General features: G+C 49.8%; 6 protein-coding genes, 2 long non-coding RNA genes and 1 other non-coding gene across 17 annotated transcripts; 5 read left to right on the top strand and 4 right to left on the bottom strand.

Annotated features, from left to right (window-relative positions):
• Positions 1 to 10569: 10569 nt before the first annotated feature.
• On the top strand, positions 10570 to 31702 carry CWC25 (CWC25 spliceosome associated protein homolog). Of its 2 annotated transcripts, XM_019982207.2 has the most exons (10): positions 10573 to 10783; positions 13609 to 13781; positions 19035 to 19271; positions 22433 to 22502; positions 23353 to 23480; positions 24272 to 24335; positions 25541 to 25752; positions 26127 to 26225; positions 29620 to 29781; positions 30215 to 31702. In XM_019982207.2, exons 1-10 carry the CDS (start codon positions 10766 to 10768, stop codon positions 30327 to 30329), a joined length of 1278 nt encoding a protein of 425 aa, XP_019837766.1. In that variant the 5' UTR covers positions 10573 to 10765; the 3' UTR covers positions 30330 to 31702. The 2 variants fall into 2 exon arrangements, with proteins under 2 accessions (XP_070629478.1, XP_019837766.1); XM_070773377.1 differs by lacking the exon at positions 19035 to 19271 and having other exon boundaries at positions 10570 to 10783.
• A 920-nt stretch (positions 31703 to 32622) lies between these two features.
• Positions 32623 to 59018, top strand: PIP4K2B (phosphatidylinositol-5-phosphate 4-kinase type 2 beta). Its single transcript, XM_019981279.2, has 10 exons — positions 32623 to 32901; positions 42452 to 42549; positions 45604 to 45700; positions 47885 to 48037; positions 49325 to 49471; positions 50524 to 50562; positions 51105 to 51218; positions 53575 to 53833; positions 54325 to 54428; positions 54944 to 59018. Exons 1-10 carry the CDS (start codon positions 32743 to 32745, stop codon positions 55022 to 55024), a joined length of 1251 nt encoding a protein of 416 aa, XP_019836838.1. The 5' UTR covers positions 32623 to 32742; the 3' UTR covers positions 55025 to 59018.
• A 1301-nt stretch (positions 59019 to 60319) lies between these two features.
• Positions 60320 to 69858, bottom strand: PSMB3 (proteasome 20S subunit beta 3). Its single transcript, XM_019982314.2, has 6 exons — positions 69713 to 69858; positions 69198 to 69382; positions 66615 to 66722; positions 63029 to 63206; positions 61311 to 61405; positions 60320 to 60416 (listed from the first exon to the last, which is right to left on the bottom strand). The coding sequence occupies exons 1-6, from the start codon at positions 69713 to 69715 to the stop codon at positions 60368 to 60370; spliced, it is 618 nt and encodes a 205-aa protein (XP_019837873.1). The 5' UTR covers positions 69716 to 69858; the 3' UTR covers positions 60320 to 60367.
• Positions 69859 to 70635: 777 nt separating this feature from the next.
• TRNAN-GUU (transfer RNA asparagine (anticodon GUU)) lies at positions 70636 to 70709 on the top strand. Its single transcript has one exon. It is a non-coding gene; the product is annotated as a tRNA-Asn (tRNA).
• Positions 70710 to 73925: 3216 nt separating this feature from the next.
• On the top strand, positions 73926 to 85470 carry PCGF2 (polycomb group ring finger 2). Of its 4 annotated transcripts, XM_070773375.1 has the most exons (11): positions 73926 to 73947; positions 80427 to 80562; positions 81125 to 81221; positions 81503 to 81558; positions 81641 to 81691; positions 81905 to 82013; positions 82187 to 82241; positions 82328 to 82426; positions 83300 to 83380; positions 83795 to 83903; positions 84039 to 85470. In XM_070773375.1, exons 2-11 carry the CDS (start codon positions 80451 to 80453, stop codon positions 84170 to 84172), a joined length of 903 nt encoding a protein of 300 aa, XP_070629476.1. In that variant the 5' UTR covers positions 73926 to 73947; positions 80427 to 80450; the 3' UTR covers positions 84173 to 85470. The 4 variants fall into 4 exon arrangements, with proteins under 4 accessions (XP_070629476.1, XP_019837789.1, XP_019837790.1 ...); XM_019982230.2 differs by lacking the exon at positions 73926 to 73947 and adding an exon at positions 74290 to 74402 and having other exon boundaries at positions 83795 to 85470; XM_019982231.2 differs by lacking the exon at positions 73926 to 73947 and adding an exon at positions 74970 to 75135 and having other exon boundaries at positions 83795 to 85470.
• A 481-nt stretch (positions 85471 to 85951) lies between these two features.
• On the bottom strand, positions 85952 to 88992 carry CISD3 (CDGSH iron sulfur domain 3). Its single transcript, XM_019981137.2, has 4 exons — positions 88786 to 88992; positions 88418 to 88453; positions 87724 to 87843; positions 85952 to 86283 (listed from the first exon to the last, which is right to left on the bottom strand). Exons 1-4 carry the CDS (start codon positions 88831 to 88833, stop codon positions 86104 to 86106), a joined length of 384 nt encoding a protein of 127 aa, XP_019836696.1. The 5' UTR covers positions 88834 to 88992; the 3' UTR covers positions 85952 to 86103.
• Positions 88993 to 89505: 513 nt separating this feature from the next.
• Positions 89506 to 112070, bottom strand: MLLT6 (MLLT6, PHD finger containing). Of its 5 annotated transcripts, none has more exons than XM_070773373.1 (20): positions 111796 to 112070; positions 110480 to 110559; positions 109944 to 109998; positions 109583 to 109692; positions 108519 to 108622; positions 108169 to 108262; positions 105576 to 105749; positions 104577 to 104672; positions 101870 to 102089; positions 100719 to 101333; positions 100081 to 100262; positions 99739 to 99847; positions 98491 to 98557; positions 98137 to 98282; positions 97456 to 97653; positions 97264 to 97352; positions 95794 to 96143; positions 95299 to 95389; positions 93766 to 94122; positions 89506 to 93524 (listed from the first exon to the last, which is right to left on the bottom strand). In XM_070773373.1, the coding sequence occupies exons 1-20, from the start codon at positions 111902 to 111904 to the stop codon at positions 93426 to 93428; spliced, it is 3345 nt and encodes a 1114-aa protein (XP_070629474.1). In that variant the 5' UTR covers positions 111905 to 112070; the 3' UTR covers positions 89506 to 93425. The 5 variants fall into 5 exon arrangements, 3 of the variants coding, with proteins under 3 accessions (XP_070629474.1, XP_019836009.2, XP_070629475.1); XM_019980450.2 differs by having other exon boundaries at positions 89506 to 93349; positions 111796 to 112064; XR_011562067.1 differs by lacking the exon at positions 95794 to 96143 and having other exon boundaries at positions 111796 to 112065.
• Positions 97740 to 98987, top strand: LOC139177571 (uncharacterized). The gene is made up of 2 exons (XR_011562068.1): positions 97740 to 97803; positions 98777 to 98987. It is a non-coding gene; the product is annotated as an uncharacterized lncRNA (long non-coding RNA).
• A 410-nt stretch (positions 112071 to 112480) lies between the features above and the next one.
• Positions 112481 to 115111, bottom strand: LOC139177572 (uncharacterized). The gene is made up of 2 exons (XR_011562069.1): positions 112977 to 115111; positions 112481 to 112736 (listed from the first exon to the last, which is right to left on the bottom strand). It is a non-coding gene; the product is annotated as an uncharacterized lncRNA (long non-coding RNA).
• Between the last annotated feature and the right edge of the window lie 7614 nt (positions 115112 to 122725).

Genomic DNA, 122725 nt, shown 5'->3' with positions numbered 1-122725 from the left:
TAAATAATCCAATATCAGGTCACGATACAGGGCATAACCCAGGCAGAGGCGTCCCCAAGCCAACAACTTCATTTAGTACTCAGCGACAGCAGCAGGAATGTGCTCATTCAAGTTCTTTGCCAGGTTTGGGAAGCATGCTTGGACCTACAGCCCCAAACCTGCTTTTCCAGCACTCATCAGGGACATCTTGCCCCACTGAGTGGATATTGTGATGATTTCTTTCTGTGTGACTTTCACTGATGCACACGTAGAGAAGAGAGCACATATTAAAAGTGTGCAGTTCAATGAGCATCCCACCCTGAGCACACCTGGGTAACTAGCATGCAGCGTTCCTCCCCAGGTACCCTTGTGGTCCCTCTGCTGCTAATGTTTCCTAGTGTTCTGACACAAACACTATATATTTGTTTTGCATGTTTATAAACTTCATATATAATGGGAATATACAGCACATGAGCAGTACATATGCTCTGGTTTGTTTACTCATCATCACATCTGTGAGATATAGTCAAGTTGTTGTCTCCATCAGTATTTTTTTTTTTTTGGTCATTTTTTTATTGTCTGACTGTGTCACAGTTTATTTATCCATTCTATTAATGGACAAATGAATCATTTCCACTATTTGTTTTATAAAAATATTTATTGGAGTTTAGGGAGTATAGTTGATTTACAATGTTGTGTTGATTTCAGGTGTACAGCAAAATGACTCAGACATATACATATATTCATTCTTTCTTAGGTTCTTTTCTCAATATAGGTTATCAGAATACTGAGTAGAGTTCCCTGTGCTATAGAGTTGGTTGTCTGTCTTAGATATGGTGGTGTGTGTGTGTTCCTCCCAAGCTCCTGATTTATCCCTCCCCCACCCCATGTTTCCCCTTTGGTAACCATAAGTCTGTTTTCAATATCTGTAAGTCTCACACTATTTTTTTTTTAATAAATCATCAATTTTTCTGGTTGCACTGGGTCTTCGTTGCTGCGCATGGGCTTTCTCTGGTTGCAGAGGGCAGGACCACTCTCTAGTTGCGACGTGTGGACTTCTCACTGTGGTGGCTTTTCTTGTATCGGAGCACAGGTTCCAGGGTGCATGAGCTTCAGTGTTTGCAGCGTGTGGGCTCAAGAGATGGGGCACACGGGCCCAGTTGTTCCAAGGCACATGGAATCCTCCTGGACCAGGGATCGAACCCATGTCCCCTGCAGTAGCAGGTGGATTCTCACAGCTCTCACACCTCACATTTAAGGCAGTAAAGTGAGAAATTTCATGTTCATATTATATATTCAGATAAAAGGGATTCTCTTTTTTTGTTTGTCCTGCCATGTCAAGTCGTAACCTCTGGGCTCCCAGGAAATTCCCTCATTATTCTTTTAATATGTTTTTTCTAAAAAAAGAGAATATAAGTGAAATAAAAACATCCCAGACAACCAAAAAAATTAAAAAATAAGATAGCATCACAAAAAATAAAAACTTAGGAATAAATTTAGCAAAAGATATGTAAGATCTCTATTCAGAAAATGACAAAGTACTGCTGAAATTAAAGAACACTCAAATAAATAAAAGAATATACCATATTGAAAAAAACAGAGAATATACCATGTTCACATATTGAAGACTCAGTAGTGATAGGGGATGTCAATTCTCCAAATCCATAGATTCAGCACTGCTGCTGCTGCTAAGTCACTTCAGTAGTGTCCGACTCTGTGCGACCCCATAGACGGCAGCCCACCAGGCTCCCCCGTCCCTGGGATTCTCCAGGCAAGAATACTGGAGTGGGTTGGCATTTTCTTCTCCAGTGCATGAAAGTGGAAAGTGAAAATGAAGTCACTCAGTCGTGCCCGACTCCCAGCGACACCATGGACTACAGCCCACCAGGCTCCTCCGTCCATGGGATTTTCCAGGCAAGAGTACTGGAGTGGGGTGCCATTGCCTTCTCCAAGATTCAGCACAATCTCTCTCAAATCGCAGCACTTTTAAGTTGTCAAGCTGATTCTAAAATTTATAAGGAAACATAAAAGTCCTAGAATAGCCAAAGCTATCTTCAAAGAAAGGACCAAAATTGAATGACTTAACATGACTTCACTTTCACTTTTCACTTTCATGCATTGGAGAAGGAAATGCCAACCCACTCCAGTATTCTTGCCTGGAGAATCCCAGGGACAGAGGAGCCTAGTGGGCTGCCGTCTATGGGGTCGCACAGAGTCAGACACGACTGAAGCGACTTAGCAGCAGCAGTAGCAGCAGCAACATGGCCTGCTTCCCATACTCTATAAAAAGCATGGTAATCAAGACAGATGGTACTGGCATAAGGATTGACAAATAGACCAGTGGTGGAGAATAGAGAGCCTAGAAATAGATCCCACTTATTTGATCATTTGATTTTTACCAAGGCACCAAAATAATGCAATGGGGAGAAAAAGACTTTTCATAAATAGGTGCCAGAATAACTGGATATCCATATGGAAGAAGATGAATCTCATACCATACACAAAAATAAATTCCAGAGATGGCTCATTACTACCTAGGGTAAACCCAAAATGGAGTGATGGGAGCTAGTTAAGCCTAGAGTTGACTATGGTTTCAGTGATATCCAGTAGTGTGTACTATTCAAGTCTCTCTAGAATACAGGAAGACTCCTTCTTAATAACCACAGAACCAGCCAAATGCTATGGGCTAATGGCCCACCACAGAGAATACAGATTGGTGAACTGGAGACTATGGTTATGCTCTGTGCACTGCTGCTGCTTAGTCACTTGGCTGTGTCCAACTCTTTGTGATCCTTTGGACTGTAGCCTGTCAGGCTCCTCTATCCATGGAATGGAATTTTTCAGCCAAGAATACTGGACTGGGCTACCATTTCCTACTCCAGGGGATCTTCCCAACTCAGAAATAGAATCCACATCTTCTGTGTCTCCTGCATTACAAGCAGATTCTTTACCTGCTGAGCCATCAGTGAAGGCCTTTATGCTCTGTGATTCCTATTAAAAAACAAAATTTAGGACTTCTCTAGTGGTCCAGCGGTTAAAAACCTACCTGCCAATGCAGGGGACACAGATTGAATCCCTGCTCCAGGAAGATTCCATGTGCTGTGGGGCACCTAAGACTGTGCAACATAACTACTGAAGCTGGCATGCCCGATAGCCTGTGCTCTGCAATGAGAAGCCACTGCAGTGAGAAGCCTGCACATCACAGCTAAAGAGTAGACCCCACTTACCACAACTAGAGAAAGCCCTAGAAAGTCCTGCAACTAGAGCGCAGCAGCGAAGACCCAGTGCAGCCAAATATAAATAAATTTATTAATAATCAATGTGTGGATCACAACAAACTGTGGAAAGTTCTTAAAGAGATGGGAATACCAGACCACCTGACCTGCCTCCTGAGAAATCTGTATACAGATCAAGAAGCAACAGTTAGAACTGGACGTGGAACAACAGATTGTTTCCAAATCGGGAAAGGAATACATCAAGGCTGTATACTGTCACCTTGCTTATTTAACTTATATGCAGAATACATCAAGTGAAATGCCAGGCTGGATGAAGCACAAGCTGAAATCAAGATTGTGGGGAAAAATATCAACAACCTCAGATATACAGAAGACACCACACTAATGGCAGAAAGCAAAGAAAAACCAAAGAGCCTCTTGATGAAAGTGAAAGAGGAAAGTGAAAAAATTGGCTTAAAACTCAACACTCAGAAAACTAAGATCATGGCATCTGGTTCCATCACTTCATGGCAAATAGATGGGGAAACAATGGAAACAGTGACAGACTTTATTTTCTTGGGCTTCAAAATCACTGTAGATGGTGACTGCAGCCATGAAATTAAAAGACACTTGCTCCTTGGAAGAAAAGCTGTGATCAACCTAGACAGCATATTCAAAATCATAGACATTACTTTGCCAACAAAGGTCTGTCTAGTCAAGGCTATGGTTTTTCCAGTTGTCACGTATGGATGTGAGAGTTGGACTATAAAGAAAGCTGAGAGCCAAAGAATTGATGCTTATGAACTGTGGTGTTGGAGAAGACTCTTGAGAGTCCCTTGGACTGCAAGGAGATCCAACCAGTCCATCCTAAAGGAGATCAGTCCTGAATATTCATTGGAAGGACTGATGTTGAAGCTGAAACTCCAATACTTTGGCCACATGATGCAAAGAACTGACTCATTGGGAAAGACCCTGATGCTGGGAAAGATTGTAGGTGGGAGGAGAAGGAGATGACAGAGGATGAGATGGTTGGATGGCATCACTGACTCGACGGACATGAGTTTGAGTAAACTCCAGGAGCTGGTGATGGACAAGGAAGCCTGGCGTGCTGTAGTCCATGGGGCTGCAAAGAGTCGGACATGACTAAGCGACTGAACTGAACTGAACTAGCCCATAATAATCTTCCCTTAAGTTGCTGAATGGAGGAAGGAAGGAAGGAAGAAAGGAATGTTTCCTAATTTGGATGAAGCTTTTTAACTTAATCCCACCTCAATAGATTCTTCTTCCACCACTTTCTGCAAGAATTCATGTCTAAGCAGACCATTTGATCAGGGCCCATACTTGTTAACCTGATTTAGTAGCTGTGGGGCTATTTGTGGTTATTTGACTGTAGGACTGACTGGCACAAGATCCAAAGGAGCATCATTTGGGCATTCGTCTCTGGAGTAGCGGAGGAGTAGCAAAGATCTGACTCTACCTTGGGAAGAGCATTTATCAGTTTACAGACTATGGCTGTAGTACAATTTGTCCAGTGTCCGACATCCACTGAATGGAAAAATGAACGAATTCATAAATAATGAGTAGCTAGATGAAAGGCAACACAGCTCAGTTGCGGCAATTAATTTCTTAATTCGCCTCTGATATCTCCCCTCTGCTCACTGAGAAACCAGCTGTATTACAGCATTTGTACATAACCTTTATGTTTCTTGGCTTAAAACAAGACCACTTCATTTATTTATTTATCTTTGAAAAATAACTTTATTCTAAAGCAGTGGTTTTCTAACTCTAGTGTGCACATGAATCACACGAAGAACTTTCTAGAATCTGAGGATCTCACCCCTGAAAAGTCTGATTCAGTGGTTCAAAGGTAAAGTCCAGGAATCTGTCATGTTTAAGGAGACCTTCTATGTATTCTATTATAGATCGTCTCAGGTCATACTTTGAGAAACACTGGTGAAAAGAAATTGGCTTATGTAGTTTCTGCAATTTCAGTTATTTCTGCCTCAAAAATAGCCCTGTCTTGTTTTCAAGTACTTTCCACCACAAAACTGTGGTACTGTTGTTTTTTAGAATCATTTTCTTCCTGCTAAGGTTTGCTATCAATTAGCCCTAGAAGATAAGCCCCCTAGAAGATAACTTACTATGGATATTGGTAACTTTGTCGGTAGAATTGTTATTTATTAAACACCTACTACCCAACAAACACCATGTAAAATGTTTTACAAATTTTATTGCTTCTAATTCTTACAACTTTGCAGGGTAGGTGGTATCACTCTTATTTTACAGATGAGGAAAAATCCTCAGAGAGGTTGTGTAACTTGTCCAAGGTTATGTAACATACCTGATAGACTTGAGATTGAAGTTCAAGTTAAAGCCATAGCTTTTACAGCATGTTGTTGTTCAGTTGCTCAGTCATGTCCAAGTCTTGGCGACCCCATGCAGCACACCAGGCTTCCCTGTTCTTTACCAACTCCCGAGTGCGCTCAAACTCATATCCATTGAGTCGGTGATGCCATCCAACCATCTCATCCTCTGTCGTACCCTTCTCATGCCTTCTATCTTTCCCAGCATCAGGGTCTTTTCCAATGAGTCAGCTCTTCGCATCAGGTGGCCAAAGTGTTGGAGGTTCAGTTTCAGCATCAGCCCCTCCAATGGATATTCAGGATTGACTGGTTTGATCTCCTTGCAGCCCAAGGGACTCTCAAGAGTCTTCTCCAACACCACAGTTGAAAAGCATCAATTTTTCAGCACTCAGCCTTCTTTATGGTCCAACTCTCACATCTATACATGACTATGGAAAAACCATAGCTTTGACTAGACAGAATTTTGTTGGCAAAGTAATGTCTCTGCCTTAATATGCTGTCTAGGTTGATCACAGCTTTTCTTCCAAGGAGCTGCAGTTACTTAAATGCAGTCTTTTAAATGGCTGCAGTCACTGTCCACAGTGATTTTGGAGCCCAAGAAAATAAAGTCTGTCACTGTTTCCATTGTTTCCCCATCTATTTGCCATGAAGTGATGGGACTGGATGCCATGATCTTAGTTTTTTAAATGTTGAGTTTTAAGGCAGTTTTTTCACTCTCTTCTTTCACTTTCATCAAGAGGCTCTTTAGCTTTTCTTTGCTTTCTGCCATTAGTGTGGTGTCATCTGCATATCTGAGGTTATTAATTTTTCTCCCCATTCATCCAGCCCAGCATTTCGCATGATGTACTCTGCCTATAAGTAAAATAAGCAGGTTGACAATATACAACCTTGATATACTCTTTTCCCAATTTGGAACCAGTCTGTTGTTCCATGTAGGGTTCTAATTGTTGCTTCTTGATCTGCATACAGGTTTCTCAGGAGGGAGGTAAACATATAACCCCATTATTTTTTAACTTTTAAAGCATATAACTCCCTTATTATTACATGAAATTGTTAATATTAACAATTATTTCTATGAATTCATGCCCTATGCAAAACACCTTAGTCTATTGTGATTTCAGAACACAGGGCCTTTAAGGATCATCCATCCATTCATGTATTCATTTAACAACATTAAACAGGACTTTCCAGGTGGTGCAATCTAAAGAATCTGCCTGTCAATGTAGAAGATGCAAGAGACTTGGGTTCGATCCCTGAGTTGAGAAGATCCCCCAGAGCAGGAAATGGCAACCCACTTCATTATTCTTGCCTGGAAAATTCCATGGACAGAGGAGCCTGTTGGGCTACAGTCCAGGGACGTGCAAAGAGTTGGACACGACTGGGCACACACACACACACACACACACACACACACACACGCAACTACTATGTGCCAGAAAATGTGTTATGCATAAGGGATACAAAGGTGAAGATCTTTAGCATTATGGAACTTGCATGGATGCAGACATATATAGAGGCAATTTTAATACAGAGTAAGTGATCTATAAATTTAATATATATCTCAATAACAATATTAAAAACATCATTTCTGGAACTGGACAAGTTGACTTGAAAGTTAATTTAGAAAAATAAAATTGTAAAATAAAACCATGAAACTCTAGGAAAAGAAGAGTAGCGAGGGTACAGTGGGCCTTTATCATTAAAACAAAGCTATCAGGGCAGTTTGATAAGAACACGTGAATAGATGGATTAATGGAGTGGAATAGAGAATTCAGAAACAGACTCAGATACAAATGGGAATATAGTATATGTGTATATGCATGTATTTCACACCAGTGGAGAAAATATAAGATTATTCTATAGAGGTGTTGAGATGAATGTGTAGCCAACCAGAAAGACAATTTAAAAAATTCCAAATGGGTCAAAGACTAAAACATTTAATACAAAACTATAATGATACATAAAGGAAACTTGAGATAAATGAAATGCTGATTGAGGAGGATATAAGGCTGGTGGGAGACTTTTATCGCATTGACTTTTTTTTTTGACAGCACCATATGGTATGTGGTATCTTAGTTTCCTCACAAGGGATAGAACCCATGCCGCTGGAACGCGGCACAGATTCTTAGCCACTGGACCACCAGGGAAGTCTGTATCATGTTGACTTTTATATCTTTTAAAACATATTTACAGGGCCTCCTTGGTGGCTCAGTGGTAAAGACTCTTCCAACCAATGCAGGAAACATGGGTTCGATCCCTGAGCCAAGAAGATCCCACGTGCCTTGGAGCAACTAAGCCCATGGGCCACAACTACTCTGCTCTAGAGCCTGGAGTCGCAACTACTGAGCCTATGTGCCACAACTATTGAAGTCCATACACTTTAGAGCCCATGTTCCACAGCAAGAGAAGCTATTGTAATGAAAAGTGCACACACCACAATTACAGAGCAGCCCACACAGCAAATGAAGACCCAGCACAGCCAAAAGTAAGCAAATAAATAAATCTTAAAAATATATATATATTTACAATGTATTACCCGTTAAAAACTGTTTTTGTTAAGAGTATTTGGCTAGGGAAATAAAAGTTTAGCTGTAGCGTAGTGAGTGAGAGGTAGGAAGTCTTGTGAGGCTGGAGGAGTCAGAAGAGCCAAGTCATGAAAGAACTGCACGTTGTGGCTTGTGAGATCTTAGTTCCCCAATCAGGGACTGAACCTAGGCTCTCAGCAGTGAAAGTGTAGAGTCCTAACTACCAGACAACCAGGGAATTCCCAGGACTTGACATTTTTAAAATGTGGGTTTTATAGTATGAATAATGGGGAGCTGTGAAACTTGTTAAAGCAGTGGGTTGATAAAATCATATGTTGAGAGAGACACAGCCTGCACTCACGTAGATAGCAAGATATCTCTAAATCTTGGTATGTCCAGTTGGAAATGCCTAATAGCCAGGCTTAAAACCCTGGAGCTTGAAAGGGAGCTATGATGGGAGATAATGAATTTGGGATCATTAGCATATTTTAATAGATGGTAACTGAAGCCCTGTGACTAGATGAGATCACAAGAGGAGAACACTGTGAAAAGGCCTAAGACAGAACTTAAGAGGCAGAATGAGGAAGAAAAAAAAACGTTCCCTGAGAAGGATCTAGAGAATGAAAATTTGGACAGTGATGGGAAGAAATTAAGTAAAAAGTGTATCAGTAAGGAGAAAGTAATCCTAAATACCAAAGGTTAGAGGTAGTCCAGATGAGGGTGAAATGTGGTTTTTGATTTAAATACGAGGAGGGGCGCATTATTGAAGGTCATGGGAAGAATAGTTGAGTGGAGAGTTCAGGTTAAGCCAAAGTTGAAGCGGAAGCATCTTACCTCCACAGTGGAGGTAACTTGCTATAAGTTTGCTAAAGACAGAGAGGAGATTGCAGTAGCTGAGGGAAAGACTTCTTTTTAAAGGATCAAGTATATCTAAAATGATGATGATAGTAAGCCAATACTTAGGGAGTCAGAGGAGAGAGTGAGAAATTGAGTAATACTTAAACTGTTTGGTGTTGCTTCCAGGGACTCCAAAGAGCTCGTAACCATAGTCCTTTATGTCTCAGCACAGAAAGAATTCAGCCAGAGGCAAACTGATGCACAAGAAGTGATTTATTAGAATAGGATGCTTGTGAGGCTTACAAGCAGGAGGGCAAGGTAGTGCTGTGTCCAGGCTACAGTTTTATAATCAAAGGAAAAGTGGGGAAGGGGAGAAGACCTTCTTTGTCTTTCTTCAGTAGACATCATGCTTCTACCATCAGTTCCTACTCCAGGGTGGGCAGGTGAGTTTTCTTGTTCCTATACGATTAAGCTAGGTCCACAAATTATTGTTTTTTACCTGAGCAGAGAGTTGTGACCTAGCGTTCATTAGCTTATTCAGCTCACTGGGCAGGATGTGGATCGCATGCCATCATTCATTGGGGGGCATGTCTCCTGCTTCTGTTGCATGATTTATTGCTAAGCAAGCCTGGTTTCTTCAAGTCGCTCAGTCATCTCTGACTCTTTGCGACCCCCATGGACTATACACTCCATGGAATTCTCCAGGCCAGAATACTGGAGTGGGTAGCCTTTCCCATCTCCAGGGATTCTTCCCAACCCAGGGATTGAACCCAGGTCTCCCGCATTGCAGCTGGGCCACAAGGGAAGCCTGCTTTCTCCAGTAATCATTAACTTAGAAGGGTCTCCCATTTTTTTCTACTTAACAATCCCCTAGTGGCATTAACTATTTAGTCAACTACTTTATCAATACCAGATGTGAGGGGTGGGATCCCAACTGATGAACCTCCATGCCTTAGATTAGGAGGGATGCCTCTTCCACCATAAACGAAGGGAAAGGAAAGGGAGAAACTGGCAGATTCTCAAGGTTTGATACAGGGAAGCTGATGGAATTTCGGTTGGCTGGTTTCTGTTTAACTCTGTAAAATAAGCCTGGGGAAAGGGAGGTGGCTGTGAGCCGAGGTTTGAGGAGAGTGCTGATTTGAAAAGCCGTTTTACAAACTCTAGGTGGCCTAGGCTGGTCCACGCTGGGGCTCGGGAGTGAGATCCGGAGGGGAGCTCCCAAGGACGCCACAGTGCACTGCCATGGCAACAGAACCGCCAGGTGAGGCCCAGGCTGGATTAGAACCCCCGAACAGCGCGTGCGTGCTAAGTCGCTTCAGTAGCCGGGGCTCCTCTGCCTATGGGATTCTACAGGAAAGAATACTGGAGTGGGTTGCCATGCCCTCTTCCAGGGGAATCTTCCCGACTCAGAGATGGAATCCGCGTCTCCATGTCTCCTTCACTGGCCAGTTGGGTTCTTTACCACTAGCGCCACCTTGGAAGCACAACCCCACAGATCTTCAGCTTATTACCACACCATTTGGAAAGCCAGGGGGGAAGAGCCAACTCGAGGTGACCGAAAGGAAACCACAAATCCCGCGATATCATGGGCCGTACCCCGTGAGACTGCTCGCGAAGCTACCGCCACGCAACGCGACAGCTAGTATTAAACGTCACTGTCCTGCGACGCTGTTTCTGTAATAGGACGCCCTCCCGGAAGTGGGCTCTAGATCGGGCAGTGAAAGTGGTAGCCGGTTGCCCCCGGGACCAGATCTCGGGAGGTCGTTGTTGAACTGTTTCTCCAAGTTTCTCTCCTATCCTGCCTGCGTCTTCTGGCTCCCCGGAGTGAGGCAACGTCTCCACCATCATGGGAGGCGGAGACCTGGTAAGTGAGGGAGCCCAGGGCTGGGGGAGGACTGAGAGGCCAGCTGGGGCTGGCGACGGGTGTGGCAGTGAGTATTCTTAAAACGCAGCTGTGCTTTCGGGGAGAGAGAGCTGTAGCCCAGGACAGGGTGCGGATCACTGCGGCCGTGGAGGGACGGGGCGGAGACTTGGAAAGGCGTGTGAGGTGGGTCGCCAAGGATGGCAGGTGGTGTTTGTTGGCAGGAAACCCTTCTGGCTGGAAAATCTGGGGAGCTTCGGGACGGTTGGAACCGTGGCTAGCAAAGGAGGCCGGTGTGGAGGACGTGTCACGCAGATTTTGTTTTGTATATTTTGTCTTGGGGTACCTTGCCTTTCCTCAACTAAGAATTCAGGCTTGTCCTGCGCTGTAATTGTGGTGATTTATGCCCCATTCTCCTCATCCCTGAGCCGCGTTCCTGGTTCACAGATCTTCCTCATGTTCGCCTTTCTGACTTTCACCCCTTTAGTGCAGCATTCTGATCTGTAGTGGCAGAGCTTTCTTCTGAATTTATTGTTGTTCAATTGCTCAGTCGTGTCCAATTCTTTGCGACCCCATGGATTGCAGCACGCCAGGCTTGCTGTCCTTAACTGTCTCTGGAGTTTGCTCAAACTCATGTCCATTGAGTCAGTGATGCCATCCAACCATCTCATCCTCTGTAATCCTCTTCTCCTGCCTTCAATCTTTCCCAGCATCAGGTGGCCAAAGTATTGGAGCTTCAGCTTCAACATCAGTCCTTCCAATGAATATTCAGGATTGATTTCCTTTAGGATTGACTGGTTTGATCTCTCTGCAGTCCAAGTGACTCTCAAGAGTCTTCTCCAACACCGCAGTTCGAAAGCATCAGTTCTTTGGTGTTCAACCTTCTTTATAGTTCAACTCTCACATCCATACATGACTACTGGAAAAACCATAGCTTTGACTATATGGACCTTTGTCAGCAAAGTGATGTCTCTGCTTTTTAATATGCTGTCTAGGTTTGTCATGGCTTTTCTTCCAAAGGGCAAGTGTCTTTTAATTTCATGGCTGCAGTCACTGTCTGCAGTGATTGTAAGTTATGTGGCTAATTCTCATAACCTGTATAGCCACCAAATGGGAAAATGTACCCATAAGAACGTGGTACAAGATCAGAAAAATGCTTATCTCCTGAAAGTGTAGCTAATTGAATCAGCAAATAGATTGATTTAGCCATTTGTCTAGTAGCTATATTAGAGTTTGTCAGATGTTATCAATTAGAATGACTTCCATGATACCATCAAGGTTAGTCCGATTTAGTGTCTTCACGTAGCTGCATTTAGGGACAGGAAAGCTCGAATCAAAAGTTTCTCAGCCTCACCACTATTGACATTTAGGGCTGGATAATTCTTTGTTGTGTGTGTAGTCCTGTGCATGTAGGATATTTAGCAACATCCCTGGCCTCTGGCTAGTAGCACCTTTCTCCCTGAGTTGTGACAGCCAAAAGTGTCTACAGACATTCCCAAGTGTTCCCTGAGACGCAAAATCACCTGTATTGAAGGCAAGCGAGAAGGACCATTAGGACAAGGTGGGGGGTGGGGAAGGAAGGGTTGAATAACCTGATGAGGGGAAAGTGAAAGGTTGCTGCTGTGAGCCATGTGTTACACCGGAATTCGTGACCTCGGAGGAGAGGATTTTGAACTGGGGTCAGAGATGAGGCTTGATTGAGTACTTGGAGCTTTTTGTGTACCAAAGTTTTATTAAAGTATAACAGAGATAGGGAAAGCTTCTGACATAGACATCTGAAGGGGACAGAGTGCCCCCTTGCTAGTTTTTAGCAAGGTGTTTTATGTCTGTTAGAAAGCTTTTAATCAGATAAGAGAGATACCTCAAGATTGAGGGGATTGAGGCCTTTCCAATCCTGATTCTCTCCAATTCATTCTTTACGTGCTAAGCTGGTCATGCATTTCAGCTGCATATGAATGTTTAATATATTCTACTGCCAACGGGATAATTCAGTCCCTTAACATGGCTTATAAGGCCCTTAACCTGTTGCTTGCTTTATTGGCTTCATCTCGAGTCCCCTTCCCATCAGATTGCTCGCCTATCTCCAGCCATGCTGAATTATTTGTATTCTGTTCTTTCTCACCACTGGGCTTGCAGTTGTGTGTGCTGTTACCTCTCTTTGGAAATCTACTCCACTCATCCCTGCTTCCCACATCACTGGCATAATTTATACTTGTCCTTAGATGTCACTTCCTCCAGAAAACCTTCCCTGGTTGGGAAGCGGAACCAATGCAGTGACTCATGGGGAGAAAGGGAGAAGTGAAGCACTCCTTGAGGGTGAAAGGGAATATCAGAATCAGGGGGGGATTCTTGGGAAGGAAGGTTGAAAGAGCTACCAGGTGTGGTGGTAAACCATGCAAGTTCAAGGCAAGTTCAGTGGACTCGAGGAAAGAAGGTTGTATTCTTAAGAATGTGTCCAGTGCCAAAGGCACTTGAGTTCTTTCACCTTTCAGAGTCTATACCTTCCCACCTCTCTGCCTCATTTCTGTATTGTCATCACCAGCCCTCACTTCAGGCCTGTGGAAGTTAGACTCATACATTTCAGGATAGAAGTAGTTGAAGGGAATTGCGGAGGGGCCTGTTCTATCCTGAAATTTTATGTACTTGAACAACCTCTCCTCCGCCCTCCACGTGTGAGAGATTGTTGGGTGCCAACCTTGCCATTGTTAGAGACATCTTGCCCTTAGATGGCTGCCTTGGCGTGAATGGGGTGGGGTGAGGCAGGGCCAGTTACGCTCACCACACACCTACTCCCTGCCTTGTTTTCTCCCTCCTTTCATTTGCCACAGAATCTGAAGAAGAGCTGGCACCCGCAGACCCTCCGCAATGTGGAGAAAGTGTGGAAGGCTGAGCAGAAGCATGAGGCTGAGCGGAAGAAAATTGAGGAGCTTCAGCGTGAGCTGCGGGAGGAGAGGGCCCGGGAGGAGATGCAGCGCTACGCAGAGGATGTCGGGGCTGTCAAGTAAGCAAGGCACTCGGGCCGTTTGGGCTGGGGGTGTCTTGGTGTGTGCGGGAGTGCAGGCCTGTGGATGCATCGTCCAGTTGTTGCATAATAGCTGGATAAGAGAATGAGTTTGGAGTCAGTCTGAACTGGGTTCTAAGGCTGACTTTGTATGAACTAGCCCAGCTATGTAACTGGGAGCAAGTTTGGGAGCCTCAGTGACCTCAGTAGAACCAGGCGGGCTGAGAGTACCCAACTCCTAAGGCTTTTAGAGGATCAGATGAGATGACATGTAAAGGCCTTAGTGTAGGCCAAGTTCATGGTAGACAATTGACAAGTAACTGTGACTCAGGATGACTGCCTCTACCCTGCTCTTAAGTGTGTGGAGGCCCCATTCCTACTTTTGTTACTATATGTACTGCAGGCTCATTTTAGGGAGGCGGTGAGGTCCCATGGAAGGAGATAGATGTTGTGTCTGTCAGTGAAAGCTTTGTGACTGTGGATAGTCCCATTCGGTTTCCTCTTGTATAATATCGGGTAGAAGTAACAGATGATATACCCTACCAGCCTCCATAAAAGGGGATAGGAGTAAATGTGTTCTGAGAAAAATAAAAAGCATAAGATATGCAGTGCAGTCCTAAATCAGGATTGAGTAAAAACTCTAGACTAAAATTGAGTAGTCTGTACTGTTCCTTGTGCGTATCCTTGTGGACAAGTCTCCAGGGTGACATGTGACATACTTTCCCCTGTATTCATGACAGGAGGATTAGTGACATTTGTGTGTGTGTGAGTGTGTATATGAGAGAAGAGACACAGACCAAGAGAGAGACTTCGTTTCAGCTCATGCAAATGGTATTATGGAATTTAGGCAGGATAACAATTACATTCTTTCAGGAAAATGGATTGGGAGAACGCCATTCTGACCTAAGTATGAGTTTAAAATATTTGGAATATTTTAAAATAAAATTTTGGAATTTTTCAAGTACGACACAATATATTTAGGGCATTAATATATAAAATGAGCTAAGAGAATCAAATTCTGTACTTTTTTTTTTTTAACCATAGGCACACATTAAGTTATTTTACTTTTCACACTTTGTATAAATTATATCCTTTATAATTTAAAGTAAATCAGTTTCACACATTTGGACTAATTCCTGGGCAGCTTATAAGACATTCTTATATGTGACCTTTTAGATTTTGTGAACCCTTGATTTTAAAACAAATGTCAACTTTAGACAGAATATCTGTTAGAAGAGTTTACTTCCCAACTAACCAAAAGTAAAAAATTATTTTGAAATTTTTATTCAGACAAGTGTTACAGATATGTACCTGATATGTCAGAAATTTGGGGCTTTGCAGAGTATAGATGAGCAGCTTAAGAGCTGGGAGTCCAGTGGTTACCACGTTGCTGACCCTCACGCCCTCTTGTCTGCTGTGAGTGGGAGGAAGGTGATTTTATATTCTTCTGATTGTTTGCCCCAGCCCCCTCACTTATATCCTCCAATATCGTGAAACTCAAAGGTCAACGTGTAGGTCCCTTTTCTCGGTCTTTACTTGCAAGTGTTAGACGATCTGCTTGTCCAGCGGGCTGGCCTGTGTAGTTCTTTGCACAGTGTCGTGCTTTTCATGGATGCAGTAAAAACCCTTTACTGTTTAACAGCTCGCTTCTACAGTTCAGATGATCTTTTCTATGTTTATTATGCTTTTCTCCTAGAACAAAGAAAGAAACCTTAATATCTACATTATCCTTGATCTTCATCAGATTCCTCTTTGCAGTAGAGTGTTGCTTTAGTATTCTCTGATATTATTAGAAAATTGTGTTTTCCACGCACGGGTCTACACCAGCATTTCTCAACCCTTGCACCCTTTGGAGATTAGATAGATGAAGATGGGAGTGATTCCCACTCAGGCGAACTTCCTAAGAATAGCAGGGGTTGTCTGGGGCAAGGGCATCTGTAGATTTTAACAGCTCCCTGGGAATTCCCTGGCCACCCAGTGGGTAGGACCTCTCACTTCTCAGCTTTCACTGCCGAAGGCTCGGGTTTGGTCTCTGGTTAGGGAACTAAAATCTCACAAGCCACTTGCGTGGCAAAAATAAAAATCTCCCTGGGTGAGCCTCATGGGCAGTCTCAAGAACCTGTTCTATATCCTTAGTGATAGCAACAGCAAAAATCTGTAGATTATTTCATTTTTATATGACTTTTACCCTATGTCTTTTCTCATTTAAAAACTCAGAGAGAGGATCTCATTTAAAAACAATGGGAGTTGGCAGTTACTAGCTCTATTTTATTTAAAAATTTTATTTATCTGTTTATTTTTGGTTAGGTCTTCATCGCTGCCCAAGGGCTTTCTGTCATTGCCGTGCACGGGCTTCCCATTGCAGTGGCTTCTCTTGTTGGGGAGCACAGGCTCTAGGCGAGTGGGCTCAGTAGTAGTGGTACACGGGCTACTTGCCCCGTGACGTGTGGGGTCTCAGTGTCTGGACGAGGGATCTAACTCATGTCCCCTGTATTGGGAAACTAGTTTCCATTTTAGACGTGAGGATGTGGAAGTGTGAAGAAATAACTTGCATGGTTACCAGGCTGGTTAGTGGTGGAACCAGGCCAAGTCCAGTGGCACTGGATCTCTGTGATTACAGCATGGTTTCTTACCAGAGGGCCTGAGGAGGACTCATATTAGTTGAGTCCTTTTTAAAAAAAAAAAAAATTAATTAATTGATTGATTGATTGTTGGCTGTGCTGGGTCATTGCTGCTCCATGGACTTTTCTCTAGTTGTGGTACTTGGGCTTCTCAGTGCTGAGCACAGTCTCTAGAGCTCAGGCTTCAGTAGTTGCAGCGCGAGGGCTCAGTCATTACCGCTCCCTGGCTCTAGAGCACACATTCAGCAGCTGTGGCACATGGGCTTAGTGGCTCTGTGGCATGTGGAATCTTCCCAGATCAGGGATAGAACCTATGCCTCCTGCATTGGCAGGAGGACTCTTTACCACTGGGCCAACCAGGGAAGCCCTAGTTGAGTCCTTTGGAGACAAACTGGAGCCCTGAAAATACTACTTCATAGAAGTGTCCGTCTTCATTTTTCCTTCTTTCTCCTGGACAGGTTTTGCTGTTCTGCCTTCAGGCTCCCAGCCCGCCTATCTTTTCATGTCATCTCTTCTCTTTCTTTCCCTTAGTTTCTTTTCCCTCATCTCATAACTGCTCCTGCTCCCCAAGGCTCACTGCTCTTCTCCCTTTATTCTCTAAGGGTGCCTTCAGGGACTTCCCTGGTGGTCCAGTGGTGGAGAACCTGCCTTCCACTGTGGGGCACGTGGGTTCGAGCCCTGGTCAGGGCACTAAGATCACACATGCCACTGGGCCACTAAGCCTGTGCGCCACAAGTAGAGAAGCCCTCAAGCCACCATGAAGACTCAGCACAGCCAATAAATAAATACATAAAATAAATTTTTTTTTTTTTTTTAAAAGAGTGCCTTCATCCACTGGTACCAGTGTCAGCTTCATGCTGATGACTCCCACGTGTATCTCTGCATATTCAGGTGTTTCTGCCCCACAGTCACCTCCTCACATTCTTAGCTCTCAGCAGCACCATTTGGTAATCTGTTGACCTCTGTGCCTTATCGGGTAGCCTGTGAGCAGCTCAGCTGCCTGAATCTTTGTCATCTTTCTGATGTTACTCCTCTCTGCCTGGCACACAGGAAGAATGCTGAGTCAGCGTTTACAAATGAATACAAATGACTCTTTAGTCCCCGCTTCCCAGTCCATGTTCACGTCAGGCATGTATAGGCATGATCCTTTGAGTCATCTTTGACATGTCCTTTCACTTATTTATTTATTTTAAGATATGTTTATTTGTTTCATTTGGTCGCATCAGGTCTTAGCTGTGGCACATGGGATCTTTTGCTGCGGGTATACAGGCTTCTCTCGAGTCATGCTGCAAGGCGATCCAGAGCTCACGGGCTCAGTAGTTGTGGCACAAGGGCTTCGTTGCTCTGATGTGGGATCTTAGTTCCCTGATCAGGGATCAAATCTGCGTCCCCCCTGCATTGCATAGGGGATTCTTAACCACTGGACCACCAGGGAAGTCCATCAAACCAATCATTTTAATAAGAAAAGAGGTATCTAAAGGGTTAGACCCTCTTATTGGTTTACATTATTTTTATTAAAATGTGCAAACATGAGACTTCCCTGGTGGTTCAGTGGCTAAGATTCCAAACTCTCGATGCAGGGGACCCAGGTTCATTCCCTGGTCAGGGAGCAACTAAGACCTGGCACAGCGAAATAAATAAATATTCAAAACATTTTTTAAAAATGTGCAAAGATATAACTAGAAAGATATTATTTATGCTCATAGTTATGTAATCTTAAAAATCAATATACAAAAAATGTCATACTCAAAAATCCCTGAAACTAATGTTATGGATAGTACTGTTTTGATGAGACTGCTTTGCCGCTTGCAATGTGAATGTGACATTGGTTGCCCCAGTACATACTCGTATGAGTTCAGCGCACCTTTATTGTTTGTTGCATGGAGACCCGATTTTCTCACCACTTTTTCTCTTAGAACCACAGGGAAATATTTGGCGTGATACTGTGACATAATTTGGCTTCGCTCTTTTGGCTTGAAAACATAGCTTGTTATGGCTGGTTTTTCTCATTATCCCCTTGAATGCGATATTACCACTGGCGCCAATATGCCAGTAATTTCCAAAACACGTGATAAACACCACTGCATATGTGGTCACTGGCATTGTTCTTGGTGATGAGCTGATCCAAAATGTGCACATTAGCTGTTTCAGGTTATCCTCGACATGAAGGCACAGCACAAAACTTCGTAAAGGAGACTTGAGAAGCCCTGAGCAAAGATCCACACCCCAGGCTGAGGAACATTCTTTCCTTACAAGTTGCTTTAGTTGTGTGGAAATAATCTCTCTGCTAAAATGTAAACTCCATGACAGCAAGAACCATTTCTTCCCGAGTGCCTCGTGGAGTGTGGTGTTTAGCCTTTGCTAAAGAGCCTGAGCAATGACTCCTAGTCTGACCAGCCACACTTTTTCTTTTCTTTAATGTTTGGCCGTGCCTTGCAACCTGTGGGATCCTAATTCCCTGACTAGGGATTGAACCCACAACCTTGACAGCAAGAGCATGGAGTCCTAACCACTGGACGCCAGGGAATTCCCCTAGCTGTGCTTATTATCTGTCGCTTGTGTTCAGGTTTTGTGATTAGGTTTGCAGGAGTCTACATTTTCTTTGACTATTTTTTTTTTCCCCTTCAACTAGGAAAAAGGAGGAAAAATTGGACTGGATGTACCAGGGTCCTGGTGGGATGGTGAACCGTGATGAGTACTTGCTGGGGCGTCCTATTGACAAATACGTTTTTGAAAAGATGGAGGAGAAGGAGGCAGGCTGTTCTTCGGAGACAGGACTCCTCCCAGGCTCTATCTTTGCCCCGTCAGGTGCCAATTCCCTTCTGGACATGGCCAGCAAAATCCGAGAGGACCCGCTTTTCATCATCAGGTACTGATGAGGGTCTGGGAAGGGGGTTTTGTTAAAGACGCTCAGCCGAGATCTTATCTCGCCTCTTGCTTTACAATTGGGAAGAGATTGGTAAATGTACCAGACCAGATCAGATTTATCCATTTACCCTTAGCCATTAAATAACAAGAGGTAGAAACAAGATGAAAAAGACTGGCAGCTTCTTAGAAATCTGGGGATATGTATGACCTGCCTCTTGAGAAACCTATATGCAGGTCAGGAAGCAACAGTTAGAACTGGACATGGAACAACAGACTGGTTCCAAATAGGAAAAGGAGTACGTCAAAGCTGTATATTGTCACCCTGCTTATTTAACTTCTGTACAGAGTACATCATGAGAAACGCTGGGCTGGAAGAAGCACAAGCTGGAGTCAAGATTGCTGGGAGAAATATCAATAACCTCAGATATGCAGATGACACCACCCTTATGGCAGAAAGTGAAGAGGAACTCAAAAGCCTCTTGATGAAAGTGAAAGAGGAGAGTGAAAAAGTTGGCTTAAAGCTCAGCATTCAGAAAACGAAGATCATGGCATCTGGTCCCATCACTTCATGGGAAATAGATGGGGAAACAGTGTCAGACTTTATTTTTTGGGGCTCCAAAATCACTGCAGATGGTGATTGCAGCCATGAAATTAAAAGACGCTTACTCCTTGTAAGGAAAGTTATGACCAACCTAGATAGCATATTGAAAAGCAGAGACATTACTTTGCCAACAAAGGTCCATCTAGTCAAGGCTATGGTTTTTCCAGCAGTCATGTACGGATGTGAGAGTTGGACTGTGAAGAAAGCTGAGCGCTGAAGAATTGATGCTTTTGGAGTGTGGTGTTGGAGAAGACTCTTGAGAGTCCCTTGGACTGCAAGGAGATCCAACCAGTCCATTCTGAAGGAGATCAGTCCTGGGTGTTCATTGGAAGGAATGATGCTAAAGCTGAAACTCCAGTACTTTGGCCACCTCATGCGAAGAGTTGACTCATTGGAAAAGACTCTGATGCTGGGAGGGATTGGGGGCATGAGGAGAAGGGGACGACAGAGGATGGGATGGCTGGATGGCATCACCAACTCGATGGACTTGAGTTTGGGTGAATCCTGGGAGTTGGTGATGGACAGGGAGGCCTCGTGTACCGCAATTCATGGGGTCGCAAAGAGTCGGACACGACTGAGCGACTGAACTGAACTGATAGAGCTCTTTTCCTCTCCCCTCTCTCCCTCCCTTTGTTTGTTTGTTTTCATAGCAGAACCCTTTAAAAAGAAGCTTTAGAATCTTACTTGAAATCTTAATACAAAACAGATCAAAGTAAAGCTGCATTTTGGGTGTTAAATAAAATCATGTAGTGTGTGTGTGTTTTAATTTGGATAATTTTATTTCAAGGATGTAAGATAGAACATTGAAAACTGTTTATTTCTTATTTATATATCTTTATATGTACATGTTTTCTCCCATTTTGTATAAAATACGAATAACATAAAATTTGCCATCCTAACTGTTCTGAAGCGTACAAGTCAGTGGCGGCAGGCACGTTCACAGTGTTGTGCCACCATCACCCCACCCATCCTTCCCAGAGCTTTTTCATCTCTGCAGCTGAAACCGTATACTCAGTAAACAATAAGTCCCCATTCCCTCCTCTTCCCAGTTCCTGGCAACCACTTCTACTTTCTGTTTCTATGAGTATACTCTAATTACTCATATAAGTGGAATCAGATGGTATTTATTTTTTTGTGTGACTGGCCTATTTCACTCAGCATTATGTCATCAAGGTTTATCCATATTATATAGCATGTGTCAGAATTTCTGTTTTAAAAATTGTGGTAAAATGCACATGATGTACAATTTCCCATTTAAACCATTTTATATATACAGTTCAGCAGTAGGGCATTTGAATTATTGTGTAGTCAATCCAGAAGTTTTTCATCTCTTTGTTTTTTTTTTTTGGAAGGCTTACTGGATCTTCCCTGACCAGGGGTTGAGCCCAGGCCACCGAAGTGAAAGCCTGGAATCCTAACCTCTAGGCCACCAGGAAAGTCCTCATCTTACAAAACTGAAAATCTATACCCATTAAACAACTCTCCATTTCCCCTCCCCTGCAGTCCCTGGGAACCACTATTGTACTTTCCATTCCTATTGTTGGCCTATTCTGAGCCTCACAGAAGTGAAATCCTTCAGTATTTGCTTTTTTGTGAGTGGCTTATTTCACTTTATATAATATCTTCAAGGTTCACCCAGGTTGTATCAGAATTTCCTTCTTTTCTAAGGCTGAGTGATAGTCAGTTGCATGTTTATACCACATTTTTTAATTCATTCATCTCTCATGCCCATTGGGATTATTTCCCCCTTTTAGCTATTATGAATAATACTTCTGTGAACATTGGTGTATAAATATGCATATTATAAATATGCATAAACTCCTTTTTCCCACCTAATCATATATATGGGGCATCTTTTTTTTATTGCTGACCACACTTTTATAACATCATTTTTAATATCTATATTGTATGGATATACCATAATTTATTTTATTAATATTCTCCTATTGAAACCCTAACTTGTTTCCAGGCTTTCGTTGTTCTAATATGAACAACTTTTTAGTGACCTTCCTTGATTATATCCCTTCAATAATAAATTCTTGAGGAAGCATTTGTAAGATTAAAGAGTTTATGAGTATGTACAGGCTGTGATAAATGTTGCCAGATTGTCCTCCAGGAAAATTGACCTGTTTATTCTCCTATGAATATATGAGAATAAGACTTCTTTAAAGAGGAATCCATTCTCTTTACTTTTCAATGTGTTATGATGCTAAACAGTGGAGGTAGTATTGAAATGCTGCATATGTTTGATACACAAGATGACATACATTTATTTGACCAGTTGGGAAGCCCTGAGCATGAAGCTTAACAAGCAACAGACCAAACTCACTTTGTTGCACAACAGGGAGCCAGTGTGGACTTTACCCACAATACGCAATCCCTCATGCAGACTTGGGGAAGATTTCTGGCTTTCACACCATCATGCAGATGGCAGCATAGGGCTTGTCTGCCTGCATTTAGAAAAAAGATTGCTGCATAGAGTTATGGAGAGTAGAATGAATGACTTAATTCCCTTTCTGAAGAAATGATTATAATTTTTATAACTTCTTCTCTTTCTTTAGGAAGAAAGAGGAGGAGAAAAAAAGAGAAGTACTGAATAATCCTGTGAAAATGAAGAAAATCAAAGAATTGGTAAGTAGTGCATTATGTAAGCATTAAGAACTACTTAACATGAGAACTCCTCTCCATTTATTCTTTTTTTTTCCTTCTCTCCGTTTATTCTTATGAGAGGGAAAACAGAATGGCTTTAAATGTCTTTGTCTTTTAGAGACTGTCTCCTGGTGATTTTATGCAATCTTATATCAAGCTTAGTTATGCTTGATTTTCTCTTTTATGTTTTTTGGTTGGAAATGCAGCATGTGATGTCATTCTTCCAGAAAAAGAGGGATATTGGGATATGCCTGTGGAAAGCATGATTGTACACTGTTCAGGAGATCAGGTGGTATCCCATTCACCATTAGGGCCCATTCATCATTCACATATTATGTGGCTCTTTCTTTTTTTTTTAACCTTTTATTTTATATTGGAGTGTAGCCGATTGTTGTGAGAGTGTCAGGTTGACCGCAGAGGACTCAGCTTTACCTGCACATGTATCCATTCTCCCCTAAACTCCCTTTATGTGCATGTTTCTTGGATCAGTTGTTAAGAAAAGTTTAAAAATTGATCTTGCAGCCCCTAATTACTTTCAGTGGAGTTGGATTCTTTTGACAGAATAGAAATTCCTAGGCAGTGGTTCTGGGGACTGTTTCAAAACACAGATTCCCAGCCCCACCCACCAGAAAGTCCATTCAGTAGTCTAGTGGGTGTTTCTGCACAACCAGGGTCAAGACCCGCCACTGTTGTCAACAGGGGGCGGCTGACTGATCATGTCCCCGAACCCCTGTAGACCCAGAGACCTGATGTCAGGCAGTTTGCACATTACCCTCAGAGAGGCTGACAGGTCTGGATAATCTTACGTGGTTATGTTCTGGGTATTTTCTAGTTGCAAATGAGTCTGGAAAAAAAGGAGAAGAAGAAAAAGAAGGAGAAGAAAAAGAAGCACAAGAAACATAAGCACAGAAGCTCAGGCAGCGATCGTTGCAGCAGCGAGGACGAGCGCAGCAGGGGGAGGTGAGCACAGAGCGGCCTCCTGCACCATTGATTCATTCACTCTTATTCATTCCACAGAAGTGGACAAGCGCTTGCTCTGGACCGAGAACCGCTAGCTTCTGGGGGCTCAGTGGAGGGCACTTGCACACTCTGGCTCTCTGCCCATGGAGTTGCCAGCTAGCATTAGAGTTCCTGGAGGTGCTGGCAAGATCGCCAGCAGGGCTGGCTGCAGCCGTGTCGGTCCTAAATCAGACGTCCTGGATGCAGCTTTCAGCGCTTTTTTATTTTATTTATTTATGTACTTTTTGGCCGCACTGCATGACATGTGGGATCTTAGTTCCTCGATGAGGGATGGGACCTGCGCTTCTTGCATTGTAAGCTCAGAATCTTAACTGCTGGATTGCCAGGGCAGTCCCTCATTTCAGCTCTTGATTCCACCAAGACTGAAGTGGGTTTTATGGAGGCTTTTTTTTTTTTAATGCATTAATGGGCCCATCTGGGCCTGTTCTGTGTCTTCTCTGCGGGAGCCGCCAGCGCTGTCGCTGCTGACTCAGAGTCCCTAGAATAGCAGCACGAGGTGAGAGGAGAATATGCTCGGGCTCTAGGGCTGAAAAGTGAGGCCCACGGTTTTTCACAGGAAAAACATGACTGTGCTGATGCATCTTCCAGCAAAGATAGAGAAACACACTCCCACGTGAGAGGCAAGAGGTGGGAGAGGTCATGTTTAAAACAGGAAGCACATTTCAGCACAGAGCTGTAAACTGGACCTTAAGGCGTCTTCTTTTTCAATGAGTATGTGTTTAATCTCTTAGATCTCAAAAGAAGATGGCAAATTCTCCCCCTGTTTTGTCCAAAGTCCCTGGATATGGCTTACAGGTAAGGATATGGCTTCTCAAAGGGAGTGACTGTGGGGCCATGGAACATGCCAACCTGACAGCCTTTTTGGATATAGAGCATTTTTTTTTAACTTTTTATTTCATTTTGGAGTATAGCTGATGTTATGGTAGCTTCAGGTGTACAGCAGAGGGACTCAGCCATATATATACATGTGTCCACTCTCCTCCAAACTCCCCTCCCATCCAAGCTGCCACATAACACTGAGCAGAGTTCCCAGTGCTATATACAGTCCACCCTTATTGGTTATCCATTTTAAATATAGCAGTGTGTACCTGTCCATTGCAAACTCCCTAACTGTTCCTTCCCCCAGCCTTTCCCCCTGGCAACCATAAGTTCGTTCTCTAAGTCTGTGAGTCTTTTTCTATTTTGTAAACAGTTTCATTTCTATCACTTTTAGATTCTGTATATCAGGGATGTCATACGCTGTTTCTCCTTCTTTGTCTGACTGATTTCCCTCAGTATGACAGTCTCTGAGTCCATCCATGTTGCTGCATGGACATAGAGCATTTTTAGCAGCCAGTCAGACACACAGAAAGAAGGGAGTTTGGGCAGCAGAGGCTGGGATTGCTGGGGAACAGGCCCCTTCCTTACTCCTGAGCCTCTCACTAAGCTGAAGTCCCTGTGAGTAGAGGGGCTAAACCATCAATGGGCATTTAGGCATCACCCCCTTCCTTCTGCAGGTAATTTACATGAAATACATACATTTTAAGTGTACGGGTTGATGACTTTTTGATAAATGTACATCCCTCTGGACTCCTTGTTTCCCCTCAGGTCTTTTCCTCCATGTTCTGCCTCCTACTCCCCCTCAGGCTGTAGAGAAGAGCCAGGCCAGTTTAAGTGCTTGGGTGATATATCCTTTTAGGGCATTCTGAGGATGACTTTCGGAGAAGGCAATGGCACCCCACTCCAGTACTCTTGCCTGGAAAATCCCATGGACAGAGGAGCCTGGTAGGCTGCAGTCCATGGGGTCGCGAAGAGTCGGACACGACTGAAGCGACTTAGCAGCAGCAGCAGAGGATGACTTTCCTAAGTGTAGCTCTCAGTGATAACCGTATGATGGGATTGAAATACCCAGTTGGCCCCTTATAGGACCTCAGTGTTTATTCATTTTCTTGTTTCACTGCATCTTCTGAGCCACAGGATCTTCCTGCATACAGCTTTCCTTCCTTTCCTTGATGATACAGGTCAGGAACTCCGACCATAGCCAGGGCCTGCAGGGTTCTCTGATGGCCGAACGAAAGGGAGCGCATGGGTTGAAAAATTATTCCAGGTCCAGGAGCTCCTCTTCCTCACCTCCCAGACATACCAGCAAGAAGAGCACCAGGGAAGCAGGGTCCCGGGATAGGAGGTCCCGATCCCCTTGCAGAAGGTCTCGGTCCCCAAGGCCAAGCAAACCGTGAGTGTGGGAATTCAGGGGCAATAACCTGTGAATGTGGGGGCCTGGTCACAGCTGGGGTTTGCTTTTGGCCATATCTGTTTATCAACTCTTCCAAATGTCTTTGCTTTGTTATTATTGTTACTTTTTTTTTTTAATGTAAAGCTCAAATTTCTAGAACTACATATTTGTATGTGTGGAATCTCTGGAGTGAGAGTAATATCAAATCTTTTGTATCCTTATGCCTTTATTTTTCTTCCAGTTCCTCCCTCTATTTTCTTCAATTGGGTTATGATTCTGAAGCTGTTAGTTTTTCTTCCATCTTTTGAAGGACATGGTAGAAGCTCCTATATTGAAAAAGCTTTTCTCCTCTCTGCCTTTTGTATCTGTTACAGGCACAACTCTAAGGGAAATAGGAAAGACAGAGGCCGAAGTAAGAGCCCGTCTCCTAAAAAGGAGGTTTACCAAAGGCGGCATGCTCCTGGGTACACCAGGTGAGTCCAGAGCCCAGGAGATTCACTTCAGACTCCCAGGCCTGAGTCTAGGCGTGGCTCAGACCAGGGCAAGAGGATAAGCTGTATCACCTTTTTTGTTTGCCGCTTTCTTACTCCACTTGTTAACTTTTAACCATCCACCCTACCCCCTACTGCATGGCAGTCACATTGAAAGGACAAAGGAAATAGTTTTGAACTACTGAACTAATGACCGGTTCACTAAGTAACTCTCTGTCAACATCTGTAAAGCACGGTTATTCTCACAGAGATTTCCACAGGAAGAAAGAGTGCTCCTTTCTTGAGGCATCAGCTGAAAGGGAAGCAGGGTGGTCTCTTTGAGGGCAAATGCCCTAAGATCAACTGCGTTTGAGTTAGGTATGGCTTGGATCTGACAGAACATAGATGTACAGCCTTGGGACCTGAGTGGAGTTGGCTGTGCCCTTGAGAGGCTGTCCCAAAGGGTCTCAATTGCTCTTAGAAGTTATTAGATGAGGGAATTCCCTAGTGGTCCAGTGAGGACTCCGCACTTTCCCTGCTGAGGGCTTGGGTTCAATTCCTGGTGGAGGAACTAAGATTTGGCACAAAAAAATAAAAAAGAGTTGGGCAACTTTTGTGTACTTCCTTTAACTGCCTCCCCAATTGGCTGCATGTTAGAATCACCTGAAAAGCTTAAAGAAAACCCCAAATCCCATTCCCTGGCAGCTCCTATGACATAATTTCTGGGAGGATGAGTTGGGTAGCTAGGATCAGCGACTCAATGAACATGAATTACCTCAGTAATTCCAGTATACAACCAGCACTAAAAAATCACTGAGTTCATAATAACCTCTTTCAATCACTATGGTGTTAGAAGAGATGCGGACCCTAAGGTCCCTTTTAACTCTTAATTGCCTGATTCCCTAAGTTTAAGGTTTAATTTTGACCGGCAACTTTCCAAAATATTACATATTTCCCTGCCTTCCAGAGGGGGAGGGTATACTGCATGTTATTTAATCTCCTGTTGGTGTCGCTGGGTCAGTTCTTCAGCTGTGCTGTAATCCATGCTCTTCTTAGGGATGAATGCTCATGACTATCTGTATTTTTTTTTTAATATATTTTAAGACTCTTGGTCAGTGCAAGGCCTGCTTTTTCAGATCCTGCTTTGTTTTTCTGTCTCTTTTGCCATCTGCCATCACTTGAATTTGTCTTACTTTGTCAACCTTTTTTTAGTGCTGTTAGAATTTTTGTTGAATTTTGTGATTTAGAAAGTTAGAATAAACAGGTTCCTACTGTGTAGGACCAATAGACCAATATTTCAATAAAACTTTTTTTAAAAAGTGAGTTAGAGCCCTCAAGATCTCAGTCTTCCAGGAATGGAAACACAGAAACTTGAAAGGATGGATTTTGTGATCTCTTTGTTTTGGTTTGGTGTTCCGGGTAGTTGAACACTAAAGATGTAACCAAGATTTGGGTACTGAATAAAGAAAGAAAGATTACGGCTGTAAAACCTTTCTTAGCACTATTTATATTGTTTCTCATATTGAGAGTCATTGAATATTTCCTCAAGGGTCTGAGAGTTCTGCAAGATTTTAAAATTTTTTGAGTTCTCTTTTGAATGTTTTAATTAGTGATCTGAAACACCTTTCTTGTCAATTAAAAAGATGAAGCTCCTCCCGTTTCTTCACACCTTCACCAACCTGTTATTTGTGGTCTTTTTGATGCTAGCCATTCTTCAGGTGTGAGGTGATACCACGTTGGGGTTTTGATGTTTTTCTCTGATGTTTAGCAGTGTTGAGCATCTTTTCGTGTGCATGTTAACCATCTGTGCATCTTCTCTGGAAAAATGTCTCTTCAGGTCTTCTACTCATTTTTTGTTGGGTTGTATTTTCTGCTGTTGAGTTGTTTGAGCTGTTTATATAATTTGGATATTAACTCTTTGTCAGTCATGTTATTTGTAAATATATTTTTTCCCGTTCAGTAATTTTTTTCATTTTGTTGATAGTTTCTTTTGCTGTTCAAAAGCTTTCAAGTTTAATCTGGTCCCATTTGTTTATTTTTGCTTTTGTTTCCTTTGCCTGAGCAGACAGATTTAAAAAAAAAAAATTGCTGTGACTTATGTCAAAGAATGTTGTGCCTGTTTCTTCTAGGAGTTTTATGGTTTCTGGTTTTGTATTTGGGTTTTTAATCCATTTTGAGTTTATTTTTGTATGTGGTGTGAAAATGTTCTGATTTTATTCTTTTACATGTAGCTGTCTGGTGTGGTTCTCCTGCGTGGTTCAGTTTCTCTAGAAACTACCAGAGTCTACCCTCTAGAGGATCTCCTGTAGATGTTTGGGAGAGCAGTCACTGACTTCCCCTGAGTCAGGCATGAGGATCCCAGGATATCTTAATTGTTCCTTATACAGACTTTAATTAGTCCCTTTGTTTTCATCCTTGTGCACCACACTCCAGAATATTACAGCCTCCATTACCTGACGCTCTCCTGGGTTTTACAGTGTGATTGCTTCTGATCAATATCAGGCACTTAGGATTCAGTTTTCTCTTAATATGTTAAAGTGGTTACCACTCCTTCATCCTCTTGTATCTTCTGACAAGTTTGTTCACATATGTATTATCTAGAGTTATTTCCTGTTCCATTTTCTTTTTAGTTAGTAGGGTTTTTGAAGGGGAGCCTTCATTTCGCTATAGATAACTAAATGTCAGGTTTTTAGTATCAAGTTTATTTCTTAAAATTGGGCTCCCACTCCCTTATGGGACTCCGATAATTATTTTTCCTTTTAAAGCGGGATCTGTATATCACACCAATTTGAGAAACAATGGATTTGGATGTCTTACATTAGTAAATAGTGATCGAGCTGGTTCATCTCCTCCTCTTCTTGCTCTTCATTTGCAGTGAGTGCTAGGAAAGAAGACCTATTACTGACTGAGGCTGAGTTAAATTCTTCAGGCAACTTGCTTCTAGCTTAGTCCTGAGTGGTATACTCATGAGCTATGTCCATGAATTTCTAAGCATCTCCAGTGGGTAGGTGGTAGATGTCAACCATCATATGAATAAACTTGGTTCCCTGTTCTTCTATAAGTTGTTAAACAAACAATTGGAATATAATTGCCATAGATGGAGGTTCCTGATTAGTTCTTATTATGTATTTATTGTTTCAGAATAATTACTCTAGAGATTATTGAATGAGAGTATGGATTCCTTCACTAAAAGTCATTGAAATTTGAGTGAAACCACCTGATCAAGTTGTTAGGAAGGAAGGAAACTCTTGCTGAGTATGGCACTGGGCTGGGCATTTCTAAGGGAAGAGAGCTATGGGCTGGAGATCCTGGGTCCTACCTGGTTTCTCTTCCTGTGATATTTCTATTTTTTGGCTGGGAGAGAAGTAGGTCTTAGGGTAATTTTTGTGTTCAACAGAAAGCTCTCATCAGAGGAGCTGGAGCGAAAAAGGCAAGAGATGATGGAAAACGCCAAGTGGCGGGAGGAAGAGAGGCTGAACATCCTCAAGAGGCATGCCAAGGATGACGAGCGGGAGCAGAGGCTGGAGAAGCTAGACTCCCGGGATGGGAAGTTTATCCAGTGAGTGCATCTTTTCCCTGCCTAACAGCTTTCATGGCAATGGTCCCAAGGAGGCAGTCAGAAAAACTGGTTCATTCACTGTGTTCCCAGTGTTTCTGTGTCTGTGCGGAGCTCAGCCCCCAGACACCTCTGTTGCTCTTCTCAACTTCTGGCCAGACCGTGAGATGTTTTTGATTTGAGGGGAGGAGAAATGAATTGGTATTTTACTGAATCTTCTTGTCCTTCTAAGAATTCATGGCTCAGGAAGCCTTTTTCAAATGAGACTTGGACTTATTTTCCAGAACAGATAAATTTTCCCTTACAAATTTGTAAAAAATTGAGTTCCAGATGGAGTTACTCAAAAGTTATCTATGTGGACTTAAAGAGAGCTTGTGTTTCTACAGCCGCTTTATGGCTAACAACATGTTTTAACTTTCCCATCTTCTCTTTCCAGCCGCATGAAGCTAGAGAGCGCATCTACCTCCTCTCTGGAAGATCGGGTGAAGCGAAATATTTACTCTCTCCAGAGAACCTCAGTAGCTCTGGAGAAGAACTTTATGAAAAGATGAAAGCCATCCCCTCTCTTGCTGGTTTTCCTGAAATTTCCAGGGAGGCTGCTGATCCCTTAAAAATTCTCTTTATAAGAGTTCAAACGGCTTCTTTCACAGATGTCAAACCACCACTGTTCAAAGTGACTTTCCTTCATGGATTCCAGAAACAGCTCAGTTCTTTTGAGAACCAGTGTGACTTGCTCTATGGGACCCTCGGTAACTTTTGCTGGGTGCAGAGTAGTTTTTTCAATGGGTAGGCATTGGAACATCTAGGTGTGAGCACTCATCTTGCTCTGGAGGGAGCCTCCCTATGCCTCTTCCCTCCACCTGTGTGAACAGACTTAACTCTACCACCTCAGAATAGACTGGACCTTTCAGAAACCTCTCCCCTCTGAATCACCCAGAAAGATTGTTCTTACCAAGGTAAATGAATACTTAACTTGATTTAGTAGATGATGTGACAGAATGATGTCAGATTAGGGCAGAGCCAAGGCAGTGACAAAGAATCTGGAAGGGAAAACAATGCAAAAAAAAAAAAAAAAAACCTAAATGAACTGTTTAACTATTTGAACTATCAAACTGTAAAATATAGTGTGTGCATATGTATAAATTATAATTTTTACATTCTTTTGGAAAAAAAGAAGTTAGCTTTGTGAGAATATCTTGTTTGATAAGTGACTTTACTATGTAATAGAACCTCATTGAATCTTGTTATCCAGTAACACAGTAAGGCAGATTAGCTTTTCTTTCCTCTGCAAATCTGGCGGATTTTGGAGGGGCCCAGGGTTTATTGATAGGATCTAGGGTATCTGTCCTTTTTACACTGCTTATAGTCTCTGATGTGTGGGCAGTGCAGAAATGAAGTCAAATCATTTTAGGAGTCAGGACCAAACTATCAGTTTGCACCCTGGCTCTTAAAAGAAAGTATAGTGGAAGCTGTTTATTTCATGCCTTCCCTTTTATCATGTAGTAATCTTATCACAAGTCTAGGTTTTCAGGAGTTGTTTGGTATTATTTTTTAGTCAGGATTAAAAACAAAACAAAACAAAAAAAAACCCAAACTCATAGGATCAATCTCCTGTCTTCATCCCTTTCCTGTCTCCTACCAGAAGTTCTCATTTGACTCAGGAGTCCTAGGCACTCTTGATCCACACATTAGCTGGGCTAGTTCCTTGTTCTGCTAATTCCTAATTCTTAAACGAATTTGGATTTATGTTTTTTGAGCACTTATGCTGCCAGACACTGTTATGCTTAAAACCCAGTCTTTCCCCAGAGAGAAAGTAACATACAGTTGTTATTCAATTTAACACCTTATCCTGCTTCCCTATACTAGGGTTAATTATGTCTTTTATTTTATTACTTGGTAATAAAAACTACATTTATTTTTGTAACTGTGTAAAGAGCCACCTGTGCTGAGTACCGAATTCCTATACACAACAATGTTGATCCACGATTTGTGTTCAACATAAAACATAATTCCGAGAGGAATTATGAAGAAAGCGTGGGCAGTTTACTGAAAGATTTCACCGAGTGAGCCAGAGAGTAAGACGATTATAATTCCCTGTCGCATGATAAGTGTCTTAAGGTGCCGCCCTGCCCCTGAACTGGACGCTTTGGCCGGAGGCCGGCCACCGGTGGGTGAGAGAGGGACTCATTCATAAAACCCGAGGCTTCCAGCTGGCTCCTCTCATTGGCCCTGGGGGGAGAGGGCGTGTCCCGCGGGTGGAGCGCGCCCCGGGTCCCAGGGGAGTGGGAAAGATCCACGCATGGGTGGAGCGAGGGGGCGTTTCTTGCTTTTCCCGGCAGGACTTCCTTTTGCCCTCGCTGTGTTCCTCCTCTCTCCCCCGGGGTGGGGATGGTACGTCCCACCCTCCTCGCATTCCCGCCCCTCCTCCCCTTCGGAGCCGTGGTGCCGCCGCCATCTTGGCACGTCAGGTTGAGGAAAGACCCAAACCCTAGCTTTGGGGGCCCGGTCAGGGAGATGCTCCCGCAGTAGTCTGCGAGACCTACCCAGCCCTCCTCCCCTCCCTGCTAGGGCGCGGGGCTCTGAGGCGCGCGGAGGCCGGCTTGGCTCCTGTCGGGCCCGGGGAGGAGGAGCAGGCTGGGCGGCCCGCTACCTCCCCGGGACGGGCGGTACCACCCAGGCAGGGAGGAAAGGGCCTGGTGACGGCGGGGCTGCGGCACTGCCCAGGGCGGGGTGCAGAGCGGGCCGGCCGGCTCCCTGGGGCGGGGCGGGGCGGGGCGGGGAGGGCGGAGCGTGGGGCGGACGGAACCACCGGGGCGGGGTGGGGAGGTAACGGGACGGGCGCGACCATGGCGCGGTGAGGGAGCGGGGGGTGGGGATCGGTCCGGGGGAGGCCTGGGACCGCTGGCTCGTGCGCCGTCTCGGCCGCCCCCCCCTTTCGCTGCCGCCGCCGCCGCCGCCCCGGGCATGTCGTCCAACTGCACCAGCACCACGGCGGTGGCGGTGGCGCCACTCAGCGCCAGCAAGACCAAGACCAAGAAGAAGCATTTCGTGTGCCAGAAAGTGAAGCTATTCCGGGCCAGCGAGCCGATCCTCAGCGTCCTGATGTGGGGGGTGAACCACACGGTAACCAGCCCCTCCGAGCGCGGCCCCGCGCGTGCTCACGCCCCCCGCAGCCCCAGGGCCCTCGCTCGGCAGGCCCAGCCAGTGACGCCTGCAACCCCTAGCCGAGCCAGTTGCACGCCCACCCCACCCTTGCACGCTGTCCCATCCGGGTGTGCCTCCCCGCGCGCCACGCGAGGCCTGGTGTCACCGACGGTGGCGTGCCGTCGCGTCCTCCCCTTCCCTCCAGCCCCTCAAGCTTCATGCGTCTGGCTTCGGGCAACCCCCAGAGCACAGAGAGAAGGCCTGGGTGGGATGAAAGGGCTTTCATCCCCTCTTCCTCTCTTCTCACCTCGTTCCCGTTAGTTGCATTTGTTTTCCTCCTTGTTCCTTGTAATGGGCTGCCTAGCTCACTGTCCAATTGAGAGTTAAGTGGCATTAGTCTGCCTGAGTATTCCTCTGTTTGTGGTCGCTTGGTTGATGTGGCTGCTCAGAGTTTCCCCATCCTCCAGACCTCCTTACCACCGACTGGAAATCTTCCCTGGGTTTCCTCTTTTTCTTCTTGGAGATGTATCCACTGGAGAAGCACAGGCTTCCTTGGACCATGGACACTTCACTGGGGTCTTCCTGGGTTAGGGGGAAGGGAGAGTGTAACCATCTGAGAGGAGGTGAGGCCTGCTTATGAGGACCATTCATAGCAGAGGACCTGAATTCTGTGGGGTTCATGTCAAAGATGTTGACTTCTCAGGTGTTGTGCTTTCTATTGTATGTAATGATGGTTAGGATAAGAGGTTCCCTGGATCCTTGGGTAGCTTTGGGATTGTCCAATAGCTCCTGTTAGGAAGTTGGAACGCTGCACAGTGTTTGAGCTGGAGGACTTTGTGTCCTGTTTGTTTGGGGTCTGTCTTCTTTCTCTTCCAACTACATGCTTCTTGCATTCTGACCATTTTATTGAGTCCTTACACCAGAAATGAGGAGAGGAAGTATGAAGACTTGAAATGCCACTTCACCAGCTAAAAGTTTGGAATGAAGAAAATGAAGCTAATGGCTTGAGTTTTCTGTGGATATCAATCAGTTCTGTAGGCTCCCTGACTTCTCGGAGCACTTGAAATTGCCCACAAGACCAAGTGATGCCAAAGGGATGCAGGGCTAGCAGGACTTTTTGCTTTGCTTTACTGGAAGAGCCTCTGGTTGGAGATTGATAAACCATAGTTCCAGCCAGAGTTTTACCTCTAATATGGAAATGCATGAGTATGGTGAGGTCTAATGAAGACAACCAACAAGGTTTCCTGGTCTTGGCTGAGTTACTGTTTTCAAAGACCTCACTGAGGTGAAGGTCATGGCTAGGGTGGGGAGAACCACTGGTTCTCTGTGGTCTGGCTTTATGCCTAACCCTCTGGGAGCTGTTGTTCAGTCACTAAGTGGTGTCCAACTCTGCGATCTCACAGACTGTAGCCCGCCAGGCTCCTTTGTCCTCCACTATCTCCCAGAGTTTGCTCAGGTTCATGTCCATTGAGTCAGTGAAGCTATCTAATCACCTTATCCTCTGCTGCCCCCTTCTCCTTTTGCCTTCAACCTTTCCTAGCATCAAGGTCTTTTCCAGTGAGTCAACTCTTCACATGGAGCTTCAGCTTCAGCATCAGTCCTTCCAATGAATATTCAGGGTTGATTTCCTTTAGAATTGACCTATTTGATCTTCTCTGGGAGCTGCTTTGATCCAACAGTCCAGCAGAGTTTGTTCTCTCTGCTTCCTGCTGCCTCAGGGGTCATCTGACAATATTGCAAGGGAAACTGGGTCATTAAAATGTGAACCCTATGTCCTTGCCTGGAAATCAATCCTTGATTTTGTTGTGGAGCTTGCTTCTCACTAGAAGGCATCCTGTCTGTGGAGAACTGGTAGTCGTCTGAAAGTCAGGAATATTACTGCTAGTTGGAAGGGACTTTGAGTCCCTTATTTTATACATGAAGAAATGAAAGCCCTAAGTGCAGAATTAGTTCACCTGTGGTCTTTTGCAGAGCAAAAAATGCAGCTCATTGTCCACACCATGGGCTGCATTGGCTGATGATGTGCTTGAATGAGAGGTCTTATTTTATTTGCCTCCTGTTCCTTGTCCTGCCTCTCAGCCAAGTTCCAGGATAGATGGGAATTATGGTCTTGTTAGAGAACCTGAATGTATGCTCAGATGTCTGTGCCTGTGCCTGCCAGTTCCCTTGGTGTGTATGGTACTTGGTTTCCCATAGGAAGGCAGTGAAACTCTGCTAATGAGGTATCTTAAGATTCTCTTTGACTAGGCAGTCACCCTCTTTCTTTGCTAACTTTTAAGAAAGTTTGTTTGAGAGCTATCTGGGAAGGTATTGACTTTAAGCAAGACCCAAGCCTCTGGATATACTGAGCAAGTGCCTCAGGGGAAAGGTACCCGACACCGCTGTCCTTGACAGGCCCAGCTTTGAAGATCAGTTAGTCAAGAGTTTTATTGCTTCCTCTTGACCTGCAGTAAGGTCTAGGATTTTGTGGGTCCCCATGTGAAATGGAGCATCTCCCCAGAAGACTGTAAAATCTTGCAGTTCTCAAGTTTTGCACCACTCAGTTTTGGTGGATTGATGGCCTTTCTTGGAGGTTCCCTTCCTTCAGAGCCCACGGCTGCAACTTTTTGCAATCTAAGTTTATAGAAAAAAAATATCACCTTTTGTTTGTTTCTTTAGTTTCTCACCTCTTTGAGCATTTAGACATTGATGGTCTCTGGCTGATGGTGTATGGTAGATGAGGGATGGATACATCTTTATCTATAGCACAAGTCAGTTACATATTCTCCCATGAGGTGGTTGATTTACTTCTGGGTGGAAAAAGAGGCCTTGAACTCAGTATTGAAACAGGACCTCCTGTCATGGACAAGAGATGCAGCCCCTAGACTTTATGGAGGAAACAGGAAGAAAAGCTCAGAAGACTTTGGATCTGTTAGAGGAGAACTAGTAAAGAGAGAGAAACTAGTGTTTTCGTGGATGAAATACAGTTCAGGGGGCCTGGAGATAGGGACGAGATGGCCTGGGAGAAGTATGTAGAGATCAGAGGAGGCAGACGTGGCTTGATAACCTTTTGGCCATTTTAGGAACTGGTTATGTTTGAAGCCTCACCCCAGTGATCAGAAGGAATAGGAGAGGTTGGTGGTAATTATGTTTAACCATTTGGGAAGCTGCCAGACTGATTCTTGAAAATGACTGTACTATTTTACATTTCTGCCAGTAGTGTATGTGGGTTCTAATTTCTCCAAATCCTGTCAACCTTTGTTATTGTCTTTTTTATTTCAGCCACCTTAGATTTGAAGTGGTATCTCATTGTGATTTTGTTTTCCTTTCCTAGATAGTTAATGATGCTGAATATCTTTTCATGTGTTTATTGGCCAGTTAAGATCCCTTGCCAGTTACTTTTTCGCTCATTTTAAAATTGGGCTATTTATTTTTTTATAATTAACTTGTAAGAGTTCTTTATATATTATAGATTCAAGTTCCTTATCAGATACATGATTTGCAAATGTTTTATCCCATGCTTCGGGTTATCTTTTTTTACTTTCTTGATGGTATCTTTTGAAGCTCAAGTTTTTAATTTTGATGGAAGTCCAATTTATCTATTTTTCTTTGGTTTTGATGAAGTCCAGTTTATTTTTCTTTGGTTACTTGTACTTTTGGTGTCATATCTAAGAATGCTTTGCCAAACCCAAGATCATGAACATTTACTCCTATATTTTTTTCTGAGAAAAACTCAGAGTCTTCTAAGAAAAACTCTTTTAGATCTAACTCTTACATTTAGATCTCTAATCCATTTTAAGTTAATTTTTTGTGAATGGTATGAGGAACAGATTTATTCTTAAGTCTGCTCAGTTCTCCCCCACATTCTTCCCCCATTCTGTCCACACATTTTCTTTGCTTAATGCAGACCCAGAACCTCCTTTCCTTGCCTTTTCCTTTTCTCCTGCTACTTTAAAAATCTTCAGTTAATATTTCTGCTCTATGAAGCCTTTGGATGAATTTGTCCTTCAGCACACCTTCTCACCTCACAGAGAACACTGAGACTCAAAAACAGGAGCAGAAAAACCAAGGTGTAAAAAGGAGGAATAAACCCAGGGGTGGATTTGTTGGCCCTTGTGGCTCTCTGTTCTTCTCTTTTTTTTCTGGAGTTTCGATCTCACTTGGACCTCCTTGGTCTCGGGAATGTGTTTCCCAACTTGTCAGTTTTCTGATGGTGGCAGGCAACAAATGATTGCCAGTGGTGGCCAGCCCATTGCTGAGCCACCCACAGAACCCTGGCACGTGTCGGGAAGCTTCCTGGGTAGCAATTCCAATGAAGGTCACACAGGGAAGTTGGAGGCTTCTGGAATCAGAAGTTCACCAGATTAGAACTAGCAACTGAATTTTCATGTCCAATCAGATCAGCATAGCGTGAACTCACTACTCCTAAGTTCTCATACAGCTTGTTTTAGCCTCCTCATTATTTATGCTGATGGCTCATAGAGTTGATCATGTGGATAATCCCGGAACCACTTACATGGTGTGAGATACAACAGACTTACCACCCTAATATGTTCTGTTTATCATACTACTCAAATGAGTTGCATTCCGCAAGTGCACTTCTGCTGAAAGTGAAGGAGGTTGGCCCAGAAGTGTGCTAGGTAGTAAAGAAAGGCAGATCTTCCGGAAACATTGCTTTAGTCATAGCCTTTCACACTACAAAGCTTTTTGTCATTCTCTTTTGTCTACCAAGTGAAGTTTATTCTCTCCTGGGCTTTTAAGACTCTTTACAGTCTGGTCATAGCCTCAATAGCTAACCTTAATCTTCTTTTCCATCCTCCAGACCATGAATCTTTGGCATGGTCACACCAGCTTTGCCATCTCTTCTTCCTAGTGTTAGTCATCTTTCAGTCCCCTTTTTTCTGGCCATCTGTCCTTCCATCCAGCATTTATTGTGTAACTGCTATGTGCCAGCCATTGTTCTAGGGACATAAAAATGGGTAAGATAGTCTCTTCTTTCTCAGGGCTCAGAGTCTAGTGGAGAAATCAAACGTGTAAACAAGTAATTACCCAAGCGAATGTGATAGTTAGGATATAAAGATAAACAGAGGAACAAGTGAGTAGTTCATCCTGGGAAAGACAGGGAAGCTTTCACAGAAAAAGTGTTATTTAGCCATATCTTAGATGATTCCCTTGGCTTTATTCCTTCTTCTGTTTTTGCTGCTATAGTCTATTACCTGAACTATTATGTGTGTGTATATATGTGTTCAGTCGTGTCCAACTCTGCAGCCCTATGGACTGTAGCCCATGAGGCTCCTCTGTCCGTAGGATTTTCCAGGCAAGATTACTGGAGTGGGTTGCCATTTCCTATTCCAGGGGATCTTCTCTTCCCAGGGATCAAACCTGTGTCTCTTGTGTTTCCTGCGTTTGCAGGCAGATTCACTAGCGCCACCTGGGAACTATTCTAATAGCCTTATAAATGGTCTTGCTATCTCTTACCTTTGCCTTTTCCAAACCTCACTTGATTCCAGAATTACCTTTCTATATCATCCATCTGATCATGTGAATTCCTGGACTTAAACCTGAGAAGACTTCCCATTGCCTACACAGATAAGTTCAAGTTATTATATAGTGGACAAATTAAGTTCACATTCAGGCTGTGTGCCTTAGTATAGCTTTGGAGTAGTAATTTTCTCTCTGAGCCTCATTTTCCTTTTCTATAAAATGAGCATAACACTTACCTTGAAGATTATTAGGACAGAGGGAAGGAATGGAAAACACTACCTTAGTCCAGGTAGCTGCCCATAGCAAGGATTGCACAGCACAGTGTCAACAGCCCAGGTTTTGGCACCAGCAGACCTAGGAGCAAATCCTGACTCTGCACATATTGTCTGTGTGACCTTGAGCGAGGTACCTTGAATCTTTTGCAAAAGGCAAAATCAAATTAATAATATTTCATGTGACTATTAAGTATTAGAAATACAGAAGAATATATATATATATGTGAGATATATGATACATAATAATATAGAGAACTGACCACTTATAGACATGCCATGAATAGAAGCAACTGTTATTTACTAATATTGATAATGCCCAAGGCCGTTCACCTGTCTTTCCTGTACTGTTTCCCTCCACTTCTTCATACCTCGCTTCTATCTTGCCGCCCTTCCCCCTGCCCTTCCCCCTTACCAAAAATGGGCAATGTACTTTTTACCTCGGAGGCTTATAGTTCCCACAGCTGGGATTCCCTTCCTTGGGTTTTGTGTTTTGTTCTTTTTTTTTGGCGAACTACCTCTTAGGCCTTTCTCACTTGTATTTCTCTATAGCTTCTTCTAGCAGCCAGCTCTCCCACTCCCAGGCAGACTCAGTCATTTTTTTATAAATTTTATTTATTTATTGGCCATGCTGCACTGCTTTCAGGATCTCAGTTCCCTGACCCGGAATGGAACCTGGGCCATGGCAGTGAAAGCCTGGAATTCCAACTCCTGGGCCATCAGGGAACTCCCAGATCAGTCTTGTCTTAGTCTGCTGTTTCATCTCCCTTTATTCATAACTCTATAGCACTCATCACATTTTATTTGTTATTTGTTGTCTGCCTTCCCAGCTAAACAGAGACCGTATCTTTTCGGTTTTGTATCTGCGGCTTCTGGGACAGTAAGGGCACATAGTAAGGCTACATTGAGAGAAGTAAACTGAATACAAGTTTAGCCGAGTCTCAGATCCGGAAAGACCTTAGATGCCAGGCTAAGGAGTTAAAACTTTACCCTGAGGCTGGTGAGGAGCCATGGAAGGTTTTTAAGCAGGGTGTAACGTGACCTTGTTGTAGGTTCTTCCAGCATCAAGTGCTCTTGGCAACACCAGGCGGGGCATTAGGTTCCGTTCTAGCCTGATGTGTGAGTGCTGGGACTGACCGTGTTTTCACCCTCCTCTGAAACTCTGCTGTTCTGTTTGCCGCCCCTGTGTTCTGACTTACTTAAATGCCCCTTGACTTCAAGTTTCACTGTATCCTGGGTTTGTCTCATCTCCCCAATAAGAGGATAAGCCTCCCACTTTCCTGTGCGCAGTGCACACAACGCTCCCTTGCTGCACACACTCTTCTCCCTAACATGAAATGAAGCATGTAGTAGGTATTTCGGCAAGTGCTTGTTCAATTGAAATTGAATAGAACTCTCTGGGGATATAAAATTTAGCACAACTAAAAAAAAAATAGTACAGCTGATCCCTAGAGTGAATCATCTACATGTGGCCCAATGGAAATGAGGGTGAGTCTACACAGTTCAGCTGTATGGATTATTCAGCAATATATTATCTGTTAGAAATTTCCTGCTGTTGGGTTGTGTAGTTGAGAATAAAAACTGACCAACTTACAACTGTTCAAAGTATGCCACACTTTTGAGTTACACAGAAAATTAATAATGAACAACTCTTGTTAGAATAATTCATCCTGGCTAAGAGGCAGTTGACCCCTCGCAAGTGGGTGTTTTAGTCTTTCCTAGTTCTCCCAGTAACAAGCCCTGACCATGGCATAGAGTCTTGATTTTAGCCTAACCCAGATTCAATCAGTAGCAGATACCAGAACCTTCTAGTATAAAATCATACTCTTTGGGCCAGTGGTGAGTTCTTTCTAGGATGGAGGTATAAGCTCGAAAAGGAAGAATTGCATAAGAGCCATGAACTTCTTTAAATATCAGAGCCAGACTTAATGGAAAAAGGAAGTGGCACAGCTACCATGAATTGTTTCTGTTGGCAGGGAGACAAGAAGTGGAGTGGTTTCCTCTGTAGGCATACACTTAACAATCAGGTTGTCCTGTGAGCACTCCCCGGAAGGATAACTGCAGGGTGGTTTTGTATGTGTCCGTGGTGGTTTAGCCAGTGGTGGACGTCTCAGACCTGGATGCTGGAAATTTTAAGCCTACAATTTGATCAGTTTTGACAAATGTACATACCCATGGAGTCATCACCCTAAACAGCACTTAGAACATTTCTAATACCTAGAATTGGCACCTCATGTACCTTTACAGTCAACCACAGGACTGCCTGACCCAGGCTACGTCTTACTGGACTCTCTCACTGTAGATTCTAGAATTTCATATAAATGGAATCATATAAGATGTACTTTTATATCTGTGCTAGTCAGTTTTGCCAGCAGTTTATTGAGGCTCTTGCACCACTGCCAACTTAACACTACTACCCTACGGCCTCTCCCCGTACACATATCCTTCGTTTCCCCAGGAGTAAATTGGGTTTTTCACCAGCTCTAGGAAGGAATGGTTTCCCCCGCCCAGTTACTGCATTAATGTGAACTTCCTCCATCCTCTGACATTTCTAAATAAAAAAGCTTTGGAACATGAAAGGGGCAGCAAATTAAATGGTATTTCCCCCCATTTATGCTCCTGGAGGAGTCCTAATGACTAGGTTATTCCCTCACTGCCGCATGGGGCCTCATTGAGATAATAGGATTTGCAAGGAAAGTATCCGGGAGACCCAAGACTGTACTCCCCCTGCCCCCTATCCATTAAGTCAGGACTAAGGTTTCCTCTCTAAATCCTGAATGCATTAGTGGCAACTGGGTTGAGGGTCAAATGTCAAATACTCTGCTGTGATGGAAGAGGACATCTGTGGCTAATTAGGCCACTAATTGGCTAAACTGGGATGGGGAAGGGCAGGAGCTGCCTTCTCAGCTCTGCACCAGTGGGAGGCCAGTTCCCTGTGCAGCCTCCAGCTCCCTGAAGGGGATGAAAGACAATGAGAAGGTTTGTTTGCAGTGGGGTCAAGGCACCCCTCCCACGTCTCCCCCAGTTCAGTCCAAGGCAGGACGTGGCTTTAGGAATTGGCTTGATGAAAGTAGTTAATCAGGAGAGAGAGAGTGAGCCAGTAGCCAGATGTCTACCTCTTCTGCTCACTTTAAATTTAATTCTTTGGAGGTAAGAGTTACACACCCATATAAATCCACCCCGATTTTTTCTTGCCCCAGGCTGCTTTCTGGAGTGACCTTTAATTTGTATGAAGATGTTCAAAGGCCTCAGTGAATACTCAAAGTATATTGGGTGATATTTATTCCCTGATCCATTTATTTTTGCATTTGATAAATACACTTACATAGTACCCACCATATGCAAATCATGGTGCCAGGTAGCTTGTGTGGAGCCTCCAAGAGTCAGGTGGATGATCTTTGCTTAAAAAGATCAGTGATATGATCTTGCCTGCTTATAGTCAAGCAGGCTTGTGAGGTTTATGAGCATTAAATACAATGTGAGGGAGGCTGTGAGATGGCCAGAAGAGGGATACAAACAAAGCTTCAGGAATTCTGAGATGGGAAAGAACATTTATAGTCTGGAGAATCATGAAAAGCTTCATAGAGGAGGTGGGCCTTATCAGGTGGGGAGAGTTACAATAGGTAGAGATGAAGTTGGGAACATATTAAATATTTGAAGAGAAGAACAGAAATAAAGACAAGAAGGGAATCCACGGACATGTCTTTGGTGAGATGGTGGCATCTGTGGTGTAGCAGTTATCTCTCTCAGGCAGGTGGCCTGGCTAAGAACCTCATTTTCCCCTTGCTTTGCAGATCAATGAGCTGAGCAATGTCCCTGTCCCTGTCATGCTAATGCCAGATGACTTCAAAGCCTACAGCAAGATCAAGGTGGACAACCATCTCTTCAATAAGTAAGTGGCCAGCTGAGTGGGTCTTGTAGGCAGTTCTTTCCCTCAAGGCAGAGAGCCTCCCAAAACCTCACCGTCAGGGGGCAAGCAAGCACCTAGCATGGTGTGAAAGCGACACCTGGGTCACAGAGCTGGAAGACTGGCTGGGAAAACGTGCTCATTATGCGCCTCTCCTGCTTGTGCTGTCCTGTCATCTCGGTCCTCCATCAGCCTACCTTCAGTGTCCCTCAGGACTTGTGGCTCACGCAGGCTGATTCATCCAGGGCCAGTCTAGGTAACAGTGAGCTGCCCAGGAGCTGAGGTGTCTAGTACGAGGCTGACAGCAGTGGCCCTATCTTGATCTTAGTCTGAGGCAAGAACTGCCAGGCATGTTCCTGACCTGGGATGCAGCCAAGCTCCTTTCTTTCCAACTAGTGTGTGAACCACAGGCTGAGCATGGTGCCCAGGGGTGCTATCTAAAATCGGTTTTCCCAATTTTGCTCATTGTGGCTTCTTGGATTAAAACTGGTGTCTCAGACTTTGATGGAGCAGCCATTTCCCTTGGCACATTTTGGGACCTCCTCTAAGCCTTGTAGAGGCTCTTCCATCCTTCTGTGGGTCACCCAAGAAATATGTGGTGTTCACACTCTCTTCCTTTCTGCATTTGAATCTTGGTTCCACTCTCCATTGTCCTACAGTCCCCACCACCTCACCAGCTGAATTCTGTCACCCCACCATTCCCAGACTGTTAGCCCAGAGGAGAAGCTTGATTTGAAAACATCTATTAGTGGCCTCTCTCTGGCATAGTGAGTAATAACATTGTATTCTAGAAGCTGTCTGTCTTCATAGCTGTGACTTGCTAAGTGGCCACCTGTATAGAAGAAAAAACTGTTTCTCTTCTATTCTCACACAACTGCTTATTTCTAACACCAGATAAGTGGGTTCCCCGCCCCCCATCAAGCAATTCTGTAGGACACTAACAAGCTGTCCTGCAATTCAGTTCAGTTCTGACTCTTAGCGACCTGAAGTTAGCATCAGGTCTCAAAGATTAAGGACTGAGTCCTGCAGACTACCCCCCGACCCCTGCAGATGCCAGTCTCAAGTCCAGGTTGTCACTTGTGCTCTGACCTATTTGCCGTATAGGTTGGCAGTTCCCACGACCCTCCCCACTGGGTTGGATTACTTTGCTTGAGTGGCTCACAGAACTCGAGAAACAGTTTGCATGCTAGGTTACTGGCGTATTATAAAAGGATGCAACTCTGGAACAGTCGGGGGAAGAGAGGCATGGGGCAAGGTATGTGGGAAGGGGCAGGGAGCTTGCAGGCCCTCTCCAGGTCCACCACCTGCCCCAGACCTCGATGTGTTCACCAACCTGGAAGCTCCCCAACCCTGTCCTTTTGGATTTTTGTGGAGACTTTTATAACAGCATGATTGAGGAAGTCATTGGCCATTGGCAGTTGGTTCTGCCTGCAGCGCCTCTCCCCTTCCTAGAAGTCAGGGGCCTGGGACTGGAAGTTCCAACCCTCTAGTCCTGGTTGGTTCCCCTGGCCATGAGCACCCATCCTTACAGGTGTAACAGAAGTCACCTCATCAACATAAATTCAGGTGTGATTGAAGGGGGTTTGTTACAAAGAACAAAATACACCTTTATTGCTTACCACTTAGCAAATTCCAAAGATTTTAGGAACTCTGTGCGAGAAACAGGGACAAAGACTAAATATGTATTTGTTATTACGTTCAATATCACACCACTTAAGGAAGGAGAGGCAGCCCTAACCTCTGGGGCAGGAAAAGGGGTTGTTCTCTGCCAGAGGTCAGGGCTCAGGAGTCGACCATGTACCACATTGTACCAGGGGTCCATGGTGTCCACCACCGCATTGACATTTTGGCCTAAAGTGAACTTCCAATATCTTTGTTTTTTTCTTTTTTTTCTTTCTTTTCACTGATTCCTTTTGTCTTTTCAACAACTGTTTATGTGCTAGTTATTAGACTGCAGTGCTGTTTACTATGAGACAAGGACCTGCCTTCATGAGAAGCCTCTACTTTTTATTTCCTTGAAGTCTCCCATCCTGGAGTAATCAGAGGGACATATTTCTTTTTTTTTTTTCCCACCTCAGTTTTATTGAGATATATTTGATATACAGCACTGTCTTAAGTTTGAGGTGTCCAGCATGATAATTTGACTTATATAATTCATGAAGTGATTGTCACAATAAATTTAGTGAATATCCATCATCTCATATAGATATAGAATTAAAAAAAAGAAAAAAATTTTTTCCTTGTGATGAGAATAGAGGGACGCATTTCTGAAAGGGAGTTCCCAAGTAAGTGGCTCTTGTCAAGATGGAGGGTTTGGAGGAGGCATCCCTTCAGGTAATTCTCTTCCCTCCTGAAAGTCTATGCATTGGCTGAGGAGTGGGGAAGACATAGATTGGTGCCAGCAGCCAGCAAACAAGGCTTCCTAAAAAGATAGGATCCCGGTCAGTCGACTTAGGAAAGCACCTACCCCTTCCATCCTAGTGGAAGCCAAGGGCAGGACGTCCTGCGTGTAACCGTTTTCAGGATGTGTTGATAAGAGCCTCCCCAGAGGAGAGGGGTCCTTTGATGAGAAAAGGCTTTCCCTTTAGCAGTCAAACTGACATTTACCTCACAGCAGCTGTTCACATGCAGCCACCTTTCTGTAGCAAGTTCAGGACTTATGAAGGAGGGCGCACACTCAGTCTCACTTCTCTGCAGGGAAGGTTTTTTTTTCCACTTCAGTGTAAGTTTTATGGAAAGATAGCACATACTCAGCAAAAGTACGCAAGTCATAAATACACAGCTAGATTAATTTTTTACAAGGAATTAAGGAATGTGCACAAGGAATGTGAAGTTTTTAAACTTTAACATGCTCAGAATCACCTGGAGTGTGTGTTAAAAATGCAGCTTTCCAGACTTACCTCCAGAATGTTGGGGGCTACATTTTAAGCACTGCAGATTGTTCCGATCCAGGTGACGTGTGGACCACAGCTTGAGAAGCCTGATGTATGAATTAGAGGAGCAAGGAGTTCACAGAAACACGTCTCTGCTTTTCCCCAGAGAGAACCTCCCCAGCCGCTTCAAGTTTAAGGAGTACTGCCCCATGGTGTTCCGAAATCTCCGGGAGAGGTTTGGGATTGACGATCAGGATTACCAGGTATGGAATGTCTTTGAAAAATCAGGAGGGTTAGAGAGTGGGAGGCAGGGGGCTGTGGCGGGGGGAGGCAGGGGGCGGTGGGGGGGGCGGTGGCTGGGGTGGTCAGGAAGCCACAGGACAAGTGGAGGAAAAAAATGTGCTACTATTCTTGTGCTGTGTCTTCCTGTCAGGTCTCACTCCACCCAGGCAGTCTTTGTCCAGTGCTGGTGGGCTCTTGGAGGAATGAGGGCCTTAGAAGTACTTCTGATGGTGCCTCCTAGGTTTAGGCTCCCCTCCCTCAGAGGGAGCGCAGGTGGAGGGAGAGGGGTCTGTGGAAGCTGCTTCATTTTAGTCTGACATTCCCAGTCTAGGCTGAAGAACCCTTCTCCTTCATAGTTTGACTTAAAAGAGAGAGAATTGTTGCTAGCAGGAGATGAGGCCTCTTAAAGCAGATAAGACAGATTAGAAAAGGAAGACTTACTTCAAGGGTAGTGTAACTTCTTGCCAGATATGAGTGCCACCTCCTAAACTTGTCCCCTGTTCTGACTTTGGGAGGGGGCTAGGCATGCAGGAAGCTGCCCCTTTTAGGGGGTGATCATGTCACAGAGGCCTTTGACCTATTGGAAGGAATCAGTCCCAATCAGTCCCAATCAGGGACATTCTAGTGTGACTCACCATCTGTGGCTTCTGTTACTTCTCCACCTAGCACCTTCCTTGGACTTCTTCCTCTGGCAGACAGCCTGGTGTTGAAGGTGGGAGAATTTTCCACTTCACTTGTGTAGCAGTAAAAAATATAGCTGATTTTCAGTTGTCTGTTGGGGGGAAAGAGGAATGTACAGCCTAGTGAAATATAAAATGGATGCCCACATCTTAGATAATACTGTCATTCCTCCCACCCCGCTCCTGGAAAGTCTTTCACAGAGTAGACCACAAGAAACAGAGTCTCCTCCCCTCTCCACCAGCTCCAGGGGGCCTCCTGAGGAGGAGGGATAGGGGACGTGAGAGGCAGAAGGGAGGCCAGGGCCTTGAGCAATCAGGAATGGTCATGTTCAAGAGGTGGTGGGCCGCCCTCCAGCCCCTCCCGTTGGGACCAAACCCTGAACTGTCATGCCCTGATCAGAGCATGAGGTTTTCTGAAAACTTGCCATTAGTGCAACCCTAGGTTGTTGGGGTATCTCCTTCCACGGTGGCTCTTTCCCTTCCCTTTGGCCATCTAACCACATCTTGTTTATTTCTGTAATAGTCTTGTGGGCAAATAATTGTGCTCAAGAGTGGAAGAGGGGCAGGGAGGATGGTGTTCAGGGAGGGGACTCTGCTCTGAGACTACCAATGACTGAGAGAGGCAGGAGATGCCACCTAGAAATGAGGCAGGGGTGGAACTGCTCTTGTCCATCCTCTGTCTTCTGACCTACCAGAGGTCTTTTCCAGGCATCTGATTGGTGAACACATTCCTTTGGTTGACTCACACCTTCCCCTACTCCCTCCCTGCTTGAGGGTTCTCCTGCTTCGGATTCTGATAGGAGTGGGGCCCTGGGAGGAGCAGGGACAAAGCCAGAAAAGCTCCCCAGGTTTGCCTCCCAGCTCTGGGCAGACAAGCAGGAGTTTGAGGTGAGGGGAGAGGTGTTGGGCAGAGCAGTGAGGACCAGCTTCCTGCCTGAGGAAGAGATTTCTAGCATGAGGGTACATAACAGAAAATAAAGACAATTCTATCCACTCCTTCTTTATGCTTGATTTCTTGAATATCTCCTAAGCGTTGTCTTCATCACCCCCGAGAGACGGGGGAATCATCTCGGTCTGCTCCCTTGTGTTCCAGGTGAGGGAACTCAGGAGGAGAGAAGTGCAGTGGCTCTCCCACGGTCACGGTACCTGTGAGCGTCAGGATTAGAGCCCAGGCCCCTAACATCCGAGGCTGAGTTTTAGGTTCTAGAGCAGCTCTCTAGGATCAGAATGAAAAGAAATATTTCACAGTCGGTCCTCTTCTCATCACAGTCAAGGATTAGGAGCAGTGGGTGAGGAACAACTCATGTCTCTCTTAAGGAAGACTTGGGAGAGATGTGAATTTCCCAAGAGAAAGGGGGCAGGTAAGGTCTCATCTGCCTCAGTGCTATTGGCTTCAGAGCAGTCTGGCCCATAAGAGAAGACTCAGAGGAAAGGTCAGAGTCCTTGTTTCCCCTCCCAAGACCAGCTTTTGTCTTGGTCCATCAGAATTCAGTGACACGCAGCGCCCCCATCAACAGTGACAGCCAGGGCCGGTGTGGCACACGATTCCTCACTACCTATGACCGGCGCTTTGTGATCAAGACTGTCTCAAGTGAGGATGTGGCTGAAATGCACAACATCTTAAAGAAATACCACCAGGTATGGTGAGTCGTGAACCTCAACAGCAGAGGATGGGTTGGAAGAGGGAGAGGAGCCTCCGGTAGAGCTTCCTGGGGAGCGCTGGGTCCTCTCTGGTAATGGCGGGTGCTTCCTGATAACCAGGCACTTGCCCTACCCTGGGGCTGTGTTTCTGTGGGGTGAAATTCCTCCTTGAGAAAAAGAAGAAAGAAATGAAGGTGTGTTATGGACGCAGTCCCAGTTGACCAGCTGTTTCTCGTCAGAGTTGGGGAGTTTTCACCCTCTGGCACCTGCCTCATTTCTTCTGAGAGAGGTCCTGTCAGCTCAGCAGGGCCGCTGCTTTTCCCATTCCCTCTAGCCTCTCTTCTGGAACCTGTCCGTGGGAAGAGCAGGGGGTGCCTGTCTGAAGCCTGCCTGGGTCTTCAGGGAAAACTGGCTTCTCTGTGGGCACCTGAGAGGTGGTGCAGGGGCCCTCTGGCGTTTGGGGAGTTAGAGCAGAAAACGCTGGGGTCTGGCATGAGCGAGAGTGGTGAGTGCGAATCCCTTCTGTTTCCCAGACGGCCGCCTCACAGCCCTGCCTCTGCACCCCATCTCTCCCCTCCGGCTTCCCATATCAGGCTGGCAGAGAGGATGCAAGGCCGGGATCAGTAATTTTCCTGCAGAATCCCAACCGTATGAAACCAAAGGGGCTCTGCACGGCCTGCTCAGCCTCTCAGTCTGCCTTCTAATTGGGGGCAGGGGTGGCCTTGCCTTTTGCAGGTCTGAGGAACCCCATGACTTCACAGAATCTGGTTTGGAAGCCACTAGTCTAGAGGCCAGAGAAGGCAATGGCACCCCACTCCAGTACTCTTGCCTGGAAAACCCATGGACAGAGGAGCCTGGTAGGCTACAGTCCATGGGGTTGCACAGAGTTTGACACAACTGAAGTGACTTAGCAGCAGCAGCAGTCTAGAGGCTGGACTTCCCTTGTAGCTCAGTCAGTAAAGAATCTGCCTGCGATGCAGGAGACCTGGGTTTGATTCCTGGGTTGGGAAGATTCCCTGGAGAAGGAAATGCCAATCTACTCCAGTATTCTTGCCTGGAGGATCCCATGGACGGAGGAGCCTGGCAGGCTACAGTCCATGGGGTCGCAAGAGTCTGGACGGAGGAGTCTGGCAGGCTACAGTCCATGGAGTCGCAAGAGTCGGACACGACTTAGCTACTAAACCAGCACCAGTCTAGAGGCTAGAATCCCAGGGGGCATGTGAGCCTGGGAAGAGCCCTGTCTGCCGGCACGTTCACCTGTTCCTTTCCTCCTTTCCTTTCTAGTTCATAGTGGAGTGTCACGGCAATACCCTTTTGCCACAGTTCCTGGGCATGTACCGCCTGACCGTGGATGGTGTGGAAACCTACATGGTGGTCACCAGGAACGTTTTCAGCCATCGGCTCACTGTACATCGCAAGTACGACCTCAAGGTAAGAGCTCTGTGTTTCCCAGCTCTGTGGCCCTCTCTCCCCGAGGCTTGGAGGGGCTGCAACTGCAACTTCCACGTGTTGGGAAAGCTGAGGCATAGGTTTTGGTGTGGACAAGTGGCTCTAGAGTTGGTACTCCTAACCCACTTGAGCCAAAGGCTGTCTCGTGTCCAGGTGACAGCGACAGGAGGCTATTCAAGCCCCAAATGTCTCCTATTTATGTGCAGTGAATGTTCTTCAATTCCTGTCAGGGGGATGTGCACACTGAGGGCAGCAGGGTGGGGACAGGCTATGGCACACACACCCTGGCGGCTGTCCAGGCCTCATGGACTGTGCACAGGCACATTTCTAGACACAGTGAAAAACACACTTGTGCCTGTGAACCACAGTGCTCCGCTGTTCCCGAACCTGGCTTCCTGACCCGGGTCCCTCAGACCCCTCTCCCTCTGTCTGCCACGGCTGCACTGGCCTCCTTTCTGCTCCCACGGTGCCCATGCTCTCCACACCCCCAGCATCTCCCAGAGGCTGCCTGCCATTGTTTCCCTCCCCGCCCTCTTCTCCATGTCCACCTTCCTCCACCTAATCACTTCTTACTTAGCCTTTCAAGCTCAGCTCAAACATCACTAATTCCAAGAAGCAGGCTTTGGCCAAACCCCTATCTAGTCTAGACCCTGGGCCTGTACTGCATGCTGCACAGGTGAGAGAGTCCTGCCTGCTCACCTGTAGCACTTTGCACTATTGTAATTAATGGGTTAATTAACTGTGTAACTCCTGCTTACTGTCTGTCTCCCCTGTTAGAAGGAGAGCTCCTTAAGGGCAGGGACTGAGTCTCTCAGTTCAGCCCTATTTCCTGAGCACGGGTCTGGTTATAGTCAGAGCTCTGTACAGTCTGTGACAGAGGAAGTGAACAAGTTGCTGCCTCCTGGCCCCTCTAGGAGTCTAACCAGTCTACTTGAGTTCACCTGCTGCCTCGCCCTAAAGACTGGTCCATGTTTTTTTTGCTCAGCGGAATCTGCCTCAGCTTGGACTTCTCCTGACAGCTCTTATCCTTTCAGGGTTCTACTGTTGCCAGAGAAGCGAGTGACAAGGAGAAGGTATGTGGGGTCTGTGCTCATCACTTGTGGAATGGGTCACTTGGAATCAGAAACACCTTCTCCCACCCCTGCGGTCCCTTCCTCTGCTGCCGTCCAGCCTAGTTCCTAGACATGCAGTCTGTGGGTGTGAAGTACTGTGTCTCTAAGCTCCTGCCTGTCCTCATCCTTGGCCTAGGCCTTGGTCACCAGCTTTTCACCTTTGCCCTTGCTGGGTTCTTCACAGTCCTAGAGGGCTGGCAGCTTCCATCTCAGCCCAGCCTGAATCAATGAGTGGCTACTTGAGCCCTGAGCTCGAGGTAGCTCAAGCCTGGTGGTCCAGGCCCAGAAGGAAGTCCTTTGATCAGTCCTCATTGCCTGACTCCTGCCACCTACTTGCCATCTCTGCCTGTCTGAAGCTGGGAGTGTAGACTCCTGGACAGAGCTGTTGATCAGCAGGTTGGCCGTCTTTGTGCCAAGGACCCTTTCCTCTCCTGTATCATTGCCCACAGCCTTGCAGGTGAACAAAGCAGGCCACCAGCCTAACACTGCTATTGCTCTCTCAGGCCAAGGACTTGCCAACCTTCAAAGACAATGACTTCCTCAACGAAGGGCAGAAGCTGCATGTAGGAGAAGAGAGTAAAAAGAACTTCCTGGAAAAACTGAAACGGGACGTAGAGGTATGTACTTACCCATGATTTTACTTTGGTTGAGCTCTTGTCCCCAGAACAGAAGCCTCCTTAACCTTAAGGAAAATTGAATTCACCACTTCCAGGAGTGTGGACAAGAGGAAGGTAGTGATTTGAGCCGTGTGGGTAAAGCTAGTGCAAGTACACATTCCATTTGGGAGGACACAGTTTGTGCTGGCCGAACCTGTGCAACTCAGTTTGAAGTGCTTTCCCTCATTTTTTTTCTTGTCTGTTATAACCTCCTTTTGAAACTCCTCTGCAAGCTTCCTTTCTGGTGTTATCCCCATAGTGGAGGAGGCATCCAGGTGTCAGAGTGACAGGAAACCAACTATTAAGACCCACCAACCGTGCCTTTCTCTGGCTCAGATTCTCCACTTGCCTTGCAACTTTCTGGTTGGCAGGGGACTTCCTGTGGAGAAGTTCTTTGGAGAGGACACGTGCTAAATAATGAATGTGATATCTGCACCACTTGATAACTTGGTGCCTCCTATTTTAATAAATCGGGAGCCTGTTCATTACAACCAAACTGTATAAACTTTAGAAAATGTTTTTTTTATTGTGGTAAAATATGCATAACATAAAATCGGCCCTCTGAGACTGGTTCTGAGCGGCGCTCAGCACATCACACGGTTGTGCAGCCACCGCCACCATCCGTCTCCAGGACCTTTCATCTTCCTGGGTGAAAAGTCTGTGCCCGTTGCCTCCTCTTCCATGCCCCCGGCAGCCCCATCCTACTCTGTGTTTATGAAGTCGACTGCTCCAGGGATCTCTTATGAGTGGGTCACACCGTGTTTGTCCTTTGTGTCTGGCTTACTTCACTTGTTCTTTGGAAGGAATGATGCTGAAGCTGAAACTCCAGTACTTTGGCCACCTCATGTGAAGAGTTGACTCATTGGAAAAGACTCTGATGCTGGGAGGGATTGGGGGCAGGAGGAGAAGGGGACGACAGAGGATGAGATGGCTGGATGGCATCACTGACTCGATGGACGTGAGTCTCAGTGAACTTCCGGAGTTGGTGATGGACAGGGAGGCCTGGCATGCTGCGATTCATGGGGTGGCAAAGAGTCGGACACGACTGAGCGACTGAACTGAACTGAACCGAATGTCTTCAAAGATCATCCATCTTGTGCTTATTGTCAGAATGTCCTTCCTTTTTTCTGAGGCTGAGTAACATTCCGTTGAATGCATGCACCACATTTTGTTTACCCATTCATCCATTGATGGACACTTGGTCTCTAGTTAAGATTAAGTAGTTAATCTAGTTAGACGTCTCCAGAGAAGCAGAGGAGGATGTAGATAGCTAGATATTTAGTATAAGGAATTGGCTCACAGGATTATGGAGGCTGACAAAAGTCCCAAGATCTGTCTGCAGTTGGCCAGCTGGAGACCCAAGAGACCTGATGGTGTAGTTTTAGTCCAGAGGCCAACAGGCTCGAGACGCAGGAAGAACTGACGTTTTTTTCAGTCTGTGTCTGAAGGCAGGAAGAAGACTCATGGCCCAGCTCAGAGGCAGTTAGGCAGGAGGAGTTCCCTTTTACTCGTAGGAGAGTCAGCCTTTTTATTCTTTTTGCCCTTCAACTGACTGAATGAGGCCCACCTACCTTAGGGAGAGCAATCTGCTTTATCAGTTTATCAGTTCAGATGTTAATCTCATCCACGAGCACCACCCCAGACACATCCAGAATAGCATTGGACCACATTTGTGGGCACCCAGTAGTGCAGTCAAGTTGACACATAAAATTAATCTCCACTCATCGTTGTGAATAATGCTGCTGTGAACGTGGGTTTTACAAACTTCTTTTTGTTAGGCATCTGTATCTTAGCCACCCCCTATTGTGGTTGTCGTCCCATGCTCTTTGTTCTTCTCCAGGTTATGGAGTCCTAGCTCAGGAGACTTGAGCACAGTGCTGTTCCCAGTGCTTGTATGGATGAGGAATGCACAGTGCAGCATTCCATTCTTCCCTCCAGCTCACCATGGCCTCTCAGTCCCAGATGGAATTGCCTCTTCCCTCTTCGTGCAGGGCTTCTTCTGCTTTTACTCCTGCAGGCTCTACCTGCCTGACTTGTCTTCATTCACTAGGATCAGCCTCGACTCCTTTCCTCAGGGAGGCCCTCTTCCCACTGCTGGACTCACACAGCTCCTTGCCCTGGTGGAGTGACTGTCTTCACCATTAGACATCGAACTTGTCCAAGGCAGAGACTCTGATGTCTTGTTCTCTGCTGTGTTTCAGAGTGGGAGAATTAAGTTGAAGGAGTGCCTTTTCTCCCCTTTCCAGATGCTAATCTGCCACGCCAAATGTCCCGTGTTAACCTCTGCCTTCCGCCTTTCCTTCCCCCACCTCCATAGTTCCTGGCCCAGCTAAAGATCATGGACTACAGCCTGCTGGTGGGCATCCACGACGTGGACCGGGCAGAGCAGGAGGAGATGGAGGTGGAGGAGCGGGCCGAGGACGAGGAGTGTGAGAACGACGGCATGGGCGGCAGCCTGCTCTGCTCCTACGGCACGCCTCCAGACAGCCCGGGCAACCTCCTCAGCTTTCCCCGGTTCTTTGGACCTGGGGAATTTGACCCCTCTGTTGACGTCTATGCCATGAAGAGCCATGAAAGTAAGTAGGAGCCTGTGCCTGCCAGGCCCCTCCAGCCCTCCTTCCACCCCCTGCTTCAGGCCTGTTGTTCAGATGCCCTGTGGGTGCCTGAGCCTCCACCTTATTAACTGCTGACCCTGGCCTCTTTTTGCCTCCGGCTGCCATCCAGGGTCACCACCAGTAACTCTGTCTTCTGGGGCCCTGAGGTCGTTCTCTCAGGCCTTTCTTCACCTCTGTGCGTGTCCTGGATAGCTGAGGCCTGGTTGGCTCAGGTTCATGGGAGGGACAGAGCCTCCTAAACAGTGTCATGTCAACCCCACAGGGTAGCTGTGAAGATCAGATAAGATGAGAGCTATGAAAGCTTCTAAGAAGGACTCCATGGGTCATTTCTTTTCTCAGATTCAAAATGACAGGGATGAATCTGGATGTCGTATCTGAAGGGTTAAGGACACAGCTGCTTTCTGCCCTTGTCCCTGCCTCTTCCTCCTTTCCTGCTTCCTCTCCCCCTGCAGGTGCCCCCAAGAAGGAGGTGTATTTCATGGCCATCATTGATATCCTCACACCATACGATGCTAAGAAGAAAGCTGCGCACGCTGCCAAAACAGTGAAACACGGGGTGAGTTCTTCCCGTCTCCGTCTAGGCCCGGGTGGCAGGCCCTCAGGCCCCCAGGGCTCCTGCTCAAAGGAGACTCTCCTGCCCCTTGGCCCTGCCTGGGTGCCTTGTGTTCTCTCTTTGCCATCTACACCCCATCCCCACGCTGCAGCTGGCTGAAATGCCCAACTTGTTTTTCCCCAGGTTCTCTGGCTCCTTTCCCCCAGGCTGCTGGGCATGTCGTGCATCTTGTTGACTGCCAGTAATAGCTTTGTTTACATGCCATGCTGCTCCCCAGAGGCCTGTTTCCCCATGGGCTTCAAGCTACTGTTCTCCAAACGGGCCCCCACAGAGCTCTGGAGCCTCTCTGCCGCCTCCCCACTGCCTTGTTCTTGCTTCAGTGGGTGCAGCCCTGGGATTGTGAATCAGCAAAGCAGGGCCAAGGCACTTGTGAGACATGGGAACGATTTCTCAAGGTGGCCCGCCCAGCTGGGGGCGGGGCAGTGCCACCTCCTGATACGGGCCTCTGTGTATTACAGGCGGGGGCCGAGATCTCGACTGTGAACCCTGAGCAGTACTCCAAGCGCTTCAACGAGTTCATGTCCAACATCCTGACGTAGTTATCGTCTACCTTCAGCCAGAGCCAGCGTGCTGGATGTGGGGTCGGGGATTGGAAGAGAGAGAAGGTGTTATCTGGGCTAGATGGGAGGGCGGGGAGCAGAATGGGGGTCGGGGAGGGCTTTAGCAAGGTGACTGCAGCCTGTGACATTGAGAGAGACTCCAGCAGGAGGGGAGGGGATGTGCCATGCGTGCGTGTGCTCACAGGATGTAGCCTCATCTGCTTACCCTTGATTTCCCCGCCTTTGACCTAGGTTAAAAAGGTGTTTCCTTTTTGTTGCCTTGTAACGTTGTAAGATACCTTGGGGCTAGAGATGATTTTCTGGGTTTATTTGGGGTTTGTTTCTGAAATCTCATTGCTCCAGATTTGCTATTTATAATGATTTATGTCATCACCCTATCCACCATCCCCGTCCCTGCCCTGCTCTCCGTTCCCTCAATTAAAGAAGCACGCACAGACCCAGCGAAGGGTCCTCTCAGAGCAAAATGCTCTGGTGCCGGAGAAGAGGTTAGACACCTCGGCCCTGCTGCGTTTGATCTTGTCTGGTTGACTTAGTTTCATGGAGTATTGTGCACAGCTTCCTCTACCTTTCTGGCCTCGGCTCCAAGTGAGATGTTACATAGTTCCTCCATCTAAACGCTGTCCCTCCCAAAGGCGTGCTCCAGGTCAGCATCAGGCATCTTGGAGCAGAATCAAAGAGCTCAGAGGGGAATGAGTTCATCCTCACGGGATGGTCAGGGGTTGGGGGACCGCTGGTTCTCAGAGAAGCCCATGATCATCACCCAGGCCCCAGGCTCTTTGCAGCCCCTGGAGTGCAGACATCATCTCTGTGAATGAAGCCTGTCTCCCACTGAGTCAAGAGGAACTAGAAAGCACCTCTGGATATAACAGGACCCTCATGCTTACATGGTTATTTCCCCTTGAGAAAACTCCAGAAAAGCTGATGAGTATCAAATGAGGTCTTGTGCCCTCCATCCATTTGCTTCCTTCAGATCTTCTCCCAGGCATTCTCATTTGTAGGTGAGCTTTTAGCCAGGGCCTGGGGCACTCCTTACAGAGATACCTCTTCAAGCCCCAAGGCTTCCATGCAGTAATGTGTCACCTGGATGGTTGTGGCCAGCAGGAATGGTGTACCCCGCCCTCCCCTTTGGAATGTGCCACCCAAGCCTGAGGTTGCTTCTGAGTCACTTGAGGATCTGACCTGGGAAATACAATTTGGAGGCCTGATGTGCAGTTCAGCCTGGCCCAGCCTTGGAGCTGTGTTTCCTTGATGCATAGACTTTTTGCATACCTGCCACCACAGGCCTCCTCAGGAGTGGCATCTGGCTGCTTCCTTCAGGATCTCTACCACCTTCTGAACCTGCTACTGAGGCCTCAGAACTGCGTCCTTTTGTGAGGCCATCAGAGCAGTCTGGCCTGGTCAGGAGAGAAAACAACTCTGTGCTGGGGGAGGTACATTCCTGCGTCTTCTCACCTCCTCACCAGGAACTGGGGACTTGGGATGAGATGTGGTGAAACTTGTAGATAACTGCAAATGGAAAGGAAGTTTGTGGAACCATTTTGAATGAATGGATTGGCTTCTTAGGCTTTCTTCAACCTGGCCAAGCTCAGCTTCTGAAGCAGGAACCAGCAACATCTCTGTGCCCGATGCACAGCATTTAGGTCAGGGAGGAATGGAAACCATGTTCTTGGACTCTACTGGGCTGTCGGAACCCTTCTGGAGAGGCAAATGGGCCAGACAACTGCCCTGACCCCCGAAAGGGGCTGTAGGTATCTCTGGACGTCAGCAGCAAGATCGCGAAGTGACTTGGGAAACTTGTACCAAGTGGCTCATGGAGAAACAGATTTCACTTAGGGAGGGGTTAGTAGGAATAATGTCTGGACTTGATTTCCCCATCTTCTAATCAAGAATGAAAATTTGAATCTGCTCCTGATCGGGCCCAGCAACTCCCGAGCTTGGCAGGCTGTCCTCTCGGGGCCTCCACAGCCCTGGGCTCTCTCCAGCTTCCTGCCATTTGGTCTGCTGATCATTTCCCTCATAATGTGTATGAAAAGTGTAACCAATTGTTCCCAGTTAAAGGTGAGCTACCAGATATCTAACTTCTTTAACATTGAGTTTTTGTGGGGTGTGTGGTTTTTGTTTTTTTTTTTTTGTATATTGTTTACATTTTGAGAGGTAGCATTCTGTTTTAAATGCTCTTTTTGTTTTTCTGACAGTATTGTTGACTGGGTCAAAACATTTAAGCTGTGGTTTGGTGGATTTTAAATTTTTTTTAAAGGTCATTCTCTGCTATCTTCAAAACCTTGGGTTTGGTCCTTTAATTCCTTTGGCATTCAAATATCTGAAAGCTATTTATCTTGGTTTATACAAGGTTTTTCTCTTCTTTTTGTTAAGGATGAAGATGTTAAATTTGGTTTGCAGTTTGAATGTAGAGAAAGTGAAGTGATCCCCAAATTTTTGTCTGTCCCTGCTTTTTTCCCAGTCCTACCATGCCTTGTCTGGGCAGTAGAAGGCGTCCAGGGGCAAGTGACTACCCTCACCATCACTCTGGAGCCAAGAAGAAAAGCTGAATGGTTTTATGGCATCCCAGAATAATTTGGGGTCTTGTAAGAACAAAGGCATAAGAACAGGACACAGCTGCCTGGTTGGGGATAAGGGAGGATTCTTCTCCATTCTCTCCCTCTACCACTTAACTAGTCACAGCTCCTCCCATCCTGCCCCTCTTCTTCTGAAAGTCTGTGCTGAGAAAACTCTCATCTCCTAGGTCTCCCCACCAAAGCGAGAGTTCCCCTGAAAACTCCACCTCAACCACTAGAAGGCGGCCTCTGGCCCTGGTTCCTGTTAATGAACCACTGAGTCTTCATCCCCCAGTACGAGCTCCTTCCCTGTGCCTTCCAGTGTGGGGGCTACGGGGCAGGCTAGGAAGCCAGCAGTTCCAGGGGCACAGCCCGAGGCAGTGCTCCATGTCTCCTTATTTAGCTCAGGGGTTACTGGTCTGTGGCATGTGCTACAAGTCGCCCCTGTGGCTGAGTGGCACTCCGTAGGTCCCCACTACAGGCAGCTTATCCTCCCTGCTCCCTCTTCCTCCTTGCGTTCCTCTTGCCTGTTTAGGCCTCACACAGGTTCCCTGGTAGTGCTCAGGGCTTGGGACTACATGCTCCTGCCCTACTTTCCCCTCTTCACAGTCTGCCAGGGTCTGCCCCGAGAGGTGGACCAAAGACCCAGGACTTTTCTCAGTAGCCAATCCCACCCTCCTCTAATTGTCTTTTTATCAAGTTGAAGAGAAAATTTCAGCAATCCCCAGCATTTGAGCTACTCAAATGTTAGGGGCCAGAAGGGACGGTGTGTTTAAAACCACCCTTAAAAGGCTCTGGCCTTAGACCTGTGGCTCCCCCAGTTCCAGGGACCCCACATCTTTCTGGCAGAAATGTGGGGAGGGGGCTCCAACCTGAGCACAGGAATCAAAGGGAAAACATTCAAACTGCCCCCAAATCTACCAGCCATCTCCAGGGGCTCTGTGACGCAGCCCTGGCCTTCTGAAATGTGACACTTAACGAAAAGTGTCTCCAAAGGGAAGAGGAGACCTGGCTGTCCCTGGCGATCCTTTGGAGGCTGGGGGAGGAAACTTCCAGAGGAGTCCCTTCTCCTTGCTCAGAGCCATTTTGGGAGGAAGTGGGAACCAACAGCCTTTGGGGGTAAGGCCTGGTGCCACTCAGCACACCCAAGCATCAGGTCAGGTCCTTGTAGTAAAAAAATGTGAAGTTTAGATTCAGATTTTGGGGGAGCAGGATAAACTACCACCCTACCACGTGTGTGACTTCTCAATTTCCCACTGCAATTTCCATTTTTTTAAATAGGAATTTTCAACCCCCTGTGCTTGTCTAATGTCTGCTCGGAACAATTCGAGACCCTGTTACTGTTTTAAGATGCATGCATGTTAGAAGATGAATCTCCAACCCGGGGAAAAAAATAAAACTCAAAAAAGCTTTGTGTACACACTTGTTATATGTGAGTCCTTTGGAAATAATCCTTTTATCTTTTTCCTAATTAGAAGGTTTTGGTCTCAGTTTCAGGGACTGCTTGGGCTAAATCTGGGCTTGAGTTTGAGTAAGAGTCAGGACCTTTGGTCACTCATTTTCAGATGCTGTTAATAAGCAGTGACTAAGGTGGTGCTTAAGAGACATGGATTCAGTAGGTGGGTTTGGAAGATCCCCTGAGGTGGCAATGGCAACCACTTCAGTATCCTTGCCTGGAGAATCCCATGGACAGAGCTTCCAGGCGGGCTACAGTCCATAGGGTCACAAAGAGTCAGACATGACTGAAGCGACTTAGCATGTACATCTGCAGGGCCTGTGCCCCTGGAGGGTCCACCTGTCAACCACATTTACCCTCACCCTTGCCCTCTCAGAGGAATGGACAAACTGCCCACACTTCCCCAGTACGTACAGCCAGCACTTGGTGGAAGCCACACATCTGTCCCAGCTCTCCCTTGACTAGCTATGTTGACTTTTAACAAGTCACTTCTACATGCCTCCAGTTCTCCACCTAGACTTTTAGCTTAAAATCTAGTGGTTCTCAAGAGTGTGGTCCAGGACCACACCTAGGAACTTATCAATCCTCAGGGTCCTCTGCAGCTTGGGACGAGAAACTGCTTTATCAAGCCCTCCTGATGATTATAATGGAGGCTAGAGTTTAGGAACTACTTGCTTATTAGGGGATCTGCAGCAGGTTGCAAGCTGGAATCATTTGGGGAACTTTTGGGAAAAACAGGTGTCCAGGCCCCTTTAAAAGGCCAAATAAATCAGGGATCAAAATACCTGTGTTTTGGAAGCATCCTAGGTGACTAACATGTAGCCAAGATTAAGAAACTCTACTGTGTAAGGATATTACTTATGGATACGTGGCCAAATTTCTACCTGAAACAAAGACTATTGAAGGGTTTTCCAAGAGTTGAGTATAAAGGTTTCTAGGCTTTGGAGTCAAATGGAACATGGGCTTACACCTTTGCTCTGCCACAAAGTGGCCTTGGACAGGTTACTTAACGGTCATTAAACAAGGAAAAAATGTATATTGCCTTGAATCGATATGGTGCTTGAATTCTAGAACATCAAGCACCTTGTGCGGTTCCAGCACAGCACGTACCCGCAAGTGATCTGCAGATGCCACCCCCACTGGTGGGCCAGCAGAGCACGCTGCAAGTCAAGAAAACCTGAGGGCTAAGCTGTACCCCAAGTACTATTTGTAACTGCCCAGCTGGGGACAGAGATCTGTGGTAAACACTCAAAGAAGCAGGAGTGAAAGAAAATCTTTTATTAAAAAAAAAAAAAAAGGCTCTGAAAACAGTTAGTCCATGCGGGCCTTCAGTGTCCTCGTGGTGATTTTGTCCTTCTCACTGCAGGGGGGGAAAGTCACAGAACATCTAAATCCACGAGACTACAGAACAAACTACAGCAAGAGCTGTCCTAACTCGGGTTAGCTGTTTTGCCCATGCTACACTAACATCAGCTTGTTCCCCTGGCCTGTGGTGAGGAAGGGGGAAATGGAGAAATTTCTGCAGGTGAAGCCATCAAGAGCTGGGATGACTCAAGGCTGGAGTGTGAAGCACTCCAGAGCAGGGCGAGGGCTCCCCCAGCCTGGAGAACAAGGAACTGAGGAAGCGGGTATGAGGGTTTCACTTCAGTGACTATAAATTCTCAGTATCAGCCCTAATCTGTTATCACAGGAATTAAGCAGGTCATCCTGTAACAAAAGGGTCCAAATGGGACCCTTATTCTGGGACACTTTCCAAGGAAAGCTGTCGGGAGGGTACCTTTGACTTTAGCCAGTCAGATTCCTGGTGACAGCCCCAAACAAGAGGGAAAGGGTGGCAGGACTCTGGCTAGGGGGTTGGAAGGTGGTCACTGAGCTCGGTACACCATACAGGTGTGGCTTCCATGCTGGGGGAGAGGAGAGGAGGGACCCAGGATGTATTCTGATCAATCTGCAGGAGCCCTGCACATGTCCCTGAGATTTGGGGAACATTGTTCAGGAAGGCAAGAAATGTCTACTGTGAGCAAGAGGAGGCGACTCAGGGCCAGGGAGCCTCACTGGACAGAGGTTGGGGGAAGGGAATCCAGGTAGGCTCCCAGCTGCCACCCTTAGGAAGCACGGATATCTGCTATCTGGTGCCTGCTGCAAGAACCTTTCTTATTTCACACCTGACTCGGGGGCTGGGAAGATGGGCTATTTGTGCAGGAGGGGAGAGGCACGTGTCTGCAAAGCTCCCAGACTTCTGACGCATACTCACATGATGTGGACAATGACTCCCATGCCTGACACCGCATCCCTGTCCACAGCATTCAGCATGGCTTGTGAGATGGTTTCAAACAGGTGTTCTGGATCCTGCCAACAGAGTAGCAGCCTTTCAATCCCCAGAACCTCAGACCTTCACTTGGTCTGGCTCCTTAATTCTCTTTTCTCTAGGCTCAAGGTGCCCAGCCCAGGCACCTCCTGTGTCTGGAGGGATAGTACCCTGGGTGCAAGAAACCCCCTCAGCCCCTTCTCAGAAGGAAGCAGGGTTACTAAGATAAAGTTGAGGCCCTGAACCTCCTCCGTTAACCAGCAGTGTGACCTTGAGCAAGTCAGTGTCCCTCCACAAAACCTCAATCCCTCTTCTGTAAAATGGGGAGAACAGTCCCCACCGCTCCTCTGTGCCTCACCAGCTGTCTGATCATCTCTCCTCCCACATGGCTCCAAAGTGCCACAGAACCTAGCCTGTCCAACCATGGAACCATTTCCTGCCAAACCTCTTCCGTCCTCTACATCCTCTATCTTGGTTTGCTTAGCTAGAAAACTCAAGTATCCTCAGCATCTCCACCATTCTCACTTCTGTTTTAAGGGACTAAATCCTCTAGACTCTGGCTGCCCTGCTCCCCCAATGCCACTTTCTTTGCTCAGGACCTCAGCACCTCCTGCAGGTGCCAACAGCCCACCGCACCAACCTGCAGGCCTCTGGCTCCTAGGGTCTCTTACTACCTTAGACACCATGTCAAAAGAAAAAAGTGCCAATTCCTTGGCATGCCATCCAAAGCATTTGCAAGGCTCATTCTGACCTCAGGCTCCGCCTTCCTCCACATTCTGCCCACACTCCAGCAACCACAGCAAGCTCTCTCCAGTCACTCCACTCCCCAGGCCCCTCCTGAACCTCTAACCTTTGCACAGGCTGTTCCTTCTGCCAACCAGGTCCTTTACTTCTTCCTCTTCCCCGTCAACTTCATTTTAACAGATAACTGGGTGTCTGTCTGGCTTCACTGGCTGCAATGGGCCCTTGAGGATGGACTTCCTGGTTTCCCTGGAGCCTGGCAGAACTGGCACACCAGTTAACCCTCCCTGTCAGGCACTGCTCTCATCTTTCCAGGCCATTTCCTCACACCACCACTCGTAAGACAGGTTCTACTATTATCCCTGCTTAACAGCTGAGGAAGTGGAGGCATAGAGAAGTAAAGTGACTTACCCAAGAACATAACCAATTTAGATGGTAGGTGGATCTGGGTTCCCAACCTAGACAACCTGGCTCCACAGCCCGTTCTGCTGAGCTGCCTCTAAATAATCCTACACCCTGTTAAATGTTTATTCAATGAATGGATGTGAGAACCCCATAAACTCCAATGAGGAATTATTTGTCGCTGTAGCAAATATCTGACTGAGGTCTCCTCACAGAAGGCGCTCTCTCTGGGAGCCAAGGCTCTGGCAGATGAAGTTTCTAGACACCCTTCCAAGGCTCAACAGCTGTGACTTTCTCTCCTGCCCGCACCATTCTCCCCATTGTTGTTGTTATTTTGCGACCCCATGGACTGTAGCCCTTCAGGCTGATCTGTCCACGGGATTTCAAAGGCAAGAATACTGGGGTGGGTTACCATTTCCTTCAGGGATTCTCCTCATTACCAGTCAGGTAAACACATTTTCCCCTGATGGTCAAGGAGTGGGCACCTCAGAACTCAGCCCCACTCCACGCCAACAACTCACCATGTTGGGCTCCCAGAGGGACTCGCACATCCCGTACATTTGTTCAGTGCAGGTACCACTGACTACAAAGTCATCGGTCACCATGGGGCAGCCAATAAGGTCTAGAGAGCAAATGAAAGGCTTAAAGGTCTTCGGGTCCAATCCGGCAATGACCGGCTCCGTGTAGTAGGGCCCAAACCTGTGGGACCAGGAGCAGAGAGAGAAAATGGCACTCAAGAGCATTTCCTTTCCTGTTCAGTCTATCCAGACAAGGCCCTGGCCCAGATCCAAATCCCCCTTCCCCTCCTCTCTTGCCATCTATAAATGCTCTAAGACTTTTTCTTCTTTTCTCTGACTCTTACCTTCATATTCCCTCACCACTGACCCTCTCTTCCTCTTTCTTTCTTCGGGAATTTTCTTTTTTTTTTAACCTGTTCTTCCCTATCCTCATCCAGGTCCTATCACCATTCAGTCTTCTATTTATACACCTATACCTTTACTCCTTTCAAAAAAAGATTTCAAGCAGTTTGTAGAAAAACACTGAAAATAAAACTGAGCCACAAAAACATAAGCCGTTTGCAATAATATGGATGGACCTAGAGATTATCATACTAAGTGAAGTAAGAAATACTATATGGTATCACTTATGTGGAACCTAAAATATGACACAAACTTCTTTGTGAAACAGAAACAGACTCATAGACACAGAAAACAAACTTACAGTTACCACAGGGGAAAGGGAGTGGGAAGGAATAAATTACGAGTTTGGGGTTAGCAGATACTATATATGAAATAGTTAAACACGGTCCTGCTCTACAGCATTATGTTCAATATCTTGTAAATATAATGGTCATTTAATATCCTGTAAAAAAAAAAAAAACCACGTGAAGTGAAAGTTGCTCAGTCATGTCTGACTCTTTGCAACTCCATGGACTGCACAGTCCATGGAATTCTCCAGGCCAGAATACTGAAGTGGGTAGCCTTTCCCTTCTCCAGGGGATTTTCCCAGCCCAGGGATCGAACCCAGGTCTCCTGCATTGCAGGCAGATTCTTTACCAGCAGAGCCACAAAGGAAGCCCAAGAATACTGGAGAGGGTAGCCTATCCCTCCTCCAGAGGATCTTTCCAACCCAGGAATCAAAATGGGGTCTCCTGCATTGCAGACGGATTCTTTACCAACTGAGCTATCAGGGAGGCCCTTGTTAAAAAAACCATCATGGAAAAGAATATGCATATATATATAAAACTAAATCACTTTGTGCTACTAGAAACTAACAAAACAGTGTAAATCAGTTCATTAAAAAAAGGTCTTCCTATGCACCACCACCAACAAAAAACCCCTCCAAACAGAATGCAAGACACTCAAACTAAACACAAAGTTTTGTTCTGAGTCTCCCAGCAGGCAAAGCAAAAAAAATACTCAGTGAGGTGGATTATTGTCATTGTCTGCCATCAGGAAATAACAGCTCATCGGAAACTTGCTCTAGACCTTGAAATCTGAGAAGAATCTATCTTAAGAGATCTTCATTTATTATTTTGAGAGGAAAATACAGTTGATTGGGCAGGAGACATTGTTAGAACACCGGACCAGGTCAAGGGAGAGCTGACCCCTTTTGTGGGCTAGTAGCCAATTTTTATAGTCTCAAAGACAAAGAAACTTCCTGCCGGAAGGGTGGCATTAGGTGATTGGTTAGGGTGCTATAGTGTGGGTATTTTACCTAATAGGGAGTCAGGGAGTTGGCTAGTTTAGGTCAGGGGGTCTCAAGGCAATAGCTGTTATGGGGCTTAGTCAGTTCCAGAGATGACCCTGGTACAGGGCCCCACATCTGTGACCTTGGTATAGGGCTCCACAATCCCCACTCTTTTTATTTATGGGTCAAATCTTTGGCCCCTTAACACCCTGCTTGTGACTGAGTGACTATCTAGCCCCATCTCAGGCCATGGGGACTCAGGTCACCGGGGAAAGGGGTGATGACTGCTCCAACTTCTTTAGGCTGAACAGGGATGTCATAGGGTCCTGGGTCATCATAGGGATCTTTATATAGGAAATACTCAAAAAGTAATGGCCAGTATCCTCAACAGAAACAGTAAGTAAACAGACATTATTCATGTCTTATATCAGTTCTCAGTAATACCCATGGGCATGATCTTAAGGTACAACTTTGTAAAAAATAATAATTCTAAATAAAAAATAATAATTGTTAGGTAGAGGAAGAGGTGGAAGTAGTGCACTTTGATCTGGTATTTCTCAAACAGATCCCGAGACATCAAATTTCTCTAAGAAATTAATTTTGTATTTTCCTCTCAATAAACTGAAAATAAAGTTAAATAAGAATGTCCTGAATTATCTGGGTAACAACCTTAAAACTAAATACAACAACACAACTCAGGGCCTGTGTTTATACTTCCAGTCATGTTGATGCCAAGGTACCACCTGAAGGTTAGTGTTTACTTTTTATTGGCAGTGTTTCACAGAGGTGCCTGAATGGATTCTCTGGGATCCATAAGAAGTTTTTTACTTTAAAAAGGGTCTGTACATGGCTCAATTTTGCAAATCATTGCATTTGCCTATCCTGCTGAAAAATCAATGACTTCAGTTGGACTTGTACAGAAAGCCTGGTTACAATAGCTAAGAATCTAGAATTTTCCAGGTCAGCCTCAATGTCTCATATTTTTATTACGAGTAAACATGAACCATTAAATATATGGAACCTAAGTGTGAGGTAATCTGTACAACTCTGTAAGATTTCCCCCCATATCTGAAACTAATACAATATTATAAATCAATTACACCTCAATTAAATTTATAAAACAAAACAAAAGAAACACCTCTCCCTGCCTACCCCCATAAAATAGTTTTTCAAAATCTTTTGTTAAGCCTTTCTCAATTTGGGATTTTTAGAAACATGGTTATTACATATGTCAGACAATTCATAGCTAAGAATATTAACATCAACCAAAAAACAATACCTCTTATTTTTCAATAGTAAAAAGGCAACAATATTGCTCCACATATGGAAATGGCAAAATTTTAGTTTTAAAGCTAAAGAGTACTTTTGTAACTTTTCTATAAAGTCAAAAATTATTTCAAAATAAAAAGTTTAAAAAAAATAAAGAAAGAAAGAAAAAAAGAGCTCAACTCGTCTTCTTACCACCCAGTTTTGCCCAGAGATGGAGGGGGAAAGTATCTACAGGCTCTCCCTTCAATTTCATCACAACTTCTGGACTGAATTCTACAATTAGGGGCCCCTTCTTGTCTCACCATAAAGTTACCAAATGTCAAAAATTAACATACGCAATTCCTAGATTCCATGTATTCCAGAGAATCTAATGATCACAACAGAATGAACTCTGGGGTAAGGGTGGCTCCTGGCTGGGAGACTCCTGGGCACACTTTGGTAGCATTAATTTTGTTGCCTGGGATCAAGGTTATTTGCTTTCCCTGCCTTCTTCTGAAGTAGCCCTTTTTCTTTCTTATTTGATTGTTAGGCCCAGAGAAAACATACCCCCCAAAATAAGGATACTGTCCTACAAATAAGACATGAGTCAGCCAGGGGAATTTCCTTCCTAGGTATGTTCCCCAAGTCCCAGGCTACCCTTCTACTCACCGTTTCTCGTACAAAAGGTTGGCTACCATGCTCATGAGGGTGTAAGGTTTGATCTGCCGGCCTTCCTTCAGCTCATACAGGTTCAGCCGGAACTTGAGGCGCTGGGCACTGTGGTAGAAGGAGACAGTGTGTTAGCAAGTAATTGCTGAATGTCCCCTGTGTACACCTCATGGAGGTCAGGAGATGCCTAAGGAGACACACAATCCCAAACCTGCCAAGAGACTCCTCCCCGTCTCCCAGTGATTTTCTTACCCGAAGTCCAGCCTCATGCCCACTTTGAGGTTTTGTCCAACACTTCTACCTGTAAACATGCCACTCTGCTAACCTTTTTCCTCATTCTTTTTTTGAGGTGAGAAAAGGGGAGTAAAGAAGCGGATTCCCAACCCCCCCCCAACCCCCACCCCCCCACACACACGTTTTTGAGGAATAGTTTATACAGCACACTCTGGACAGGAGCCTGAATGCAGACATAGTGATGGCAGCTTACAGTAGAAAGAGCAGTAAACTGAGAGAGCTGACTTGGGCTAAGTCTTCCTCTTCCCACTTAATTTTCCATTCCTAAGATGGGGACAAAGTAAGTCATCTGGCAGTGAGATAACGTATGAGTGTTAATAAACAGCAGCAGCTGCACTATTGGACCGAAAGACACCTAAGCAAAGAGGCCACGCCTCCTCCAGTGCCATGGCAGAGCTCAGGGACAGGCCCTGCAGGGAGCAGACCAGTGACAAGACTGCTGGAAGCGGAGCACTGAGTCACAGGACCCCAGAAGAAAGACACAAGCCTAAGCGTCATCGAGGAAAATGAGGCCCAGCAAAATTAGCAGTGACTGCCCACAAACATGCAAACTTGGCGAGAGAAGCCTCCTGAAGAAAAGAAAATAGTGGGAGGGGAACAGCTGTGATTGGAGACAGGAAGACTAATGGGGGCCTCACAGTGACAGGAACACTAAGCCATCATTCTCTGATTCCACCAGCACTGGGATAAAAGGACTGGTTGGTTCAGATCTCAGGAAGAATATCCAAGTTATATATATTATTGAGACTTTAGGAAGGTTTAAAGGAAATGAGAGAAAAAAATTCCTGACAAGCTCCCATCCACATCTGTTGTTGTTCAGTCGCTAAGTTGTATCCAACTCTTTGTGACCCCATGGACTGCAGCACGCCAGGCTTCCCTGTCCTTCACTATCCCCTGGAGTTTGCTCAAATTCATGTCCATAGAGTCAGTGACGCTAACTAACCATCTCATCCTCTGCTGCCCTCTTCTCCTTTTGCCTTCAATCTTTCCCAGCATCAGGGTCTTTTCTAATGAGTCAGTCCTTTGCATCAGGTGATCAAAGTATTGGAGCTTCAGCTTTAGTATCAGTCCTTCTAATGAATATTCAGGGTTGATCTCCTTTAGGATCAACTGGTTTGATCTTGGAGTCCAGGGGACTCTAAAGAGTCTTCTCTAGCACCACAATTCAAAAATATCACATCAGGAATTATCAATCTTCTACGAACTATGTCCAAGAAGTGCTGCTTCTTAGGCCACCTGTAACCCCATCTTCCCTCTTGAAACTTTGACCCTGACTCTTTTCCTCTTGTCTCTCTTCTTACCCCACTACTGAATATACAGCTCAGCTCTTGAGTTGTCACTTATTTTTTCTCTCTATACATTTTGTCTCTCTGTAATCTGTTCTCATAGATTTAACAGATCACCAAAGCCTATCCAGCCCTGAGATATAATCTCAAGACCTCAACTGCTCACAGAATGTTTCTACTTGGCTTGTCACTTCAAAATTGGTATCAAAATCAAAGTCATCACCTTTCCCCTAAAACTAGTCTTCTCAATTTCAGTCAACATGCTCAAAACAAAAATCATCTTTGAAACATTTCTAGATTGCCTACATGTCAAGTACTAAACTAGACACTTAACAGATAAAAAAGACAGGAATCCCAACCTCAATGCACAACTCTTTGGCCTCACAATATCCAAGTAGCCACTTAGGTAAGTCAGCAACAACTCTCAGAAATGCCTTCTTTTCCTTTCCCACTACACCACCCCGTTATGACCACAGCCCTCACACCTCACAGAATCCTTATTTCATCTCCCCAATTCTCCCTTCTCTCACAAAATCACTGTCAACTAAATAGCTACTCTAGCAGTTAATATGCACCAGCTCATTATGGATTAATTATCTTTCGATATGCCTGCCTTGTCTCCCAACTAGACCACTTGTAGTTCTTTAGGGACTGAGCATGAGCTTTGGCCTCAGAAATTGGGATCCTGGGAGTCAGTCATTAGCTTACAACTTGAGCAGTAAGACTCTCTGATACCTTGTTTCCTCATCTGCAAAATGGGAGAGCAACATGGTGATGTATGTCCTTAAGAAGATTAAGGTCCATGAAGATAAGGTGCTTTCCACAGTATCTGGCTCCGAGTAAATGCTAACCTGGTTAGGATCCACTCTATCGTTAACAGTGTTCGACAAAGTCTCAGATTCAGTGGTAGTGTTCAGTAGAAGACTGACACCCAGGCCACTCATCCCGCTAGGCAAGGCTAGTCCAAGAAGCGTGGGTGTGGGTGGGAACCCCCGACACTTACACTGTCTGGACGTCGGTGGCAAGACCCGCCAGGCCGATGTACAGTCGGTCGCCCATGGGAAAGATCTTCTGGAAGTCCGTGGTCACCATCTGGGCCTGGATCCCGAAGCGCCTGTCAGCAGCGATGGCCACACAGTTCTTCCCCTTCATGGCCATGACGGCCCCTCCGTTATAGGACATAATAGACTGAAGCAAACAGAGCGGAGGGGCTCAGCTCGAGGGGCAAACAAGGCCATAGCACCCAGCGCAGCCCCTGATTCGCAGGCTCCTCTACGCACCGTCCTCCACTCTGGAGGCGCCTGGATACCCTGAACTCCAGCTCTGAGATTAGCGCTGTGAGGCTTCGAGGAGCCCCATTTCCCGCCGCTGTCCTCACCAAGGTTCGCACCCCCTTCAAACTGAAGTGGCTTCCTTCAATCGACCACCAGGCCTCTCGACCTCCCAAACTTCCCATGACCTCCCCTCCCCATTCCTCTATCCCTACCCCAAGTCCCTCTTCTTTGCTCCCTGTCTCACCATGATTGCGGTGTGTTAGGACCTCCAATCGCCACAATTCCAGCAAACCTGCTAAGGGCCTCTCTACGCAACCACCCTCGCTGCTTTCTCTCTATTGGCTGAGAGGCCGACCCTTCCGGAACATCTTGATTTTCTATTGGCTGTGTATCTTTGTCAGTCACCAGTACAGGAGTTGGGTTGAGAAGCCAAAACCTAGGTAAGGAAAGCGCAAAGTGAAAAGTCACTGTGAGTGCGGAAGAGCTCGGCGTCGCGGTGCAATCTGGGATAGTGGTGGACCCAGTCTCTGGAAGCCAAAGACGCCGGCCGGAACCTCCGTCCACGTGGGCTGGTGAAACCCGAAATAAAGGGCTTTGGCTCCAGTAAAGAGCAACCGGGTTGGTTAAGGGCACGCTGTGCGGTCGGGGATACTACTCTTGAAGCTTGTTTCATTTATTCACTCCAGAAATCCTTACGTCTGTTGTATGCCAGGCACCATGCTAGGCTCTGGACATGCACCGGACTAGAACAGTGTCCGGTATTTGGGAGGCGCCCGTAAAGTGCCTATTTACTGTTGGAGAGGGGCGCTGGGAGGGCGTCGCAGATATTCTGCGGCTGCAGGGGTTGGGCTGCAAAGGGGGCATTTGGAAGCTGCAGGTCGACTTCACGAAGCCTCATTATCAGATCACCCTGAAGAAGAACGTTCCGGACTTCCCCAAGTCTAAGATCCAGAGGAAGCAGGCGACAATTTCGCCAGCCCCAGCCACCCCCGAGCCAATGCAGGGCAGGCTGCACGTCCCGCCTGCTCCCACCCCTAGATCGAGACCCTTCCCTTTCTCCCTTGGGTCTGACTTCTTTCATCCCGTAATGGGATTTGTTCTGAGTCTTCCGCTGTCGCAGGCTCACGCCCATTGACTCGGCTCACCGCCACTGCAGTAGTTATCATAGTCTCTGTGGCGCAATCGGTTAGCGCGTTCGGCTGTTAACCGAAAGGTTGGTGGTTCGAGCCCACCCAGGGACGTCTCCTTTTTCCCACCATAAAAAAGGAAAATCTAAAGGCATTATTCAGTCAACCGCTGTAAAGCCAAATTTTGTATTGAAATAGCAGAGACAAAGCTTTTTCTATAGGTAATCAGGGGGTCATTGTGATTGAAAATTCGTTGTTGTTCAGTGAATGACAGTATTTCTACCGCACTTCCCTCCGCCACCTACCTCCAACCCCGCCCCCAAATTGGATTGCCGGAAAAGCCAAGACAGGTTTTTGTCTCACAGTGCAACACGTTTCAGGTTGCATTTTTCGTTAAGAGTAAGAATGAATTTGCAGTGGAGATCGGTCAGTTTTCCACTGTCTGCCTCTATTGATGTTACAATCTCGAAATGTTACATTCGGAAAGGAAGAAAATAGCGCGAGAGACAAAGGCAGTGACAAATTGAGGGATGAAGAGAAAGGTGAGAAAGGGAGAACACAGCTGTGGTATACGCAGAGAGAAAGAGGAGACATGACAAATAGGCGTAGTGGAAGGAAGACCTGGGGAAAATGGAGAAAGGGAAAAGAGGCTCAATATGAGAAGCACGAGAAAAAGGAGTTGGACAACAACAAAACAGGTTCTTTTTCTAGAAATACAGAGATGTGGGGAAGAAGATGGGGAAATAGAAGCAGAATCTAAGGACATTGTTTTGGGGAGAGAGGAGTTAAAGAGCACAGAGGTAAAGATAGTCATAAAATGTCTAGAGGAGCTGCACTCTCCTAACATTGTCATCCTCTTCCAGATCTTACCACCACAGTATCTCTTAGTATATGTGCTGGAAATAATTACCTAGATTCCCGAGTTTCTGCCCTCCGGAAGCTTTTGGTCTATGACAGACAGTGACTCTTCTGGTGAAGAGTCTGTCAGCTAGGTGACCTCCTGATATACTACAACTAACACAATCGAGGGGAAGCTTTGGCACCTCATGTCTGCCAGAGATGCATCCCTGGGCTGGGAGTGGCAGACTCGGCTTGCTTTTAGGAGGCGCTCTCTCAAGCCGTTCCCTTCCACATTTGATCTCTCCTCAAGGTTGGGCTCAGAGGAGGCCTCTTTTGAAAGCCTTCTTCACTGCTCATCCACCCTTACAGGGGAAGGGAAGGAATGGGAGTGGTAGGTGGTAGCAGCAAACCCGAGGGATACACAGTGCCCACAGAAGCTAACAGGACAGGCTATGTAACACTCCAGCTTGCCCCCACTGCTCTGTGAGTGCCCTGTGGGCATAAGCCGGGCTCATCAGCTTTACATCCCCTGTGCTTAGTGCAATATTTGACAGCGGCACATGACAGGTGCTTCTTGGCTGGGAAACCAGAGAACTTCAGAATTGAGAAGGGTTTGGTCAGAAGGTTCCCCCGATAAGCCAGAGAGGCCAGGGATGTGGGGACTGGAAAGTGACTGAAGTGACTAAGATGAAGTTGCCGTAGTAGTGGGGGCTTCAGCATGCTTCTTCTGTCTTGTGGTTTGTTTGTGACTGATGCTTAATAACTATCTGAGGAACCAGTGAACCGATTCCCAATGAGCACGGTGGCACCCTCCGGCAGCACTCCAGGATTAAAGGACCGCAGTGGGGACTCAAAGGGACATCAGCCTACTTCCCCTTAGCTGATAGCCTCCCACCCTCATCCAGGCAGCCCCTGAGTGCGCCCTGTGGATCATGGGTGAGACGGAGACCTTCGCGAAGCCTCTACAGGTTTCTCTCGCCCGGGATCTTCTAGCTTGAAAGGAGTCGCAGATCAAGAGTCCCAGCTGCTCTCCCCTCCGGCAGGGGTACTGGGGGACTGAAGAGGATTCCCGAGTCTTCCCGGGCAGAGTCCACGATGCCCGAAACACACCTGCTCTAGGGACAGTGGGCGTGTCCACGCCAAGAGCCCCCTTTCAGTGAAGGGCGGGAACTCTGGGTCTCCCAGCACGAGGAGGGAGAGGACAGCAGGTGATCGAATCTTCCCCTGACCCTACTCCCAAGGGTAGTCAGACCACCAACCCCCTCCCCGGGCGGAAATCTCTCCAGCCCTTCCTCTTCACCCCCACCCCCGTCCCCACTCAGTGAGTGTGGGCCAAAGGCTAAAGCTGGGGTCACTTGGAGGCCAGTGTCCACAGGTCTCCTGGTCACTAGCCAAAGGGTGAAAGCATTCAGTCCGGGGGCCTCAGCTTCCGATCTGCCTGGACTGCCAAAGAGGAGGGAAGGAGGAAGAGGCAGGCGGGTCCGATCCGTGCTGAAGATTTCGTTTCCTAATTTCCTAACTTGAGCCACCCACCGTCAGTGCGCTTAATGGCGCTTCTGGCCGAGTAATCGAGCTCTTTGGAGCGACTGACATAATGACCATCCCTAATAAATCCTGAATAACGAATACGCAAATCGACCGTCCTAATGAGGTGGGCCCACCGTAGTCTCCATAAAGTAATATCGATCGGCTTCCCCAGCTCCGGCCTCAGCTGCTGCTCCTAGCTCTTCCAAGCTCCCTGCTAGTTCTCTCCTCCCGGCAGGAGCCACTGGAGACCGAAGCCCGGAACGACGGTCGGAGTTGGCGGGCACCAGCGGCCTTTGCGCTCGCCAGGGAGAGCGAGGCGCACCAACAGTGCAGAGCTCAGAGCGCAATCGGCGTGCGGGCGAAAAATGCGGGAATCAGTGCCCAGCAGAGAAAAAGCGCGGGCCCACATCCGAGCCCCAGCGCCCCGTTTTCGAATACATTCGGGTCTCTCGCCTTCGGCCAGATTATTTTGTCCCGGGCCCGGAGCCTAAGCTGCTGCCTCAGTTTGCCTCCCGGCCCAGGTTGCGTCCCGTTCTTCGCCCAAGCACACCTAGGCGCCAGCCTCCACCACAGCAAACGAGCCCCGGCCGCGAGACGGCCCCCCAGGCCTCTGCCTCCGTCCTCCCGGCAGTTGGCGCCCCCGAAGCGGCCGGGTTGGGTCCCGGACGCAGCGTTTTAGAGCTGGTGATCGGGCGGCCGAGGGGGTCAGGGGCTGGGAAGGAGTCGCTCGTTCTCACTCATGCAGTTATTAATTTCAAGGGAGTGTCACTTAGAGTGAATGAAAATAACCCGGACGCGTGGCCAGAAGCGTCGCGTCCCCCGCCCGAGCACAGCGCCCTTTGGTCGAGGCCGAGACGTGGAGGACTGCAGAGCGAGTCACATTTCAGTCGAGTCCTCATCTCACCAGTTTCCAGGCGCCCCAGCTAGGGGCGAGGACCGCAGGGTCTGGGGGAAAGGGGTGCGCACACATATTTTGGGGACAGAGGTTAGTTGAGGAGGGTGACAGAGAAGAGAATTCATCCTCCAGGGTCAGGGGCTGTTGAAAAGAGTGAGGTCGTAGTCTAGTTTTGGGGGGCCCGGCACCGCGTTGCGGGGGGGGCAGCCGCGTTAGCCTCTCCCCCATCTCCTCTTCCCTCTCCGCAAACACCCTGAAGGAATGAGGTCACGTGGGTGAGTAGTGGGCGGGACCTACTCTTGTCTGGAGGAAAAAAGCCATTTTGTGCCCCCCCCTCCGAGTCCCGGTCCCTCCCCTCCCCCCTCCGTCCCCTCCCCTCCCCTTTCTCCCTCCCACCCCAAAGCGCTTTCACAAACTCCTTTCTTACCATAGGTTTCTCCCCTCCCGCCGCCCGAGCGAGCGACACGGCTGCGGCCCCCCTCCCCTCCCTTCCCTCCCTCCCTCCCATCCCCCCCTCCCCGAGACCCACCGGACCCCGAACCCAGGTAAGCGGACGCAGTCTCCCCTCTCCTCTCTTTCTCCGACCCTGTAACCATCTGGGGACTGGGACGCGGGCCGGCACATCCTTCTTTACAAACCCCTGCCCGGGGAGGCTCTGAGCCCGGCCTGGTCTCGCGTCTCCGCCCCACCCCCGCCGGCCCCTCTCCTAGCTCGCCCCGTCCGCCTTTCTTTCTCCTTTTTTCTCTCCCCTTTTCCTTTTCCTCCCTTCCAAGATGGCCGAAGTGGGTTCCCCCTTCTAACGATTTGGCGTCTCCTCGACCACCACCTCTTTGTGCTGCAGCCCCCCTAGACCCTGCTCCCTAGGTAGCGAGGGGGAGGGTCCGAGGCAACCGCGGGGCTTTGGGGCTCCGCGCTGGGGCGGATCTCTGCCCCCCTAGCCCTCCCCACGAGTTAGAGCAGCCCCTGGCTCTCCCCCAGTACTCCTTTCGGTCTGGGGAGGGGTCGCTCTCGGTTTCTTCCGTGGGCATTGAGGCGTCGTGGACGCGCGAGGGCTTCGAAGCCGGGAGGAAGGGGACGAGCTTTTCGATCGCTGCGGGGTCGGAGGAGGGCGCTCTTCCCTGCCGGGCGCCGTCCTCTCGGGCACCTCCCCCAGTCGCTCCCTTTTCCCCCCAATCCCGGGACTGGGCGCCCCGCCCCCTCCCCGAACCACCTCAGCGGAGCCTCTTTCTCCGGAACACCCCTCCTTGGGGCCCCGCCGAAAGTTTGGCTCTAGGGAAGGTAGGAGCGGCCACCCGGTAACTGGGGCCTCTGATCGTCAGACCCAGGCTCCTGGGGAAGCCGGGGTGGAGGGGGTAGAAGGAAGATGGGGAAGATTTATCGCGATATTTCCTATCGCCCGCAGAGGCGGGAGGGGTTTGGCCGGCTGGCCCCACTTGCACTGGGTAGCCCGACTGCCCCCCCTCCCTAGATCCTCTTGCTTCTAGTTCTAAGGGGGTGGGACCCCTCAACTAGCAGACAGCCCTGCCCCCCTATCTCCACGGGGGGCCCAGCGTGCCTCTCTCCCTCCCCCACTGCCCCCATCTGCCCAGAATTGCTCGGGATGGCTTGAGGTAGGGGAGGAGGCCCGGGGATGGCGAATTTTTCTGTAAATATTGTGGAGGCGTTGCCCCGCGCTTCCCCCTGGTCTTTGTCTCTCAGAGACCCCCGCTTCTCCCGCCGCGCTGCCTTAGTCTCCAGGGCTCCCTGAGGCTGGGGTGGGGTGGGGAGGTGGTCTCCTGGTGGTGTTTCACTCCGTTCTTACGCCTCCTTCTCTGGGCCTCTTGCAGTTTGTTCCTGAAACTCTCATTTCTCTTCTTCCTCCCCCCTCTCCACTCTGTTCCAAGGTGTTAGTACTTGGAGAAGGAGCATAAAGAAAGCTCTGTTATAGCTTTCTGGTGGGGAGGTTTTCCCAGGGGTTTCTTGGTTTGGAGTTGGGGGTTGAGGTCTTAGAGCTGTCTTTGGAATAATGCAGGAAACAGGCCCGAGGTAAGACTCAGGACTTGGGATCCAGAGAGAGTGTAGCTAGGTGGGGTTCAAGTTGAAGTCTTTTGCGGGGGGTGCTCTCTGCTGCTCCTGGTCTTCCCTGGAAGATCTTGGTTGATGGAGCTGTTGCCATGGGAATGGAGAGAGCCTGAACACGAAGAGGTGACATCTTTGTGCAGGTTGGATGCCCACCTCACTCCTCCAGCCTCTGGCCCCCAGAGTGGAGGTTGCGAGCCGTACTGCCTTTGTTGCCGGAAGAGTTATGTTATAATTTATCCTGGGTAGACCGGGGATGCACAAAAGGTTAGTGTGTGTTTGTAGCTCTGGTTTCAGGCAGGGATGTCAGACTGTGTGCTTCTTGGGGTGGGTGGGAGTGGTTTGTACATCTGGCAAGCGTGGGCCTGGCTCTGGTCTGGCTCTATGTGTGATGGGGTGTGTCTGTGTGTGTGTCTGGCCAAGTGTCTGGCCGTGTGTGTTGAGAGTGGGAGAGAAAAATGGAGGGGGTGTGTCTGGCTGTGTGTGCATATGTGTGTGTGTGTATCTGGCAGTGTGTAACTGTGTATATTTTGGATATTTGTCTTTGTTTGATCTTAGGACACTGAGAGGTGGGAGGGGAGGGAGGCTAGAGTGAGCCCGGCTTCAGGAGACTAGAGGACTCTTTCGATGCTTCTGGCAGGAAGAGCACTCAGGGGTCAGGGAACACAGAGTTTGAATGTCCCAGGCATACCTCCACCCCCGGCTCTCTCTGCACACACACAAATCCGCAGGCTTCCACAGCTGAACCCACAAGGCTGGGAGAGGGATGGTCTTCTGGGATCCAGTACATTCTGGCTCCCTGAGCTTCCATAGAGCCTGCTTCCCTACCTGTATTAGGGAAGTTGGGTGAGGCCATTAGCCTCTGCCCGCTCTTCCTACTTCGGAGAGAGACTGTCCTCATGGTTATGTTTTGACCCTGACGGCTCACTGAATGGTCTTCTGATGGAACCTGGAGTCCTTCTGCCTGCCTGGATGGAGTCAGACCAGGCTTATTGATTCCTTAAATGAGTGGGAAGCCTAGCATGGGTGCCAGTCTGTAAAGAGCACTGGAATAGGAGTCAGGCTGTGTCTAGTCCTAGGACTGCCACTGGGTGACCGCTTGACCTGAGACAAGTCACCTCTTTCTGAGCTTCTTCATCTGTAAAGTGAAAGGACTGGACAAGATGCTTTCTAAGATCCCTTCCACTTCTGTGATTTTAGATGTCTGGATGTGACCCCGAGTGACTTTTCCCAAGACTTGGAGATTTTCTAGTAAGGGAGTTGGGTGAATTTCATGTGGGGGGAAAGCAGAGCAAAGAATCCTAAAGCTGAGAATCTGAAGGAGCAGAAGGCGATCTCTGGGTTATCAAAGATTGGCTATTTCTCAGGGGAAAAAGAAAAAAAAAATAAACTGACAAAGAAGTCTGAATTAGAGGGGAGCTTCCAGAAAAAGCCTGGTTAGAATGGAGATATAGGGGGTTGGTTTAGTGAGTAGGAGGCTTTGAGAAAGGGTAAAGATTCATGCCAGATTTGGATGACACGGAGGAGTTGGGGTTGAGTCCTGGGTGCTGATCAAGCTCCTTTCCTGCCACTGTAGCTGAAACCTGGGGGCCAGGAGCAAAGACTATTCCATCATCATGGGGCCAGACGGTACTGAAGGACTTGGCCCCCAGTTGAGGGTGGGAGATGGTGCTCAGGTTCACTGTGGGGATGTGGTTGGAACTGGCCCCCAAAGCGCTGCAGGGCACTTGCAAATGGCGCGGTCTCCCTTTTCTGCTTCTTGGGACTTGTCTCTTCCTTCCTCTCTTAGGCTCTGCCCTAAGGTGATGGGAGCTGGAGGTCCAGCCAGTTGTAGCTGGGGAGGAGCTAGGTGTCAGGTGTGGGGTCCTGAGGCCTCTTGGGGGGAGAAAGACAAGGCGGATGAGGGAACTGAGCTCCTGTTTACAGTTGTTCTTGGCACCTGCTGGCAGGGCCCTGCAGGTAACCATGGCAACCAGGTGAGGAGCCAATCAGTGCTTCTCCCCACCCCCAGCTCCAGAGGTAACAGTCTGAGGCCCCTGGAGATGGGAGAGGGGAGCAGGGAGTGTGGCAAGGGGGCTCATTTCTTAAAGCGAGAGGGAGGAACATTTCACTCAGTAAGGACCACAACTCTTGCCTTCACCCGTGCATCCAGAACTGAGCTCAAGCGGTAGTCTCGGTCTGAATTCTCACAAGTGCTTGCAGAAATTAGAGGGTGAGCATCACTGAGCTCCTGCATGTTGAGGCCACAGTTGGCCTGGCAGGACCTGGATGAATGGGAGGATGGGAACTCTTTTTGTTTTGGCTGCGCCTTGCAGCATGCGAATAGTTCCCCATCAGAGATGGAGCTCACGCCCCCTGTGGTAGAAGTGCAGTCTTAACCACTGGACCACCAGGGAAGTCCCTGGAAGGGAGTTCTTAAGAGCCAAGTGTCTGTTTTGGAAACACAGTGAATATGTGAATGAGGTGGCTAAGGCAGTGTGTGTGGGAGAGAGGGAGAGAGAAGAGGGCATGAGATTTTCCAGTTGCAATCTAGACCCTTGGGCTTCCCCGTGGCTCAGATGGTAAAGAATCCGCCTGCAGTGCGGAAGACTTGGGTTTAATTCCTGGGTTGGGAAGATCCCCTGGAGGAGGGCATGGCAATCCACTCTAGTACTCTTGCTTGGAGAATCCCCATGGACAGAGGAGCCTGGTGGGCTACAGTCCATGGGGTCACAAAGAGTCAGACACAACTGAGCGACTAAGTACACACAATCTGATCTGGACCCTCAGCATTAGCAGATCCCCAAAGTTTTCTTCTTGGCTGTGTACACACACACATACACACACACACACACACACACACACACACACACACACACACGACAGGTAGTCACACGAAGTACCTTTGGAGGCCCAGCAGCATGTACACACAGCATGGATATTATACACACTCAGCGAGTTAGCCACTTGGAGTCTGTTCCCTCCTCTGGATGGTTGTAATAATATTTGGGCATCTTGCCAGGGGTTACTGTGGGAATAACCAAACTGTATAGTAGCCAGGAAGGTTTCTACATGATTATGAAGAGGGGACCCATGCAGGGAGGGCTGGCTGAGGGGGCGGAGACCCCTTTCCTTCCTCAGGCAGGTCTGGGCCGCTGCGTGCATGTTGGCTCTGGGCTTGCGTGTTCCCCTCTGTCTGCCCTGCAGCTTGGTGTCTCTCCCACATGTGGTCTTTGTGTCTCTCTCTCTCTTTTGGTCTCTGGACAGCCTCTGTTGGCTGTTTGGGTCCTGGCCAAACTCATCCTGGGGTCTCTATAGTAACTGCTGATTCCCAGCTGTGAATTTCGGGTCCTAGAAAACCCAATGTGTTGGCTTTAGAAATCTTTCTGGAAAGGAGAGAAGGATGTATGTTGTAAAAGAGCTCTGGGGGTTTGGCTGCCCTCCCAGGCCCCGCCCCATGGGCTTTTCCTCTGGGAAAGAGGACAGAGGTACCGTGGCTGCTGGCTACAGGTTGGATTTCTGAACTAAGAAGTAAGCACATCAGCTAGTCCAGACCTGGGCTTTGCCTGTCCTCCCTGGACCCAGCCAGGGCCTGGCTGGGTGCTTGGTGGGCTGTGGACAGAACTTTCTGCCTGGCTTCGGCGGGCCTCCCTGACGGCCTATAGCCTGTCACTGGGCAGCTTGTGGCCAGGCCGCGGATGGGAGAAGATGGGCAGGTGGCGGTGCCCACAGGCGGAGATTCCCGAGTGTGCCTGGGAGGGGCGTCGTGCAGCAGGCCACCCATCAGGGCGCGCGGTGGCCTCCCTGTGGAAGCAGCAGTGACAGGCGTTTTAACCAGACCCTTTGCAGTTACCTGCAGAGTCTGGGGCTGGGCTGGGGGTCGGGCTGGAGCTGTGTGTTCCCAACTTTGGGGGCCTAAGGGCCATCCTAGGTATTTCCTGCTGGAGCTCCAGGCCTAGAACCTGTGTGGTCGGCATGTGGTGTGTTTCCAAGGAGCTGCTCCAGGGCCAGGCCGGAGCCCAGGGATAGTTGGTGGGATGCCCCCTTCAGACTTAGGGTGTTCATTCCCCCCGTGTTCCCACGGAAGGAGGCTTCCTGGAGCAGTGATGGGAGGAAGGAAGGTAGGATGGAGTAGAAAGACCCAGTCAGGAGGCTGTTTCCTCATAGCTCCCAGGGAGTTCACTTGTATGTATATGGATTGGGATCGGGGAGATTTTTAAAAACTCTGTTCTCTTCCATTTTCCCGCCTCCCCACATCCTCTGGAGAGTTGAGTGGTGCTTCCTGTGGTCTAACTTCAGTCCTTCTGCTGCTCCTGAGATAGAACCTGAGCTTGTTGCTCAAGGTCACAGGAATCTCCAGAGCCCTCAGTGAACACTCAGAGGGGGTCAGAAAGAACCACCCCAGTCTGGCTTTGGAGGGAAAGGAGGGGGCCATGGGCCCAGGGAGAGATGTTGCCTGTGGGGCAGGCAGAGTACAGTGTGGGAGGGGCTCTTGGATCCCGGGGTTCCTGATTCCATGTTCTATTCCCCAGGGTTACGCCCCCCACCCCAGCACCATGCATCGGACCACACGGATCAAAATTACCGAGCTGAACCCTCACCTCATGTGCGCCCTCTGCGGGGGGTACTTCATAGATGCCACTACCATCGTGGAGTGCTTACATTCCTGTGAGTTGGGGTCGAGGGCTGCTCCTGGGATAGGTGGCCTCTGCCTTGAGGAGCAAACGTGTCCATGTGTCTGGTGAGGGTCCCAGGTCAAAGGGAGACTGCCTGGGAGGAGACTGCAGGGTTCAACCCAGCAGTTCATTTGGGGGACTTTTACCTGAAATCTCCACTCCCTCCTTGAGTCTCTGTGGATGACGCTGCACCCCATGAATACAGAGTGCCCTGGTGTGCACCACGGGCTGGTGACTAGGAGTCAGGGAACTGGGAGGTATCTAGTAGCTTGGCTGTTGATTTGTTCTACAAGGGGGTTTGGAACTTGGGACTCACCTTCCGCATGGTACTCGACACTGGCTTCACGCACACACACACATCTGTCCTCCCCCAAGGATAGATAAAGGGCAGTTGCCATCTGCAGAACAGGGCTGTATTGGGTCTTTGAAAGGGCCTGAGCTGTGGGAACATGGTGGAGAGGAGGGGATACCTGAACCCGGGCAGGGAGTGTGGGGGCTGATCCTGGGTTACAAAGGGGACTCTGACTCTTCCTCCTCTCTCCACACCCCCCAAGTCTGCAAAACCTGCATCGTGCGCTACCTGGAGACCAACAAGTACTGCCCCATGTGCGATGTGCAGGTCCATAAAACCCGGCCACTGCTGAGCATCAGGTGGGCCCAGCACTTCCTGCTGCTCCCACCCATCCTCTGGAGCAGCTGCCCTCTGTCCTTGCTTCCTGAAGCCCGGGGGGCAGGTGGGGGAGGAGCATCGGGCATGGACTGTCCCTTGGGGATGATGTATCCAGCTGAGAAATTCTAGAGAGGCAGAGACAGGGCCTACAAGGACCCTCATGCCTGGGCCCTGGTTCTGAGAGAGAGGTGGGAAGAGGCGGCCTAGGCTGGAGAGTCAGGGTGAGATGGTTGCCGACTGGCTCCTATGTGCTTCTTTTCAGATCTGACAAAACCCTTCAAGACATTGTCTACAAATTGGTCCCTGGGCTTTTTAAAGGTACCTGCACCCTTTGTCCCCCTGCCACCAGCTCTCACTGCCCAGCCTATTGCTTCCCCTGAACCTGCTCCCTCTCTTCCAGATGAGATGAAACGGCGGCGGGATTTCTATGCAGCCTACCCCCTGACAGAAGGTGAGTGTGTTCACATGTGTGTGCACATGTGGCCCTCCCCCTGGCACTAGGGCCAGAGGCATGGAAGGCCAGTGGGCACCACTGCACTATCTCCCATCCCGGGGTTGGGGGGAGGGCTGGGCTCACTGCACTGAGCTCTGAGATCCCTGGGTTGATGGTGGGGTGCCTGTCCCTGCTCCTAAGCTAAGCCTTCCCAGCTCGCTCCTTCTGCAGTCCCCAACGGCTCCAACGAGGACCGTGGTGAGGTTCTGGAGCAGGAGAAAGGGGCTCTGAGCGATGACGAGATCGTCAGCCTCTCCATCGAGTTCTACGAAGGTGTCAGGCAAGTCTGGCCCACACCTGGCCCTTTCAGGGTCCTAGGCAGGTCCCTCCCCTCTGCCGTCCCCCTTCCCTGGGAGGAAAGGGCACTTCCGGGAGGGCCTTCCAGATGTTTGTGTGCAGTTAGGTCCTGCCTGCTCCAGGTTTTCCCTTGCTTCATTCCTTCTCCTTCTGCAGAGACCGGGAAGAGAAGAAGGGCCCCTTGGAGAATGGGGATGGTGACAAGGAGAAGGTGAGTGCTCGGGCCTGCCCAGAATGGAGTATGGGCTGGGAGAGAGTGCTGGGGTGGACCCCAGCCCTTGGGTGCCTCTTCCCCAGCAGACAGGTGTGCGCTTCCTGCGATGCCCAGCAGCCATGACTGTCATGCATCTTGCCAAGTTTCTCCGCAACAAGATGGACGTGCCCAGCAAGTACAAGGTAAGTCCCTGGCCCCTTTTGAAACATGTGTCTTGTTTGTGGATGTGTCTGACAATCTGTGCATCCTAGTCATGGCTCATGGCTGGTTTGGTGTCACCAAGGGCTTGCGTGTTGTGTAACAGCCTGTGTAGAACAGTAACTGAAAACGACATTCAGGTGCGGCAGTCTACTTCTGCTGAAGCCAGTGTGCAGAGGTGCATGGGACCAAGACAGTGTGTGCATGCCTGCACGCTTAGAACTACGGCAGAGCTGTGTATGTAAAAACTTGGGGCCATATCTAGGGCCAGCTGGCTAGTCTGAAATTTCCAAGGAGCTTTAGGATATAGCTTCTCAAATCTGAACATACGTATGGTCCCCTAGAGGTCTTGTTAAAATGTAATTCTGACTGAGTAGACATTGTGTTTGTAGAAAGCTCCCAGGTGCTTCTGGTGCTGCTGGTTCATGGACTATTGAGGCTCTAAGACAGTAGATCCCAAACTTTGCCACATGTCAGAATCACATGAGGAGTAACTTCTCAAGATTAAAACTCGATTCACATCTTAGCAGTTAAAACAATCTCTGGAGCGGGATCCAGGCATGTTGTGATTCCACCGTGTGCCTTCTCCCTGGGGCCCTTTCTGTGCCTGTTCGCTCCTCTGGAGAACATGCCAGAGATAGAAAGGGACCCAGAGCACTGTGTGGATGGCCAGGGGTGGCTTGATGATGTGGGCATCTGCTCTGCATCCCTTCCCACCTGCTGGTCAGGAGTTATGTTGAGACAACTCTGAGAGGAAGTCAGATGCACTGGGCAACCTGAGGGATGAGGGATCACCTGCTCAGAGCCTCTTTGCCAAAAGGCTGGAGCCTTGAGCCGTCTGCCCTTTCCTCCTCCAGGTTGAGGTTCTCTATGAGGACGAGCCGCTGAAGGAATACTACACCCTCATGGACATCGCCTACATCTACCCCTGGCGGCGGGTGAGTGTGTGGGGTGGTACGAGCCTGGGCCATTACGTGGGCCACCCTGCTCTAATCAGAGACAGTTCATCCCTCGTCTCATGGGCTGGGCATGTCCAGGGTGGCCTTCCAGACCATCTCTCGCTGATGACCTTCCATACTCAGGAGGAAAAAAGGATCCTTGGGCAGACCACATGTGCAAATTTGGGTGGCCGTGGAGGAGTAAACTTTGCCTTCTGCTCTCTGGCCTCCCTCTTGCCTTTTTTCTCTGTCTCTGGTCTTACACGTGCTCTCTTCCTCTCCCGCCTTGCTTGTCAGTCCCACCTGTGTGTCTCGTCCTCCCTTTCTCCCTGTTTGGGTGCTATATGGTGAAGGTGGGTGGCTGCTCCATTAGCCTTTTTCTCCTGACACCCTCCCCTCCCCTTCTCCCTGCAGAATGGCCCTCTCCCCCTCAAGTATCGTGTCCAGCCAGCCTGCAAGCGACTCACCTTGCCCACAGCACCCACCCCCTCCGAGGGCACCAACACCAGCGGGGCATCCGAGTGTGAGTCAGTCAGTGACAAGGCACCCAGCCCTGCCACCCTGCCGGCCACCTCCTCTTCCCTACCCAGCCCAGCCACCCCCTCCCATGGCTCTCCCAGCTCTCATGGCCCCTCGGCCCCCCACCCCACCTCCCCAGCTCCCCCTGTGACAGCCGGTGGGGCCACTGCAGCTGCCAACGGGGGCACCTCAAACTGCCTGCAGACACCATCCTCCACCAGCAGGGGGCGCAAGATGACTGTCAACGGAGCTCCTGTGCCCCCCTTAACTTGAGGAAAGGGACCCTCTCCCTCTTTTTCCAGCCATGCCTCTCCACCCCTCCACTTTTTCTGGGCCCCCTTTTCCACCTCTTCTATTTTCCCCAGCTCCTCCCACCTTAGGGGTGGGGGATGGGTTTTATAAATAAATCTATATATATATGTACATAGGAAAAACCAAATATACATACTTATTTTTTATGGACCAACCAGATTAATTTAAATGCCACAGGAAACAAACTTTATGTGTGTGTGTATGTGTGGGGGGTGGGGTGTTCATTTTTAAGGGGTCTTGTGGAATTCTCTCTGTTCTTTTTGGGGGTGCCTAGAGGTGGAATTGGAGGGGCCACTTGAGGCCCAGTATCCTCTGCCCCATCCTCCTCCTGTCCCAAGACATATGGGGTGCTGAGGGGCCCCCACCAACCCCCAAAGCTTTAGGCACAACTCTAATTGGCTGTGTATGGGGCCCACTCTGTTTCTTTCCCCCTCTTGGCTGCTGTCCTACCCTTACCCTGACCAGTGCCCTCCTCCCACCATTGTTGAATGTTCAGAGAATTGCAAAGACAGTGCCTTTTACAAATGCAGCCTATCCCCTGGTTTTGAGGAGCAAGTGGGCAGTGGAGAGGGCATCTCCCTTACCTCCTCCTCCAGCAGTGGAAACTTTGTATAAAGAATAGATAGTTTTGCCTCCCCACGCCCCTCACCCCCAATGCCATGTGTGTGGCCTTTGCATCATTTATCTTGTGGAAAAGAAGATTCAGGCCACAGGAGGCCTCAGCCCTTGAACTTCCCCTGTGGGGTTAACATTGTAAACCGCCTCACTCCTTCTCCCCCTCTGCCACCCAGAAGCCTGCACTAGCAAGGCTGCTGGGGCAGTCTCTTTGGGGGCTGGAGTGGACAGGTGGAGGCGGGGTGACCTCAGATAAGCACAGACCCCAGATGTGGCCAAAGGCAAGCAGTCCTCCAGTTCCCTCCCCACCCGCAGCTGCGGCCAAGTCAGGAAAGAGCGACAGAGACATCTAAAAGCACAAGACAGGCCAGTAAGGTCTGAGCTCCGCTCCATCCTGGAGTCAAATGGTCCACCCCCGAGGGGTAGATCCCCTGCCCACCTGTCTTTCCTCCAATGTACATAGATCGGATCGGGGAGGGGAAGAGGCAGCACTCCAACACAGCTACATGTCTGGGGCCGGGCATCCCCTGTGGGTTTGTCTGTGTTCGCACCTTGTCCTGTGTCTGAGGTGCTGTGGCTGTACCCTTCTGCCCTGGGGTGTTTGTATCTCCTGGCTTTGTAATAAATGCTGCATACTCTCTGGAGCCTGTAGTTCTTTGGGACAGAAAGGACAGGAAGGGTGGGCGGGGTCCTCTGGCCTACTCTAGTCTCTGGGCTCATCCTGCTTTGCTGTTGCTGCTAAGTCGCTTCAGTCGTGTCCGACTCTGTGCAACCCCATAGACAGCAGCCCACCAGGCTCCCCTGTCCCTGGGACTCTCCAGGCAAGAACACTGGAGTGGGTTGCCATTTCCTTCTCCAATGCATGAAAGTGAAAAGTGAAAGTGAAGTCGCTCAGTCACATCCGACTCTTTGCGACCCCATGGACTGCAGCCTACCAGGCTCCTCTGTCCATGGGATTTTCCAGGCAAGAGTACTAGAGTGGGTCATCTTGCTTTGGGGGACCCCATATGGAAGGGACCTTAATTGTTCCCTCCCTGCAGCCAGTCTGGTGTCCCCAGCCCAGGTTAAGATCCCGGAGGGGGATAGGTCTTGTCCCTCATACCTGTGACCACAAGAACACCACTCTGGGCTAGCAGGTCTCTTTAATGGCATCTTCACCGGCAGGCATCAAAGCCAGGGCCTATTCCCAGCTGCGCCAGATTGGAGACCTTGGCTTATCGGAGCAAGCCCTTCACAAACCAGCTGTGGGGGCTGGGATCCCTGGGGTGAGCCACCCCTCAGAGTGAGGAGCCCAGTTCTGCCTTCTGCACCTGTTCACTCCTGTGGGTACCATCACAGTATGGGGGCTTCTGGGTTGCCTTGCAGGTACAGAGCGCCACTGTGCGGGTCTCCTGGGCCTTGAACTTCAGTGGGGATAGGCCAGTGCGTTTGAAGAAGTGGGAGCCATCACAGAAGGGCTAGTAAGGAAAAGAAAAGTCAGAGAGACCCAACCCTACCTGCTGGGGCAGGGCAGTGCTGGTAGGGACACAGCTGAGTGACACTGACCAACTTTTGTCATCTGTAATGTGACAGTAATCAGAGTAATTTCAAGAAAATAAAATGCATAAAGGTTTATCATGCACTCGGCCAGTAGAAAGTGTTCAGTACATATGTCCTTACAGGAATAGTTTCTGGGGGACCCAAAAAGAGAATTATCAAAGCAAAATGGTATTTCGAAATGATACCTTATGTATCAGCAACTTTTATACTGATAATGGTTTTTTGGGTTTTTTTAATGGCTCCGAGTCTTCGTTGGTTCATGACATTCATTTCCTTTCCCATGTTCTTAAGGTACGAACTTCTCTGAGTGGCCTTTAAGACTGGACATCAATTTTGTTTGGCTCCAACAAACAACTGGGCATGTTCATGGGGAGTGGATGTTGCCGGGAGGGGGGTGGAAGGAAGGGGAGAAGGTGAGGTCCGACAGCAAACTGGCTGCCTGCTGTGAGCATCTATGCCCTTTCACCCCAGAAGGTGTTCCTACACAGCCTGGGTAATGGAAACAGGCCCAGACAGGTGGTTTGCTACTGAGTGGCAGAGCTGGAGCCAAGCCTCTTGCCCTTGAGTGAGGGTGGGGTAGGAGGGTGGATGGGGGAAGTGTGCAGATAAAAGTCAGCAAACTGGCCCCAGAGGGCAAGAGGCAGAGAGACACAAAGGGCCCGCCAGTGCCAGGACTCACTGGCAGGCAGCAGAGCGCCATGCTCATGAGCAAATCGGTAGCAAAGCAGGACTTCGGGCCCTGGGCTGCTGACAGACACCACATCATGCGGTTTGGAGTTCTGAGCCAGTTCTGAGCCAGCTCAGGAAGGAAAGGGGCCCAGAGGCTAAGAATGTGGGGCAGGTTCCTAAGGGATGGAAGGCTCCTGGGACAGGAGAGGGGAGCAGGCAGCCAGAATGACAGGACAACAAGAAACCAGGGAAGTCACAGAAACTGAAAAAGGGAGAGTTTTCAGGAGCAGACGCCAGGAAGGGGGACAGAGAAGCTGCTCAGAGTCTTCCTGATGTTGAGGTCTGAGGCCTGGGAACCCAGATGCTTCCCAGGAAGAAGGAAAGAGGGGAGAGAGAGAGGCAGGCAAGCCTTTCTGGGCAGAGCTGGGAGCTTCTGAAGAGGACAGAACTCTGGCCCCACCCACCTGCCCCAGGACTCAGTTTCTCTCTCTTTGTCTCCATCTTGAAGGCTGGATGCAGAGAACTGGGAGCTCAGGGCTGGCCCAAGAATATCCCCACCCACACCCTTGTGATCCCTCAGGTATATATGGGAAAAAGGAATGTCTTGAAGGGGAGTTCCTGGGCCACACATGGTGTCCCCAAACCACAGATGTGATATGTCAACGGGGAGGGGGATACAGGTCTCTCACCTGCTTTTTGCTGCGGCCACACACACACCACCTGTAGGTTTTCCCAGCCACCAGCTCCACCTTGATAGGTGTTTTTAGGGCCACCACGGACTTGGCTGGGGTTTTGGGGAACCATCGGGCCTGTGGCAGGGAAGATGAAAGGTCAGCACATGCCCTGGAAGCACTTTTCTTGCCTGTGGCCATGTCCAGCTTTCCCAGGGCCCTGGCTGGTGACAGGCTTTCTCTGCATGAGGCTGATCTGACTCCACCCTGCAAGGACCATGCCCCACCCCCAACCACCGTGAGGCCCCCCAAGCTCAGGATAGGGAAGAGATTTCAAGGCTACGAAACCACATATGTTTCAGGGTCCAGGCTTTCCCTTCAAGCCCTGGCTCTCACCCTGGTGCCAGGGGTGGAGGGCCAGGATCCTGCCAGCCTTGGCGAGCCAATGGCACCTGGGATTCGGTTTATCAGGCACCAGGGTCCCTCATGCAGAAGCCTGCTCCCCATCCTCTGCCCTCGGGTCACCCCATCTCCTCTGAGCCAGGGCGAGGTGACCATAGATAGACAAGGGAGTCTCAGGCTGGAGTTTACAAAGCAGGGCTGACCTATTCTGGTTTCCTCCTCTGGTCTCTACCTCGGTGGTCTCTCTGGGCCTGGGGGACTCCGGTGGAGGGAAGGGGAAACAGGGCGGAGTTGGGGGCGTAGGGCTTACCAGCCAGGAGGTGATGTCCCGTCTCTGGTTCAGCGTCTGCAAGGCAAGTAGGCATCCGCGGGGCGGTGATTTGGAAACAGGAAAATAAAGTCAATGGAAAGCCGAAGACTTCCAGAGGGAGGGAAGAGACCGCAGGGCTTAGGCGCGCATTAGTAGTACGAAGGTAATAAGGGCCCCCGAGAGAGGAACGGGAGTTGCTGGGGGAGGAGCCGGCACCCAACGGGCGCTCAGGGACGGCTGCGAAGCACCAGGCGACGCAGGGGTTTGGGGTAAGCTCAGCCTAGGGGCCGGCTCGGAGAGGCGGGGCGATGAGCGGAGGACGGTGGAGCGCAGGACAGGGGAGGGGGCCCGGCCGCGCGGGTGCTCACCCAGGCCGCCGGCCGCACGAGAGTCCCCACGCCGCGCACAGAGCCCATGGCAGGCCCGCTGCCACCACCGCGCCGCGCCGGCTCCGCCTCGCGCCCCGGTCACCTTCCCGCTTCCCCGCCTCCCTCCAGCCCAGCCCCGCCTCGGCCCGGAAGACGCCGCGGGGTTCGCGCGGTGCGGGCCGCGGGCCTGCACGGGTCGTCCAGCCCCAGCTGCCGGAAGTCGGGCCGAGGAGCCGGCCCAGCAGCCCCCTCGGAGCCCCCAGGGTGTGGCGGGCTCTCCGGCGCCCCCTTTGGTACCCGCGTGTCTGCGAAGGACCTGCGCGGAGCATCGCCGCTCGTTTGGTTGCCTGCGCCTCCCGGCGACCCCTCCCGCCTTGTGGGCAGGGTCCCTGCCCGGGGACCGAGACCGTTTTCTCTTGCCGAGCCTTAAGACAGTGCTTCTAGAAGTGCGGTGTGCATATATCTCATCACTTATGGAGTTGTTTTTTTTTTTTTAATCAGATTCCGCCTGGCCCAGAGATACACATTACGTTCTTATGAGTGGAGCAAAGGTATCTGATTTTCAGTACGCAACCTGGGTATTTTGTGCATTTTGGTCTGTGAAGTACTTAAAGAAATGTTAGTAGACCATCTGCCCACCCCCACCTCCATCCCCTCCCAAGGCTCCCACAGTTGGCCCTCCACTTCTCCCTTCAGTAAAGCCAGACAAACCAAGGTCTCTTTGGTTTTTTTTTTTTTTTTTGTAAAACATTCTTTTATTAAAAGAACAAGTGCTGTTTACGAACTGCCCTTCGTACAAATAACATCCGTTATACAAAGATACAAGATCCGGGTTATGCACAATTCCAGGCTTGGAGGTGGCAGGGGAGGGGCATTGCCTTTTGGGTTGAGGATATAAAGGAGGCTTTACAAAGAATGTAAAAGGAGCTCCTGGGTTTGCAAACTGTGGCTTCCCCTCCCTGCTCCCCTAGGAAGGGTCTGCTACATTGAGAAAGGCTGGGGTGCAAAGAGGGGGACAGGCTGGGAGCCAGGGTTTGGGTCTCCAGTCCCGCCACCTAAGTCCCAAGTTGGGCTGAAGGACGTGAACAAAGGGCGATGAAGGCACCCCTCAGTCACCAGCTTTTCAGTAGATCAAGTCAAAGGGACTGGGAGCCAGACACACTTTTAATCTGGACTGATGTGACTGGAGGAAGCCAGGGTACTGCGCCCCGTTTTCCTACAGATTCCCAACTGAAGTGACCGAAAGCTCTCCAGACACCTCTCCCCAGGAAACTGGGATAAAGGAGAACTGGGAGCAAGCTGCCTACCCTTAACTCTGCCAACCACACACCAAGGAAGATGCTGGCAGGCAGAGCCCGTGTCTGGATTTCCAGTTTGGGAAAACGCAGCGTGGAGGTCACCCTTTCTCAGAGCTGGCTCTCTCTCTTTCCCAGACTCTGGCTCCCCTCACTGTCGAGGCCTTTACTAGGAGTACTTCCCTAGAACTCAGGACAGGAGTGCTCTCATCAGCCTCAAGGTGAGGGCACCTGGAGGCAGCAATAGACCTAGGAATCTGAAGGGAAAACACACACACATCGGAAAAACTTAGACAAGAAAAGGCAACCTTTAAAGTGTCATTGTCTCTGGAGAGGATCCATCAGCTCTGAGCTAAGACAGTCAGTGCTTCACAGATACCCCCCACCCTGGGCACAGCCCTGCACTCACACCGCACACCACACACACAGGGACAGACAGACAACCACATGGAGGCAGTGCAGTGGGGCAGGAGAGCCAGGACCAGGAGGCCAGGGTCCTGAGGACTGGTCGCAGCTCTGCCCCTGAGCCCCTGCCCACCCCCCACCCCCCAGGCTTGGAGCTATCACCTGTGGGGCAAGGAGCTGGCTCGCAGGATCCTAAAGACAGGTCCCTTCCAGCTCTGACATTCATGCACTCGTTGTGAGGCCAGACAGCGGCTCTGCACGCACACCATGCTCACACCTCCACACTGAAGGGGATGACGTACTGAGCTCCACTCTGCAGTTTCAAACTCCACTTCCGCCCTGCAAACCACATCCTTCCCTTCCCCTAGACAGAGCCACCTATAAATCTGCATCCTTTCCTAGTCCCCATCCAAATTCATCCTAGAAAAAGGGACTGAGGCTGGGAGCAGATGGTGGGGGCTCAAGAGCCATGCCCTTTGCACTGGGACCCTGCTCTGTCCAGAAGCCCTCCAGACCTTTCTTATTATAAAGCCTGGCCCCCACCCCAAAAGATGAAACGCACCACCTCTCTCATGTCCCCCTGCCCCAAACTGAGGGACAGCACCAATCCATACGCAGCCTGGGGCCCTTCAAATCTAACCTGCCTACCCGCCACTGCACCCCAGCCTGGGTAAAATCAGAAAACAGACTCTTGGAGATGAGAACCCCAGACTTTAGGGTGCTGGAGGGAAGGGGAGGTCTTGTTCCAGGACCTCTCACTCTCTGCCATGGCAGCCTTGGGGTAAATCGACTTCCTTCACTGTCCAGAACAGAAGCTGACTTTGGTTCTAAGTGGGTCGGCCTTGGGCAAGAGCGTGGGTGTGAATGAGCAACTCTTCTAAGAATCTCTGAAGGTTATTTTTCTTTTCAGTGGTTTGGGGGCAGGGAGTTAGAGAGCTTCATAGATGAAGATGAATAAAATGCTGACTTCTATCATTCCTTTCTAACTGATATTTAGCATTAATAAAGAGAGAGTATTTCTGAGGTCATCACAACTGCCTTCCCCCTCCCCCCAAGCCCTTCCAAGTGCCTAAGAAATTGCCTCCGAAGGATTCCCACCCACCCCCTCCATTATCAGCTCCCTAACATCTTACAAAGTCTTATCAACAGGAATATTAATATTATTTTCAGTATCAGAAAAAAACCAGTTGAGCAGCACAGGCAAAAATATATCTGCACTACGTTTCTGTCATTGCCAAAAATATACACCTTTTCTTTATTAAAAAAAAAAACAAAATGAAACAAAACCAACAACAACAGAAACACACACACACACGAATCCACACATGCAAAGAGACTGACTAAATGTGGGCATCAGGAAGCTGGCCACGCTCCGCCTGGCTCCGACCCCAGTGCACCCACAGACACACGCTTCAACCTCGCCCTCTCCTGGCTGCCCCAGCAGCCCTCAGCCTTGGCCACCAAAGGCTCTGGGCAGGTGCGGACTCTAAGGTGAGACTTGCCCACTGCACCCTGGGGAAATAGCTGGTGGGTGAAGGAACAGTTGTTAGGTCAATTGAAGCTTAAGTCTCCCCTGGCTGGTGGGGGTGGGGAGGGGTAGGGTGCAGGGGGGCAGGCTGGCTGATTCTGGGAGACAGTTTTCACTAAAAGAAGTGGTACTTTACCCCCCTTGCCTTCTCCCCTGATCCCTGGGGCACCCCTTGTGCCAGGGAAGCAGGACCAACTATCAGTGGTGGAAGGGGAGCGCTGCGGGGGCACTGAGACCATGTGGAGTCTGGGGGAGGAAAGGCAGGATATCACCCTGATTTGAAGCCCCCAGCCCCCAGTTACTCTCCAATACTGGAGTACAGTTCTGGTTTTTGTTAACCATTTGGGCCCCAGAAAGGGACCAAAGTTGGTGAGGTGAGAGGGTGCAAACAAGAGCTAGGAGTGCCCCTCTGGTACTGCCTCATCAGAGCACTGCCCCTGTCCCTGCCCTCGGCTACCTGGGGACCAGGGGGAGACAGACAGACAGACAAACACACACACACACACACACACACACACAGCGCACAGGCATACCCGCACACACTCTCTGAGTCAGGCAGCTCTATCTCCCCACCCTCGGCACTCCTAAATCCAATAGTGCAAACAAGGGGCAGGGTACCGAGGGGGCTGGGCCGCCCACCCCCTGCCCTCCCCCAGCCCATCACTGGGACCCACCCCCCGGGAGGTAGGGAGGCCTGGGCCAAATTCAATGCCATCCTGCCCCTTCGTCGGCCCCCTAGTCTGTGGGCTTTTACAAGCACAGCTTGTGACCCTTGTGGGGGGCAGGGGAAGGAGCCCAGCAAGAAACAGTCCAAGGGAGCCCTCTTACCATCTGCCCAAGTTGGGTAAAAAATGGTCAAGTAGGGTCACCCTTTCTTCCATAGAAGACTTCCACGCAGGGGCAGGCCCAGGGCCTAGTCCCCACTTCTCCCACTCAAGTGCTGATCCATTTTATGTGGGGGGTTTAAGCAACCCCCCACTTATGCCATGGCCCACTTTGCTCTCTAGGGAACCCTGAAACATTCACTGAGAGTGGGGGCTCCTAGGCGGGCTTGGAGCCTGTCCTCCTTCTGAGCCCCTCACAAAGGGGCCAGTGCAGAGGCGGGGGCAGGGGGCAGATGGAAAGGGCTCCCCTCTGGGTCTCAGTCCGTGGCACCGGGAGCACCCCCCACTCCCCAGGCCTCAGCACATACTCCGGGGCTCTCCAGTGTTGGGGTGCAGGTGCCCGCTGCAGGCTGGGACCCCTCAGACCAGATCTGCCCCTCTTTGTGGGGTCTAAAGGAGCGTGGGTGGATTTAGCCTTTTTCCTGGTTGGCTGAGGCTCCTTTGTCAGCAGTCTGGAAAAAGAGGAAGGGAGACTGGGGATTGGGGAGGTATCTGGTCCAATCACCCGGTTGAGAATAGCTTCCTGGGTCAAGAAAGCTGATGTTGGGTGCAATAAAGGGCTGGGCTTTGACGGCTGCACAACAGGGTCAACTTCCGTGTATCTGTGTGTCTGTTGGGAGAGTTGCCCTGCATAGGGCGCCCAGTTAAGTAGGCATGTGCCAGCCAAGGGCCTCCCGGGCTCTGGCTCTTTGCCCTCAGAAGGAGGGATGCCTTTCTTGAAATGGCTCACCCAGAGCATCATCTTTTTCTAAATGGTCCAATCAAAGAGGAAACAGCCTTTTCTAATGGGCCTCTCCAGGAGAAGGGAGACAGGACGGTCCCTCTGCCCCATTCCCAGCTCCTCCCCTAAACCAGACCCCTTACTCACCCCTCCTTTGGGGCCACTGGCACTGCCGTCCGCCCCTGACAGGCTGAGGAAAGGGTTAGTCTGGGCAGTGAGGACTGGAGGCCCGCCTGCTGCTGCTACTGCTGCGGCCGCAGCTGCTGCAGCCATGAGACTCGTGTTGTTGCCGAGCGAGGGCGCCACCAGGGCTCCGGCGGGCAGCAGAGGTGGGGCAGATGCTGTGGGCAGCAGGCCAGGGGTGCCCGCGGACAACAGTGGGGTGGAGCTTCCGGCCAGCAGGCTGGCCATGGGCAGCTGGGAGCCCCCGGCCATCTGCAGCCGCTGCAGCTCCCGCTTCTGCTGGATCTGCTGGATCATCTGGTAGACAACAGTCTGGTGTTCCTGCAAGGGGGCCAGATGGCTTACTGGCCAGTGGTCCCCAGGGTCATCTTACCCTGATTGGCCTGGGCCCCATCCTATCTCACTAGTACCATGAGGCAAGAGACCTGGGAGACAGTCAAGATTCCATCTCTAACTCCCCACTCTGGGCCTCAGTCTCCCCATCTGGACAAGAAAGTGGTTGCACACCATCAGTGTTTGTCACATGAGGTACTACCAGTCAAGTGCAGGAGGTTTAACATCCCTCCCCCACCCCCACTAAATCAATTCCTCAGTCATTATGACAAACACAGAAATCCCCAGGGGTGGCATGACCCCAAGTTGAGGAACACTGAATGAGGTTAACAGTTTTCAACTTCTCTATTTTTTTTCCCCTTAAGATTCATTTATTTTTGCTTTGAATAGAGAAAGCATTCTCAAGCGTTCCAAAACCCAAAACAATTTTTCAAGGCTTAAGAAATTTTGCTATCTTATTCCTGCTACCATCTGGTCTCTGTAGGTAACCAGTTGAGCTAGTTTATTGTATATCTTTCTCATGTTTCTTTACATAAAAATGAGTGCTTTTCTATTTCTTTCAACTCTCTCCTTTTTACTTTTATGTTTTTGTCTTTTGGCTGCATCGCACGGCATGTGGGATCTTAGTTCCCTGACCAGGAATTGAACCTGCGCCTTCTGCATGGGCAGCAAAGAGTCTTAACCACTGGACCACCAGCGAAGTCCCAGCAACTCTCTCCTTTCTAGAAGGAAGAATTCCTTTTCTCCCAGGAACTCTTAGTAGAACTCAACACACAAGAAAGACCTAAAAGGGGCTGCTCTGGTTGAGGACGTGTCTGTCACCTGCTCAGCCACCTCTCTATGCAGACCTTGAAGTTCCCCACTGGAGAGCCTTGGGGCTGGGACTGGAAATGCTCAGTAACTGAGGGCTCACTTCCCTCCAGATCCTCTTGCTGGGATGTGATCTAGGGCCACTATAGCATTCCTTCCCCAGCACCCAGGGGCCCCCAAGAGGAACACTTATGCCCTTTGTCCTCATATGATCCATAGGGGCCTGGCCCCACTCCCACAGGGACAGTCTCACCTTCCCAGCCTGGGGCTCCCTTCCCAGCCTGGGGCGGCCCTCCCTGGACCGGCCCAGACCCTCTGAGACCTTTCTGGCAGAGCTAGGGGGAGGGGCATTACCGGGGTCAGCTGTGGGGAGGCCAGGAGCTGCTGGAGCTGCTGCAGCTGCTGTTCCTGCTGCTGCAGGAGGTGTCGCTGCTGCTCGGTGAGGCTGAGGCAGGGGGACAAAACACAGACCATGGGAAGAGACAGGGAAACACTCCTCCCTGCCCCCCTAAGTTCCCACTCTCCCTCAGGCCCAGGTGGAGAGAGAAACAGACTGAGCTCAGAGAGGACGGTGGGAGGAGACACATGAGATGGGAAAACTTCCCCAGAGGGAAAACCTCAGCTAGGGCACAAGGAATAAACAAACGACTTTTGTCCCTGAAGAGCTACCATCCAGAGGGCTCTCACGTCTACATCTAAGGAGAAGCTGGGGCCAAGAGGTGACTGGATTTTCTAGACCCCGTAAGACAGGAGGAGAGCTTCCCTTCTGAGGGATGTGGGTGTTTGTAGGGGGAGTCCCTCCCAGAGCCAGCCTCCCCATCCCCTTCCCCAGGCTGAGCTCTCCCTCACCTGTTGAGACAACCTGGCAGCTGCAGCGTGGGGGCCCCGCCAGCCTGGCTCAAGCCTGCAGGGTTGGGGGCGGCAGCCCCATTCAACCCCCCCAGAAGCCCATTGAGGGGCAGGGCCCCGCTGCCCGCCAGCCCCCCCAACAGCCCCTCAGCCATGGGCATAGCCCCCAGCCCCGCTGCCCCGGGTGCCCGGCCCAGCCCATTCTGTGGCTGAGGCGGGAGCGGGGCAGGGCCCCCAGGCAGGGCCAGGGGCAGAGTAGCAGGGCTCTGCTGGAGCAGGGGCAGCGGTGGGGGCGTGCTGTGGAAGGACAGCGACGAGCTGCTGCGGCTCGGGCAGCCTGAGTGTGGGTCCTGGGGAGGGAGGGGGAAGGGAGGGGTCAGAAGGGCAGGGGGCCAGTGTGACCTTTCTGGCCCCCGGCCCAGCACCCGCCAGCATTCTCACATGGTCACCCCCACTTTACTCCCAAGCAAAGCCACCCAGGAGGAAGAAGCAATGCCCAGGGATAAAGGCTAAGAATCCAAACAGTCTTCACAAAGCACTTCCTGGGGCCCCAGCACCCACCATGATGCTTGTTTAACACTGAAGAGTGAAGGTGGTATAGTGACCACCTCGAGAATCAGACCCGAGGTTCAGTGCTTGACCTGTACTAACTTGCTACTGCTGTTTATGGGTGAAACCACTGGGTCTTAGGCTCAGTAACTCTGCAGCCAGTTGAACTGAAAGACGGGCTCAAATCCCATGCCCACAATTTAATGGCTCTGGCGGCTCTTCTGTTTCAGTTTCCTCATTCATAACACGGGGGTAACAGGAGAACCTAGTCCATAAACTTCTTGTGAGGACTAAACACACCAACGCTTGAAAAGTCTCAGGCCAGGACATGACAAAGGGCAAGGATGCAATTAATGTTTGCTGTTATTATGATTATTATTGCCCAAGTCACACAGTAAGTGGTAGGGAGAACAAGAACCCACTTTGTTTAATTTCAATAATAACCACAGCATAATAATAGCAACTGCTACCCCAACCACCACCAATTACACAGGGATTGTTTTCTGTGTGGCCAAAATAAATTGTAATAAACTCTTCATACTTTTCAGAGTTGCCTTCCCTAACTACCATCCAGAGAAAGGTGGATGTACATCCACCCACCCTCCATTCTTTCTCATACCCCTCAAATGATTTCCATCTTAGCACTTTTCTCTACTTTTAATTATTGATTTTCTTGAATTGAGCCTGTCCCCAAGAGTGTCCCATTTGCTCACTGCTTGCTTAGCCAATGACTGGACTTAAGTAGGCACCTCCTAATTATCACTTACTTAGTAAAGGAATGAACGGGTCAGTCGGCCAAATTACTCAGCCAATCACTTCACTGCCCAGCCTCCAACAGCCCAGCAAGGTGGAAATGCGACTAGGAGGCCCTTGAACCGCTCCAGCCCTCCCCCGCCCCGTGCCCCTCCCCATGGTGCCCACCTCGGAAGACGTGGACAGCGAGTTGTCCAGGCCCAGACTGTTCTTCCCCGGAGGGCTTTTGCTGGTGCTCAAGGAATCGCTGCTGCCGGCTGAGGAAGGGGGATCAGGGAAGGAGCTCAGCGGCTGGAGTCTGGGCCAGTTCCGACTGCAGAGCGGAGGCCCCCATTACCGGCCTGGGTGGGGCCCCCTTACCTTGGGGAGGCAGGCCATAGGGCCCAGGGACAGGGCCGTTGGTGGCAGGCAGAGCAGCAGGCAGGGCGGCGAAGGGCACAGACAGTTGCACGTTGAGAATCTGCAGTCGCTCCTTCTTGGCCGTAAGGCTCAGGATCTGCTCCTGAAGCCGCTGGTTTTCCTTCTGCAGCGCGTGCAGCGCCTTCAGCATCTCCACAACTGCAGACAGAGGGCGAGAGCGCCTGAGCCCCGCGGGCCTGGGAAGGCGGGGCGAAGGCTGGGGCGGGGCCAGGTGACCAGGGGCGGGGCCTGGCAAAGGAAACCGGACTGAGACCTAGCAGAGAAGGCTCCGGTTAGCCAGGGGCTCGGGTGAGTCTTGGGGAGCCAGAGGTGTGAGGACCACAGGTGGGGCCCTAAGGCTCGGGGTGGAAGCCCAGTGCTTGGAGGGAAGGGGCGGTGGGAAGTTAGGGCTTAGTTAGATCAGGGCCACGAGGTCGTAAAGGCCAAAAGCCGGGCGTAGAGGGGGCGGGGCCTGGAGCAGGTCCCAGCGAGGGTTAAAGGCTAGGCTTGGGGTGGGCCACCGTTAAGGCAGGGGCGGGGCCACAGGAGGAACCTTAAAAGACCTTTGGGGACCTCGGAGAGAAAGGTGACCGAGTCTGGGGTCCTAGGACAGCCACCCAGCCCGATGTCACCCCTTCTCACTGTTGACGCCGGCCTCGCCGTCTCCCTGCTTCTCCAGCAGCTGCTCCATGTTAGTCGTTCCGGGGGCCGCTGGGTCTAACTGACCGCCCCCGCAGGGTGCGGACGCCGTCTGGTCGAAGAGTGCCGGGAGGCTGCTGATGGGGGACCTGGGGTCACAAGGGAAAACCGGCTCAGATTCACCTCACTCCCCAACTCCAGCCTCCCTGCCTCGCGGGTTTCAGTTATCCGCTCTGGATTCCAACCCTCTCCGCGCGCCTGCCTTTCCGCACGCCTCCCCCACCCCCCACCCCCGCCTTCGACAATCCCTCCACCAAGCTCCCCCTCTGCCCCCCAAGCCGCCTCCCTCTCCCTCACATGGAAGACAGACTCTCCTGGGGTGAGGTCCCCCGACATCGGAAGCTGCAGTCCTCCAGGTCTGGCTCTTGGAAGGAGAAGGGAGGCAGGGATCAGTGAGGAAGAGGTGCAGTCGGCCCCAAAGTCCCCGCCTGGGAAGTGGGTATAGGATCGGGGACCTTACCGCCGACCTCTTTCCCCAGGATCTCCCAACCCCCAGACAGGCAGGTCTAGTTCTCGGGAGCCCTGGTTTGAAATCCCAGCCCCTGGGGAGGCAAAATCATGAACTCTCTTTCTCCTCCTCTAGGCAGAGAGGCTCCTGCATCCTTGCTGCTTTCAGCTTCTCCTCCCAACTTTTTTTTTCCTGGAAAATTTATAACTTCATAGTCATAGGAACTTGGGGCCTAGACAGTCCCGAGTTGAACTTGGATACTTGCTATGTGACCGCGGGGCTTAAAACCAACCTCTCTGAAGTGATTGTTATGAATAAGGTAATAAATGTGAAGTGTTAACCTGAACAGTTTAGCTGCCATGTAGCAAACCCTTAATTACTGTAGTTATTATAATTTTATATGACTTTTATATTAATAAACTCACAATTAGACCGCAAAACCCTATGTTGAGCCACAAAATTACAATTTGGGTTTTGGAAAATACAGTCATCTACTCTGCAGGGTTCTTAAGTTTTGTCAGATTCGCCCCTTTAAGGCTTACCTGAAATGGCAAGCCCCGCCCCTCAACCAGCCAGGTGGTACCTCTGCACCAATCAGCTCTCTAGGGCTGTGTTCACTCTACTAGGAGGAAGGTGCTTGCGATCCGCCCTCTTAACTCCTGAATACCCAGAGAGCCGGTTGCCCAACCAGTGGGATCTCTATAATCGCCAATCAAGAACTCACTAAGAGGCCAGCAGGGAGCTTTGCTACAGTGGTAGGAGAAGTAGTCTTGGAGCCGAGGAGCCAGAATTTCAGCTGCTGCTCTACCTTTGCCTACTTCAACAGCCTTGGGCAAATCATTCATCTTCTCTTGCCTTTTGCTTTTGTGAGATGGAGTAGTAGTAATTCTTCCCGGTCATGCCCCACCGCCTCAAGGGGTTTTGATGTGAAAGTGATGTACCCTGGTTTGTTATATGTGGAATGTTTTTTTGCAGGGTCAGCAATGGCCAGAGGGTGGGGGATAGCCAGAAAGCCCTCCAGTCCTTTCCGGGGTGACAAGCAGGTGACAGGGTGCCCCTTTGTGAAGAAAGGGGAACAGGGTCAGGGACTCACATACCTGTGTGGCTGCTCTCGGCTTGGGTGAGGAGGGGGTTAACGGCACCCATGGGGGTTCCAAAGATGTGGGTAGAAGGGAGGCTAAAGGTAGAGCCAGCCAGAGAAAACACCTGAGGGAAAGGAGGTAGAGTCCAGCCTGGTGGTTATTCCTGGATCTAGAGCACAACTGTGGGCACCGGGGTGGAGGGGACCAGGTGTGCTGGGGAGGAGAAAGGACCAGAAAGAGGGAGACGTTCTGGTGGTGATCAAGCCCAATCTCTCAAATTCCCACGGAAAGCTGGGGTCCTCGGCAGGCTGTCCCCCACCTGCCCAGGGATGGAGGAGCCCAGGAGCAAGGCCTCACCTGAGTGGTGGAGATAGAAGCAGAGGAGGAAGGGAGGGTGCTGGTGAATGGGGAGCGGCTGAGGCGGGGCAGGGCCGAGGTCCCTGGGGGCCCCAGGAGGCTGGAGGAGAGGGGGGTGCTGCAGACAGCCCGCAGCATTCCACCACCGTGAGAGATGGGGTCCTTATTACTGGTGTAGATGCCTACAGGCACAAGAAGGACACAGAGGGAAGCTTAGAGTCACCTCTCCTCTGCCCCCTCCTCAGTCAGGTGGCTGGAGCAGCCACTCCCCAAGGCCAACACTCCCCTGGATCTTGCCACACACCAGTCTCACCCTCCTGCTGCAAAGATGTCACTTCTCGCCTTAGTGACACCTACTTGCCAAGCCTGCTTATTCTACTGCCCTGCTCAAGCCTGAAGAATTCCCAGTTTTTCTAATTCCCCTACCCACACTTGGTTAAGTCCTGTTGGCAATCTCTCCCATCACAACCATGCAGGAGATGGGTGTGGGGGAGTGTCTCAAAGGTGACTGTCACCTCCATCCTTTGTCTTCTGGAGCAGTTTCTGTCACATTTCCTTCTAACTGCATAATTATGTCTCTGTCCCCTCACTAGACTAGCTGGGCCCTAAGACACCCTTGGTCCCCAAGGGTCACTAACCTGCCCCCAGCAGGGGAGACTCCAGGCTCAGGCTGGGCAGGCTCCCAGAAGGCCCAAAGGTACGGGAAGCCAGACCACCCAGACCAGAGCTGACGAGGGAACCTCCAGAGAAGGGTGAGGCAGCAGTGGCGGTGAAGCCAGCCAGCTGGGCACCGGGCAGGGAGGGAAGGGCTGGGCCCCCAGGGCCCTCCTTGTTGCGGCTGCCCTTGGGACGGCCTGGCCCGTGTCGGCTCTTCTTGCTGGCTTTGTGCTTCTTCTCCTTCAGGCCTGTCTCAGGGGTCTCCTCAGCGGGCACAGGGGTGGCACTCAGTGTGGGCATCCGCTTGTGGGTGCCTCCAGAGGCCCCGGACCCCGAGACATGGGGAGACTTATAGTCCCCAGGGGATGGGGCCCGGGCCCGGCCTGAGCTGGAAGTGGTGGTGGAGAAGCGCATGATGGGCCCGAAGCCAGAGAAGACCACCTTCTGTTCAAAGAGGTCAGCCTTGGGGGGCTCCGGGGCTGAGGGAGAGGGAGGGGCTGAAGGGGGGGGTGCAGTGGGCTTGGAGTACTTGTCTTCTTCTGGCTGCTCCAGCTTGGGGAATGCGGAGAAGTCAGGGGAGCTCTGCAGGGACGAAACTGCAGAGAGGGACACGGAATTACAGCTGGACCCCAGAGCCCCTGCCTCCCTCCTGCTCCCAGTGGGTACTAATGGAGAGAGCTCTGGTCGGGGGTGCGGAAGCTTGGTTTCCTATCCCAGCTCTGCCACTGTCTCTGTGTCCTGGGACCAGTGTATCCCCACCCTCCAGCTTTTCCCACCTGTGACAAAGTAGAATAGCTCCCACCCTACTGACCTCACTGGATGACTGCAGAGATTACAGGAGACTAGTGTCAGTGCTTTAAAAATGGTACTTGACAGCATCAGCGCAGGGAATAATGAATACTTTATGGGGGTTGGAGAGGTGGGCCCTGAGGGAGATTGGAGGGGAGTTCCACCCTGAGAGAGGAGGGAGTGTTGAGGAGTCACTGGCTGGGGATTCCCACCCCACCAGGCAATTTAAGAAGCAAATGAGATGCAAACCAATATGCAAAGGGCCTTGCTAGAAAAGCTCACGGCCAGACTGTCCCATCCCACCTCCTCCCCAGCTCCTGCATCCTGGGGTGCCCATACTCACCTGTAGGCTGGAAGGGTCCCCCAGATGAGGAGGAAGAGGAAGAGGAAGAAGAGGAGGAGGCAGAGGTGAAGCAGCTCACACCTTTCCCACTGCTCAGCTTCTTCCCCTTGTGACTCAGGCTATGGCTGGAAGACTTTTTCCCCTTGGAGTCCCTGCTGCCTTCAGAAGTCTCTTGAGTGCTGGCCTCGTGGTGGGAGGAGGAGGAAGCCGAGGAGGAGACCTGAGGGAGGGAGGAGAGAGGAAGGCTGGAGCCAGCTCTGGGGGTCTGGGCTCACCCTGACTTGGGGGTGGAGCCCTGAGGACACAGGACCTAGGGCTCTCCTGGGAGAGCTCAGTTAGCTTCAGGAAGGACTATGGGGCAAGGAGATGGTGGTGGGAGCTCCTAGACCAGGGAGATGGAGAGGCAGCTCTGTTACTTCTAGGGGTGAAGAGTTGGGAGCTCTAAGCCCAAGAAGCTGTCTGTCCTTTGCCTCATGCAAGGGAGAAATGAAAACGGTCCCAGAGTCTGTTCAAAAGTATGCATCTGCTCAGTCATTCAGTTTAGAAACACTTAGGCCTACAGGGCTGGACTTGTACTGGGAAGTGGTGAGTGCAGGGAAGAGGGACTCCAGGGAGAATGGGCCACCCTGGCCCCATTCTTGGGCCCTCCAGTCCCTGCCACTCCCTCCCTGCTCACCCCCCAGCTGCAGCCACCTGGCTGACACTCCACTCCCTGGCTACTCCACGCCCTTTCCAAACAACCTGAGCCTCCATGCCAAGCCCTCTGCCCAGACAGCCTAGCCTCCCTCTTTCTGGGAAACATCTTCTCCTTCAAAATCCAGCTCAAAAGCCCCCTCTTCCGTGAAGTCACCCGATAGCTACCTGTGGTGGAACAAATCATTCTGTCCTCTATTTCCTGGGTGCCCTGTACCCACCCACATCAGCCATGTCAATAGTTGCCACACTGTATTGAGAGATTGTCCCCCATGTCTGAGGGTGGCAGCAGTGGCTGGAAGAGTAGGGGCTCTGGGGTCTGTGAACCTGGGGTCTACCACCGTGTATGTTGTGTGGTCTCCACCTCACCGAGCTTCGGTGTCCTTCTGGGGCTAATTATCCCTATTTGGAGAGTTATGAGGAACATAATGGCAGATAGTATGGGGTTGACGATGATGGTTCTGATGGCGCGGCTGCTAGCAATACACTGTAGCGTGTCCTGCGGTGGCTGAGAACAGGCCTTCAAGCCAGACTGCCTGGGTGTGAATCTTGACTCCACCATTCCCTAACAGTGTGCTTTTAGGCAAAGAATTTAACTTCTCTGTGCCTCAGTGTCTTCATTTATTAAATGGGGTTAATAAAATGCCTACTTCACTGGATTATTTTGAGGATTAAATGAGCACATCCCCACACATGCCCGCCATCCCCCTGTTCCAGAAGGGAGCCTGGCATGTGGTGAGTGAGTCAGGGCTTTGTAGTAACAGTCAGGGATGGTTTCTCCTCCTGGTGGAGACCAGGTATCCAGTACATGAACAAATGCCGAGAGAGGTCGGAGAGGAGGATGAGCCACCCTGTGCTGCCCCTTCCTGGGCGGAGCCCTCGGCTCTGTCTTTTTCTTTGTTCTTTTCAACAGCTGGAGTTCTGAAGGGAGCCAGATGTGGTTCTGAGAGCAAAGGAGGAGAGGGCCCAGGGGGAGGGGTGGCTGAAATGCTGGGGTGGGTGGAGGGGGATGGGCAGAAGGCTCCAGCATGTCCAAAGAGAAGTCCAACCACTGGGGTCACTCCTAGATCTCTGGCCCACTCCTTCCCCCTGCCTGCAGACCCCAGGGAGAGATCAGAGGGCAACGACAAGCTTTTCCAGGTGAGCCCTGGGCAGCAGGGAAGGGAGAGGGTTACTGGGACAGTTGCCACAGCAACATCACCCTGGAAACCTGATACCTGAGTCTCCTGCTAAGATGCCCAGAGCCCTGGCAACCTCCTGAGGCTGGTGGAGGTGAACGGGCAATAATGGCGACAGGAGGAAGCCGTGTCTCCAGGCCCTCGTTCTCCTTCTGGGGGTGAGGGGAGAACTGACTGGAAGGAGGGGCAGGGAGGGCTGCTCTGGCTTGGATTAGCAACTCCCTGGCCTTGGGTAGGGCCTGCCAGTTGTTTATCCAGATGGTGCCCATTTCTGGAGTCAGGCCTGACATGCCATGCCCCTACTGGGAAAGTGGGATGACTAGGGGTCTCAGGGTATGGTCCATGGGTCTGCCCTGCAAGCCACCATGGGCCACACTTTCAGTCCCTCCAACCTGCATGGAGTGGGCTTTTGGTTAGGCGACCAGGCTCTGAGCAGCTTCCTGATATGTGTGTGGCAGGGTGGAGAGTGAGGGGGTGTCCTCTGCCTCTCTCTGGAGAAATGGGCCCCAGAGACTCAAAGAACCACCATGAGTACTGTATCTGCAGACAGGAACCTGGTGCTGAGGCCCTCTGTCTGGGCAGAGGCAGATGTGAACAGCTGGCAGCCTGCAGGAAGGGTGGTGCCCCTCCACCCCCACCCCTCCTGGTTGGTCAGTGACTAGTGGGGCTGAGGAGCAGAGGCCCCTCCTGGTCTAGAACAGGAGTAGTGTGGAGTGTGGAGCAGAGTCATATGAACGTGAAATTGCAAGGGTTCCCAGGGCTGCACGCCCCAACCCTTCACACTGTGCCTCCCTCCCGCAGCCGCGGCTGCCCCTCCTGGGTGTAAGCAGTGGTACCTTGTCAGCAGTGGGGACCACAGGTGGGGTGAGGATGCTGGGTGACTCAGGCCGCTTCTTGTGCTTCTGTTTAAGGCGTTCTTTGTCCTTTCGGCTCTGGGGAGGAAGAAGGGACCAGACACTGATGCTGGGAAACGGTCCTGGTGAGGATAAACATGACTCATGCATGTGGGGAGTGGGGTCCTCTCAGGCACAAGGCTCTGTGGGTGCCATCGCCCCCTGTGGAGGGACTAGGGGACTTTGGCTGGACAGCAGTGGCCCCGGCAGGTTCCTCTGAGAGCTGACAGCCCCTCCCCCCATCCTCCCATATGTTGTGCTGTGCTAAGCTCGAGTAGTGTCTTGACTCTTTGCAACTCCATGGACTGTAGCCTGCCAGGCTCCTCTATCTATGGGGATTCTCCAGGCCAGAATACTGGAGTGGGTTGCCATGCCCTCCTCCAGGGGATCTTCCCAACCCAGCGATTGAACCCAGGTCTCCCGCATTGCAGGTGGATTCTTTACCGTCTGAGCCACGAGGGAAGCCCATCCTCAATGCCTGCTAAAAATAACCTATCCCATTATCATGCCAGTGACACAGGACGCCTCGTATGGAGGCACACACCTGTAAGGGTGTCCACTTGGGACACAGAGCTGTGCAGGGGGACAGGAGCCAGGTACACTGTGACGTGTAGCCGCTGGGGACGCAGGCATGTGCACCACAGACACGGCTAGACATGCGCAAATGTACAGGGCCGTGTGTTGGGGTCTCTGGGGAGACTGTCATGTCATATGAACGACACAGAGGAACCACACAGATAAAACAGCCCCAGGGAAGCCAGGCCTTCAGCTCACCCTCTGTGACCCTCACAGGTCACTTCCTCAGCACCCCCTTGGTCCTCAGTGGCCTCAGAGGAAAGAAGGGGGCAGGCACTATCGCCTCTGGGATACCTGTGGTGGCTTGGTGCAAGAAGCAGGTGTTTGTGACTATGGGCAGGAGGGGCAGGGGGAGAAGACTCTTACCTTCTTCTGGCCCCTCTCATGGTGGGAAGGGTGCTTCTCCTGCTGGGCGGATGGGGAGGCCGACCTGCTCCTCCGGCCAGCAATAAAGCTGCTGCTGCCTCCCCCTGTGCTACCCCCTCCTCCTCCTGTTCCTCCGCTGCCGCCCCCGCCCCCACTGGAGTGCCGGGATGTCTTCTGCAGAGAGAATTGAGAGGAACTGCCACACCCTCCTCTCCGTAGGTTACTGAAAGGTTCTTGAAGATCAGGTGATCCTGGGGGTCAGCAACCCCCACCCCCACCCTGCCTGTCACAAGAGGACCCTGTGTCCTTAATGATACTCTGCTCAACAGAGTGCATTCCCTGCCCCGAAATCCTACAGTCTGCCCAGCTGGCTTATCCAGCGCACAGATTTAGCAACTGAGGCCCGGAAGAGGTGGGGAATCTCGGCCCCAGCCAGATACCAGGCATGGATGGAGGTGGGCCTCGGCCCATGTCTCTCTCTCCACCACCTCTTTCCATGGTGCCCTCTTGGCCCCTCTCAGGCACTCGACCTCGGCCCACCTCAACCTCCCTCCCTGGGTGGCCCTCATGGGAGCCCCTGCTCCCCATACCCCATCCTTCCCTCCAGACACTATGCTCCAGCCATCACCCCTTCTCTTCTTTTCCTGGCCCTCCACCAAACAGTGCTTCCTTTTGTCCCAAAGGATCTGCTGCCCTTAAGAACAAGGCATGGAAATATCCATAAGGAACACTTAAACAACCCCTGTGCTACCATTCCTCCCAGCCAGGGCCTTGGACTCCCCAATGCCTGGTCTGATGGCTTCACCAGTCCTAGACTTAGAGCTGTTCTTTCTAAGATCACCCACAAACTCCCAACTGTCAAATTCAAAGACTAGTTTCAGGCCTCATCTGACCCAGTGGCTCCCCAGCAGTGGGCATCACTCCTACTCTGCTAAGCTCTAAACTCCCCATTTCATGGTTCTCTTCATACCTGAGCCCCCAACCCCTAGCCTTATACACCTGGGGCTGCCACACCTATGGGGGCCTGAAATCTGAACACAGCCACCAAATCTAAACAGCTCCACTTGACACCTGCTATATTCCAAACCAAAGCTCCCTACCTTGTCTTAGTGTCGTGTTAGTCATCCAGTCATGTCCGACTCTTTGCAACCCCATGGACTGTAGCCCGCCAGGCTTCTCTGTCCATGGAATTCTCCAGGCAAGAGTACTGGAGTGGGTTGCCATTCCCTTCTCCAGGGGATCTTCTTGACCCAGGGACTAAACCTGGATTTCCTGCATTGCAACTGGATTCTTTACCACCTGAGCCATGAGGGAAGCCCCCAAGTTGATATCTAACCTTGAACCAAGGTGACCTTATGACTTATCCAAACCAGGACACTTTTGAAAATGAAAGGAGGAGCTATTAATAATTACACCAAGGCAACAGGCACAAACTGGGACTCTCCGCGGCAGACCAGGACATATGCTAGAAGTCCACTCCACTGCCTGAGGAGCTCAAGCCCCATCTATCCAGCATCAAGAGCCAGGATCCTATGTGCCACCCTCAACTCCTCCTCCTCAGCCACCCTCACATGTAGGCAAGTCTATCTAGAAATAATTCTAGAATCCAGCCTCATCCCTCCATCCCCCCCTCTCTTGCAGCTGTCTCCCAGTCACCAGCCTCAGCCCTTTGGATCTGGCTTCACAGTGGCTGCCAGGGTAATCTTCCTAAAAAACAAATCTGATCATGTTACCCTCTTGCTTACAAGCAGCCTCACAAGCCTGTGGCCTGGGGGTGAGGTCCAAGCTGCTTTCCCAGTCAGGCCACAGCATACCTAGCCAGGACACCCCACCGCTTCTGAAACATGCAGGTCTCTCCACCAACATGGGTTAGCACCCCTTCTCCCACTTCTCCGTGGGCCCCTGAACCTGAGGCAGAAGCAAGTCCAGCTCTGGCCCTGCCTGAGCTTTTTCACCTCATCTCTTGCCTTGTCCCTACCAAACATCCTGTTCTGTTGCTTATGAATGGTCTTTCTTATCTTGGGACTTTATCCATGCCAATCCCTCTGCCTGGAATTCCTGTCTTTCTTGGCAGGCTCCTGAGGACCTTCAGACTGTTTTTTTCTAAATCCCACATACCAACTGTGAGATAAGTCACGTAACCTTAGTGGGTCTTAGCTTACTCATCCGTAAAATGGGTAAATGCAGTACACCCAGTTCTTAGGGAGGACTGCAAGAGCACGCACATCCACGTGCACACACACACATACAAACACACACACGTAAAGAGATTAGTACAGAGGCTGGGGCACGGTAAGCCTCACAAATGTTGGCTCTAATTGTTGGCTCAGCTTAAATGCTGCCTTCTTCTTGAAGCCTCCTAGACTCTGATAGGCAGGGTCTGAGCTCTGTCTTCTGGGATGGACTGCTTGGCTCAACTCTGCTTCACCCCTCAGGCTGTACTTAAAATTTATTCCTCATCCAATGGTGAGTTCCTCAAGAGCAGGGACATAGTTCCTTCCTCCCCTGTCTGTCCTCCCAGATCCAGGCACCCTAGAGTCCACACCCTCTAAACCATGGCTGACCAACCCACTCACGCCCAGATGAAACTCACCATCTTGCTGAAGTGGTATTTGCAATAGCCACAGTACTTGACATTGTCAACCTCCAGTACTTCTTCCTCACACAGCAGGCCTGCCATTTGGGCACTAATCAAGAGAGGTCAGCCTGAGAAGGATGTGGTCCCAAACCAGACCGGCCACCTCCCCTGCACCCTCCAAGACCCCTACTGGGGCAAAGCCAAGACCACCCAAGGGAAGTACTGCCATTATCTCCAAAGAGACAGCAGCTGGGATGAACCCATTTGGCAGCCATCCATGGCAAATCTCAGGAGAAGGTTGGGATAGCTGGCCAGGGATCCCAGAGAACCCTAAGGAGTGGACGCAGGAAAGGCAGGGGTCTCACCAGGTAACATGGAAAGCTTGTCGACATCCATGGCGGTTACAGGTCATACAGGCTCCTGAAGCCGCCTTGCTCTCCCGGCCCTGCTCCTCACAGATGTAACATGTCTGCAGGACATAGGGCAATCGTCCCCTCCTCTCTCCTACTTGAGGGATCCTTTGGCCTCCCTGCTCAGTTCCATCCTCTCCCCACAATCCTACGTCAGACTATCCAATAGCACTTTCTGTGATGACGGAAATGTTCTAGACTGCATGGTCCGATACAGGACCCATAAACTACATGGGTTATTGAGCCCTGGAAAAGTGGCTAGTGTGACTAAGGAACTGAATTGTAAATTGTATTTAACTAACTTACATAGCCATATGTGGCAAGTAGCTGCTACCCTGGATAGTGCAGCCCTTGGATGGTGAGTCCTGTGAGGACAGGGGCTGTGTCGGCCTTCCTCCCCAGCGAGCTCGGCCCCACCTCTGGGCCTTTGCACATACTGTTCCTTCCACCTAGAACCTGGTACTCTCCCCACTTCTTAAGGCTGGCTCCTTCTCATCCCCCAGGCCTCAACCAAAATGTCTTTCCTTGACTGCTTTATCTAAAATAAACTCCCCCCCCACCCCCTGTGCCAGGTACTCTTTATTTTAGTATCTTGTTGTTTTCTTCACCACACTTACCACACATTGCATTTACTTTGCCTGTTTACTGATATCTATAGCCGTCCCACACAGGAGTCGGGGCAGGGAACACATCTGCCTTGATCAATACTAGACACTGTGTGTCCAGCATCTTGCCCCAGTTTTTGCACATAGTAGACCCTCAGTAAAATGTGCTCAGTGAATGAATAAGTGAACTGCTCCCTAAGATCTACCCTCAAGCAGGACTGCAAAGGAGCCTGCTATTTCACTTGATCATGGGCATGAGTCTGTCAGTGGAAGGTGCCTACCCACCTCCTGAGTTCCCTGAAAGTGTAGGTTGGAGAGAATCAAATTACACTGGATGAAGAGAGGGCTGGAGAAGGACCCAAGAGTGGTTGGGGAGGAAGGGGACTGGCATGGGGCAGAGCAGGGGCCGCTGACCTTGTTGAAGCGATCATGAGGCACGTACTGCAGCACGATGGGTTCCATGGTAAGCACGTTAGCAAACTGCACCTCAGGGATGTAGAGGGCACACACCACGTGGGCCCAGCCTGGGGCAGTGTGGGGCCGGCCTCAGCTGTGATGGCCAGCCAGAGACCCTGACCCCTCACAACCCCATACTGCAGACGATCCCCTCCTCCATGGCCTTCCCATGAGACTCCACTGCCAGCCAGGGAAGGGAAGGGAAACCCAGCCTCTGCATTCCACCCCTGCCCACGGACTGCTCCTGCCTTCCCAGACCCTGCTCAGGGGGCCTATCTGACCTCAACAGATGAGCCATAGGGCTCAGCAACCCCCTCACCTCCATTGTCGGTCCTCTTCAATGCCCCGTCTTTGTGTGGGCACAGCTCACACCTCTGCCAATACAAGGGGGCACAGGGATTTGGGGGATGGGCTTTTCCAAAAGGGGGGGTCTACTGAGCTGAGCCCTCCCTGAATACATTCAGAGAGCCCCAGGATGTAATGATTAGATGTCTAAGGGGGAACTGGTGGGGATACAGAGAAAACAGGCTGAACGTGAGTGATAGTTGTCAAAGATGGGGGAGCCTCATCAACAGGAGAATTATAGTATTCCCTCTACTTTTGTATAGGTTGGAAACTCTCCATGATAAAAAGCTCAAACAAACAAGAAAACAAAAACAGAAGACCCGGCGCCTGTGGTGGGGCAGAGTGAGGGCTAAGCAGAGGGAGAGATGGGGTTGGTGATAGAGGTGTGCAGGAAACAGGAAGTCCTGTGTGACACTCCCACCCCAGCCTCAGCCTCAGAGCCCCCCAGCTCACTGGCAAGGGAGGGGATGCTCAGGTGTTTATGAGAGGAGAGGGAAGTTTCAAACTCACCACCCTGGCTGCTCGCTCCTGAGATTCACATTTCCGGCAGAACCAGGGTCCTGTTGGCACCTGGACGATGCCATAGCAAGCTGCGGGTGAGGGAGGAGAATCACCAAGCAGATCTGTCACCAGTGGCTTTTCCCAGAGTAACTGGGGCAGGGGGTGACTCTAACAAACCAGAGCCAGTTCCAGCCAGGGGGCTGCTCCCTGTCTGGGGGTCACTCATAAGACAGCGGGACCACAAGGAATGTCCACAGCACACGCCCAGCTTTCAACCACATAACCAAGCCGTCCATGCAGAGGTGGGAAGTCTGAAACCTTGACTTTAAACTTCTAGAAGATCCCACCCCACCCCAATGCCCTTTCTGTACCCAGCTTTCTGGTTCCCAGCTCTTGCCAGGACCAGTCCTCATCATCAATAACGGAGAATATTAGAGGAACAACATTTAGGATAGTCAAACACGTTTTGTTGTTATGGGGTGGGGGGGCATTTCTTAAAGGGCCAGTAATGAAAGAGGCGGGTAAGTCGAGGGTCTAAGGGACCTCATCTTCTGCTTCTAATTATAATAGGAACAGGTCAAAAGTCAAGGCCGAGGGCAGGTGCACTGCAGGTAACCAATAGGAGAGTGGCGGGAAGAGCCGACAGCGACAGGATTAAGGGCTGTCCCAGGAAGGGCGGGGGGGGGGGGGGGCAGCTGGCTGTGCCAGACAGGCGGGAGATGCCAGCCTGCGCCCTCGGCAAGATTCCTCAAGGAGTTAACTCCCGAACCATGTGCTGCTGGGGGAAACTCCAAACCTCCCTCTTCTCGATTCCCGGTCCCCTGCGCAACCTCTCTCTATCCGTAGCTCTTCCCGGGAGGATTTTAGGAGTCCCCTCTCCCCTGGGACCCTTCTCTTCCCTTCCCAATTCCGCTCCTCCCAGTATCCGGAAGCAAGAGGGGAGGATGACCCCCCCTTGACCTCTCCCTCCCAGAGCCAGGACCAAAATAACCCGGGCGGGAGGGGACACCTCGCAGGTAAACATTCTCCTAGCAGCCCCGACACCGGCGGTGTGGGGCGCGGAGAGTGCACTCATTGCCCTCTAGACTGTCCCCAAACTCCCTCAACTTGGGGTGGGGGGCGCGGGACTGGAACAATAGGCAAGAAAACAATGCCTGACCCGGTCCTCCAGGACCGGGCGGGGGGAGCCCCCGACGCCTCCCTTCTCTTCAGGTGGGGTGGGGGAGGGGCGCCCGAGCTCCAGGAGGTCTCGGGAGGGCGCGGCCGGGGCCGCCCTGCGCACGCCGCCCCCAGGGTCCCGCCGCCCCCCACGGCCACCCCCGTACCTTGGTGGACAGCCACGCTGCACGCGTGCCCATCACAGTAGACCAGCGGGTTCTCGGCCCAGCCCCTCTCGTCCGAACATACGCAGCAGCCTCCTACCATCTCCTTCATACTCCCATGAGCTCCCTCCGGGGCTGGGGTGGGGGCCCGGCCGGCGGGGGTCGGGGGTCAGGGGGGGAGGGAGGGAGCGGGGGGCCGCGCGCCTCCTCGCTCCCTCCTCCTCCTCCTCCGCCGCCGCCGCTTCTTTTCTTTGCCTCCTCCTTCCTCCTCCTCGGCGTCCTCCTCCTCCTCCTCCTCGCTCGCTCTGTCTGGCCGCCCCCCCCGCCGTGCTCTCGCCCTCATGCCCCGACGGGCCCCCCCCCCCCCCGCAACAATGAGACCCGCGCGCCGGGCTCGCCCCCTCCGCGCCGCGCGCCCAGCTACCAGGGCCGCCCGGCCTCCGCGCAGCCCGGGCCCGGCGGGGGAGGCGCCGAGTGGCACATCGCGGGCGCTTGCCCGCCCCGCGCCGCCCGCTCACGCGCCGCCCGCCCGGCCCCCCTGCCCGGCCGCGGCAGCCATGGCCGCGCGCCTCCGCTCGCTCGCTCCCGGCCCGCCCGCCGCCCGCCGCCGGGTAAAGTCTTAGGTTCAGGGAACAAAGCCTGGCTTGGTAGGGAGCTTTTCGCTCGCTTGCTCCGCGCTCATTTTCCCTCTTTCTTCTTCTTCCTCTGGCTCTCGGTAGGCGCTCCTGAGCCCTCCATCTGCCTGCCCTTCGGTCTCGGCCCCGGGTCTCCTTCTGCCCAGGTCTTCCTCTCTAAGACTGTTCAACCCCAATGAAACTTGGAGATGGAGATCGGGGAAGGGGCGCTAGAAGGAGCGCGAGCGACGTGGGCTCCTCACCCCTTGGTGTCCGGGGTGGGGGTGCTTTTGGGATGGTCGTTCAATGGCTGTTTTCTCGGAAGCCTGTCTGGAGAGCAGACACACGCAGACATTTGTTCATTTCATTCTACAAATATTTATTGAATACCTACTATGTGCAGTCGTTGGGGATAGAGCAATGAACAAATGGGTATGCCTGCCCTCGGGGAGCTTCCGGTTCAGCCCACAGATATATACGCTCGCACAGGGACTCAGAGCCCTCGGAAGCACAGCGAGGCACCCACAAATTCACGCACTCACTCAGCCTCATACAATCACACTACCCTACCTTTCCAGAGGGGCACAGACCCCAGGTCCAGCCCCTCAGGCGCGCTTAGAGACCCAAGCGAGTTAGGGAGCCACTGCTGCGGAAGTGCTCGCGAACAACCCAGTTACACTTGAACTCGATGCATGTACCAAACACACAACATAAATTCACACACAACGCCCCCAAAGGATTAAAGTCCCAGAAATTGGGTCTGGGAAAGAAGTGAGGGGGAGTCAGTCCGAAGGCTTCATCCCCAAGACTGCTGTGGGCAACGGGGAGGAAACTTGCCCCCCCCTACTTCCTAAAGGGAGGGGGTGGACGCCCGCAGGGACCAAAGGTCACACTCCCGCAGCGTGAGATGGGGTGGCGGAGGGGAGAAGGCAGTCCTGGTGGCTTCAGCGACACTTCAAAGACGTCGGGGCCGAGAACGCTTCCTGCGGGGGAGGGGCAGACGGAGAGGAGAGGGGGAAATCGGCAGAAGGACTAAGGGTGGAGGAGGCTGCCCCCGCTTCAGCGCAGGCCCCCCTGCCCGACTCTTCCGCCGGGACCGCCTCCTTTTCACCAGCACCTGTTCAACCGGAACATCAAGGGGCCGGGGCCCGCCATCACCCCTCCCTTCGCGTCTATTTAGTACTTTTCATCCGGGAAGGGGGGTGAATCCTCGCCCAGGAGTGGGGAGTAGGGCGGGGGAGAACTTGTCCTTGACCTGGTCTGTGGCGTCAGGGATTTAGTCCCTTAATCCCGACGAGGCTGGAGTTTGGAGAGGTCGGGGAAGCTGAGTTCTAGGCTTCAGTCTCCACCTCCCCTTGCTCCAGCAGGGACACGGGAATCCGGAGGGCTGCCAGGACGTTGAGGCTCTGTCTAAATGGGCGGGGAGAGGGGTTGGGGGAGGCCTGTCTCTGCCGCTTCCGTGTCTGTGGGAGGGGGACAAGAATCAGGGTATTGTTGGGGACCGGTCGGAGGGTCGGGATCCCCGCGAGGACTGCTATGCGCCGGTATCTTCATCTGCCTTGTAAACTTCGCTCATACGAAAAGTTAAAACAAGACACAGACGACAAGTCTCACTTAGGAGTTTCTGACGAATTGCCTTTTCTGACAAGAGTAAAACATCAAGGAAATTAAATGCAAAAATATCAGCCCAAGCCATGCGCCAGTTTTTGGAATATTTTGAGTAATTGCTTTCGGAACCGATTTTGGCCGAGGTGGCCGACCGTAGTTTCGGGTTTCGCTGGACGAGGGTCACTAGAAGAACCGTCGGTCTCTGCGTCTAGGGATGGTCGACTTGGGGACTGGGGACAAGGAACCTTTGTTCGGGTCTTTACCGCTTGCGGGTGCACCGCCCGAAGCTTGCGGGATGGACGGGTTGTACGTTTGGTTTAGAATACTAGCAACATGGTTTCGTTTAAGTCACCCACAACCCTTTGGGGTGTTAATACCCTCCATTTTATTGATGGAGTAACTAAGGTTCGTAAAAAATGAAGTGACTTGCCCAAAGTCACGTTTTCTGACAGCGGCAGAGCGGGGATTTGAACCTAGTCTGTTCTCCGCTAGAGCTGGGGCTCCACCACCATGTGTTCACCGAATGCCAGTGTCGAACTGGGATGTCCGCCCATCATAACTGTTCCCGTCTGAGGTCTGGGGAAACCCGGTGCCCTGCGGGCTGGGCGGGATTCGCAGGGGGTAATCCCAGGGCTGAGCTGTCAAGCTCCTTCTCCATCTTCCAACATTTTCCAGACGACCTACTATGTGCCGATTCACGGGAAAAAAGCGAGCAAGAACAGTACTCGGCCAACAAGTGGTTCAAGTTCATTGCGCTCTCCTTGGCTTCACAGAGCACTGATCTGGGATGTCAGGCTGATCCTGGCTGTGCAGTTTTTGGCGTGTGACTTCACCTTTCAGAGGCTCAACTTATCCCTCTTAAAAGGGGCGTTAACCCCCTCTGGCAAGGGCTGCAGTGAAGATCTAACGAAAATCCTTTTGTAAAGCGCTAGGGCACACAGTAGGCGCTCAATCCCTGCTCTTCCCCTCTCCACCCCTCTAAGGGTTCCAGGGCAGCGCGTTCCCGCTCTGGCTTCCCGCCTCCGGCACGCTCGCCCGCCTAGCGCGTCCCGCGGCTGAGGGACTGGGGCAGAGAGGACCAAACAGAAAATTATTTCCGCCCGCTCGGCCCGCCCCGCCCCGCCCCGCCCCGCCCGTCCCCGGAGCCAGAAGGGGATTGTGGGGCTGCCGCGGCCGCTGCCGGAGCGGAGCGGGGCGGAAGCGCGCATCGCGCTGCTGCTCGGGCCCGACCGCGCCGGCCCCCGCACCTCCCGGCCCGAGACTGCGGGTTGTGGTCGGGGTGGTCCTGGGATCTGAGGCGGCTGCCGCCGATCTCATTTCCACGAAGCCTTGTTCGCTCGTTCCCGGAACCTAGCGGGGGAGGCTGAAGAGTGTTGAGGTTTCTCTTCTCCTAGCTGGCCGGGCGCTTGGTTTCGCCGGTCCCGGGGGCGCGCCCTCCGCACTAGAAAGCCCCAGGCTCCGGGAAAGGATTGCGCTGGCGCCCGCGGGTTTGCATTTTATTTGCGTCCCGTTTGCTTATCATTTTATCCCCCGAAAGCAAAGCTTCTGACCTTGGGGACGTTCAGAGAGGTTAGGTTACTTTGCCGAGATAACCCAGACAATAAGAGGCTTCAGGTGGTTTTCCTGTGGTCTGGGAGAGCCTGGCATGGCCAAATAGAAAGATGGGACCCTAAAGTCAGAAAGACCTTGGTTTGGTACCCAGGTTAGTCGTTTACTGACTTTGACCATAGATTAGTAATGGCTTATCTGGGACCCTCAATTTCCCCGTCTCAGAATGGGGACACAGTACCAAGTTCAGTGTTGGTATGAGCAGTGACACTGTCAATGCCTGGCATAGGGAAGGGTGATTTCCCCGTCAAGGGTTATGACTGCCGCAGTCTCTACAGTAAGCTTGATTGGGGTGCGAGAGTGGGTGAACAGGTTCTTTCCTAAGTCAGACATCCTGTGCGAGAGGAATAGAGGCTCGATTTAAAGAGGAACTGGTGGGAGTGAGGGGATTCCCCGCCAAGCATTAGGCGGCCAGTCGTCATGATTATTGTAATAAATAGTGACTCTACCCTGGTGGAATTTTTGGCTTTTCAGCTCTTTCTACGGGAAGAGCACAGTGCTTAGTGTCAAATCCTACCTCTGCCATTAGCTAGCAGTGTAACACAGATTGTCACTGCCTCTATTTGCCAATCTGGAAAATGGGGATAATTGGATCCCCTCCTCCAAACTGCAGGGCTTTGACAACTCCAGCCAGCCAAGGTCCCAACAGGTGTTTTAAGAGCTTTGAGCCCAGGAAGTTCCTTTGGTCATGTTAGGGCACAGGGGACTTGCTTTAGGGAGTTAAAATGGGTAGGAAGGGAAGAGGTTCATGGAATAAGGTAGCCATCTGCCCAAACTTTCCAGAGGTACTTGGAATCTAGTCCAGCCCTGCCCCTAACCAGCTAGGTGACCTTGGGCAAAGCAGTTGCCCTCTCTATCATTTGGTTGGGTGGCTGGATCTTGAAAATCCCCTTGGAATTAACATTCTGTGGTTGATGATTTTGCTCTTGGGGAAATTTCCAGGCTGAGGGGTGACAAATTAATAGCACATTTGCCCTCCTGTGTTCTTTTTCACCAGTTCCTCCTGAAATCTAATCATTCCTCCTGTTATAGTTGCCATCAGGACAGAAGTGGAAAAAGTTGTATTATTCTGTCTTTCAGCAAACTCTTCATTGAATCATCATGGGCAGCCCATAGGAGATACACAGATAGTACCTGGGATGGTGGGAATGACAGATATAGACAAACAACTTCAGTTCAAGATGATAATGGCTGTGATAGTGCTAAGAACAATGTTAACACTGGGAGGAAGGAAGTAACTATTTATGGGGTTAGGGAAAGCCTGAGCTAGGACCAAGTGAGGGAGGGAGGGAGGGTTTGCAGGCAGATAAGGGACAGAAGAACTTTCCAGGCAGGGGGAACAGCATGTTTAAAGGCTCAGAGGTGGAGAGCAGCAAAGGTGAGAAGCAGCACATTGGAGTTATACACTGTGGACACCCCATGGTGGTATGTGTAGGAGAACAGGAGGGAGGGTTAGCGGGATGGCCAAAAACCAGATTAAGGGGACCCAGGTCATTTTGCTAAGGAGTTTGGATTTAATCCTGAGAGCAGTGGGGAGCCAGTAAGGGCTTTTAAGTAAAAGGTGCTTAGCCTTCCTTGCACACTGATTGTCAAGTCTGGGATTGGTTAGGGTTGTGGGGAGGTTAGATGGATTAGGACAGCAATTCTCAACCTTGAGTGCACGTGATTCCCCTGGGGGTCTTGTTAAAATGCAGAGTATGACTCAGTAGGTCTGAGGTGGGGGTTGAGACCCAATATTTTTAGCAAACTCCCAGGTGGTGCTACTCCAGAGAGCACAGTTGAATTGCAACTGGTAGGAGACTTCAAAAGATCCAGTTGAGAGATGAGGATTTGACTCCAGCAGAAGCAGAGGGGATGAGCAAAGGGCAGCAGATGAGGATGTAAAGAAGTGGAATGTTAAGACTGCGACAGGAACTGTTTGGCAAGGCAAGACCAGGAGGATGACTCCCAGAGGTCTGATGGAGAGGACTTGCTGGTTGGAGCTCTCTGCACTCACTGTAGAATTCAGGAGTGGCATTGGGGTGGTGGAGCTGACAAGGAACTGTTCTGGGCCTGCTGACATCGGGTGTCTGTGATACGTAGGGTGGTGATGCTTAGCAGGCAGTCTATTGTTTGGGTTTGAATCTGCAGTCTGGGTTGCAGAGACCCAGAGTGAGAGGGCCAGAAGGCTATCCTGAGAAGCAGGGAGTTCACGTCATGGAAGTCAGAGAGGAACTTTAAGAAAGAGGAAGTGATGCCAGGTCACATGCCACTGAGAGGTCAAGGGAGGAAAGGATTCTTTGGGGAGGAGAGGAGGGGGTGCCTCCTTGATGACTTCTGCCTGGAAAATTCCAGGCACTAGCGGGGGTGGAGGCTGACCGCAGTGGATCAAACATAGATTGAGGGGTGAGAAGGAGGAAATAGTGGATAACAGTGCTAGGGGGAGGGACGGGGCAGGAGGCAAGAGTGGACAGCTGTGGTGGTAGTGATGGTGATGACGACAATAGCCATGATAACAGCAGCAGCTCACTTTTGACGAGAGCCAATGTGCCAGGCACTGTGCTAAGGTAAGCATCTGACAATCTTGCAACGACACTGAGATAGATCTCATTCCTGTTCTCATTTTATACGGAAGGAAACAAGCTCAGAGTGCACAGCCAGAAGGTGCAGAAGCAGAATTTGAACACTGCCTTTAACCATGAGTTTGGTTCAAATTATCAATAAGGGGGCTGCTCTGGGGACTAGCTAGCCCCTTCTCCCCAAGCCTCTCCCTGTCTGTCACCTCCTACTAAATTATTTCTTTAATCCACTACCATTTGTTGACCCCTAATGGCAATCTACTCCAGTACTATTGCCTGGAAAATCCCATGGACAGAGGAGCCTGGTAGGCTACAGTTCATGGGGTCGCAAAGAGTCGGACACGACTGAGCGACTTCACTTTCTTTTCACTTTCACTATGTACCAGGTAATGGACCAGGCACTGGTGATGCAGAAAGGATAAGGCAGGTTGCAGCTCTGCAGGTGCCCGGGGTGGAGGGGAAAGGCTGGCTGGTAGGCAGGCAAACATCACCATGCAGTGCGGTATGTGTTATGATGGGGAATGGACCTTTTACAGAGGGAACCCAGGAGAAGAAGTTCCAGTTTCTGTCTGGGGAAGTCAGGCAAGGCTCCTTGGAGGAGCCAGGCTGAGCTATGACTTGAAGGTGACCAGAAGTTTTCTGGATAGCCAGGGGAGGGAGAACATCACAGACCAAGGATGAGCGAATGTACATACCCTGCTGTGTCCAAGGGGTACAAGTGTTTCAGGAAAGGGGGGTGGGAGGGAAGGGGTCAAGACACTTTACCTGTGGTTCAGATTTGACCCCAGGAACATGAGGTCCCATGGAAGATGCTGAGCAGATGTACATGTTGCAAAGTTCAGTAGCCACAACACAGTTGGTAGTCAGAGGGGTAAAGGTGGAAAACAGAGTGACTTCTGAAATTATTGCAAGTTCTAGAATGTAAGTTCCACAGTGCAGTGATTTTCTTCTGTTGAAGTAAATTGATTTCCAACATTGTGTTACTTTCAGGTATACAGCAAAGTGATAAATGTTTTTTTTTTTCATATTATTTTGTCCCTTATTACAAGATAATGAATATAGTTACCTGTGTTATACAGTAAAGCCCTGTTGATTACATATTTTATGTATAGTAGTTTGTATCTGTTAATCCCATGCTCCTAATTTGTCCCTCCCCACTCCTTTCCCATTTGGTAATTATAAGTTTGTTTTCTGTGTTTGTGAGTCTGTGTCTGTTTTGTCAATAAGTTCCTATGAGTCATTTTTATACTCCACTTATAAGTGATATCATAATATTTGTCTTCCCAGGTGGCACTAGTGGTAAAGAACCCACCTGCCAGTGCAGGAAATGTAAGAGACATGGGTTCAATCCCTGGGTTGGGAATATTCCCCTGGAGGAGGGCATGGCAACCCACTCCAGTATTCTTGCCTGGAGAATCCCGTGGACAGAATCCACACCCTCTCCAGCATTTATTATTTGTAGACTTTTCGATGATAGTCTTTCTGACAGGTGTGAGATGATACCTCATTGTGGTCTTTATTTTTTTAATAATGAAAAAATTATCTTTATTTGTTTATTTTTGGCTGTTTTTATTTATTATTTCATTGCTGCATGGGCTTTTCTCTAGTTGCAGCAAGCAGGGGCTACTCTGTGGCAGTACAGGAGCTTATCATCGAGGTGGCTTCTCTTGTTCTGGATCATGGCCTCCAGGTGCATGGGCTTCAGTAGTTCTGGCTCCTGGGCTCCAGAGCACGGGCTTAATAGGTATGGTGCACAGGCTTAGTTGCTCCATGGAATATGGGATCTTCTCAGATCAGGTATTGAACCCATGTCTATTGCATTGGCAGGTGAATTCTTTACTCCTGAGCCACCAGAGAAGCCCCTCATTGTGGTTTTGATTTGCATTTCTCTAACAATTAGCAGTGCTGAGCACTCTGTCACATTCCTGTTGGCACATCTGTGTGTCTTCTTTGGAGAAATGTCTATTTCATTCTATAGGGCAATGATTTTTACCTGCTGTGTTTACTGATGTAACTGAAACACCTGGATCAGTGTTGGGCACGTAGTGGGTGCTCAGTTAATACTTGATGAATGAATGAATGGGTAAATGGATGAGTGCTTAAATGTTTCTGGGAGTGAGGAAGAGGTCCTGGACTGGAGTGTTGGTGGGGATGGAGAGAGGGAATGTGTAGGGGGTGAAACTGAGAGAAGCTGATTGTTGACAGTTGGCAGTCATGGAGTGGGAGGGTGACACCCAGGTTTCTGTCTCAAACAACTAGACTCCTGAAGAAGGGAGGAGGCGCAGAACTGGGAGAGAGTTGATGGATTCAGGTTGGGATTGCTGCATTGGAGGTTTAGTGGACCATCCCAAAAGTGGATTGGATTTGTGTATCACTTTAAAAATTATAAAATGCTTTTGAAGCATATGTAATATTTTGCCTACCTCTTCTGCCATATCCCTGATACTCTGAAAAATATTCAGAGATATCTTTGAGCATTGTCAGCAGTGGATAGTAACTGAAGTCCTGGCGAGGGTAAGATCAAGCTGGAAAGCTGTGCAGGTGCAGAGAGCAGAAAGCCAAGGCCAGAAGCTCAGGGAATGCTGGCATTTAAAAGGGGGTGAGGGTGGGCGAGGAACCTCAAGGAGCATGAGAAGGAAACTCCAGAGATGGAGAGGGACCTCCAGAAAGAGTGGTGTCATGGAAACCAGGGAGGAGACAAGAGGGAGGGAGTGGCCCACAGGGCAGGGGTCTCAGAGAGGGGGCAACTGGTCCAGCGTCAGGGGAGAGGTGTCAGAAGATTGGGTGGGAAGGGAGAGAGAGTGTGAGTGTAGACATCCTTCCTGGGGGCTGGGATGGGAGAGATAGGAAGAGAGGACAGCGGGGAGGAGGACACGAGGTCAGGGAGGTGTGGCCTGCTGTCTCCTGGACAGTCTCTAGTACAAGGCCTCAGGTGGACCAGAGGGGACATGTTGCTTCTCCCAGGGAAGGGAGGACATGAAGGATGGGGACAGATGAGTGTGTGTCTGTGCTTATGTGTGTGTAGGCTGTTTCTGCTTGATAGCATGTATTTTTTCCTGAAAATTTTTTTTAGTTTTCTATTTTTAATCAACTTTTATGGTATAATTTACATATAGTAAAATGCACACATTTTATGTGTATAAGTGATGACCTTTGGCAAATGTACAGAGTCATGTAACCATCACCCCCATAAAAATATAGAACATTTCCATCTCCCCAGAAAGTTCCTTCATATCCCACAGCAGTCATCCCCCCAGCTCCAGGCAACACAAATCCAATTTCTATCACTAATAGATTTTGGCAGATTCATTTTGCTGGCTCTTCGTACAAGCGTGCTCAGTGTGGTGGCCAACTCTTTGAGACCCCATGGACTGTAGCCCTCCAGGCTCCTCTGTCCATGGAATTTTCCAGGCAAGAATACTGGAGTCAGTTGCCATTTCCTACTCCAGGGGATCTTCCCGACCCAGGGATGGAACCTGTGTCTTCTGCATCTTCTGCATGGGTAGGCGGATTCTTTACCACTGAGACACCTAGGAAGCGCTTGCTGGCTCTAGAACTTCATTAAAGTGGAATCTTAGATTCTTCTGTGTTCAGCTTCTCTTCATCAACTCTGCATTTTCTTTCTGAAGCAGGAAACAAAGCCATTGCTGAGCTGGGGGCTCAGGTAGAGAGCAGAAGAGGAGCCCCTTGGGGTGGGGGGATGGAAGGGTTGGGAGACAGCAAGTGGGCAGTGTCCCCCAGTTGTGGCAGAATCGGGGAAAGCAGCCACGTGGATTTGGGTTCAGATATGAGGCTGTGCTCAGGGTACTAGGATTCTGGGGAGCAGCAGACCTTCGTCATAGCAGGGGTAGGGTAAGGCCTGGGGACTGGGCTGGGGTGAAGATGAATTCTGTCTCCTGGACTCAAGATAGGATGGTGGGAGTTGGGATTCAAAATCCCAGAGTCATGCCTGTCATCGCCTCACCAGCTCTTGGCTGACCACCTCTTCAATGGACCCGTTTCCTGACTCTGGTCCAGGCTCTTAGCCCCTTGAGGTTGAACCTCTGCTCGCCCTCTTTTTTAAAAAAAAGTTATCCATGTATTTATTTGACTGCTCTGGGTCTCAGTTGCATCATGCTGGGTCTTCACGGTATGAAGTAGATCACACTGGGATCTACTTCCGTGAACAGAGATCAAACCCCAGCCCCCTGCACTGGGAGAATGGAGTCTTAGCCACTGGACCACCAGGGAAATCCCTTTGCTTGCCCTCTTGTGGAGATTCTTTATCCCTACCTGCAAGCTCTCCTTCACCTGCCTATTTCCCCTTAGCCTCCAAATGAGCTCAGGCCACCTCCGTCCAAAAGGCCACCCCCTTCACCTTGTCTGTCTGTCCCTTCTGTCTCCCATCCGCGCTCTGCTTTGTAAATCAGAAAGCTCGACCAAGAACTTCATCTCCATGCACACAACTTACAGTGACTCTCTGGCTCCCCCTCTCCCCTGCCGAAGTTGCTCTGCCAAAGGTCACCAGTTACCATCAGTCTTGGATATTTTCTGGAGGTTGTGGCT

Source organism: Bos indicus, chromosome 19, assembly GCF_029378745.1.
Source record: "Bos indicus isolate NIAB-ARS_2022 breed Sahiwal x Tharparkar chromosome 19, NIAB-ARS_B.indTharparkar_mat_pri_1.0, whole genome shotgun sequence".
Classification (NCBI taxonomy): Eukaryota; Metazoa; Chordata; class Mammalia; order Artiodactyla; family Bovidae; genus Bos; species Bos indicus.
Note: the sequence above shows the minus strand (reverse complement) of the source record. Positions and strands in the feature narration are given on the sequence as shown.

Coding starts and splice junctions, on each gene's coding strand:
- CWC25 (XM_019982207.2), top strand. Junction 13,782..19,034: donor GAGGATGTCGGGGCTGTCAA/GTAAGCAAGGCA, acceptor CCCTTCAACTAG/GAAAAAGGAGGAAAAATTGG. Junction 26,226..29,619: donor CATGCTCCTGGGTACACCAG/GTGAGTCCAGAG, acceptor TGTGTTCAACAG/AAAGCTCTCATCAGAGGAGC.
- PIP4K2B (XM_019981279.2), top strand. CDS start 32,743: ATGTCGTCCAACTGCACCAGCACCACGGCGGTGGCGGTGGCGCCACTC. Junction 42,550..45,603: donor GACAACCATCTCTTCAATAA/GTAAGTGGCCAG, acceptor GCTTTTCCCCAG/AGAGAACCTCCCCAGCCGCT. Junction 54,429..54,943: donor CCAAAACAGTGAAACACGGG/GTGAGTTCTTCC, acceptor TGTGTATTACAG/GCGGGGGCCGAGATCTCGAC.
- PSMB3 (XM_019982314.2), bottom strand. Junction 63,207..66,614: donor AACCTTTTGTACGAGAAACG/GTGAGTAGAAGG, acceptor CTGGTCCCACAG/GTTTGGGCCCTACTACACGG. Junction 60,417..61,310: donor GGAGTCATTGTCCACATCAT/GTGAGTATGCGT, acceptor CCCCCCCTGCAG/TGAGAAGGACAAAATCACCA.
- PCGF2 (XM_019982230.2), top strand. CDS start 80,451: ATGCATCGGACCACACGGATCAAAATTACCGAGCTGAACCCTCACCTC. Junction 81,692..81,904: donor AGCCTACCCCCTGACAGAAG/GTGAGTGTGTTC, acceptor CTCCTTCTGCAG/TCCCCAACGGCTCCAACGAG. Junction 82,014..82,186: donor GAGTTCTACGAAGGTGTCAG/GCAAGTCTGGCC, acceptor CTCCTTCTGCAG/AGACCGGGAAGAGAAGAAGG.
- CISD3 (XM_019981137.2), bottom strand. CDS start 88,833: ATGGGCTCTGTGCGCGGCGTGGGGACTCTCGTGCGGCCGGCGGCCTGG. Junction 87,844..88,417: donor GGGACATCACCTCCTGGCTG/GTAAGCCCTACG, acceptor TCCCTGCCACAG/GCCCGATGGTTCCCCAAAAC. Junction 86,284..87,723: donor GTGGCCGCAGCAAAAAGCAG/GTGAGAGACCTG, acceptor TTTCCTTACTAG/CCCTTCTGTGATGGCTCCCA.
- MLLT6 (XM_070773373.1), bottom strand. CDS start 111,904: ATGAAGGAGATGGTAGGAGGCTGCTGCGTATGTTCGGACGAGAGGGGC. Junction 95,390..95,793: donor CTGCCAGGTTGTCTCAACAG/GTGAGGGAGAGC, acceptor CCCCTGCCTCAG/CCTCACCGAGCAGCAGCGAC. Junction 93,525..93,765: donor CCAGTGGCCCCAAAGGAGGG/GTGAGTAAGGGG, acceptor CGCCCTATGCAG/GGCAACTCTCCCAACAGACA.